At 42.5% G+C, this 144,179-nt stretch overlaps 1 protein-coding gene across 1 annotated transcript; it reads right to left on the bottom strand.

Annotated features, from left to right (window-relative positions):
- Positions 1-31,558: 31,558 nt before the first annotated feature.
- PRKX (protein kinase cAMP-dependent X-linked catalytic subunit) lies at positions 31,559-118,061 on the bottom strand. The gene is made up of 9 exons (XM_053311911.1): positions 117,377-118,061; positions 72,166-72,334; positions 68,698-68,961; positions 52,168-52,287; positions 45,303-45,398; positions 42,518-42,575; positions 34,792-34,869; positions 32,506-32,657; positions 31,559-31,993 (listed from the first exon to the last, which is right to left on the bottom strand). Exons 1-8 carry the CDS (start codon positions 117,561-117,563, stop codon positions 32,532-32,534), a joined length of 1,098 nt encoding a protein of 365 aa, XP_053167886.1. The 5' UTR covers positions 117,564-118,061; the 3' UTR covers positions 31,559-31,993; positions 32,506-32,531.
- Between the last annotated feature and the right edge of the window lie 26,118 nt (positions 118,062-144,179).

The following is a 144,179-nucleotide window of genomic DNA, read 5'->3' as shown; positions in this document are numbered from 1 at the left end:
GAAGGACAGTTATAAGAGATGTTGGTGAAGTTCTCCAGGGTCAGGCCTGAAAATGAGTTTTGAAATTGAAGATGTGCTTACCTTTCCCCCAATTCAGTTAGGCACCAATATTTCCTCATCCGCTGCTACCGTAGTGAGGGATGGCGATTTCAACCAAGGGACCAATTCACATATGGAGGGCTGAACAATTGTCAAAAAGAATTGGCATGTTGTGGTACTGCTGAAAATGTCCACAAGAAGTGTTTCTTTTCAGAATGTTAGTTCTAAAATGTTAGAATGTTAGAATGTTTTAGAATGTTAGTTCTAGTTCTTGTTGCCCTCCTGTCATATGAACATAGGAAGCTGTCTTATACCGAGTCAGACCATTGGTAAATCTAGCTCCGTATTGTCCACACAGACTGGCAGCAGCTTCTCCAAGGTTGCAGGCAGGAGTCTCTCTCAGCTGTACCTGGAGAGGCCAAGGAATGAACCTGGGACCTTTTACGTGCAAGCGTGCAAATCAGGGGTGGAGCCACCATTGCACAAATCGGTTCAAAGAAGAACCTGGGCTGACATGCTCAAAGGCTGTGCCTCAAAGCCCAGCCACACCCTTTGTGTCTGACATCAGACACGGGGTGGATGGCTTCACTGGCAAACAGGGCACGTGAAAATTCATATCCACTACCACAAGACCAGCTCTCCTCCCACTTTGCTGCCCACCCATGTGCTGTCCTCACTGCTCTGCTGCCTTCTCCTGCCTTTCCTGACGCTGCCAGCTGATTCTGGGCAGCCGGCCTGTCATGGCTCATTATAATGACATAACTGTGTGATGCAGCAATGTGATTCTGCTGCAGGCCAGCTGCTCAGAAGCAGCCAGCAGTGGGAGGAGCAGTGGGCAGAGGTAGTGAGGAGTGGGTGGCTGAGCGGGTAACAGCGATGGGGAGTGCCTGCTTGGTTGCCTGCCCACTCACTTGCCTGCCCACAGGGGTGAGGGGCTCCCATGTGGGCGAAGGGGCTGGGGTGCAACAGTGCAGTCCACAGGCTGCTGCCCTAGGTGGCCACTAGTGGGCAGGCGGGCCCTGCATTTTGCTCTGTGGGTGGCATGTGGCCCAGGCCATTGGTGCCTCTCCACTTGGTGCCCTAGGTGACCATCAAGTTTGCCTGGTGGATGGTCCAGCCTTGTAAGGTAAGCCAGTAATATTATCCCCATATATTATATACCCCTGCTATCTTGGTAAGTGGTGACTGTGAGCCCTTTGGGGAGAGGGAATCATCTTCTCATTATTCTTTTCCTATGTGAACCGCTTTGAATATATAAATTATAGTAGACTCAATATATAAATCAATAAGTGAGAGATGCAGGTAATTTCTAAAGGCACTCATCATCACAGCAAGATCAATGCAGTTCTGCAGCGATGTTGTCCTTTTAAGTAGCCTGGTTCCACCAAACATACTTGGAAAAGTAAGTGGAAGGAGAAGTGTCAAGAGTTGGATTAGGTTGTGTGCTGTCATCTGGCACAGAATTGTACCACTTCAGTTCCACTTGTGTTTATGCCTTAGCCAAAATGAAAACATTAAAAACTTGTCCAAGTGCAAGTTATTGCAGAACTACATACTATATTATTGCAGAACTACATGCAGTGAGAATAAGTGAGAGATACAAAAATGGCAATCTAAAATGTTATGTATTGGCCTCTAGTTCTGGAGTCCCTCTGACATACAATATGTGTTCTGATCAGCAAGCAGCCTTTCCTAATAAGTGCCACAAAGTTTTACTGGAAGCCACAAAATTCATTTAGAATTCAGCAATTTTGATTCATCCAAGACATGCTGGTGAAAAACATCTGAAATGAAAGACAATGTTTTGGAAACATTAAAATAAAAGCATACTTGAGGATGATACATTTTTTGTTTGCTAAATCCAAGTAATGCTTTCTTTAGTAACAGTATACAGAAGCTGGATATGAAAAAATACCCAGTGTATTAGGAAAGATTTTTGGTTTTATGAAGTCATGTTTTATGAGATCAGCAGCCATATTATGAATCATAACAGATCCTAAACTTCCTGATGCTCCCTTTGGAAAATACAGAAAGGGGGGCTAATGGAAATTGTTATTCATTGTCAGGATAACTGTTTAGAAATACTGTTTTTAAAATACATGTTCAACCCCCAACCCCATAATAATAAAACAGCAGAAAAGATAGTTCATGTGATTTTTAAAAAAAATCTAAGTAACATAGAACTAAATTAGTTCAAGTTTATGTGGATCTGGGCCAGAACCTTTGAAATCCCCAGGGCAAACAGCTAGTCTTTGTTGGAGCTAGGACCCAGGCAGCATCAGCTCTCAGCTGCAATGTCTCATAGTGACCACTGGGGGGTGGGGGCGGGTTAGGGTCATGGAGAAAAGTGCTGGACTCCTCCCCTCTTTGTTCTTCCAGTCTTAGTCTTCATTTTGTCTCTCCAGAGATGGTTGTTTGTTTTGGTCTCTCTCTTCAGACATGAGCTACAGCTGAAATTAAGTTGCAGGCTTTTTTACATGTGTTTGTAACCTTTTATTTAAATAAATTCTAAATCCTAGTATTCTTCAATACTAACGAACTGTCTCAAGACCTCTTGCTTTGCTGCTTTCTCACCAAATTGATTTTGCTTTGCTATTTGGTGATTGAACTGTTATTCTTCCCCTACAGTCTTAAACAAAAGTGAACATTTATCCAACAGAAGAGAACATAAAATCTGACATATTACAAAACACAAAGGAAACATTCAAGTTAGAGATGAGCTATAATGGGGGGGGGGGGCATTTTTTGAAAACATTTCACTTACTGCAGGAAAATTTCATTGATCTTTCAGAGACATACAGAACAGAGCTTAAAATGTTCATAATGTTCATAATGTTCTTCCATACCTTCCTATCTCTCTTCTGTGGCTTCTGGCTTGTCTCCACCCACACTTTTAAAATATCTCTTCTGCCAGTTAAGTCAAGACTGTGCCGTATTCTATTTTTAGACTCTGTTTTTCAGTTATTATGTTTGTTTACTGACTCTCATGTTTTTATTTCTCTTAATTTTTATGTTCTTATTAGTTTTCAGTTTTTTATTTCTTTTTTGCCTTTTAGGGCTCCCTGGCATGTGGCTATTTCTGGAGGTGGCTCTTCTGATGGTGGTTAGCCTATTCTCACAGTGATGGGCTTAGGGAGGTATGGCGGGAGGAGGGGGCATGTCATCAGAGGGACATGCTGTCTTAGGCAGGTCCTCTCTTCCATCACCCCTCCCTCTTTCCTGGGTCCAGGTGTTCAGATTGCTGGTGTTCATGGCCTTAGGATGCTGATATTTCATGCCAGGGCAGTCTGCAATAAGACCTCCTTCATCTTTGATCTTTTGTTGGAGGAACAGGCCGACGTGGCTTGTATTACTGAGACCTGGTTGAACCCAGGTGGGGAAGTTGCCCTATCTGAGATGTGCGCACCTGGTTTCTGTGTGCTTCATGAGCCCTGAGGCCAGAGCAGGAGCAGTGGAATTGCAATGATTTTCAAAGAAGATCTTGCATTGGTCAGGGGCCCTGCTGCGCAGATGACCGGTTGTGAATGCCTTCTCATGATGTTGGGTCTACATGACAAGATTTGGCTTCTGCCAATGTACCAGCCACCCCACTGCTCAGGTGCTGCCCTCTCTGTTCCTTGACCTCATGGTGAGGCTGGTGGTTGAGACCACTAGACTTATGGTCTTGGGGGACTTCAACCTCCTGGCCCTTGGCAGGGCCTCAGTATGTGCTCAGGAGTTCATGGCCTCCATGGCAACCATGGGCTTGTCGCAGGTAGTCACAGGCCCAGCTCATGTGAGCAGACACACTTTAGACCTGGTCTTTGTCTTGGAGCAGTGGCGACGTGATTCGAATATGATGGATATAGCCATCTCTCCCTTGCCATGGTTTGATCACCCCTGATCTGCATGCAGATTACTGCTGCTCAGGGGCAATGGACCTACTGTGATGGTCCACCCCTGGTGCCTTACGGATCCTGATGGTTTTCAGAGGGCTCTTGGGGATATTCTCAGCAATCTGGTGGGCACTTCTCCAGCGCAGCTCGTTGAGGCCTGGAACATCGAGACCATGAGGGTTCTGAATGAGATTGTCCCTAAATGACCTCTCAGGATTTTTTTATCCTGGCTTCCTTTGGTTTACTCAGGAGCTTAGGGAGATGAAGTGCCTTAAGAGACACCTGGAGCGCCGCTGGAGGAAAACTAATGCCAAAGCCGACCGAACACAGTTACTCTCTCTTCTTCAGGAGTATTCCATGGCGATAAGAGCGGCGAAGTCTGCTCACTTCTCCGCTCTTATTCCATCAGCTGACTCTTGTCGAGCGGCCTTTTTCCAGATCCCCATTCCTTGCTTGGGGATGTGGATCCAGTGGAGGTCCCATCTGGCTGCTGTAACATGATTCTTCGCTGATAAAGTCACTCGCCTTCAGCAGGAGTTGGACTGCAATTGCACAGGATCCAATGAGATGATGGAGACTTTGTCTTATGATATCATCTGGGATACTTTTGAGCCTGTGGAGGCCAAGGATGTGGACAGGATTCTCTCTGGTATGGGTGCTGCGACCTGTAGCCTGGACCCTTGCCTCTTCTGGCTTATTAGGGTAGCCAGCAGGAATGTAAGATTGGCTTTGGAAGTTAGTGAATTATTCTCTTCAAGAGGGGTCTGTACCCACAGCCTTAAAAGAGGCTGTGGTGTGCCCTCTTTTGAAGAAGACTTCTCTTGATCCTGAGGTCCTTGATAACTATAGACCAATCTCCAACCTTCCTTTTCTTGTGAAGGTTTTTAAGAAGGTTGTATGTGCTCTGCCTGAGAGTTCTGGATGAAGCTGATTTTCTAGATATTTGTCAGTCAGGTTTCAGGCTACAGCATAACATGGAAATGGTAATGGTTACTCTGGTTGGTGACTTGTATCATGACCTTGATGAGGGTGGTGCCTCTCTCTTAGTCCTTTTAGATCTCTCAGCGGCCTTCGATACCATCGACCATGGCATCCTGCTGGAGCACCTGCATGGGTTGGGTATTGGGGGCACTGTTTTGCAGTGGTTCCATTCCTTCCTTAGTGGACACTTTCAGTCGGTGTGTATTGGTGGCAAGTGCTCTGCCCTGTGGCTACTCCTTTTGAGGTGCTGTAGGGCTTGGTTCTCACACCCATTCTTTTTAAAATGAAACCTCTAGGGCAGGTCATCTGTCGATTTGGGGTGAGATTCTATTAATATGCCGATGATACTCCGCTGTATATTGCCACCCAGGCCATTCTGGAAATGTAATTTCTGTGCTTACTCAGTGTCTGGAAGTGGTCAGGATCCGGATGGGTCAAAATAAGCTCTGTCTTATCCCTCCAAGTCTGAGTCTCTCCCTGGATGGGATTGCACTGCTCCTGAAGAAGGTGGTCCACAACTTGGGGGTCCTCTTGGACTTGCAGCTCCTGCTCGAGCAGCAGATGAAACCATGGCCAGAGGTGCTTTTCCTCAGCTTTGGCTGGTCCGCCAGTTGTGGCCCTTTCTCAACCATCAGGCTCTGACAATGGTAACTCATGCCCTCATCATCTCTCATTCGGATTACTATAATGCGCTCTACCTGGGGTTGCCTTTGAAGATGACCCAGAAGCTTCAGTTGGTCCAGAATGCAGTGGCTCACCTGCTTATGGGTGCTAGAAGATATAATAGTGTGACACCTCTTCTGTGGTCGCTGCACTGGTTACCTATTTGCTTCCGGGTCCAATTCAAAGTGCTGGATCTTATCTTTAAAACCCTCCAGGGCTTAGTTTACCTTCAGGACCACCTCTCCCAGCCAGTCCTGTCCCATCTTGTAAGATTTTCTCACGTTGCCCTTCTTTCAGTCCCTGGTCTCAGAGAAGTCCATAGTGCTAGGACCTGTGGAAGGCCTTTCTCTGTTGCTGCCCCCTCACTTTGGAATTCTCCCACTCCAGATTTGGTCTGCCTCTTCCCTTTCAGACTTCAAAACCTTATTGAAGACATTTCTTTTCTGACAGGCATTTGCCCTTTCAAATCTTTTAAAAATAAATAAACCTCAGATGCTGTTCTTGCTTTGTTCATTGCCCTGAGTCTGTGGATTGGGCGGTATAGTAAATCTTGAAACAAACAAACAAACAAAGATAGACAAACAGACAAACAAACAAACTCTCCCCCCCGCTGCAGGGTTTCTCTTGGTTTTCCAAGAGAGGTGTAATGGAATTGTGTGGCACATTTTTCTGTGGATCTTCTCATGATTGCAAACTGCTGCTTTAAAGGAAGGAAGCCACAGGTGAACATCTGCAGTTATCCTTAGTCTGGGTCAGAGATCTTAGTCTAAGTAAATACTCCTCCTTATTCCAGAACAAGTTCTCCTGTTTGTTCTGAGGACAACAGAACACCCACAGTTTCTCCCTACAGTTTGTAAGCATTTTACCTGCATAGACAAACAATGTGCTCCGGATTAGTAAAATCATCAATGTGACCAGTGCAGGAAACATTGGGGCTATTCTCACGATCAGGCAAAATCGGGCTAGGGGAGCCTAGCCTGATTTTGCCCGATCGTGTAAACCACCGGGCTCGCAGGCAAGTCTGGTAGTTTACAAGTAGCTAGCCCGCTTTAGTAGCCCTCCTCTTAGCCTGGGTTTGCGGAGCGAGTGCTCCACAAACCCAGGCTGCCTGATCATGAGTAGCTGCGGCACGGCTCTGCACCACAGCAACTTGCGAGGAGACCTCCGGAGGGGAGGCGAAAAGCCGCCTCCCGACTTCGGGGGTCTCCCCAGTATGCCCTGCTCGCTTGCACAGGGCATACTGGAGCTTCCGGGGACCGCACAGCCCCCGAGCTCCCCAGCCCCCGCCGGCTCCGTCACAGAGCCAGCAATCGTGTGGGCGGCTGATCCAGCCACCCAGGGCTCCCACTGCGATCGTCTGCGGGAAGAGCAGGCTTAGCCCGCTCTCCCCGCAATAGCGGCAAATGCGGATCTCACTGATTGTGAGACCCGCCTCATTGTCCTTGCTTTTAAAAAATAATTATTTATATTTTAATTGTATTCCCCCCCCCCACCTTGTTGTGCTGGTCATAGACCGTAATAAACTTTGAATGAAAAGTGAAGTCCTTGCTTCAGCATTGCTATAGCAGCCCTTAGTGATGTCCTAACACATTACAGTCCTTGATTGACTGCAAACAACTACAAATAGTGCTAATAAGAGAGGAAAGACAAGGTGGTTTAATTTATTTTAAAGAAAAAAACCTCTTTCAGCCCTATGAAAAAATTAAAACATGTTTTATCTTAGGTATAAACGGATTTATCTTTGGAGATGTAAAAAAGAAAAGAAAGTAATAGCCTGCAGTTACAAGAACTTAGAAGAAAATTAACAATGCATGTTTGAATCATTCATTTTCTCCTAGGGGTTGGGTGAGGGTAGTATTTTCAAGGAACATAAAATCATGCCATATGTTCATAGCCAGTGTTTTAGGTACACAAAATTAAATACAAGAGATATGCAGAAATATACCCTTTCTACAGAATGCTCAGATTTATGATAGAATTATATCCAAACCATGGTTAAGTTAGACTCCTTAGTCTAAGCACATCCTGAAGGTTCAACTCTGTAGGAATCATTTTAACTACCATTTCAAACTGGGCAAAGGATAAGATGAGTCACACTTGTATAAGGAAGGAGGCTAATAAACTCTCTTTAGGGAGTACCTATAGGGAGCAATGACCCCATCAGCAGATCTGGAGAAATTGTCCACCTAGCAATAGTGTATGATTGGCATGAAATCTTTACAATGCAGAAGGAAAGGGTCTCACCTGATTAGAAAAGTATACACATTTGCAAAAATAAATAACATATTTCATCCAGTACATATCCTTCTTCTGTAGTTATTTTCTGCTACCTGTCTCTGTTAAAATCATTGTCCTTATTTTGTCCCTGTTGTTGCATAGCCTGACATTCCGCACACTGCAGACATTGCTTGTGAGGTGTGTATGTGTGTGTGTGTGTAAAGCTGCTTGGGCCTGACTCACTGACTGACATGAAACTCCCAGTTCAAACCACGAAAGACAGAAACATGCCATTTTCACAGACAGGTTCCAGGCCTCGCCCAGACTACCAGAAAAATAAAAAAAAAATCCCATAAAAATATATTAATTTGCCTGAAAATGCAGAACAACTCTTCCACTGAAAAAGCATGGGGGATTAAGCCTTACAACAAGCCTTGGCAGTTTTCTTGGGTACTTTGAAGACAGGCTTTCACTGAACTATGAAGCCATGAACAAGCTATATTTTTTTTCAGCTACAGCAATGAACAAGCTATATTTTCCACTTCTGTTGGATTTTCATGAAACTCTCTTAAAAATTGATAAACATTAAAAAGCTTAAGTACTGCAGATATAAATACATTTTTCTAAACATGAATTCCTCTGGACATTGAATAATACTAAGTTAAGGGTGAGTGCATGGTCTTTTGTGGTGTGTATATGTTTGTGTGTGGATGTACACATGCGTGTACACACACACACAATTAGTTGATCCCATATTGTAGAATAATTATGCTTTTTAATATATCTTTAGCTAAACAACTGTTTACTACTACTATGGATATTTATATACCGCTTTTCAACAAAAGTTTTCAAAGCAGTTTACATAGAAAAAACAATAAATAAGATGGCTCCCTATCCCAAAAGGGCCCATAGTTTTAAAACAAAAACAAAAACATCAGAGAATTCTCCACACAGCAGGCTTTACTGAAAGTTTTATGTGAGGCTTGACTGTGAACTCAAAGTTATCCCCAAAACCCAACACAAAAAGTGGATTTTTTTACCCTGGATATAAATCGGGCTACACGCTAATTGCACAGTGAAAAATCCGAATTGTGTGTGAAGTGTTCCCCAATAGCTCACAGGGACTTTTGGGTAAATCTGCTATATATGTGAACACACAACCTCCATTCTGGATGAGATGCGAGCTAAAGGACTTTAAAAGACACTTGCATTTTGGGCAGTATACAAATATGTTAAATAAAAATAATAATAAATTTTTAAAAGCCCTGTGTGAAAAACTTTCAGTGACCTTGACATACAGCAGGCTTTACTGCAATTTTAATGGGAGGCTTTATGGTGAACTCAAAGTTTTCTCAAAACTCCAACACTGAAAAACACCAGTTGTAAGTGACCTGCTTCCTGATAGCTTGCAGGGACTTCAGGGTAAATCTGGCTGCTATGTGAACGCATCCCTCTCCATTCTGGAGGAGATATGAGTTAAAGGGCTTTAAAATCCCAAAAACCTCCGGATGGGCACCAGCAACAGCCACTGGAGGGATGCTGTGCTGGGGTTGGATAGGGACAGTTGTTCTCCCGCTATGAAATAACTGATCTAAATCACCACTTCAAATGTGCCTCTTTGCTCTTGGCATTAAAATCAGCAAGGGCAGGCTGCTACAGAGCAAATTAATGCATCATACTATTGCTCTATGTAAACCACTTTAAAAGTGGTATATACATATTTGTCATATTTGTATTTGTAAGCGTAAGCAGTGAAGATTATCCTGACTAGTCATTCTGTGAATGGAAGGTGTTTTGTTCACAGAAGGGGTAAGTATCACTCCTGCCCCCTGCAGTCACCCTGTGGCCCCTGCAAAGATGCCCCTCGGGGTTGGGAAAACTTCAAGAGCAAATGGAGGTGCTTCATTGGGCAGCAAAGGGAAGGTGAGATTGGCAAGAATCATCGCTTATGTGGAAGATCTTTCACTCATAAAGTCAGTATGCTAGTCAGGATGCTGGCAAATGTGTGACCATGGAAGGAGTATAGTTCACAAAGTCATCCTTGGTATACTGATATAGAGATGTTACAACTTACAAGCATGTCCCTGTTTCCATCACTGAAATGAAGGGTATGCCACCACAGGGAAGAATAGATCCATACATTATAATCAAATGCAAAAGTAACAGGGCAACATATTCAAACTAGGAGACCCAATATATGCAATTAAGGAAGTATGCTTGAAATTCAAATTTCATATGCTTGGAATTCATGCAATTCATGAAGTAAAAGGTTTACTCAGTGGAAGTATGTGATAGTGGTGCTACCTTGAAGAAGTGGGTTAGCCATCGGTTTGCTTGGTGGAAACCCCAAACTGGGCCTTCTCTAGAGTTGCCCCAAGACTCTGGAACACACTCCCAAATGAAATCAGAACCTCCCCATCTCTGGTTGTTTTAAAACAACTTTTGAAAACACACCTGTTTCATCTGGCTTTTAGTTTACATGTTTTAAAATTTTATTCATTTTAATTTTAATTGACTTTATATTATTTTTAGGGTTTAGTTGCTGTTTGTTTAAATTATATACCACCCTGAGATTTTATATAGGACAGTATATACATGCATAAAATAAAATAAAATAAAATAAAATAATAAGACTACAGTGCCTTTTTGATCCCATTGTTCTGCAAGAAGAATGTGGAAAAGAAGCAACAGTGGCTTAACAGGACATTGGATCTCCACCCTTACCTTAGAGACCTTACAAGAACTTTTAAAGTACATGAACTCAAAAGGGAGTTAGGCCCTGGATTGCTCTGCACAACATTTAAATATGAATGCATGTTCCAACAGAGGCAAATGTGATGTTCTGCCAAGCCTACAACATATTTTCCACATAACAGTATTTTACATGGAAAGATAACATGGAAATAATATATTTTATATAGAAGTGTGCACTTAAAAGGAATCAACTTGTTAGAGCAGACTAGGATGAAAGGGAACGGCATAGAACCTTGGCCCTCCATTTCTTTCTCTAGAGCTAATTTAAGCTTTCTGATAGTATCTATTTTACATTTAACCCGAACTGTGCAGTGAGCAATTCATCTTGTAGGGCAACTGACTGTTAGTACAGAAAGAAAGTTCTTTGATCTTGGACAGTGGATCTTGCCAAGTGGATTCAAAGGTTGAAAAGAAGTTGGTTGCTAAAAGCCAATCTTCTGTACCAAAGAAGGGATCCATTTTGTCCCCAATAGGGTAAAGCCCAACCATTGAGTTTTAAAAGGCTTCATGGGCATTAGGCCATGTCTGCAGGTCAGTGCTGATTTGAGTCATATATGTCCTTGATTTATTTTGTTTTCTCACTTTTCTCCAAAGAGCCATGGGTGATGTACGTAGTAGAGTTGTACATGAAATGGATTGTGTGTTTCATTTTGAGCTCGAATCAAAATGCAAAATGTTCAAAACAATTTGTTGAAAAAGTGGCCAAGCCTGCTGTTTTGCCAAAACACTTGAAATGTTCTGAGTGTTTTGAGCACGAATTTTCCAGGGAGAGCTCATCTACCAATTAAGGTTGGTGGGTAAACCAGGCTTCTGCTCTGGACATAGCACACTGACCCACCTGGTCTACCTGCCAACCCCAGCTGGAAGACTAGCTCTTCCCCCGCAAAATGGTGCTGAAATGGAATGGTTCAAGATTCAAATGGAGCAATTTTGTTTCGAGTTCAAAACAGGCCCTTTATTTTAGGGACAATTTGTTTCAAGCATGACACACTAAAAATGGCTGCTTCAAGCTTGAATTAACTTGCATATCTCTAGTACATAGTCCCTTTCTTAATCTCATAACCAAAGATCAGTTAGGTTGAGAGAAATCCTAGAGAACCAGTGTGGTATAATGGCCAGAACACAGATGTACCAATTGTGGACAGTAGCACTTTATGGTATTCTTTGACAGGAACAAGAAGGCATTTGAGTCTTGCTATACAAGCCAGCTTCCCCTATCTAGCACTGTGGTCTAGAGACAAAGCTACTTCAAGACATAGGGAGCTACATACATATATTAAGTATGTTTTGATTAATAATTGGACATTTTGGTCACCTTTCCACAGGAGAAAAAAAGGCAAACTACATAAAACTAGATACAGAATGCTATAAACTCAACATAAGCAGAAAATTTAAAACACTGTACAGAGTAACTAGGAATAGAAATCAACCACATAGCAGGAAAGCATGGGGGAAATGCTTGGTTTGTACCTGTTAGCAGAGGAAAATAAGGAATTTCTTTGCCGATCTCTCTGGGCAGGGCAGGGCAAAGTATTTTGTAACATTTGTGCAACCATTAAAAAAAAAAAAAATCCCCACTCTGTGTCCCAATTATTTTCAGCCCAGAGAAGCAACTTTCATGGAATAAGGTCACATTTTCCAGATCACATATAATGGTGGTGGGGGGGAGGAGGAAGGCAGTGCTTCCTATGACAGGCAAGACCTGGTCACTGAAGGGTTTTAAAAGCAATATCAGCACCTTGAATTGGCCCAGAGATTGGACCCAGAAGAAGCAGAAGTAGTAATGGTAGTGGTGGTAGTAGTAGTAGTAGTAGTCGTAAGCAGAAGAAGAACTGGAAGCAATAAAGATGAGAAAGAGTTTGTGTAATATACTCTTTGCTGCCTGTTTTAGTTAAAAGCCATACTGCAGTGTTTGTTCTCTGTTAACTGTAGCTTAGGAGACATCTTTAACATATTGGGCATCTTTGGTACACTCCCCCACCACCACCATGAAAAAAGAATGGCCACCACTAGGCTAGAGAGATACACTTGGACTTCTCAGTCATAACTCACTGGATAGTCATGGCAAATCCTACTTCAAAGAAATGATAGATAAAATGCCAGAATCCATTTACTGCCCTTAGACCCTTGGAGGACACAGACATATGATAAATCTGCCCTGACACTAAATATCTTGACTATATTAGTAGAACCTGTGGTTACCGGAAAACTATTAGAACAACATTGCTGACATGACAGACCTCTCATCTTTGGTGTGCTACGTCTGTTTCCTGTTTGCAGCATTTTAATATGGCGCACAATATCAAAGCGTTACTTCATTCTAAATTTTGTTGCCACTAATTTGTCAGAACAGTCTTGAAAAAGAGAGGAACAGATCAAGGATTTCCTGATCAAATAAACAGAAGTGAATGTCACTGAATGTAGCCTGGAGGGCGACCATAAAAATGCAGCAAGAATTTTGAAAATGAATGAAGAATCATTAAGCATTATTTCTGAAAGATGAACAAAGAATCATGAAGTATTGATCTTCCTAAAGGAAACCACAAAAGAGGAAAGAGTAACTGGCCATTTTAGGTGCAACGGAGGGCAATTTGGCCATCAAGCAACACTGTTTGGTTTTTCAAGTGTATCACATATTATGACAAAGTAAAAACGTTAGCAAAAATGTGCAGAGAAAAACGTTTGGACAACACATGTTTTGAAAATCACTTATTGTTTCCATTGACTTCTTTAAGCTTTTGTCTTTTCAGTTGTTTGAAAGTGTGCCAAGAAGTTCTAAATATGTTATTAATGGACTGCATTTTCCTACAATTTTTAACAGAAACAAAACAACGCTCCATACTTTATGTTGAATAGGTAGCTCCTTTTCCCTGTTTATCTTTCAGTGAATACAATAACATGAATTGATAAGTTTAAATCAAAAGGAAATTTGCAAGTATCTGTGTATTAAGATAGACGTGAAGAGTGAATGGCAACATGCAGTAGCTAGGATATTTTACTACCTTTAAAAGGTTATCTGGGCTGCAATTAACATTTTTAAAGCCTCAAACAGCCTTTTAAACCAAGGTATACATCTGGAGTTCTGAAATTAGAAACTTATTCCAAAGCATGTTTGCCATCACTTTGCTCAAACTGCTATAAGTAAATTCCTTCATATCTTTTTTTTACACTGTATTTTATTATGCGAAAGAAACAGTATAACCAAAAACAGAGAGGAAGGTGCCCACCCCAATACACCAAAAGGAACAAAAAAATGCACCAGCTATAAGCCAGTATAAGCCAATCTAGCAAGGTTTATACTGGAGGTATATTTTCACATGCATATGAAAACAATGTCTTTATCCCATATTGAGGGCATGCAATTGAGGAGATACCATATTATGCCTGTTTTAAAACAGTTGCACCGACTGCTGATATGTTTCTGGGCAAAATACAAAGTGCTGGTTATTCCCTTTAAAGCCCTGAACAGCTTAGGTCTGAGTTACCTTAGGGAGTAACTACTTCTGTTTGATCCCCACTGCACATTAAGATCATCTGGAGAGCCTCATTTCTAGTTACCACTGCTACATCTGGTGGCAATTTGGAACAGGGCCTTTTCTGCAGCTGCTCCCAGGCTATAGAATGCACTCCCAACAGAAATTCATAGTTTGGCCTCATTGTTGGCCTTCCAAAGAGCCCTGAAAACATATTCATTTGGCCTGGCCTTGCAAGGTTTTTAAATGGTTCTTAAATGTTTTAAAACTGGTTTTCAACTGATTTTAAATTTGTTTTTCTTTTGTTTTAAGCTGATTGCTTTAAATGGTTGTTTGTTTGTAATTTTGGTTGTTGTACACTGCCCACAGCCTTTGGATGGATAGGGGGGTATAGAATTGTAATAAATAAAAAATAAAAATAAAAATATGCACATGAGTTGCCCTACTTGGGCTTTCACAGCCCTACCTGGGTAGGGCTGCTCGTTTGGAGTGCTGGGATCGGGCCTGATACCAGCACTGGCCTACTGGGTAGCTGGAGTTTTCTACCCAGGCTTATACTGAGGATGATGAGTCCCTGGTCATTTGAACACTCTGGCTGCCTGAAACCCAAGTATTCACAGAGCTGGGCGGCTAGAACACCCAGCAGCAAGGTAATATCCTAATGCACCACACTCCTTGTGCAGTGCATGGTGGAATTTCTGGAGGCCAGGCTTCATTTCCCTGGCCTCCAATTGGCCACGCTACTCCTGGCAGCAGGGCTCATGCGAGTGTACAGTGATGCGGCTGAAGAAAAGGCAAGGATTGTCTGTGGGGGGTGGTAGGTTCAATCCTGCCTTCCCTCCTTGCCCTCCCCACCATGGTATCAGGGTCATATGAACAAGTTTATTGTATTTATTCCTAGATGTTAAAATCTTACAGATTAATTTTTTAAAAATACTATTTTCAGTTGTTCGAATTAAACCATAACTGAGGGTAACCTACTCTAAAATAAATATTTCAAAAGTGTTGATGTTCCATTTTATAAAATATTTAAAGACAACGCCATTACTAGGGAGTTAGAAATCAATTTCACCATGATTGCATCATAGAACAGAGAAGCCTGAGAATCTATTTCCCCTCTTAAAAGCAAGTTTCTAGTTCTTTATAGTGATGGGGGTGGGGGGGAATCCTGAAAGCATGCAGAATTCTTCTGCTCAGTCAGAATTTCTTTTGCTCTTTTTGAAGGACTATTCACAACAATAACAGATTCAGACTTTATTCACTTCATATCCCAGCCCCTTTGCTATTTCCTTAGTATACCAGTTGTATCCCAATGTTCTATGAGCCCCCACTTTCACACTTTGGGGTAGAACAAAATAATAAAATGAACCAAAATGTGCCACTAAGCTAAAATAGGCATATTTGATAGGTATATTTGATACAATTTTGTTAATTCACACCCATAATAGAATTTGGTTCCATGGTTACTAAAGTCTTAGAATGAATATTTCAACATGGAAATGAAACTGCATGGTTGAGGCATGTACAGAGCATTCTCATACTTCAACCTTTTTCTTACTACATAAACTTTGCATGCATACAATTTCATTGATTCACACAATAGAATTTGGTCCTATGGCTACAAAGGTTCGGAATGAGTATTTCAGCATGGAAATGAAACGGCACAGTTGAGCCATTATAGAACATCCCCATACGGCAACCTTTCATTCATATATAAGCTTTGCATACATGCAAACCTTTTCTTGCACAAACTTTGCCTAATGCAATAGGGCCAATGCTTTTATTAAGCATCACACAAGTAAGAGATACTACCATTCCCGTGCTTAAATACAGTACCTAAAGGCAGTGTAGTTTTTGCCTCTCATCTACCTTAGGGGTTATTCTAGATTTATTTTCCGACTGCACAAGCAACTGCCAGGACACCACCAATCCCCTGGTCCTGCACTTTTTATAACAACAACAACAAAACCCGGAAAGAGGGAGGAGAAAAATAAGGGAGTATTCCTTTCTGTGTTTGTTTTCTGCTCAGGGCCAGCCTTTCAGGTGAGTGAACCAAGTGGTTACACAGGGCACCTACCTGAAGGGGTGCTAAGCCAAGCTTGGTGGCTCTTAGAGTGAACTATGGGTAGCTCTTTGTACTGAAGGCACTTCTTACTGAAAGCACTGTTTATCTTAGGGCTGGCCCTGTTTGTACTGTTGTGTAACAATTGTATACCTACACATAGTGTGCAAGTAGAGTTTAATACTAGTCAATAAATGCCTTTGGCTAGTCACGCAATTAGGAATATGAGTATGACAAATATTTATATGCTGCTTTTTCAACATAAGTTCCCAAAGTGGTTTACATATAAATAAATAAAATGGCTCCCTGCCTCCAAACAGCTCACAATCTAAAAAATAAACACAAGATAGACACCAGCAACTGTCGCTGGAGCGATGCTTTACTGGGGATGGATAGGGCCAGTTGCTTTCTCCCTGCTAAATAAAGAGAATCACCACTTTTAAAAGGTGCCTCTTTGCTCAGTTAGCAGGCTAATAGTAATTAGCCCTTATATTAATCAAGCAATTAATATAATAATAATTATATTAATAATTTTAATATTAATCAAGTAAGATTGAAAGGATGCAGAATCTATCGATTTTTTATCAATTTCCCTTTTCTCATATATTTCCTCCTAAGAAACAATCTAACCCCTATTACACCCCATATGGCCAACTGCACAAACATTTCACAGTGAACCTTTTTTTTTGGACACTGCACAAAATGTATCTAGCTGTATGTTTGAATAAACCATGATATACTGAGTCAAGGAGCAGGCATCAGCACTAGAGAAACAGGTAGCAGCACAGGCCTGAGCTCCATCGACCAGCCTGCTCATGTCAGGAGTGCCACAAAGTGGCACTTGCCACTTATGTCACAGGCAGGCGCGGATTACGGAAGAGTCATCTGCCTACGGTAGCAAAATTTGAAGAGTGGCAGTAGCTGTGGGGAGTGGGGGCAGAGAGGAGCTCCCCGCTTTTACCTGAAGGAGAAAAATAAAGAAAAAAGCCGTGGTGATGGAAGTAGCTGCGGGGAGGAGCAATTCCCCCCTTTTGCCCCCTAAAGTTTGGTGGTGGTGGCTGGCTGCAGGGAGGGTGGGGAGTGAGGAGGTGAGGGTGCCTGTTTGTAGTTGTGAAAAGCCAGCTGATGCTATGTGGGCAGCGGTGAGCTCCCCCCTCCTCCCCAGTGCCTGACTGTCCACAGGGGCTCTGCTATCAATAGCAGTCTGGGCTAGGATAAGGAGCCCCTGTGTGCAGTCAGGCACTGGGGAGGAGGGGGGAGCTCACCGCTGCCCACATAGCATCAGCTGGCTTTTCACAACTACAAACAGGCACCCTCGCCTCCTCACTCCCCACCCTCCCTGCAGCCAGCCGCCACTGCCAAACTTTAGGGGGCAAAAGGGAAAACTTTCCCCTCTCTCGGTCGCCCCTCCCCACAGCTACTGCCGCCACTGCGGCTTTTTTCTTTCTTCTTCTCCTTCAAGCAAGAGGGGGAAAGCTCCTCTTCTCCGCCCCCCAGCTACTCCCACTGTGCCTTTTTTTAAAAATGGGCAGCTAAAACCTTTTTGCCTATGGGGGGCAAAAAGTTTAATCTGCCCCTCGTCACAGGTTGGCCTCACTCTTGGTCTAGTGACTGATGACAGTAGTCAAGGACATATATCTAATTCCACTGGTTGAAGTGGACTGTTCCCTCCCAAAGATACTTGGGTCCCACAACATACAACCTGCTATTCTTGATGCTTCCTTGATGAATTGTATGGCCTTTGCTAAAAATAAAAATAAAAATAGCCATGCTACTGTAGCTTTGAGAAAACAAAAGGAAATGAGTATGCTGTCAGAGCTGTGGAATGACATGAAAAGGCTTTGCCATGGAAGAGTGGGGTCAGAAATGCCAGATAAGCATGTATGTCTTTGATGCAGAAGTTCTGGAAGTTATTTAAAACTTCACTTTGGATTTATTTTAATCTGTTGGCAAGTAGGTCCATTGCCAAGAATTAACCTGGCCCTGGGAACTCCCAGCCAAAATTTCTGTAGCATTGCAAATGATGATGTCACATAACAAGCAAACTTCACACAGGAAGAAAGCAGCCAAAAATCAGTTCTCCATTCTGTTCCGTACAATTTAAAAATAATGGATAAAAGGAGCTGCGTGGCAAGAGCCTACCATATCTTACCAATACTCAGTTTTTCTATCACTGCAGATTATGTTCAAGAGTACTTTGATGAATTATTCTTTGTGTTTAAAGCTGGGGTAAAAGAAGGAAGTGGTATTAATGTTTTATGTAGGACTGTCAACTTAGATCAGAAGGAACAGTTAATGTAGTAATCCATTTTCATTCTTCATACATTACTATTCCACTATAAGCTATTATTACTTTTGTACCCTCAATATAGAAGTTGAAGCGGCAAGGGAGAAGGCTAGAATGTAAATGCAGGAAGACTGGACTTGAATCTGATAAGACACCACACAAAGCCCATGTGAAGGCTTATCCTGTGGTGACTGATTGATTCATTGATTGATTGACTGCCATTAAGTTGGTGTCGACTCTTAACGACCACATAGAAAGATTATCTCTTCAACCGGGCCTTTAAGGTCAAGCAATAATAAATAATAAATTTATTCTGTGGCAATACATGCAGCTAAAAAGTTATTTTATTCTGCACATACTGCATCCACAAGTTAACGTCCAGTGGAGTTGTTTAGAGTTGTGAGGGGATTGACTCAGGTTCCCTCTTCTCTAAACATAGATCTGGATTTTTCATTATCCCGCTGTGATGCTTTTAACAACTTATTTGCAGATAAAATCTCTCACATTCAAGCTGACTTGGATTCCACAGTTATGGCAGGGTCAACTGCAGAGGTGTCCAGTATCTCCTCTGGTTCAATTAGAATGGATCAGTTTTAATTTGTGACTCCTGAGAATGCAGACAAACTCGTTGGAGGTGATTGGGGGAACAAACCTCCCTTCTAGATAGAACATAGGAACATAGGAAACTCCCATATACTGAGTCAGACCATTGGTCTATCTAGCTCAGTATTGTCTTCACAGACTGGCAGCAGCTTCTCCAAGGTTGCAGGCAGGAATCTCTCCCAGCCCTATCTTGGAGAAGCCAGGGAGGGAACTTGAAACCTTCTGCTCTTCCCAGAGCGGCTTCATCCCCTGAGGGGAATATCTTGCAGTGCTCACACATCAAGTCTCCCATTCAGATGCGAACCAGGGCAGACCCTGCTTAGCTATGGGGACAAGTCATGCTTGCTACCACAAGACCAGCTCTCCTCCTGCCAGACCGAACATTTAGCCTACCACTTGTCCTTTGGGTCCATGCCCAATGTGGCTTAAAACATCTACCAGGGAGGTTGTTAGAGATGGCCTAGATGACTTCATATATTCCTCACTGAGGGAGGGTAGGATGCCTCCATGTTTGAAGGAGGCAATTGTGAGACCTTTGCTTAAGACGCCTGCCCTTGAGCCCTCAGTGATGGATGATTATAGGCCAGTCTCCAACCTACCTTGGGCGGGCAAAGTAATTGAGAGAGTGGTTGCTGATCAACTCTAGGCACTTTTGGATGATAATAATTATCTAGATCCATTTCAAAGTGGCTTTAGAACAGGCTAAGGGGTAGACACAGCCTTCGTCAGCCTGATGGATGATCTCTACCAAGGAATGGAAAGAGGGAGGGTCTATTGGTTCTTTTGGACCTTTCTGCCTCTTTAAGAGGGGCTGCACCATCTCCTCTTTAAGAGCTGGTGGAACAGCACCCTCCCACAATGAGGCATTAACCACTCCCACGACCCACCCGGCTATAGCTGTTTGACTAGCTCTGATCAGCCATGATGGGCAAGGATCCAGGGAACATGTGGTTGGCCGGACCCCTACAAGCAGCCTGTCCAAATCCTCAGACCAGAACAATTGAAATTGATCCATAGTAATTGAACCATACGGTTCTCTGGACACCTCCAACAGACAATCCTGAGATGTGGCCTCGAATCCCATGCAAATAACCCAACAGGCTATTCACACACCATTTTACCCAGGAAGGATGATCAGAAACAATGCATTCTGAACCAGCCCATCCAGGCTCTCCTAGTCAGCAAAGTATGACACTAGGAATGTGTCCCCAAGGCACATTTTGGGATATATGTATCCCTAACTCCACGAGGCAGTGTGCTTTCTCAGACCTTCCTCTGGAGACTCCATTCTGTGTTCCCTTGTTCTTCCAGCTTGGGACTCCAACTGCAGACCATCGTTGTGCTTCGTGTGTTACACCTGGGACTCCACTGCAACAAGGACTTCAGCAAGACCATATTGGTGCTCTCTGGTAAGCTATAACTGGGACCCTATTGAGCATTCCCTATGCTCTCTTGCCACCTCAAAAGATCATGAAATGATTAACTGGATCGGGCCATGTGCCCTTTCAGCCAGGTTACCTAGCAGGTGTAGGTAGCTGGGTCTGCTGAGAAGCCATTCTCGTGGGCATCTCTCCTTATACTCTTACAACCCTTCCACCTCGCTGTCCCTGAGGGACGTGAGTCTCCCTCTGCTCGAAGCCCCGTTGCCTAGACAGGTACGGTATAGCAGATGTCCGGCTCTCAGGACCCCAATCTATCCTTGGAGGCCCAGGTGGTGGTAGGGATGGGCACGGAAACAGCTGGACCGGTTTGGTTTGAGTCCAAACCGGACCTGAACTGGAATGGGCCAGTTCGGTCCAGCGCCCCCTCCAGTTGGTTCAGGGGTGGTGGTGGTCAAGAAGTATTTTTAAAGATGTTTTACACTTAATTTCTTCGGCGGAATTGTCTGAGGTGGTGGGGTGTGTGTGTGTCCGTGGAGGTACCCCTACCCCTGCCACCTGCCTTCCTTATTTAAGAAATTGGCCATTCGGCTGCTCTTCAGCCTTTCCCCTTTGGCCATTTTGGAGGCCGCTGCGCCTGCGCAATGGGCCTCTGTGTGGCTTGGCATGACCCATGACTTGATTTCTTAAATAAGGGAGGCCAGCGGGGGGACAGGGAACCTCTGCAGATCCCCCCCCCCGCCTTAGACAATTCCTCTAAGATGTGTAAAAAACACACACCTACCCCCCTCAAAAAAACCTTGCATACCCCCAGGTGGGCGGTTGGTCAGGGGTCAGACTGAACAGGGGGTGGTTCAGTTTAACCCCGAATAGTTGAACCCAACCAGTTGCACATCCCTAGGTGGTGGTGGTGTGAAGTGCCCTTTACCAACTACGGCTGGTACGCCAGCTGCAACCCAACTTGGAGAATTCAGACCTGACCTCAGTCACTCAGATTAGACTACTGCAATGTGTTCTACGTGGGGCTGCCTTTGAAGACTGCTTGGAAGCTTCAGCTGGTTCAGAATGCTGCTGCAAGGCTATGCTTGTGGGTGCAAGTTGCTTCATGAGCAGCACTTACACCCATCCTGCGGAAGCTTCACTGGTTACCGGTCTCCTTCTGGGCTAGATTCAAGGTGCCGGTCTTGACCTTTAAAGCTCTACATGGCTTGGGGCTGGGGGACCTGTTGGATCACATTCACCCATATGAACCTGCTAGGGCCCTCTGCTCATTGTCTCAGGTCCTGCTCATGACCCCACTACTAACAGAGATCTGGTTGGCGGGGACTAGAGACAGGGCCTTTTCAGTTGTGACCCCTCGGTTTTGGAATGCCTTCCTTGAAGAGCTTCGCCATGCTCCCTCCCTCAATTTAAAAAACAACAACAAAAATATCTATTTTTAAAGGGGCTTTTAAAATGGTCCATCTTTGGTTATATCTGGTAGGTTCTTTTGTTATTATAACTCTCAATTTTTAGCTTTTAAAAGAACTTTTAATTGGAAACTTAATACTGATTGTGGTTTTTAGCCTGACTTTTAACTTTGTCTACTTAATTTGGTTAATTTGATTACCTTTATTTTACATTGTATCTATTTTATTGTTGTGAGCCGCCCTGAGCAGTAGTGTACTGGAGTGGTGGGGTATACATATTTTAAAACGAATAAATAAATAAATAAATAAATCACTTTGATTCAAACTTCCCCCTTCCCCCTCTCTTAGCATCTCTCTCTTGTTCGCCTGGGAATGTACACATACTCTGGAACTTTAAGCTAAATGTGCCTTACAATAGTCTATTTGTAAACATATTTATATTGCCTTTATATTAGGACCACCTAGTAACTTAGTCTTATTGCTTTTATTATTTTTCTTCCAATACACTTTTTGATTTAGGTAAGACCTCTAAAGCCAGTTTCTTGAGTTCAGATGCTTGCACAAATTAATACTGCTTGGAACTGTCTCCCCTTTTGAACTACATTCCCCCGAATTGGGGGTGCTGACCAATCACCCTTGAGGCCGTTCCATCAACATTTCATTAAAACATTAAATCAGGAGTTAAGATCTTTTTCCTCTTGGATAACAGCAAGTTTCAAAGCCATCCCAATATATATTTTTCTTTCATACAAAAGCTCTTTTTAAAGAAATAAAAACCCCAGTACACGACTGTTATATTTTTATGTCCTGATTTTTAAAACCAACACTTTCTCAGGTGTTCTCTCCCACCTTCAGGAAAGGGGGAGAAAAAAAGGCAACAGGGAGAAAAGAAAATCTGGTAGTTTTTCATAAATAATATAGCAGACCAAAATGTCTGATCTGATATCTTAAAATAGGTAAAACATATCTTGTAATACAGTAAACATATTGTGTTTCTGGCTTGAATTTGTAAGCTAGCCATCCTTCTCAGAGATTTTTAAAGTCAGTGCCGGACATGTGCAAAGCAATGCAGGCAGTTCCGAACTGCACATGAGCATTAAAAACAGTGCTCACAGCATTGCAGTTAAGTGCTCATCCTTGTTGGGGACCCCAACATTCAACCCAGAGCTACCAACCCAGAACTATATGGAATTTAGGCCTGTGTCTAGTTCCATTTTATTAAGAAATGAATTAATACCTGGACTCAGGGTGAATTGACACCCCAGATCTCAACTGGTCTGTGAGGGAAGAGGCGATCCAGAGCCCCTGGTGGCGCAGTGGTAAAACTGCCGCCCTGTAACCAGAAGGTTACAAGTTCGATCCTGACCAGGGGCTCAAGGTTGACTCAGCCTTCCATCCTTCCGAGGTCGGTAAAATGAGTACCCAGAATGTTGGGGGCAATATGCTACATCATTGTAAACCGCTTAGAGAGCTCCGGCTATAGAGCGGTATATAAATGTAAGTGCTATTGCTATTCTACTGTGCAGTGAGAAGTCAAGACTTCCCCAGCCATGGTGCTCTGACTCTCAGCCGTGCTCTGAGCAAACTGCATGCTTGATCCAAAAGCTCCTGTCTCAAGCCAGAAGCCTCGCTTCTTCAGCTGAAAGATCCACCGTTCTCAAGCCTCTGATCCTGGTAATATGCTGCCTCTACAAGCCTTGGATCCCTTCATCCTTTCCCCTTCTTCTCCCTTCCCCTTGTCCCTCTACTAATTCCTGATCTCCCCAAACCATGCCAAGCTCTCAGCCTCCCCCCCACTTTCCCATCTATATCTGAATTGTATTAGGCTCTAGGAAGATTTAATACACACACATATGTTAGTTAGGCACATTACACTACACCTTGAATCGGAAACATGTTTTTAATGTGGATTATTTTATCCTGATGAGCAGCTTTTTATAATAAGGCCCATTGAACTTTCTGAGTGTGTCTCTCTCTATCTCTGTTTGCGCGCCCAGATCCTACATGGTCACCATCTCCAAGAACCAATTCAATTTGTGTATGATGTGACTTTCCCTCTTTCCCTCTGAGCATATACAGAGTGCGAAACCAGGTATAGTTCACAACATCCTCTACTCCTTAAAATTGCACCACTGCACATTTGTGCAACTATGTACATTCAAAATAATGTATATATGCCACAAAAATGCAATTGCACAATTACACAAGTGGAGGAGCCCTGTTCTGCAATCATGAGTGGTGCTTTACCCGCCTGCAGCAAAATGGGTATTTCCGAACCTCCTGTGTTGCCTTGTGAAGTCAGCCAATAACTGTTGTAGACCAGGGGCAGATTGCTTACTTATGTGATCTACTTTTTAGCCTATTTTCTAAACGGAAAAAGTTTGAGATCACTAAAGTCTGACCTTGTATGTCCATGTGCAAATGACATGAACGAAATTCATTGCATCGAGAGAGAGAGAGAGAGTGTGTGTGTGTGTGTGTAGGGAATCCTAAAAGTCACCATGTTAAAGGAAAGCAGGCTCTACTTAGTTCTGCTTAGAACGACATTTTTCCCCACAACTGAGGTCCACTTGCTTGAAATTAAATTTATTTAAATACAGACACACTACTGAGACTTGTCAACTAGAGCAAGACTCAGAATGGTGGCAGAGGGGACATAACTAGATTCAAAATGGCAGAGACGAGAACCAGTTAGTTATAATACCCCATGAGTCTTACATAATCTATGTATACAAAAGATTAGATTCTTTCATTAAACTTTCCTTACCTGACCAGCAGAATAGAACAAAGACCTGATCAAAAGTAACTAATATTCACATTTTACCATTGCAGAATACTGGAGAAACCCAGGTTAGCCACAGAATTTGTAACAATTCTTGAGAAATAAAAACCAATTATTAAAAAGTTTACACAAAGTTGTGCTAGCATTCTTAACAATAGTCCCATTGCACGCACACACACAATTAGGAAATGGGATGTCTCTGAGCACATGTTCAGCCCAATATTTTGTTCTTGGTCTCAGATCAGAGTGCAGTTCTTTTGCCATACACACACATAAACACAACCACACACACATGCACACCCCTGGTTTTCTTCTCAGCACTTTTATCAAAGAGTTTGAATAAACACACAGTAGCCAATTGGTTGAGAGGTATTTGAGATATATATTTGCGGGGAGAAGTCAGGGGAGACAGCAAAAGTTTATCAGCTGCTGAATTCCAGGAGGATTTTTCTCAGAAAGGGGAGCCAGGGAGACCTGTGTGTGTGTGGGGGGGGGGGGTATTACTTTTTGTACACTATCAGGGGAGGGAGGGGAAAAAATACAATACTGAACACCTGAAGAGTGAGAGACTGAAAATGGCATTACCACACCTCCGATCAGCTATCCAACCAGGTATAGAACATTGGCTGAAAGGGAAACAAATGTTTGCTGATCCACTGCAAAATCAGCCCCAAAGCTAACAGCAAATCACCATTTATGTATATTTGGAATGTGAATTGCTAACCAGTATAGAAAGTGCATTATCCAACACATACAGTCCAGAACACCATAACTGAGACATGGAGCACATGCTTTCATGCAGAAAGTACCAGGTTCCATTTCTAGTATCTCCAGGTATGGCTGCAAAAGAACCCTCCTTGTTTGAAAGCCTGTAGCATTGCTTCCTGTCAATGGAGACAATGTCCACCAAGATGGACCAAAGGTCTGACTCAGTATTAGTGATGTGCATGGTCCGGAGCAGTCCGGACCAGCACCAAAGGGGAGCCTATCTTTTAGGGCGGGGAGGGCTTGTTTACCCCTCCCGCGCCTCTTTGCCCCCACCAGTGGCCGTAATTTACTGTAAAATTGGGGCGCTGGAAACCAGCCGCCCCAGCCGCCGCCACCCCCCCCGCGAGCAAATTAGAGGGGAAAAAGGCTACTGCCTACAAGGAAGGGCTACTGCCGCCCTGCCGCCGCCACCCGCCACCCCCCCACGAGTGCTCACCAAGTTAGAAGCCTTTAGAGAGGAGCTCGCGAACAGAGCTCCTCTCTTATCGAAGCCTCCGGCCCAACTGGGGCCTTGGGCGCGTGCGCACGCGCGCTAGAGCTCTTCTTCCACTAGAGCTTTTGCCGGAGGCCCGGTCTACCCGCCGGGAGGAAGCCGGGTAGACCGGGCCTCCGATCGCCGGAGGCCCGGTCTACCCGGCTTCCTCCCGGCGGGTAGACCGGGCCTCCGGCAAAAGCTCTAGTGGAAGAAGAGCTCTAGCGCGCGTGCGCACGCGCCCAAGGCCCCAGTTGGGCCGGAGGCTTCGATAAGAGAGGAGCTCTGTTCGCGAGCTCCTCTCTAAAGGCTTCTAACTTGGTGAGCACTCGTGGGGGGGTGGCGGGTGGCGGCGGCAGGGCGGCAGTAGCCCTTCCTTGTAGGCAGTAGCCTTTTTCCCCTCTAATTTGCTCGCGGGGGGGAGGGGCGGCGGAAGCGGCGGCGGCTGGGGCGGCTGGTTTCCAGCGCCCCAATTTTACAGTAAATTACGGCCACTGGCGGGGGCAAAGAGGCGCGGGAGGGGTAAACAAGCCCTCCCCGCCCTTAAAGCAATACCCCCCCACCCGGACCGGACCAGCCAGGGCAGAACCGGTCCGGCAGTTCGGCCATTCTATAGAATGGCCGCCGGACCGGTTCGGACACACGCCTACTCAGTATAAGTGGCTTTGTATGTTCACAAAACCATAGATCACCATTACTTTCCACTCTTGTATGTTGCTATGCTAGGTAAATTATGATGAAACTAAGTGGGAAGCTCAAACATAGAAATTCTGAAAGGGCCCAAAAGAAGATGTATACATTATGGCAGGGATTCCCAACATTTAGATAGATAGACAGATAGTTATATAGATATAGATATAGATAGGGGTGGAGTATGCTGAACTTCCATATATAGCCAGTTGGTCAGGAGCAGAGAAGGGGGTCTTCACCCTTTGCCCTCCCCTTCTGCAGTGGACACTCACTGAGAATCCGTCACCTTTAAGCCAATTCTCAGATGGGGAATAAATAGCTTGGATGCAGTGTGGGGAGGCAGGAGGGCTCTCAGTACCCCTGGGAGCCCTTCAAACAGCCTAGGGGTGCTAGTATGCCATTGGGAACTCCTGCCTTATGGCAACTGAGTTGCAGTTTTGAGTTTATCTCTGGGCTTTAGCAAAACTGGACTTCACTGATGTTGATTTTGAGTTTATTTATATTTTGTTAAGTCTGTCTGTAAACCACCACAAATGGTCAGAGAGCCAAGGGCAAAAAAATGTTGTAAATCAGTATTTGCACTAGTGGTAATACTGTGAGGATGCATGCAAAGAAATAGAACACCAACCTAATGAGGACTTGATATCACATACTTAAGACACTTCCTCCGCCCTCATGAGAAGCCAGTACAGAAATCAGTTATTCATGGAAGAAAATTATATGTAAACAGAAGTTATAAAACTTAAATTGTTTCAGAACTGATAGTTATTATATAAATTAAACAGCACAGATTTTTTGGACTAAGTTTTATTTACAGATCACAGTGATTTTGATTGTGCAATGAGAACTGAGTAATGTATTTGTACAGTACTTATACACAAGTTAGAGCTAGCAAGCAACATCTGACATTGTCAGCCTTGGAAGTCTGTTTGTTCAATTTGGTTTTGTACATGGATGCAACTATCTTTTACTGTACAAGAGAATATTTATAAAGCTGTCTTGTTTGCCATAGAAAAGTGCAAAATATAGGAAATCTGTACACAGTACAGTACAAAAGAATCATGCTACAGTTCTTGAAAGCTGAAAAATTCTGTAATATAGGAAGTACCGAGCCTCAACTCTCCTGTATGGCAAGAAGACTGGCTTACTGTATTTCATCTCTTATTTGCTTTCCAAGATTTGTTCATCCATTCAAACATAATGTAGTACCCACATTTTGATAGATTTAAAACTCACTCTTCTACAGCAGATCACCTTGATTAAAGCTCAACAGCACACGTTTTCATCGAATCAAGCAAATTCACAGGTCAATCTATGGTATGTACTCCATTTAAATCACAATATCATATTAGGTTACAGAGCAATTTGCCAATGATCCAAATTCTGGGCAGTTTTAAAAAGTTCCTATAGGCAATTTATTTTGGTTTTGCCCTCTGATCCATCACAGAAATTTGATATTAACATGAACACAAGAGTTCTCTTTGAAGTTCCTTTAAAAGCTTTTATAAAAATAGCCATAAAGAAGGATTCGTTCTTAATAAAAATAATCAATAGGAGTCTGAAAAATGTAGGTTGATTTAGAAGAGGCTAGGGTGTTCACTTTTGGTATTTGACTGTGTTTTCCTTAGTATGATATGCACTGACCTTTTGATGGGTTTACCGAGCGCATCATCTTATTGTAATCAAGTAGTCCAAGTACATGGCCTGCTGTGCTGATTGTATGATGCATGATAACAAGCAGCACAACTGACTTCATAGTGAAGAATGGGCATATCAAGGGCAAGCCTCCCTGAGTGCAGATATGCAGAAAGGCAGCGTATAAACAATAATATATATTTATATACATACAAAAATAAATATTTTAGTGACTGCAATTGTGAGGTTTTATGTACATTTGTGAATGGGCAATGTGTTTAGTAGCAACTGAATGGATGTCATGTCATGTCATGTCATGTCTCTCTCTCTCTCTGGGGGAAGAATCACACAAATAAGAGGTTTGTGTGCAGTGCACCACTCACAAATCACATCATTAGCATGGATGAGGGAAGGGGTGCCTGTACATAAAACCTCTTGCCAGCCCAGAAAGTGAACTAAAATGTCAAAGTTTCACTGTTAGTGGTGATAAAAGAATCTAAAGAATTTAGAAAAGAGGGGGTGGCGGGAAGACACAGGGCTGCAATAGTAAATGAAATGGGTGCAGTTACACTTCACATTCAAAAACGTTAAAGAGGCAATTTTAATATTCCCTATAATTTGGATCCCAACTGACCACTCCACTCGTGACAGCTGCTTCTGTGAATAGAAGAAGAGTCATATGAGCTGGACTCTCTTTACATAGGTCCAACCCTATGTTTTCAAAAGCTTAGCATTGAGAATTTCACACAGGGGATGCATATCCTTCTAGAAAATAATTAGTAAAGATGAATCACAGGAAAGATCAGTAGTTAAACTGCTACAGAATGACAACACTTTGTCAAATGTGAACATTTCTGCATAATCACTCTGAGTTGGTTTATTCCCCCCTCCCAGTTTCTGACATTAAAAATTGGGTGCAACTATTGCTCAAAAATAGGCTTTAGTAACTTCCATTTGGACAATAGTTCAAGGTGTATTATATAAAGCTGACATTTTCAAGCCACCCAGGGACAATGCTAATCCACATGCCAATTGTTGCTTATCTAAACAGCAAACAAAGTTACAGGAACAACCCAGTGAGTGCAACACTAGTTGGTAGGTCCTTTCCTTGAGGTACCTTTCCCCGCCACTCCCAGTTTAGTGGTAAATTAACTGAAAGCAAAGCTCCAGATTTCAGTGCACAATTCTCAGTGCCATGTGAATTGATGCAGAACCGTGCCTTTACATTGTTGCAAAATCTTGAGAGAAGTTGTATTTCTACATTGTACCTGTCAGTCATATACTGAAGGCTAACTTTGTTCTTGGGTAGAATTTAATTTATAGTACATAACTGATCTCCATGGATCATTAACTTGCCAAATGAAAGCCACAACTCTAGTCTAACCTTAGCTAGTTTTTTAAAAAAGCAATAGTCTTTTCAACAACTGGAAACTCCAGGTTAAAATGTAACTTAAATGAGAAGTAGTACAGTGTCAGTGGCTTGGCAGTCAAGTGAACATATGAATTTATTATACTATGGATGATCCATTAAACATGCAGGTTCCGTTTGAAACTTCTAGCAGCCTTTACAAAGCTATCAATGCAACCCAATAGAAATAAAATGAGTAAATTGATAGATGAAAGGGAGCAGGGATAGGCAACACATGAACTTGTTAGTAGATTGATCCTATCAGCAAGACTAAGATTCTAGTGACTCAACATGCCTTTAAAAATGGAATTATTTCTAGTCTAAGTATCCCATGCTTCAAAATATTATCTGCAACATTTTAATGTTATTAGAAACACTATCTCTGGTTGTTTTTTTTACAAGAGAGTCCAATAATGTAATTCAATTAAAGGAAGGAATGTATAAATTCACAAAGATTATAATCACATAGTAGATGGACTGGCTTAGTGCAGCCATTTTCTTCCTCGGGGTGCATTCAGTAGTTAAGTTGCTCAATTCAGGGAATGAACAGAAAGTATACTATTAGTAGGGGCCTTTGTTTACTGCACATCTAATGCAAAGTTTCTGGAATACAGAAAGTCACATTTGGCAAGTTTACTCTTGGAAGGATTATTCAAGTCACACCAAGGTTGCATTTTCAGAATTAGCAGAAGTAGTATCAGCATATCTGATAGGTTTTCCGTGCTGATTTCAAAAGGCATAAGAGTAAATGGAATGCTTGCGATATTTATCCACTAGCAATGGCAAGACCCACCTGGATGCTACTTTCACTTCTAAAAGACCATATCTATTAAAATGTGGTCTAGAAATATGCTTTTGTAATGTCTACAAAAGTGAAAGCCGTGATTCTTGGAAAGTTGCAGGTTCAAAAGATCACAGCCATGGATCAGAAGACAAGAAACCTGGACAAATATTTAAATGTATAGATCATGTATGGATGAGTCTCTTAAAGATAAGGATTTACCAGGACAGGGGAGAAGAATAAGCAATTGAAACACATCTAATAAAGAACACATTTCTAAAGACGTACATAGGCAGGCACCTACAGATGTTGCAGTTGTTTTCTAATTGAGTAACTGAGAGAATGGGAAATGTAACAGAAATGTTTTTGAGTTTAGAGTTGCTGAAATTTTATTTTTAAACACAAGTCAGTTCAAACTTGTCAGAAATAAGTAAGGTCAAACCCCAATATAGTAATAATAGGTTTAGGTGTCCCACATTAAAAAATGCCTAGTTCAGCACTAGCATATGGTAAATACCTACTTCTTCCTGTCACAATCTCTATTTTCTGGTTTATTCCAAAAGTACATATTGAATGAGGTGTGCTAATTTATGGGGTTGGAGGACTGATGTGGAAGATACTACTTTAGAACTGGTTTACACATGGATATTCATTACTTGATGATTTATCATTTGATTATTCTCAGTTGGATGTATGAATAATGTCATGTCTGAGACAATGCCAGGTTATAAGAAATTTGTTCTGTGATGACTGTTATACATATCAAGACATCTGATATTGTAGTTATCAAGTGACTGATGAATCAGCATTAGGGTGGAAGGGGTTGGGATAGATGACCATCAGGTGCCTGCAAGTGCAATGACTCAAAGTCTGAGAACAGACCTTCACTTGTTTTTAAAGCAACATGTGCTGCAGTATATATCCTACCATGATTTCCAGAAATAAAATAAAATAAAAAGCCAGATCACTTTACATAGTCTGTAGTCATCAAGATGCAAAACACATCAACTAGGTTTCACACAAAAAAGGTGATGCAGTCGAAAGGTATTGTGTGTTTTTTTTAAAGCAAGCCCCTTTATCTTTCAGCTTTCAAGTATTATGGCTGCAAGAGTGAAGCACTGGAAATTTCACAATTTTCTCAAAACATACTTGTATATTTCTTTTTACAAAGAATTATAAAATGTATAGAAGATGCTGAAAAACCTATTTATCCTTTTAAGATTTTTTTTCTTCTAGAGAGCATCTTGAAAACCATTTAAGAATAAAAACCATAGACTCTGTAAAGTACAAAAATTTACATTTCTGCACAGTTTCTGTGCTTTAGTTGTACTGATTTCATTATATACATATATACTAATTTGTGCTTTAAATGACAATCTTAGTATAAACTTATAAAGTTAGTCTATGAGATAACTATGCAAAAAAGATTTGGGCATAGCAAGAAGTAAAACTAAGCATTAAACTTTAAAAAACTATAACAATTTTCAGTGTCTACACCTCAAAGTAGGGGCTTCATCATTTTTGTTTACTTAAGCAATATGCCATATCTGTGCAACGAAAAATATGAGTATCATCTATCCCTCAATTTCAAAAATTATTTAAGAACTGTGCATAATGTAGTAACATTCTTTTGTTTCAAAGAAATTCTTCATTAATATTTTCTATTCTTCTTTGCAAGCTCCCAACTATGACATCCATCAATCTTCTTCCAGTTTCTAGCAAATAAATAATAAAAGAGTTCAGTTTCTTCATTACCAAATTTAAGTGTGGTAGATATTTGAATTGCTCATTATTTACATTTATAAAAATAGACTACAAAGACTTAATTGTAGATCACTCAAATAACATTCAGATTTCAAATAAAACCCTGGGTCTAATGCATTGTATTCACATCTAATAAAATGAACACAAGTAGTTCAGCCTTCCTTCCTTCCTTCCTTCCTGGTACAAAAAGTGTTTTAAATGTCCTTTCCTCCTTTAAGCCAAAAATCATCTAAAGGGCTTTATAAAAAACAGCAGCAATAACAATAACAATATTAATATTATTTAATATTTATAAACAGCAGCAATCTATAAAGTACCACAGTAAATATTTGAAAATGCTAGGTGCTATGTCACACTTGTACTTTAACACAAAAGCAGCGAAAAAACTGATGTCACAAAAGCATCTTGAATGCTTTTCAAAGAACAGAAAACTTAGTGGTGACAAAAGGTGCCTCAACAATACCTCAGCAAATGTGTTCTGTCCCACCGTTAGAAATTTTTGAAAATTTCTAAATCTTTAGGAGGTACTGAAGGTGTTTTGTTCCAGTCATCTTCAGGATAAGCTTCAAAATTAGATGTATCACCATCATTTGATACCTTCGGCACTATAGGAGGCTAAAAAGAAAAAGAAAACAGAAGTTGAATAAACGACGTTAATTCTGAGTCAAGGGTGATAAAGATTTTTACTCCCCCTGCCCCCAGTTTGAACTATCTAGCTTGGCTTTAGATATCAAGGACTGTAGGTCTGATCTATCCTTTCACTTACTGCTTGTCACACACTATAAACTAAACCAGTGTTTCCCATGAGCACATAGGGATAATTTTAAAGCTAAGGGGTAATCATAGCCCTCTGGTTTCCCTCACATACTGATTAGCAATTGGAAGACATTTATGTTGCCTCCTGATCAGAGGACTTGGCTATTACAATCAGTGGCTTACATCTAGAATGTCACTCATGAATAGTGCTATTGAAATTAGTGGGACAAGTTTACTTGTCCTATTTTAAATGGGAGCACTCATGAATAATTAGGATGTAAACCAGGGACTGCGCCTGTCTCATAACTGTAATGTTTAAAATTATATGTACAGGCACTAAGAATCTCTCCGAGCTGAAGGTTTCAGACAGAAAGAGTACACATTTTTAAAAGGTTGAAATCCCCTGATCTAAACAATATGGTTATAGTAACATTCAGTGTGAAAGCCCCTGGCTTAAAACCTATGGAACTGTACTGTGTTTGGGGGCTCCCCCAAGGAGCACCCCTCTATATGTGGAACTATGAGCATGTAGTTATCACTATTTGCACTCTGGATCTCACAGCAACATGTGATCTTCACTTTGTTTCACCTGTAGCTAACTAAAAGGGCATGCCATTTTGGCATGTAGTCTGGCAGAAGGAACTCTTAGGTCAAGTTACAGGACTACCTCCCCACCCTGTCAATCCCCTGACTACTCACAGGTGGGAAGCTGGAATAGACTGACAGAGCTATCCCCCCTCCCTTTCTGCTTTCTTTCTCCCTCTTTCTCTTTCCTTCTCTCCTTTCTTTTCTCTTCTCCTCCAACCAGTGCTGAGGGGGGAAGGGAGGTCTGGGCTTGGGAACGGGGTGGGGTTAAAGTTTTGTTTAAAGTTTGAACTTTAGAGAGCGGGCGGCGGGAGAACTCCCTGCCGTCCGCTTCCCCGGCTGGGCTGCAAATGGCTTCTAGGAAGCCTTTTGTGCAGGCGCGCAAAAGGCTTCCTAGAAGTCATTTGCAGCCCAGCCGGGGAAGGGGATGGGGTGGGCAGGGGAGTTCTCCTGCCGACCCCTTGAGTATGGGAAGGGAAGGGGCGGCAGGGGTCCTGGGGCTGAGGGGGGGGCGCCAGCCGAGCCGGGGGCATTGAAGAGCCGGGCGGCAGGGACTGGGAGATACCCTGCCGCCCGATTGAGTATTCATTCAAAAGGAGGAGGAATGGATTAGCAGCCGCGCCGAGAGGAGGGGGAATGAAGCGGGCGGCAGGGAGGTATGCCGCCCGCTTACTCAACGAAATACGGCGGCATTCTTGAGGGGGTAAGTAAAGCCCCCCCGTACTCTTTTGGAACCCCCCACCCGAACCAAAACCACCCCGTGTCCGGACCGGTCTGGAGGCCTTTAGAATGGCCTCCGAACCGGTCCGTGCACATGACTACTCAAGTAGGCTGAAAAACAGCTTCCCAGCTCGGGGGTCTCCCCAGTATGCCCTGCCGTGCAGGGCATACTGGTGCTTCCGGGGGTTGTGCAGCCTCCGAACTCCCCAGCCCCTGCCGGCTCCGTCACGGAGCTGGCAATCGTGTGGGCGACTGATCTGGCTGCCCAGGGCTCCCGCCCTGATCCTCTGAGCTTCCCAAACCAGGTCTCACTGATCCCTGAGACCCGTCTCACTATGTTTTGCTTCTTGTACCCCATAACCCTCAAATAAAACCTTACTTTATTTTTGAACGTTAACCTCTCCATTCAGTTTTTTTCCACCACCAAGGATTTGAACATTATGAAGGTGGACTGCTCCATTTAAGAGGTAATTCCCCCACACAAGCCTAAAATGTAGCTTGGGGTCCCCACCAAGTCCCCTGGAGAAGCTCCATTAACAATAATCTTAACTGTCTACTGAAATACTGAACAGAATTTTCAAAAGGGCCTATGGAATGAAGTGATTATGTCAAATCATAGTAAAGATTTAATGAAATAATATATTGCGTTGAATGCATTTCTCCCGGACATTGTTCTTCTGAAATTCACCTTTAGTTTTCTTTGTGGTACACCATCCCAGTCTATAGATCTGAACCATCGGTGCCTCTTCACATCATCTGCTCCATTCTTTTGAAAAAGAAAATGTTATGAGATCTACATGGCAGGAAATCCCAATATGTATTTTATCATTGCCAAAATACAAGCCACCTTATCAGTTGTGATGGTACAGTCAGATTTCTTCCATCAGGCAACTGCAGAGTATGCTGTTACATCTGAGACCCAGTCTACATTTATTTTATTTATTCTTAAATTTGTATACTGCCTTTTATTAAAACAATCACAATATACATATTACACAGGGGTGGGGGAAAGATGGTGAAGTGATAGAATTCTAGATGAAGGTGGAGATGAAGTTGAAGGTGGGAAGACTCATATCATTTAAAAAAGCATCCTCCCTGTATGCTGAAAACCAGCACAAAATGCTAAATCTGTCTCTCTGTTCAATGAGTTGACTGAATGTGGGGAGCAGCAATCAAAAACACAACCTTTCACTCCTAGTCTGAACTGCACCACTTCAGAATGCTTCTATCTCCATTTACCATTTTATTCTGTGTAATGTGTAGACTGGTCCAAGTTTACCAATTCTTCTGGTACTTCTCAAAACCAGATTTCAAAGTAGTACATTGTATCAAATTTGGATCCCATTGGTTACATATAATTCTTTTACACATTAGTCCCAATCTGATTTAAAAATAAATAAATAATCAAGCAACATTCCTAGATGAAGTCCAAGGTCTAGAAAACTAAATTTAAATATGGCTAAGGGGTGCACATGTGGAGTGGTTTAAAACAACAACAAAAACCCATCTCCCTTTAAATAGCAGGCCTTCCATGCTATATCACAAATTGCTTTTGAAGCTCCTCTCTGACTGCAGAGTGCTTCATGGTGTGGCTGGTCAGCTATGGGTGACTAGTGTGAGAACTCACATGGAAAATATACTCAAGCTGTATCTGTCTCCCAAGCTTGTGCATCTCCTCTGCATGAATTTACATCTGGATGTCACATGAGAAAAACAAACTTGCACATGGCCTTATCAGTTCTTAAAATAAAATCTGAGGGTACTTTGCATGCTTCATGGATGAGCAGGGATCAGAATTTCCACCACACTGGGTATGGATCAAAGTGTTTTAAACAAAAACGTGACTAAGCTAAACTGATAAAATGTTGTGCTGAAGTTTTTCTTGGTTTTGTTTTATTTCGACTCTCTAAGACAAGGAGATTTGAGTTTTAGTTGTTCACATCCATAACCTTTGTAAATAGCCTACAATTCTGTAAGTTAGTAACATAATTCAAGACATGGAAGGGGTTTCGGAGCTCTTCCAGTCCACACCATGGCTCAGTGCAGGAAAGTGCTATGGTATCCCTGACAGATGGCTTCCAAGTCTATGTCTGAAAGCCTCCAGAGAAAGCAAGTCTACCACTGCACAAGGCAGACAGTTCGACTACCAAACAGATCTTACAGTTAAGAATCCCTCCTAATTTTAATAAGCTTGGTTTCACAGCCACAATCCAGCCCTGCAGGGGTGGTGGGCCTATTAGAATGGTCCGCTTGAAAAGGCTGCTGGACCCAGTAGGATTCCAAAAAGCCTTGGAGGGTTTTGACACTGGTGTGGCCGGTGATTCTGTTGATGCCCTGGTGGGAACCTGGAACGGGGAACTCATCAGGGCAGCAGACAGGATTGCTCCTAGGCATCCCTTCCAAGCTACTTCAAAAATGGCTCCTTGGTATGCTGAGGAGTTTTGGGGGGTGGTACACTGAGGGGCTGAAGTGGCTGGGTACGTGACTAGAATGTAGGTGGAGGAGAACTCGGTTAGAATCTGAAAGGATGCAGCATGTGACCCATTTGAAGGCTTATGTGGTAGCAGTGCGTGCAGCGAAAAAAAGCTTTTGGTCTGCATCCATTGCGTCTGTAGGTCTGCATTCGGCAAAACTATCCTAGGTTGTGAGGAGTTTAATCTCTGCTCCTTCTGTTTTAAATCAGTTCCCGGGGTCATTCTGCTGTGATGCTTTTAATAGGTTATTTGTGGACAAAATATCTTGTATTCAGGCAGACATTCTGTCACCAATGCTTTTTAATATCTACATGAAACCACTGGGTGAGGTCATCAGGAGATTTGGTGCTGGGTGCTATCAGTATGCTGATGACACCCAAATCTACTTCTCCTTTTCATCTTCATCTTCAGGAAATGGCACTCATTCTCTAAATGCCTGCCTACAGGCAGTAATGGGCTGGATGTGGGATTACAGATTGAAGCTGAATCAAAGCAAGACGGAGGTGCTCATTGTGGGGGCTCAGAATATGAGGGGTGAGTTAGATCTTCCTGTGCTGGATGGGGTTACACTACCCCGGATGGAGTAGGTGCGCAGCTTGGGAGTACTCCTGGACCCAGGCCTCACCCTGGTATCTCAGGTGGAGGCCATAGCCAGGAGTACTTTCTATCAGCTCCGGTTGATTCGACAGTTGTGCCCATTCCTTGAAGAGAATAACCTCAAAACAGTGGTGCATGGTAACCTCCAGGCTTGACTACTGCAATGAACTCTACATGGGGCTGCCTTTGTATGTAGTTTGGAAACTTCAGTTAGTTCAGAATGTGGCAGCCAGATTGGGCTCTGGGGCAACCCAGAGACCATATAATGCCTGTTTTGAAAAGGCCGCCGATATGTTTCCGATATGATTGCAAAATACAAAGTGCTGGTTATTACCTTTAAAGCCCTAAACGGTTTAGGTCTAGGTTATCTTAGAGATGCCTTCTTCTACATGATCCCCTATTGCACGTTAAGTTCATTTGAGGAGATTTGTCTCCAGTTACCACTGGTTCGTCTGGTGGCGACTCAGAGGTGGGCCTTCTCTGTAGCTGCCCTGGGGCTGTGGAATGCACTCCCAACAGAAATCCATAATCTGAAATCACTGCTGGCCTTCAGGAGAACACTTAAAACTTATCTGTTTGTCCTGGTCTTCCAGGGTTTTTAAATTGTTGTAAATTGTTTTAAACTGCTGTAAGTGTTTGGCCTGGTTCTCCAGGGTTTGTTTTTTTTACTTTTTAAACGTTTTAACTGTTAATTTGTTTTATGCTGTTTTTATAGTTTTGATTTTAACTGTTAATTGATTTTAATTGTTTTTATTTTGATGTAAACTGCCCTGAGCCTTTTTTGGAAGGGCATTATATAAAATGAATGAATGAATAAATAAATAAATCTGCTTCCTTGTAATTTCAACTCATCAGTTCTAGTCCTGTGATCAGGAGCAACAGAGGACAAGTCTGTTCCTTCTTCTGTGTGAATATCTGAAATATATTCAAATATTTAAAGGCAGCTATTAGGCACCACCACCAGAAATACTGGACCAATGCTGCACCATTATGCAAATATCTATAGAGAGCCCCTGGTGGCGCAGTGGTAAAACTGCCGCCCTGTAACCAGAAGGTTACAAGTTCGATCCTGACCAGGGGCTCAAGGTTGACTCAGCCTTCCATCCTTCCGAGGTCGGTAAAATGAGTACCCAGAATGTTGGGGGCAATATGCTAAATCATTGTAAACCGCTTAGAGAGCTCCGGCTATAGAGCGGTATATAAATGTAAGTGATATATATATATATATAGATAGATAGCCAATATGGCTTCTCCAAAAGTATCACTATTGATTAATATTGGGTCACGATTGATCTGACATTTTACTGATAATCCTTATCAGAAGGTCACACTCTCGATTTGGTTTTTTGCTCTGATCAGGAAGGGTGGGGACTCCTGTGATATCTCCATTGTCATGGATGGATCATCATCTGGTTACGTTAGGACTCACAGCCTCAACCCTCTTCCACAGGGGTGAAGGACCTATTAGGATTGTCTGCCCAAAAAGGCTATTGCATCCCATAAAATTCCAAGAAGCCTTAGAAGGTTTTAAGACTGGTTCTGCCAGAGATTCTGTTGATGCCCTGGTTCAGACTTGTAATAATGAACTCACTAGGACATTAGACATGATTGTTCCTAAGCGCCATCTCTGAGCCGCTTCTAAATTAGCTCCCTGGTATAACGGAAGAGCTATGGGGACTGAAGCGGCAAGGTAGATGGCTCAAGTGCAAGTGGAGAAAGACTCCACTTGAATCCAACAGTTAACATAGAATGCATTTGAAGATCTAATGTCTGGCAATGTGTGCAGCAAAGAAACAGTTCTTTTCTGCCTGCATTGCTTCTCCAAGCTCACGTCCAGTGGAGTTGTCTAGGGTTGTGAGGGACCTAGTACATGCCCATTTCCCTGAATGAGTAATTGGATCCATCAGTTACCTGTTGTGACATTCTTAATGAGGTTTTTTTACAGATAAAATCTCTTGTATTTGAGCTGAACTAGACTCTACAGTCACTGCAGAGTCTATTGTGGAGGTGTCCAGCAGTTCTTCTGTGGCTAAATTGGATCATTTTCAATTTGTGATGCCCAAGGATGTGGACAAGATACTTGGGACACTGTGCCTCACCACCTGTTCTCTTGACCCTTGCCCAACATGGCTTATACAATCTAGTAGCAAGGTTATTGGAGAGAGCTTTGATAAGATCATTAATGCTTGTATGAGCGAGGGAAGGATACCTCCTTGTCTCAAGGAGGCAATTATTAGGCAACTCTTGAAGAGGCCTGCATTAGACCCCTCAGAATTGGGCAATTATAGGCCTGCTTCCAACCTCCCTTGGTTGGGCAAGGTGATTGAGAGGGTGGCGGCATCTCAGTACCAGGATGTCTTAGAGGAAGCAGATTATCTCAACCAATTTCAAACTGGCTTTTCGGGCAGGCTATGGGGTTTAAATGGCCTTGGTTGGCCTGTTGGATAATCTCCAATTAGGAATCGACAGGAGGAGTGTGAGTCTATTGATCCTTTTGGATCTCAGTGGCTTTCAATTCCATCAACCATGGTATCCTTCTGCGGCACTTAAAGGGGTTGGGAGTAGGAGTCACAGCTCTGCAGTGGTTCTGCTCCTACCTCTTGGGCAAGTTCCAGGTGGTGTTGCTTGGAGACTGTTTCTCTTCAGAACAAGAGCTCTGGTATAGAGTCTCGCAAGGCTCCATGCTGTCTCCAATGCTTTTTAACATCTACATGAAACTGCTGGGAGAGAGTGTCAAGGGATTTGGTGCAGGGTGTTATCATTGTGCTGATGACACCCAAATCTATTTCTCCATGTCAACTTCATCAGGAAACGTCCTCACTTTCCTAATGTCTGGCTGGAGGTGTTAAAGGGCTGGATGAGGGAGGACAAACTGAGGCTGAATCCAAGCAAGATGGAGGTACTCATTGTGGGAGGTCAAGACTTAGGAAATGGATTAGATTGTGGGTTCTGGATGAGGTTGCACTCCCCCAGAAAGAGCAGGTATGTAGTTTGGGAGTACTTCTGGACCCAAACTTCTCCCTGATTTCTCAGGCTGAGGCATTGGCCAGGAGTGCTTGTTATCAGTTCTGGCTGATTCGCCAGCTACGTCCATTTCTGGAAATCAACCAACTTATAACAGTGGTGCATATAATAATAATAATAATAATAAGGGGGATTAATAATAATAAGGGGGATAATAAGGGGGATTAATAATAATAAGGGGGGTTAATAATAATTAGGGGCATCAGGGGATTTGGAGCTGGGTGTTACCAGTATGCTGATGGCACCCAGATCTACTTATCCATGTCAACTTCTTCAGGAGTTGGCATATCCTCCCTAAATGCCTGCCTGGAAGTAGTAATGGGCTGGATGAGGGAGAATAAACTGAAGCTGAATCCAGATAAGACAGAGGTACTTATTGTGCGGGGTCGGAACTCTAGAGATGATTTTGATCTGCCTGTTCTAGATGGGGTCACACTTCCCCAAAAGGAACAGGTTCGCAGTCTGGGAGTATTTCTGGATCCACGTCTCTCCTTGGTTTTTCAGGTTGAGGTGGTGGCCAGGGGTGCCTTCTATCAGCTTTGGCTGATATGCCAGCTGCGCCCATTTCTCGAGATCAGTGACCTCAAAACAGTGGTACATTTGTTGGTAACCTCCAGACTGGACTTCTGTAATGCGCTCTATGTGGGGCTACCTTTGTACATAGTCCGGAAACTTCAGTTGGTCCACTTCAGTTGGTCCAGAATGCGGCAGCCAGGTTGGTCTCTGGGTCATCTCGGAGAGACCACATTACTCCTTTGTTGTTGGAGTTACACTGGCTGCCAGTAGGTTTCCGGGCAAAATACAAAGTGCTAGTTACTACTTATAAAGCCCTAAACGGCTTAGGCCCCGGGTATCTAAGAGAGCGTCTTCTTCGCTATGAGCCCCACCGGCCACTGAGGTCACTTGAGGAGGTCCGTCTCCAGTTGCCACCAACTCGTTTGGTGGCTACACAGAGACGGGCCTTCTCGGCTGCTGCCCCGAGATTGTGGAATGCGCTCCCTGCTGAGATACGATCCTCCCCATCTCTGGCAATTTTCAGAAAACACCTGAAAACACATCTCTTCAGCCAGGCTTTCTCAGCTTTTTAAAACTTGTTTTTAAATTGTTCTGATTGTTTAATTGTTGTTTTATGATGTTTTTAATTGTTAATCATTGTTTTATGTTTTACAATTTTTATTTTTAATTATTAATTGATTTTAATGGTGTTTTAATGTAAACTGCCCTGAGCCTTTTGGAAGGGCAGTATAAAAGTTTTAATAATAAATAAATAATAATAAATAAAATAATAATAATAATAATTCAATTTCTATACCGCCCTTCCAAAAATGGCTCAGGGCGGTTTACAAAGAGAAATAACAAATAAGATGGCTCCCTGTCCCCAAAGGGCTCACATTCTAAAAAGAAACATAAGACACACACCAGCAACAGTCACTGGAAGTACTGTGCTGGGGGTGGATAGGGCCAGTTACTCTCCCCCTGCTAAATAAAGAGAATCACCACGGTAAAAGGTGCCTCTTTGCCCAGTTAGTAGGTAACGTCCAGGCTTGACTACTGTAATGTGCTCTACGTTGGACTGCCTTTGTATGTAGTCCAGAAACTGCATTTAGTACAGAATGAGGCAGCCAGTTTGGTCTCCAGAGTTGCCCAAAGAGATCATATTAAACACATTTTAAAAGAATTACAATAAGTTCTTATTGTAATTACAATAAAGCTACCAATGAGTTTCTGGGTGAAATACAAAGTGCTGGGTATTACCTATAAAGCCTTAAAAGGCTTGGGTCTGAAGTATTTAAGAGAGCGCCTTCTTATTCATCAACCTGTTAAGATCATCTGGGGAGGTCTGTTTGTAGTTGATACCAGCTTGGTTGATGGCAACTCGAAACCAGACCTTTTCTACAATTGCCCCAGAACGTAATTTGGAATGTGCTTCCTAATGAAATTAGAGTTTCCCTTTCTCAGAATGTTTTTGAGAAGGACCTAAAAACATACCTGTTTAGTCAGGCTTTTAGTTTATAGTTTTAAAGCTTCAGTTTTAGAGTTTTTATTGTATTTTAAATTGTTTTAATTATGTTCGTGTTTTAACTGGCTTTATATTGTGAAGCACCCAGGGACTTTTTTGTATGGGGCAGTATATAAATGTACCAAATAAATAAATAAATTTTCAACCATCATTTTCAACCATCATAATACACTGCACTGGTGTTTTGTGTTCAGCCGAACAGCATCTCTTTGAACTGAAACCATGCCGTGCATTTCTGTAATGATCTGAATGCAAAGATGATACAAAAAGACAATGGTCTTTAATATCTAAAAGCTTACCTTCATGTTCCCTAGCCGTCTTGTTCTGTCTACCACAAGAAGCTTCTTAATAAGGTCCCTGGATAAGCATGGGAAAAAATTAGTTGTCTTTCAAAATTAACTTTCTTCATGTAGTCATCAACTTTTGACTGAAGATGAATTTTATCATTATAAGAACATACAGTACTTCCAATGCATAAAATGCAAATGAACTAAGGGCAACTGAGAGGGTAGAGGGAATGAAAAATTAATCCACCACTCAACACACTTTTGGCAGTTTTGCAGTAATCTGGTACATGGAAAACGAGTTATTAACCAAGCAAGTGTGGAGCCAAACATGATTCAGCACATACTGAATTCTTCATGAATCCACTCTAGCCATTTTGTTAACATTTCCACTTGGCTTTTGGTCCTTTGAAAAATACACTAAAATGCAACAATCACTAGCTTGATTAGTACACTTGTAGCATTTTTCAGCAATACAAAATACTACCCTCAACTTTTGTTATTTTGCTGATCAAAATGAAAGCTGCTCTGAGATAGTCTTTTTATTTCTGTTTCATTTTTTGTCAAATACTTATGTGCTTTCAATTGCACCTTTGAAATTTTATCTATATTTCCTCCAAGACTTAGACTCTCAAAGGGAATGTGCCCTTCCTGAGCCATTTTGGAAGGGCAGTATATAAATCAAATCAAATCAAAATCAATAAATAAAGAGTCCCCAAAAACTTGTTATGGTTACAACAAACTCTGTACTAGCTTATAAGACACAGTTCAGAGAAGCTTTGTAATCCTTTGAGCTTCTTGGATCCATCCCATCCACTGAGTTCCCCGATTCAAAATAACTGAAGTTTTAAGTAGAATTCCTTATATACTGTCTGTAAGCCATACTCATAAGCTACCTGATTGTTGGCTGGGCTAGGGCAGAGCTAGGGACAAGATTTACTGAAGATATATAACCAGGGACCGACCATGCTTAAGCTTTAGCTAAGCCAGGCAGCAAAACTTTACCCAAGATTGCTCAGAGAAACTCAGAGATGCACAGTGGTTTGTCTCCCACAGTTCAGAAGCTTCTCCAAGTTGTCTTTGTGAGCAAGCTTAAGGACCAGAAGGTTGGAGCCTTCACTAGCCTTTGGGAGTTTTTACTCAGCTCTTTCTGAGTTGTTACCATCTATGACTTAGATGAAAGGAAATGAACATTTTCCATTTTGTGCAATTCACTTAGCAGTTTGATGAAATGTTCCTCCTCCCTGAGCATACATATTTTAATATGTAAATTCAAAGCTTATTAAAGTTTGCCACAGTAATTAAAATTAAGTATTTAAAAAACTGTACTAGTATGCAGAAAACATCAGAGCCTTCACATGTTAAGTGAATGCAAATCAGATATTAGTCTTGAACTTGCCACTAAGACTCAGTTCACATTTACCTGCTAGGAGTTTGGGAGCTATATCCTCATGGCTTTCCCCCACATTGCTATGGAACTACTTGGATAAAGGAGCTTCCTGCCCAGGGTCAGTTGTGTGACTTTCCCATCCCAGATATCACGTTCCCCCAGGTGGAAAATGTTTAGGGAGGAAAAAGTTAAGCAACTCAATCCACCCATGAGGCTTCTAAATCCAAACACTCCCACAGTCATGTGGGAAAAACCCACAGGAGAGTGAATCCCTTATGACTGCACACTGAGTGTGAATTGGGCCTAGATATGCAGCTATGACCTACTCTGCACCATTTAAGCAAGCATCCATTATATTGTAAGACACTGATGTCACCAAGCTGCTTACACATAAAGGAAGCATTCTACATTTCCCCAATGTATTATTTGTTTTCTAGAATATTAAGAAGCAAATTCTGTAAAAATGTTTAAAGGAGAAGACAAAAGGGCATTTAAAAAAAATGAAATGGTCATGGATACATCTTGCACATCTGTAAGTCAATTCTACTTGGGGTGTCCAGAATCCACTTCCTAAAAAACAAACAGCTGCAATTCTGAAGCCTCTCTCTACTTTCAAAATCTGATGTTGTTTCAGAACTGTTACTTCAGGAAATCCTTCTGGCAAAATTTACAGCAGATTGAGAAAAGGTGTGCTTTTGGGACCAAACCCTGGAACAGATGTTCTATTTACCAGGCGATAGAGAATGCAACCTATGGCATGTGCATAGGAAGAAAGTTAACTAAGTAATCAGTTTAGCTATTTATTTTCAACACATGGAACATCTTTTTTCCTCCCTCATAGTTTACCCTAATATACATTTTTAAAGAACTACAAATACAGGCAGAATAAAAGTGTACATTAATGTCCAAGTTATTTCTTATTTATTTAGATCTTTATTCCATCTTATCCTTTACTACAACAGCATCCTATATTCAACATGTAAAGTCAAAGCTCATGAAAGTTTGCAACAGTAACTAAAATTAAGTATTTAAAAAACTGTCCTAATATGCAGAAAACATCAGACCCTTACCAGCATTCTAAGGGAACCACTCCCCACCCCGTTGAGCTGGTTCAAATGCTGGTGGCAGAGCCGGTTCAGGGCGTTCACAGAGCTGGCTCGTGCACATCCCTAATACAATGCTGACATGTAAGAAGCGGTTTATAGAAATAAGGGAGGCAGGTTAAGTAACCCCATTACTTATAACATATGGCATCACATATCTCTGCATCCCACTCCCCACCGGGAATCCACAGTCAGTGTATACTTTTGAGATCTGACTTCATATACTGCAATATGGTTTGATAGTTTAAAATAATGCTGAAACGGGACCTAGAAAAAATAAGACAGGGATTAAGGCTCATGTACTTACTTTACATATAAATCCAAATGTCTGGGGAAATCAATTTTGCCAGCAAGAATCTTCTGATATATCCCAAACGGATTGTCATCGAAAAATGGAGGAAATCTGTTTAGAGAACATTGAACATAGCATGTGTTTAGAAAGCAAGTCTGAAAAATGTTGATGAAGCACTTATAATCAACTTATATTCCCCCCAAATATTAGGCATACAATTATTATATGGAACCATACAACACCTACTGATGTCAAAGAAAGAGACAATTGAACACTGTGACAACTGGTTAATTCAGCACTGAGGTTTAGACTGAATATGGGCTGTATTCCTACCCCAAACAAGTAAGGAATAACCTCCTAAACAAATAAAGTGGATTAATGAAGGCCTTTATGATGGTAAAATAAAGGTAAAGTGTGCCGTTGAGTCAGTGTCGACTCCTGGCAACCACAGAGCCCTGTGGTTGTCTCTGGTAGAATGCAGGAGGGGTTTACCCTTGCCATCTCCCATGCAGTATGAGATGATGCTTTTCAGCATCTTCCTATATCGCTGCTGCCCGATATAGGTGTTTCCCATAGTCTGGGAAACATACCAGCATGGATTCAAACCGGCAACCTCTGGCTTGTTTATCAAGTCATTTCCCTGCTGCGCCATTAGGTGCAAGTATATTTCCTGGTCATCTCCATATACCTCAGAAGAAATGAAGTTTGAAGTCTAATGAATGTGGATGTAACACATTAAGCATTTTTGTATTTTCCCCTCAAGTTTATATATAATTTTTTAAAAAGAATGGAGGAGGGGATGGATAGAATGAATGAATGAGCAAATAAGACAAAACTAGCCTCACAAGAATGAAAGTAGCAAGCACTGTCTTTCAGCTTGTATCCAAAGACAATTGGCAATAATGTTTCCAAAGGAAAAACATCAGTTTAAGTTATTTTATTACATTTTAACTAGGAATAGATATAGCTGAAATTAAATTCTGTTGTACAAAATAAAAATGGCAAGAGACACAAGCAAAATTACTGAGTTAACTGTTTTATTTTTCTTATGTTAGCAGAAGCTATATTCAGTGATGTGGTCCATAAAACCATGATGTGGTCCATAAAAGGCACTTTTCAACAAACAGAAGTCCAAAGCCCTCTGCTTCAGTAAGGCTGCCTGGGTCGTGCTGCAGTCTCTGCAGCACTTCATGACTGGCATGGGACACAGCAGGAAGAATTAGCAGGTCAAGATATGCTTCCAGTTCTGTTAGGTTAAGGGGTTTCCACATACATGTTTTCTTGGGATGGATCACATTTAATTGCACGAATGCATGTTGGTGAGAGCTGGTCTTGTGGTAGCAAGCATGACTTGTCTCCTTAGCTAAGCAGGGTCTGCCCTGGTTGCATATGAAACGAAGACTAGAAGTGTGAGCACTGTAAGATATTCCCCCTTAAAGAGGATGTAGCTGGTCTAGGAAGAGTGTCTAGGTTCAAATTCCCTCCCTGGCATCTCCAAGACAGGGCTGAGAGAGATTCCTGTCTGCAACCTTGGAGAAGCCGCTGCCAGTCTGTGTAGACAATACTGAGCTAGATGGACCAATGGTCTAACTCAGTATATGGCAGCTTCCTATGTTCCTGTGCTCAGTCAGTTGATTGGTTTCCTTGAGCATGATGTGCAAAATATCATCTGTGACAAGGATGAATGTTTCTTCTATTATGTATTTGATTGTTTCACATATTGCCCCTGCATGTTCATGTATAATTTCAACACTGGACTGGTTATTGTACACGATCTTCTGCCATTCCTGCCTCTTATGTGACCTATGACCTCAGTATCTTCACTGGAAGGTAAATGAAATTCAGCAGACTGTTCAGTGCCTCACATCCCACCTCTACATGTTCGTGCTCTCACTGCCTGGATCCAAGCTCCACCTTTGTTTTCCATAGGAAAGTGGAAAAAAGCAGATATGTACTGTTTGGTTGATACACTGATGCCAAGCTTGATGAGGCTGAGATGTGGGTGCTGTCTGTTGTGATCCTTCTGCCTTTGTTCTGGTGGCTAAGATCCCTAGTATGCAAAGTTAAATACTTCTGAATGCATTTAAAGATATGACATTCTGGAAGGGGCTGGTTTCATGTGCCCAAACTAGGGAGCACAGAACTATGCAATGCTGACTGCTGGTCAGACACGATCACCTTTCAAGGTCAATTTGAGCTTGAAAGGAGAAACAAACTTAAATTTACAAAGAGAAACAGGGCTCTCTCTCTTTCCCCAAATGACTTAACATTGGACTTGGAGAGAAACTATCCCAATGGAGAATGTCCATGCAGCTTGGGGTGCTTTTCTGTCCCATGCCATGTGTTTATTAATAATGAAACTGGTGAAGGGACATCATTTTGGGCACGCGGTATACAAAGTAAAAGTGACATGTTGTGAAAGTGAATATTATTTATTTATTTATTTATTTGATTTATATACTGCCCTTCCGAAATGGATCAGGGTGGTTTACAATTAAAACAAACCACTAAAACAATAAATAGCTAAAACAAATTAAAAACAATATAACAACAATTAACAATTTAAAACATTTTAAAACAACTTAAACAATTACAGTGATCAAAATCCCCCAAATCAGGTTAGAATATTAAAACAGATTTAAAAACCCTGGAAAGCCAGACCAAACAAATATGTTTTAAGGGCTCTCCTGAAGGCTAACAGAGAATTCAAATTGAGGATTTCTGTAGCGAGCGCATTCCACAGCTCCAGAGCAGCTATAGAGAAGGCCCACCTCCGAGTCACCACCAGACAAGCTGGTGGTAACTGGAGACGAACCTCCTCAGATGACCTTAATGTGTGGTGGAGAATAGCTGGTGGTACAGCAGTTTGCAAGTTTATGCGACATTTCCACACCTGGAGTTGGAATTTACCTCATGATTCAGGATGATAGTTAAACATAAAGGATGGGGCAATCAACTGGTGAACTACAGGTACAGAATATTACTGTGTCCTCATAGTTTTGCTTCCATATAATGATCCCTAGCAATTGCTTACCATTTGCAAACATAGTTAGTGTTGGGAATTTCCATGTTTACTTCTGATGACAAAAGGAAAAGCATTTGCTGTCACATATTGAAACATTCTGTAGCAACCAAGAGGGCTAAATTAAGATGAAAATTTAAGTTATTCTGATTTTAAGACTGTCTGTTCTGTCCTTGTTTGGTATCAAGCTATCACATCTGGAGTTTAGGAAGGCCTAGGTTTTGTGAAGGCCTGTAGTCTGCTGGCTGCAGAAGTGAGATATGCGATACAAAGCAGAAGTGGAATTCCCTTTAATGGGAGCTTCCGTTAAACAAGCTTTTCCGATTCATTAGATATATTCATGGTAAGACATGGCTCAAACTGCCTTTTTAAAAGCCTATAGTACTAGATTGTTTTGATGCAATTTTATTTGGGCCACATTTTAAAAGAACAGAAAATCATTCCTGTCTTTAATGCATGTGTTTCTCCAGTTGAATTTTATAACCATTTCACAGGAATTTTTCTGCAAAAATGACTTTGATAATATCAGGCTGATATAAAAGTCAGTTTTGTTTTGCTTTTTTTAAAAAAGAGGATTCTACATGAGAGACAGAAGTCTCTCAAAAATATTAAAAATATTCTTACCATATGATGTTCTCAGGCATCCAATTTTAGATCATTTAACAAAGCACAGGATTTTCTTAGAAACAGAATGAATGCTATCAAAATTTGTGTCAATTTCTTAAAAAAATCATAGTTTATAATTGGTTGAGTGTAGCAGCATTTTTAGGTTAACTTCTTACTCAGTATTTTGTTTGGGAACACAATCTTTCCCTTTGACATTTAAGTTTTAGAAAGAAATCTGCTGTACACATTCAGAATGCAGTTCTAAATTTTAACAAACTATTAACGAGTTTGGATACCATTTCTGTATAGTTGAAGCCCTGTATTACACGCAAGATTCTTACTACAATTCCATTTTTTAAAACGTTAAAATGCAGTTATTGTCATGACAGCTTGTTAAACTATGATTTAATAGTGATCTATTTGTCTCAACACCAGTCAGCAACTTGTTTTGTTTTTAAACGAGCATTGGAAAATTAAGTTGACACATTTTTTTCTTCAGAGGAACGAAGGTGGCTGCTGCAACAACACTTCCTACTAACTAGGCAAAGATGATCCCTTTAAAGCTCACTTATATTTGTCAGGTGGAGATGAACTATTCCTATTAATCCCAGCAAAGAATCTCTCCAATGGCAGTTGCTCGTGTTTATATTGTTGTTTTTCTAGGCTGAGCCCTCTTATAACAGGGATCCATCTTTTCATACTTTTATGCTACTTAAACTGCTTTGAGAACTTTTGTTGAAAAATGATATATAAGTAAAATCATATGGGAGGGTAGGGAAAGGAACAGATAGCCACATACAAACATCATAAGAATTGGCCCTCAGTCTGAAGTAGCCTGTGAAGTGTGGAATGTCCTTGCCTACCAATATTTAAGTGAGATTTGATAGCTTTGCAAGCAATGTGTAAGTCAGCCTTCTGGGGTAGAAAATCCTTGAGATTGTTGGTGGAATACTGCACAACTCAATATTTTGTAAAGCTATAATAGTCTGATTCAGTGCTTGCTTGCTCTTTTGCAATGGCAGTTATTCAATCATGGAAGAATGAATATGTTCAATTTTATTGTGCACATGTGCAGAGTAAATTGGACACAAAATAAGATAAAGCATGTATACAGGTGAACCCAGTTAATGGGAGAACCATGGATAACTGGGCATTAAAGTCAATGGGATGGGGGGGTTAGGTTCCTGGAGGCTGGAGAAGGGGCAAAAAAGGGGGGATGCAAAAAAAACCAAACAACCCTCAAAGTGCCCTACCATGCTTTGCGTGTATCAAACTGTCCAAGAATACCCACCGAACCCCAAGTTCCTGATTTTTCCACCAAGAATGGTGAGGAAAATGCTTTTTAAAGAACAAATTTTATTAGACATTTATTTATTAGAAACATTTGATATACCGCCCACTCCGAAGACTCTGGGCGGTGTACAAAAACATGCAAAACAAGACAGCATTAAAAGTACATTCTAAATAAAACTAAAGTAACTAACAAAAAAGAAAATGGAAAAAAGTAAATAGGTAAACTACAGGGTAAAAGCCTGGCAAAAAAGAAAAGTCTTCAATAAAGATTTAAAAATCAACAAGGAAGGAGCTAAATGGATCTGTGGGGGAAGGGAATTCCAGAGAAGTGGGGCAGCAAATGAGCCACAAAATGGGTTCTCTTTACAAAATGGCATAAATGAATCATGAATTTTAACCCTTTTGTATCTGCGGATGATGATGTCAGGTGTCAATTAGGCACCTGCAGATATGTGGGACCACAAATAGCAGTACAGCATATAGCAAGATCCACTTGTATGTTAGCGTTTTGGAAGATAACAAGCATCCACTCATACTAATATGATAGTGATGTGCAGAAAGTTTAAAAGCTTGCAACGGCCTGCCTCAAAATGGGTTGTTCAGAGTGTTCCAAGCTGAAACAGAGCATCTTTCAAATGAAGGGCTCATTCTGTCGGACAACCCGCTTGACCAGTTGTTCCGACATAAGATTATGGGCACTTGCGTTCTGTGGAATGGAATGCAGATGCCTGGAACTAGGGGATGTGCGTTGACCATTTGCTGTGGTTCGGTCTGAATTCAAACCAAATTAGGACCACACTGTGGGTCCCCAAACCAGTTTGGTCGAACCCACTGGCTGGGCAGGTCAGCTTGACGAACCAGCTCGAAGAGGTTAATGATTAAATTGCTCGAAATAACCCGATTCACAGTGGACTGTTTGCAATTGAACTGGTTCTGCACATCCCTACCTGGAACATTCTGTTGGAAAAACAATTCAAGCCAGTTGTTCTGACAGAACAAGCCCTTCACTTGAAGGGCAGTCTGTTTGGCTTGGAGCACTCTGAATGGCCTGTTTCGAGGCAGGCCATTCCAAGCTTGAAACATTCTGCAAATCCTTAAAATGTGATTGTCAAAAAACCATAATACAGAAAACATTAAAAGCAGAAGATTGCAGTTTTGATTTTTACTGTACATTAACTTGTACAGTTTATTTAGAAGAAATACTTCTTGCAACAAAGAACATTAAATCTTCTTTATATTTTTCTGAAAATACCGCCATCTAGTGGATTCAAAATATTCTTGGGCATTTGGGACACTAAATTCCCTTTCTCATACACATGCACACACAAAACTAATTCAATAATTACATAACCAGTATATCAAAAAGCAGGGTTAGTGGGTTTAGTTTTTAACTAGTCTCATGGGCAACAATAAACTCCAACAAAACACACCATCCAGATTCTACTGTTTGATAAACATGAGCCCTAATGCAACACCAAATAAAGTATTAGATATACTGTAATTTAATGTTCCAATGTACTCTGAATGGGGAAAGTCTTCTCCCCTACATTCATGTCTTGAGGGCATGATCTACCACAAACTAGGTGAGATGAAGGTATGACATCAGGAACAGAAACATGATATACAAGTGTTATACAAATCTTAATGCAGCTCCCACAAAAACACTTATTGTGACCCCATCTATCTTTTCCTAGGGTAACATACTCGGCATGTGCACAAACCAAGTTTGTGCTCGGCATATGCAAAACCTATTTATGCTTCCTTCAACTTTATATTCATAATTTTACATTTCATAAACCTAGAACACCACAACAGAAAAATAAAAACGACAAGCCTCAGAGCTCAGAAATTTGAGGCACAATTACTACCAAAACTAAGGCACTACAGAGAACAGAACCTCATGCTGAAAAATGGAAAAGAACTAGAAGACACATAACCAACCATCTCCCCAGAACTTACCCAGACAACATTTCAAATATCAGAATGCCCAGTGCCCACCAATCCACTGCTCTTCCATGGCCTTTACTCTGTATGACTTCCGGAGCAAGATATTCTGGGGTCCCACAGAGTGTCCATGTCCTATGGAAAGAAGCAACAAAAATTAACCTGAAACAAGGATTAAACATCCATACAAACGAGACTGTCCAAGATAAAAAGGAAAATATGGTAACAGGGAACAGCTAAGGCTGTTTCACATCAAACTAATAACTGGTTCCAAGTAGATGCAAATCCTGATGTATCACTGGGGGTGGGACGTGGGGGAGGGAGCACCCTATAGTTACAGGGCACCACAATTTCTCCCTCAGTAATGCACCAGGAAAATGTAATGATGCTGCCTCCTGCCCTCATGAATTCTTGGGCAGTAAAGTCAAGGGAGAGGTGGTGATCAGAATAGCTGCCACTTTATTCACTGAATGCTGACTCTTCATACAAGATAAGCACCCTGTCATCCTAAGGCATTGAGTCAATAATGGTGGTTAGCTCAATGTGATACTGACCACCCTCTGGATTATTAGCATGATGTGAGTATAGCCAGGATAGGTAACAGGATCATGATCAGGCAGCAATTCTACCTGTTCAGAACCCTGGAAACAGCATGCAATATTTATAGATTTATGATCACAGACATATTGTAGCACTGCAATACACATACACATAAATGCTGTTTTGATCACTCATAAAGAGAGAGCCAGCGTGGTGTAGTGGTTAGAGTGCTGGACTAGGACCGGGGAGACCCGAGTTCAAATCCCCTTTCAGCCATGAAACTAGCTGGGTGACTCTGGGCCAGTCACTTCTCTCTCAGCCTAACCTACTTCACAGGGTTGTTGTGAAAGAGAAACTTAAGTATGAGGAAGATTCCTCTTAAGAGGAAGAGCGGGATATAAATGTAAAAATAACAATAACAATAAAAAATAACAATAAAGGAAGAGAAGAATCCTTTGTGTATGTAATTGGGATAGTTAGGAAGCTCATGAATGCACACAGATCTTGAATCATGCCACAAAATAAACAGTAGTTGTCACAGATTAAGACCAGAAGCAATTGCTTTATCATTTGAAGCAGAAAGCATCAGAAAGATTACTACCTAAGGCCACAAATGTGTAATAAGCTTAGGAATAACAACAATGTACCCTGATCCCAACTGTATTCAAGTATTTCTCCAATGCTTTGTTTCAACTTTTTGACATTAGATCATTTACTATTATCATCATACCTTTCCAACACTCATAGTATTTAATTGTTTAAGCTAGGTATTTTGCCCTTCCATGCAAAAATTGTACGCCTGATCAAAAAGACGAGTGTGTGACACATCTTGTGGACATGAGAATGAATGTGTTATGTGCATGCTTGCGTGCACACACAAAACTTTAAATAAATAGTGACATAGCCAAGTTCAAAAACTACAGGAGAACCTTTGTGGTTCCACGTATCCACGCGGTATCTAACAGACACCTGTTTCCAGTATCGGTGGATATGATAGAGTTAAAACCCACATATCCATCATTTCTAGAGGGATGGAAGTGACCGTGGAGGTCACTTCTGCCCTCCATTTTGTCTAAAGGAGCCTTTTTGTGTCTTGTTTCTTCACAAAAATCGGCTGTTCTCCATGATTTCATGAGGCATTTAATCCTTTAGTGGGCATATCTGGGCACATGGGGGACCCACAGAGCATGGCACAGTAAGTTCTGGGCAGTTTTGGGCAGTTTTTTGGATTTTTCCCTCCTCCCTGGAACCTAACCCACCTTTCCCCATAGCTGTAATGCCTGTGGTAGTGGTGAGGAACAGAACCTGTGTGAGTAATTAGGTTTTCCTGTACCTGGATTAGAATGTGAATCATAATGCTCAAAAATATCAGAAAGCATTACACACACACACACACACACACGTTTTTCTCTAATTCAAAATGTAAACCAAAATTCTGTGCATGCACTTACAAAGCAGCATTCAGGCTGCTTTATTTATTTATGCTTTAGATATTCACATTTATTTCCTGCTTTTAAATATATACATAATTTCCCAAACCACAACTAATGAATGAAAAATAGGAATACAGCCAATTGTTAAACAGCAACTTTTTTTAAAAATCACATAAATTAAACACATACCCACATAAAAATTTATTAAGAGAGCCAGCACAAGATAAGATAAATTTTAAAATGATTTATAACATTTTAATTGAAAATGTTTCAAGGCAGAAGGAGCTTGGCTGATTTCCCCAAGGAAAAAATTCCATTGGGAAAGCCATTTTGCTGGTACTTGATAATCTGAGTTAATGAGATCAGAACTTGTGATTAGGGCTCTGATGGATCGTTTTCCATGGTTTGGTCCAAATTCCAATTGAACTGCGGGTTTGCAAACCATTTAAGTCAAACCAACCACCTGAGCCGGTCGATTCGATGAACCAATTAAAACCAGTTCGAAGCGGTTCACCCATAGGGAATAATGGGGGACTCGAACTACTCCATTGTTCCCCATGGGTAGCTCCTAAGGACACCAAAGTGGGTTGGGTGGTAGGGCATGATGGATGCTACCTATCATCCAACCCGCAAAACAATAGGGAACTCAGGCAATTTTTAATGAATTTTTGAATTTTATCTGGGTCAGTAGGTCAATGACCAATGAATCTTAGTGGTCTTATTTGAACCAATGGCAGTTACCAAACTGTGTTTAAATATAGCTCCACAGAGAAAACACTGTAGTAGTCTAACCCAGATGTAACCAATGCATGGATGACAGAGACCAGAGCGACTTTATCCATCAAGGGCTGCAGTTGGAGTGTCTTTTACTATTAAAAGTTAGTAAAGGACACGCTGAGCAGGCTGAATAAAAATGTATGAATTTTTTTTAAAAATGGATTGTAAAAATTTAAATAGAATTTAAATCAGCTTGTTTTTAAAAGTGTAAATAACATACTAAATTTCCAATTCTTGTGTAATAGATAATATGGTTAAAATTAAATCTCATCACAAACATGCTACACCAACACACTTCCTAAAAATGAATTAATGACCTTTACACTGAGATACCTACTAAACATGGGCACTCATTTTGGATTCATCTCATGAAAATGGCTAAAGTCTGCCCAGCAACTAAATTAGTAAAAATCTTTCATTGTAAGGCCTGGGGACCAGTGGCATCCGCCTAAGTGTGGGTCCCTGAATAGTTGTTTATTGGACCCCAGTGAAGCTTTGGATAAAGGTGAATATTCTGCATGGCCCTCTTGGCACTGTGCAGAAGTGATCATTCCTATCATGCAGTGCTGCACTTAGCCTATTACAAGTGGCGTTCCTTTAAAGGAAGTGAAGCCTGTGAGTTGCTGCACCATCTTGGAAGGTGTGTATGGACTGCTGGAAAGTGTAGCCCTTCTCAGCACTTTAGCCAAAGAGCTCTTAGGGCCTTTTCTCTCTTTAAGGGCCCTCCAAGTCTGCACAGTGGGATATGGCTCTCACACTGAAGGGTGTTTTATTTTTTGTTTTGCCAAACTGATCCCTGCTTAAAAAATAGTGAAGATCACCGAGGTTGCACATGTTCGCCCAAATCAGCAAAACTCTCAGCCAACAGCACTTCTAGCTTATCTGGATTAGGTTTCAATTTGTTTGCCCTCATCCAAAGTATAAAAATATGTTCAAACAGCCACACAAATTACACAACATGGAAAGAATTTATCTGCTTTTAGTTTAAGTCTCTTTCTCCATCCATGTGATAAGACACTAAGCACAGTGTCCTCAAACATTTTTAATGCTGCACAGAACAGTAGGAACCTTCAAATAAGATCCAGCCTGTGTTAAACGAAAATTAGATACTTTTATTGTAAGAGTATATAGGAAAATAAATATTACCACTGTGGCAGGTCTCTAGCTACAGTCACAAGAATTAGCTATAGAGTTCAAATAGTAAAAAAGCAACATTTTTAAAAAACTCTTTCCAATGATAATCATAATTGCTGAACCAATTCTAATCTGAAGAGAGCTCACTCATCACTACATTAAAAAAAAGGAGGGAAATAAGAAATTGTGGCATATTTCCAAGCAAGTGAAGTTATATCTACCACTACTATAAACACATAATACAGCTCTATGTACCATGTAACACTCCCCCTGAAAAGTGCAATTTGTGGTCTGACCCACTCAGTTTACTTGATTAAACTTTGGTACAATAAAAGTGGGTTAATGTTAACCCTATTTTTGTAAAAGCAAGAAAATAAGTTCCCTATCTGAAATTATGCAGTTTAAGAAAAATATAGTATCTGCATCTCACAAACATTTAAAATACATATTTTAAAAACCCAGAAAATAAAAACCTCTTTCTTCAATTCATAATGATCTCTCACACTCTAGTTACAACTAAAATACTCAACAAGCAAGCAGATATTAATGCAGATTGCACTCTAAAAACGTGGTTAGACCATGTAACGTGGTTGTTTGGCAAGATGTTAACATGCATTCCGTGCAAATACATGAATGGAAAAGCTTAAGATACAGAATATGCATTTCTCTAAATGCTATCAGATTGCACTAACTAATGTGATACATTAATTCCCTACTGCGTTTAATAAAGATATAACTTTTTAAAATCCAAGCAGTCATCTTTACTGTGCAGGAGCTGAGAGGCCAGCATTACAGCTGCATATTAAGAGTCACAGCTTTAGAAACAGACAAAAACGTTGAGAAGAATTTTCTCAAAGAGAACTCAGCACATGTTCAAAAGATAAAAATGTAAAAGCTAGTTGTTATAAATTTTCAGCTCATGAAGCTTCAACTTTTGGAAAGATGTGAGCTTATTTTTTGTCTTTTTAACAAAAATATTGCACTCTAGTGCCATCTAGCAGTAGTTGTGGATGATTACTGCATATGTTTTTAAGGCATTTTAAGGCACTAAACATGTGAAACATGAAATCTTAGCAATGCTAATGTTTCTGTGTATCTAAAAGGATGCTTTAACATGAAAAAAAGATCTTATGTTCAAACGTTAAACCTAGACTGCAAGGGCTGGTCTACTGTGAGCTGCCAAATGGAAGCCAGTTTAAACCTTGGTCACACCAATGTTTTCACCATGTGGTTGGTAATTTAAACCATGGTCACACCAATGTTTTCACCATGTGGTTGGTAATTTAAACATAAGAAGTGAGCTGATTTTTTAAAACCGTTTTTAGACAATAAGGTCATATTCAGTGCACAAGCACATCCCATACAGTTGCAAAACTGATAAAAGAATAATAGCCAACTCATTTAGAAATACCTGTTTCAAGGAACAAACAACCAGGGATTTAAAAACCCATATACATACATGGACAAATGTGTTGGTACATTTTTGTCCATGCCGTTTTCATTTTTGTTATTATTTGAAATATTCTGTTGCATCAAAACTCTAAAGCAAAGTCTGATTTTTAGTAAATGTGGAATAAACAATGATGGGTGCCAATTATGTTTGTCAGGAGTTCAAGCTATTTCAGAGACAATTGTGGGTTCTTTTTTCGTGGAGAGGTACCAACACATTTTGTCCATGTGTGTATGCATTAGCCTGCAAGTAATTTTTATCGATTGAAAAGGAAGACAGAAAGAAAAAGCCATAAACCCAGAACAAAATGTACTCCATTGCTCCAAGCTTGCCTGCAAAGGTATATCAGAATAATACAGATCCTGTGTGTTTTAAGTTTTAAACACTGTTTGCAAGCAGGGGAGGTTCCTTGTTACACAAGAGCTGAAGCCAATTTCTTTACTCCACAGTATTAAGCAGGCACAGGTATATATGATCCCAAGAGGTGAGGACGGTAACGCAGTAGGAAAGGAGGCAGGTTCAGAGTCAGTAGGGCTTAGGAAATGAAGACAGCTATGTTGTAATTCTCATTCACTGTTTTGTTCTGTTTTTGCAGGAGTTCAATTGATGTGGCACCAGTTCAGTGTCTTGAGCTTGAAACTGTGCAGTTGCCAGTGGCCTGGGGACTCTGGTGAGCATCAGCAGTGAACCATTATCTGTGATTTAGGCCTCAAAAAAGTGTTATTGGGCCAGCGTTGCTTCACCAAAAGGTGGATCAGGAACAATTTCCCCAGTCGTACAAACCAGCTTTAAGAGAACCATATTGGCAGAATAGTTATGGCGTACATAATCTCTGTCAATTGTGTCTGCCTCTTTGTTTCCTTCCCCTTGCAACAAGAAGATACTCATAAATGGGACTGGGGAAGAACTGTTATCAGGCTTTGTCAATATACTTTTTGACATGAAGTAGGCCTCTGGGTCAACTCAGATTTCACTTCTAATCTGGCAGTAGTTAATATGGGAAAATAGCTGGATACAAACATAGCATTGACTAACCAAACGTGCATTACTTAACTCCATACCAAGGTGAAAAGCACACACTAAACAAGCCTTCATTCTGAAATCATTTTTGTAACCTGTAATATATTTATAATACACAACCCCAGCATGAGAAGGGATGCAATTCATGAAACGCCAATGAGAGCAATAATTAACTTTAGGAAGAAAGCTGGCAAGTATGATTTTTTCTATGTAGTAGGGATGTGCAATTTGATTTGTTAGCAAATTGATTTGGGATGAATCGCAGATTCATTTGTGAAACAAACCGCCCCTGAAATGAAGAGGCTGATTTGACTGTGAATCGAATCGCCCCAGATTAATCATGAATACATTCACACCATTTGCTTAGGAGATGCCATTTTGTCTCCATGTTTTTCAACTCCTGATTGATTTAGTGGCACTGGCTTCTGATTGGCTTGAGATCACCTCAGTTGGCTTTTATCTTTCAAATCAAGTGATGACATGGGAAACTCTGCCCCCATTGGCTTGGGGGAGGGAGCGACGGGGGAGGCCAAAGGAGGGAGTTTCAAGATGTATATAAGGGCTTGCTTGGAGGCAGAGAGAGCCATTAGATTTTGTGCCTCAGGGGAGAAGAGTACTTCAGAGACAGAGAGAGACTGCAGCAGCACTGAGAGCAGAGAGATTGTGAGCTAGGTCTGCCTGCCCTAGCAGCGAATGGAGACACAGAGTGGCTGCTGTCTTTCTTTAAAGGGGGCCTAGTCTGGGAAAGGGAGATTAGGTACTAGTAGGACTGTAGGGCAGGAGGAGTGGGTTTGGGTTAGAGAGGCCATGGTAATCTCCTGCCCTTCTTTGCCTTCCTTTCTCTTGGACTTGCCCTACTGTTGTTTGGCCCTCTCATAACAACACCATCACCCCGTACCCCAAATAGACCTTATTTATTTGGAAGGATTTAATTTTTCTAGCTTCTGTGGGTGTACCACAGTGCTATAGATAGTGCTGTGTGTGGCACACAAGCATAAATAGACCACCCCTGGGCCCAAACCCCCTTAGAGGCACTTATCCCCCATCAGTTAGGGCTTAATTTTTTAAAAAACCCAAGATATCCGGGAGGGTGCAAAGCAGAGCCTGTGCTAACTGAGCAAAGAGACACCTTTCAAAGTGGTAATTCTCTTATATTTAGTAGGGGGAGAGCAACTGGCCCTATCCAGCCCCAGCAGAGCATACCTCCAGTGGCTGTTACTGGTGACTGCCTTATGTTTCTTTTTAGATTGTGAGCCCTTTGGGGTCAGGGACCATGTTATTTATGTATTTTTCTTTAAAAACAGCTCTGTGAACTTGGGTTGAAGAGCGGTATATAAATATTCCTAGGAGTAGTAGGAGCAGAGTGGCAGACAGAGGGAGGGGTGATGCTCCTGGTTGTGGTGAGTGACAACAAGAAGTGCCTACTTACTGAATTGCCTTTGCCACTGATGTGGTTGCGCACAGGCTGTCCTATCCAGAGGAGTTTGGCCCTGCAGCGCAGCTGCATGTGGAGGCTGAGGTGGAAGTGTGGGGGAGCTCCTCCCCTGACAGGGAAGAAGCTCTCTTTCTTATGGTAACAGAGGAGAAGATGTTGATATTGGCTGCTAATCCAGCCAGATCACTCTGTCCATTTTCCCCTATCCCTGTTGGCAGTGCAACTCCCTCCACCCCATCTGTGACTGAGAAGGAGCAGAATGAAGTCATTCCAGTGTTCCTAGACCTTCTCAGCCACAGATGGAGGGTGGTGGTGGTGGTGGCGGTGGTGGCAGCCTCCATAATGAAACAGCAGCCCCAGTACCACCACCACCAAGACGGTCCCAGACCAAGAGCAGCATCGTGTGCAACTACCTTGAGCACTGCCCTTTTGACCCACACCATGCTGTCTGCCTCCACTGCAGGACACAAGGGGTAAGGAACCCAAGCGTCTTAGGACAGAGGGGATGCTGTTGCATATGCAACATCATCACCTGGGGGTTCCATGCAGCAATAGGCCTGGTGTATCCTCAACTAGCAGCAAGGAACCTCCTCCTGCTCCTAAGCATGGGAAATTGCCTGCACATTGGGTGGAATTGGTGGCAAAGCTATCTGGTCACCCAGAGCCTCATCTCATCACACGGGCCACTGAGGAGCTGAGCACAGCCATTCCAGGTGGTGAATGCCGGCTTGTGTCAGCTGTTCCGATTGTTTGCCCCCACAACATCCCCTTCATGCACCACATTCAGCAGGTGGGTGGTGCCCTTTCTGGGTGTGCAGGGAGGAAGTGTTGGGGCTGCTGCGTACAGCGGTGCCCAACTCCAACGTACAGTTCACTGTGGATCAGTCTCAATGGAAGGCATGCTGCTTTCATGTCTCACTGGTGGGGGCAGGATTGAGACAGGACATCTGCTACTGGTGGGGTGGCCATAACGTCCCAATCAGCAAAGCATCGGTGGGCTGTGCTGCATGTGGAGGTGCTTAGACACTGACCACACAGCAGTTAAGCTGTCAGCAACTATGGTTCACCTGGTGGGGGGATGGCTGTCCAGGCAGCCAAATCTTCACCAAGGGTTCATGGTCACAGATAATGCTGCCAACGTAACTAAGGCAGCCGTGCATGCTCAGTTTGTGTCCATTTGTTGTGTGACGCACACTCTGAACCTGGTCATGCAAGATGCACTTGGCCCTTCTGGGGTTGCAGCCAGGAGAGACATCCCTGCTGCAGGTGGTAGGCGTCATCCTGCTGCTGCCAAGACTGCTCTTGTGGAGAAGTGCCACAAGATAGCAGCTTTCCTCCACTGGAACGAAAAGGGTAGGCAGATGCTCAAGGAGAGGCAAACTGAGCTCCACTTACCCGAACATGTGATCCCTCAAGGTCCCAACCCGGTAGAACTCCACCTTTCTCTTGCTCCAGCACCTGAAGGAGCAAGAGGTGGCCATCCACACCCTGGCAAGGAGGCATGGCTTGGAAGTGTGCAACCTATCCAACCAGAACTGGGTACTGCTTTCTGAGGTTGTCTTGGCACTCAAGCTGTTCTTTGTTGCCACGAACAGCTTGTGTGCTGAGACAGCAAGGCTGAGCCACGCGTTGCTTGCTGCTCTTTTCCTCGAGAAGACTAAGGGTGAACTTCAGACCACACTGACCACTGGGGAAGCAATCATCTTGGCAGGTTGGCTGAGCACTGGAGTGGTGGATTGGCTCAGCACACCCTTGGGTGCATTGGAAGCACATGTTTTGTCCTGCTTATGTGACCCAAGGATGAAGGGCAAAGCAGTCACCCTGGCCAGCTGCTAAGTTGGAGGAAGCTCCTGGTTGCAGAAGTTAGGCAAGCAGAGGAGAGAAGGCTGAGGCACAACCAGGAGGAGGATGCTGGAGCACCTACTGCTAGTGCGCAGTCCACCCCTAGCCACAGCATCACCACATTCCAGGTCCAGCAGTGTGGTTTCCCTGGCAGGGTCCAGTGAGTTGGTGGTTTCACGGTGGTTCATGAAGGGGTACCTTGCCTAGGGTATGGGAGGAGTCCACTGAACCCTGCAGCAGTGCTGAGCAGTGTATGCTGCAGTACCTGTAGGAGGCAGTGGCAGGCTGGGAGATGGAGCTGATCCAGTTTGGGGCATTGCCAAGTATGTCCAGACTTGATGATGGTTGCTGGAAGGTTCCTCTTGTTCCTGTGAACCAGTGTCCAGAGCAAAAGGATGTTTTCCATGGCTGGTGGGCGTGGTAACACCCCATTGCACACACATGGATGCTGACATGGTGGAGTGGCTAGTCTTCCTGAAGGCCAGCTTCCCCTTGCTGTGCTATCCTGAGCTGGCCATAAAGTGTGAATGACTCATGGTCACCCCCACACAATGCAGCTTACCCTGTGGATGTCGTGATGTGTGCTTGCGCAGTGGCCACTTCCATCCTGAGACATAATGGGATGGCAAGGAGGTATGCTGCCACCTCAGCGGTACCAGTTTTTATAACAGCACTGGTGGGTGGGGAGGCAAGAGCACCTTCCCCAGTCCTTAAAGTTATACCCACCTACCCGACCTTTGAACCGGCAGTTGCTGGTTCCATGCACATCCCTAGCCACTGCCAAGACTGATGATGAGATGATGAACTGGTGCCACAACCCATGCTTCACACTGTCAATCAAGAGCCAGCACCAAACTGAGGCCATGGTGTTATCCAGTCACAGGCAGGCAGGGATATCATGGTAAGTGTGTAAGCTTTGTTTCTTGTCAAACCACAGATCTATCAGACCTTCATTGCTCTGTCTTCGTGTCTCTTTCTGGTAGGCAGGACAGAAGGAAGGAAGATTTTATTCTGTGGTTTTCTCAGTACTGAGTTAGTATGTTTGCTGTGTTAATACTTCCTGTTAACTACCTGGTTTTGCTGGATCTCAGATTGACCAAGGCAAAACTTGGGTGCCTGCCTTCCATCCTTGAATTGTAATTTGGCCTGTTTGTGAGATGGTGTTGTGGTGAGAAATGGATAGTGGCAGCTCTCTGTGTAATATTTCTTGGTGATAACTGTGATTACTGCTCTGGTCTGCACTGCATTCTGCATTGCAAGGTGTACTCAGTCAAAATGTGGCTGAAGATGTTGTTCTAGTTGAGCTTATGACTATGCTTGCTGGCTGCTAAAGGTGCTCCTAAGGCAGCTGTTGCAATGCTAGGAACGTAAGGAGTCATAATTGTATGTGAGAGAGCAACGTGTGCCAATGATGTTACTGCAGCGCAGGCACTGTGGCTGGCAGTGGATTCTAGGTCAGTGCTTTGGCCATTTTTTGACTGTATGTTTGGCAAAATGTGGTGTTGCGTGTTGGGAGCGACTGTATATTTCTGTTCTGCAGTGTTTTTCAAGGCAGAGTTGCAAAATTTGAGCATTCTGCTTGTTTCGGCCAAAGGGAACAATGGGGAAGCTGAAACACCCAATTGTTCCCTATGGGTAGGTCCTAGGGACACCAAAGAGGGTTTGGAGATATGGCATAATTGGGTCCTACCTACCAGGTAACCCACCAAAGAAATGTGCAAGCGGGTGATTTTCAGAAAATGTTTAAACTTACCCTAAACCTCCATTGGATCCTATGGGGATCTTGGGGAAAGGTGAATAAGAATGTCTTTAAAAACACCTGCTTGCCCATTCCTTTTGTGGGTTGGGTAATAGGTAGCACCTATCATGCCCTACCACCCAACCCATTTTGATTTGATTCATCGAAACAGTTGGCAACAACCATTGTTTTGATGAATCAATTCAGTTATTTTGTGATTTGATTTGAGCTTGAATCAAATCACAAAATATGATTAGTGAGCATCACTAATGTGGATGCATCCAAGGCAAGTTGTAAGTGAGCAAGATTTGCAACACTGCACAACATCATTACTGATCATGTGGCACATCTTTTAAGGAATCAGCTTTCAGTTCCAATTTTCTGACATTGTGGAGCTTGAGCAAAAATGAGATAGCCTGGATTCTGGTCTGAATTCAGTAGGATTTTTTAAACTATCTAATTTCCATGGTTTGATTGAAAAGGAAATCAATCATTACAGTATTGGCAATTCAATTGCCAATGTCATATTTAGTGTTGATTCTAATAATCACTGTATAAGATAATACAGTGAACTGAATTATATTCTATATATTTTTAAAACATTTGTAGGTTATTCTAGATTATACTGGATTCTTACAATGGTGTAATAGAACCAGAGCTGTAGTGGCTGGATTAGGACTGGGAAGACCTAAATTTAAATCCCCATTCAGCCATGAAGCTCACAAGGTGACCAGGGTTCCCTCTAAGAGTGATTCCCAGATGTTGTTGACTGAAGCTCCCAGAATCGCCAAGCAAAAGCCACTGCAGTTAGGGATTCTGGGAGTTATAGTCAACATCTGGGAATCCCTCTTAGAGGGAACACTGTAGGTGATTCTGGGTCAATCACTTCTCTCTCGGCCGAACTTACCTTACAGGCTGTTGAAAGGATAAAGATAACCATGCACACTGCCCCTGGTCTCCATGAAGAAAGAATGGGATATAGTTGTACAACTAAAAATAAAACACACTACAATACGTACAACAATATCTTGGAAGAAGCACATAAATTGTTAGAAAGTGACATCTTTCCTAGCACTTTGGCTGTAGAACCCTTTGGAGAAGGTGCCGGGAAGGACTGCACTTCCCAGCACTCTGTGTCCACCTTCCAACATGCTGGGGCTTGACAGGGCTCTCTGATACAAATGCCCTCCCTCTGTGCTGGGAAAAGCACAGCACTGCATGGAAGAAGGAAATGGTCCTCACATTGGAGATATTTCCCCAAAGTGGCCCCCACTTGAAAAATAGTGAGGATCACTGACTGGAAAACAATGGTAAAACTAACCACTCCTCTCCCCCACCCGCCAAGGTCTAGGAGATAGGAAAGATAAATCAGTGAGCCAGAAATTGTGATATAAGAAGAGCTTTGTGAATAGGCAGTAAATAGGCTACATTTCACTGAGATCAATCACCTCAATGGTGTTTTAATATATAAAATAGGTGTAATTAAAGTAGCCTACGCCATTGAAGTCAAGTGCATTTTTCTTGTCGGCATTCTGACAGTGGGGGATAGGCAGTATGGACAGTGGCAACTGAGGTAATTCTGAACAAGTGTGAGGAAGCTGTTCGGCCTGACCAATAAGAGATGATGGGGGAGGTGGAAGAAAAGGAAGCTGTAATCCCAGTCAGGCTTATTAAAAAATAAGGCCCACACTGCTCCAACTACCCACTTGGATTTCCCAAAGGGTCCATTCCATGTCTCTGCTCCCCATCATCCCCCAGAGTTCACATTCCATAAGAACATAAGAACAGCCCTGCTGGATCAGGCCCAAGACCCATCTAGTCCAGCACCCTGTTCCACACAGTGGCCCACCAGATGCCACTGGAAGCCAAATAGAACAGGCATAACTAATAGAACAGGCATTACACTTGCAAGAGAATTCACTAGCTGTCTTCCCTTCCAATCTCTTACTAGCAAACTCTAGCTTCATTGTCAAACCAGCCATACCCTGTATAATTTGCCAGGACTTGCTAGCCATAGGTTTTAAGGGCGGTGAAAACCTTAACTTTTGAGCCGCTGATCCAAATCTCATCAAACCAACATCAGTCATTTTTATTAAAATTTGAAAGCAAACTCTAGCTTCATTGTCAAACCAGCCATACCCTGTATAACTTTGCCAGGACAAATGATATGCCTTAGCAATGATATGCCTAGATAGAATCTGGGCAAGAAAAGGTTGAAGTGTCAATTTTTCAGCAGTTTTAAACTTGTCATAACAGTGGTAATTATCAGCATTCCTTGAAATTAGACACATTTCTAGATCCCATCAAGCAGACCATGCACACCAAGTTTCAAGTTATTCGCTCAACAGTTGCCATAAGTATAAGCAATAGAGTTTTGAAGCTTATAAAAGAAGACCTGCAAGCTCACTGATAGTACTTAGATGAGTAAGCTCTGCGGAAGACCCACTACAGTATGTGGAAATGGGATAGAACAATGGACTGTTTAGATTTTGATCATGGGTAATGCTGAGAAATCTAGATGAATTGTCCCCATGATTTCCCACACAGGCCATGACACAACCAAAGTTAAGTCCCATTAATTTAAGCTTGTGCTCAACTGTCACTGAGTGGACTTTAAATACTATCATATTAACTCTGGCTAAATCATGGTCATAGGTTTCATATCCTAACGTAACAATGGTTACCCTCCAGGCATGTCCGGATGTAGATGGACAGCTGCAGAATACTTTACTGGAAAAAATTATACTGAATAATTTAAAAACTAGTCGACCCCAACACAGAGCATTTGTGCACTCTTTGGGGCTGGCTAACGCCCCCCCCCACCTGCCCCAGTCTCCGGCCGGGCCCAGGCTACTGGGCCACGTGCCGCCACCGCGGCCAGTCCCGCCGCTGCCTTGCCTCCGTGTCCGGGCCCGCCATTGCCGCCTCGCATCTGCTACCAGGCCCGACACACCTCTGTGGCCGGACCTGCCACAACCGCCGCCGTGGCTGGGCCGCTGCTGCGCCTCGCCTCCGCGACCGCCCAGTGGGCCAATTCACCTGGGTGCGCCTCAGCCAATCAGCTGGGTGCCAGGATGCACATTCCAAGGCACACCCAGGAGAATTAATATAATAGATACTTATTGCACATAATGAACAGTCACTGCTGTCTTCTTGCAGCATATAGGGGATCATCATCAACTCTGGATGTACAAGTTATCAAAGAAATCAACTACTTAAACAACAAACATTTTACAGGGCTGGCACTATGCTCCCAGAAAGTGATAGCAAAAGCAACATTATAATGAAGATGTAATATTATCATTACTATAAAAACTAATTTAACAATAAATAAATAAACCTAGTAATCAGAAGCAATGCAGTTTACTATGGAAGGAAGTAGTATTATTTTCTTCCTAATAAAAAATTAAAAGCCCAAATACAGACATCCAGGTAAGACTATGCTAAGACATTAACTGTTGTACAGAAGTCACAAATAAGGCTTTAAAAAAAACCCCACAACTTTAAAATTCTCTGCAGTAGCACAGTCAACTTCAGAGAGACAAACAGCAACAGAGAAGGCCACTCCACTACAAAATACCCTCAACAGAAAAGAATACTTTGACAAAAACCTACGTATTTATTTTTCTTTCTCAATCCAGTTTAATCCCAGGAATACAACTAGTTCTTTCTGCAAAAATATTGGCTTGCTAAAAATTTAGAGTAAGTGAAATGCCACTTTCGCTCAACAAGGCAAACTGAACATCTGGGTTTTGCACTTGGCATTCTTAGGGCACCATGACGCCTGGAAATTTAACCATGGTGCCTTGACAAAACCAGCTCCATGATTGCTTGACAGCAATTCCACCCCCACCCCCCAAGGGCCAGAGCCCTCTGTTGCCATCCCTCCTCTTTGCAACTACACTGCTCTTCCTATCTCCTCTTTAAACAGAATGCCATTTCCTTCAAACATTAGTCTCCTCCTTTGAATGTAAAACAAGATTGGGCATGCAAAGTCAGCAGACCAGATACCTAAAGCCAGGTGCTTTGCAGCTGTACATTACCCCCTTCAGCAAATCTTGCTGAGTACCTATTATCAGACCAAATGACCTGTGAATGAGTTTCCAAGAGGCTATGAATGAATTTCCAAGACGACCATGCCTGGTGCTTACAATTCCCAGAGAGAACTGGACATGTGTCCAATCAAGTACATCTGCAACACCATTTGCATGCACACACCAGTATTAAACATGGCGGGGGAGGGGAATTCACCCCCAAAGGCTTACTAAAAAAAGCTTGTAAATTACTAACCTGATTCCAAATAGAGTCAAACCAAGTTCAGCCATCAAAGTGACATACAAGTCAGTTTGTGTTCCTATCTCTGTTTGGTAAGAAAAGGCCGTACAACTTCCAGCCTCCAACTTTAGTCCTTATTGGACTAAAACTCCCATCATCTCCAGCCACAGTAGCCAACAGTCAGGGATAATAGGAATTTTAGTCCAACAACTGTTGGAGGGCTGAAGTTGTGCAGTCCTGGGTTAGGACAACTGGCCCAAGAGAGTGTGCTAGGACTGTGCTGGGAGATGCCAACAGAAACATCCAAAAACATATGACTTTTTAAAGATTATAATTACAGTGCATTAGGAAATGTATTAGTATATACTGTACAGTATCTGCCATTGAACACCTGCATACTTGATGTGTGAACATGAGCAGGGAAGACAGGGCAAGCTGTGGCTGCCCAACACATCCATGGCCTGTGTTTTTACTAACACACCTCTTCCTTTCAAAATGTTATGGCATTTATCAGAATATATGTAGTGAACAAGCTGTATACTACTTTCCCCACAGAAAACATGAAATCAGTCCTAGAGATGAACCCAATGACGACAGCATCAACTGATGTCTTGCAAATGTCAATCTTTTACCACAGATCATACATCACAACGCATTTACTGCATATCCCCTTATTCTGCCAGGAACTGAGTACTTTTAAATGAACCACAATTCATTGTGTGATGGGACAAAGCAGCAGAGGTGCATGTGTGAAATTCAGCCCTAAATTTAGCTGAAAATAAATGGTTTTCCATGTACAACTTAAATTTCTTAATCAGGTGTGTCGCCTTCGAAGTCCTCAAAATCCATCTTCTGCCCTCTCACCACCCACCAAATAGTAGTCAGTAGGAAAAAAGCTTACCTATCAACCAGCTTTTTAGCAAATCCAAAGTCTGTGAGTTTGATATGTCCCTCTCTGTCCAATAAAATATTTTCTGGCTTTAAGTCTCTGTAAACAATTTCTTTTGAATGGAGATATTCTATTGCACAAATAATCTCTGCAGAGTAAAACAGTCCAGTGCTGTTATTGAAGCGTCCCATGTTGCGTAAATAGCTAAAAAGTTCTCCCCCAGGTACATATTCCATCAACATATATAGAAAGCGCTCATCATGATAAGTCCAAAATCTGTAATAAAAGATATACATAAGTTAAATAAGAGAATAAATTATTAATAAAATTAATGCAATTTGTTAGTTTCCTTAAGGGCTTTCAATCAGGGTGGATTTGATTTAAATCAAACTGATTTAAATCATGATTTAAATCATGATTTAAATCACGATTTAAATCATGATTTAAATCACTAGCAGGGTGGATAATAATCAATGATTTTTTTAAAAAAAATAAAAAAAATCCGATTTAAATCAAAAAAATCCGATTTAAATAAAAAAATCTGATTTTTTTGATTTTTTTAAAAAATCATTGATTTTTATCCACCCTGCTAGTGATTTAAATAGTGATTTAAATTATGATTTAAATCAGTTTGATTTAAATCAAATCCACCCTGCTTTCAATACAAGCATCCAACTAAACTTCTAGTATCCAAACCAATTGTATAGTGTAGCATACTTCAGCAGCTTTTCTATTGAATTAACATATTAATGGCTAATTTATGCATTGGCAACTGTTCCAATAACTACGGTTTTAAGAGACCCTAGAAATACAAAACTATTTGTGACAGCACCAACACCAAAGCTGGGGTTTACTCCTGGAGGTGACAATGGTGAGCAGAAACATCACTGCTCCACACAGTTACAAAAGGCACAAATCAGTTGGAGCAAACAGGCATGAATGGCAGCTCTGGATACCTTTCAGGCTGGTCTGGGCCAGGCCAGATGCCAGCAATGGGGCACAAAAGTTTTGTTCTCTGGGCTTGTGCAACTGGAAGGTAACTGATGCTGCTAAGCCAGGAAGACTGTCTGGTAGGAGAAGTGGTACAAGTCCCTAAGAATTCAGAAGTACTCTTAAACAGTCAGCTACACACACCCATCTCAAATGCAGTCAAACTACACAAACCCATCTCATAGCACACCATTTTAAACATTAGGTTTTCCCAGTATATGGGTTTCCCAAATATTCCTTTGAAGCATCAAGTAAGTGTTCTTCAAAAACAGGATATTAGACTGATTATACAATTTCTGTTTCATGGAACATCATGGGACATAAGGACTATCCAGACCAAACTCTTGAACTCATGCAAGATACATCAGACCTTCACATACAGATTATTTTATACAGAATACATCATGTCAAACACTGAGTTGGAGCCTTCGTCTCTGGTGGAAGGGCTGGTTCCTCCAGAGCCAGCCTATTTACTTATAGGTGAAAAACTGCTTCCCCCACTATTAAAGGGTAACAAGTTTTTCAAGCAAGAAAAATGCTCCACCACATCCTGGGACCATGCTCTGTTACCACTATCAAGATAATTTGTTATCTTCCCACATTATATCTGATATTATACAGAGGATGTAGGAATAGTTACTTCTTTCAGAGAGCTTTCTGCCCGTAACTGGGTGTTTTTCATACAACTGTATTTCAGAAAAAACTATGACACTAATGGGAAATTGAAAAATTGCACCATCAGCTATCATCATAAAATGATGCAGAGTGACAAACACAGAACAGAGACTTTGCTGATTTTCTTAAATGGACAGAGCTTTCTTTAAACACCAACCCAGAACACAAAAATGCAAGCGGCTGGACTTCAAGTAATACATTATTATTCCAGTAAATAACTTTTCACTCACTCATCGCTACTTTCTTTCTTGCCACTATACTTATACATATATATTTACTCTTCCAGTTTTTGTCCTGATATGAACTAACTGGAGACTTGACTATACTATCATACAGGAAGAGCTATTTTTAGCATCTGTGTTCCTTCCCTTCCCTTCATCTTATCAAGGTGTAATCTTGTTATGTTGCAATTGCTTGTGCAATGTATACCCACACCCCATCTGCTTTAACTTGTGAAATGCTAACATTTCCGGTGGCGTGCCTTACTCCACCCATTACCACAAGTATTTAAAACAAGCAATGAAGCATATATAAGGAACAGATTTCATGCAGTTTCAATCACAGGGAATTGGAATAGGCAGGCTTTCAAAGCATTGTGTCCACCAGTAAGAACAACAATCACTATTGAAGCCCTTTGAGAACAGATACATTTTTTCCTGTAAAACAAAACCCTAAAACATTTTTTGCCAATACAAAACACAGCCAACTCTTACACAGGATTACTTGCTTAACATATGCAAGAACACAGGCATGCTTTTTTTAAAAGTTATCAAAAAATTCAGTTTCATGCTTGTGCCCTGTTCATCCCCCCAAAATGAACACAACAGTACTGACAATACAAGGCTGCCAAGAGAGTAATAAAGAGTACAACTTAACAAGGGAGATACTTACATAAGTTACAGTCAATAAGGAAAGGGAAATTCCAGATACACCTTTATTATGTTCCGTAAGCACACTGGATTACACATCCTGCAGCAAAACACAGGGGTTGCAGGGCCACCCATGGCACTGCGGGCTCTAACACATGCAACGACAGTGCTGCACAAAAGGTCAGTAGTTCTAGTACTGCTCTCTTACACTGCACTGTTGCCACTTGTGTTACAACCTGAGGTGGCGCAAGTGGTTCAGCCATGCCTGCGTTATGCTGTAGGACATACAAAAAGTGTTCCCTGTAACAAGAATTTCTAGATGTTGTTGACTACAGCTCCCAGAATCCCCACCTGCAATGGCCTTTGGCCGAAGATTCTGGGAATTGTAGTCAACAACATCTGGGATTCCTTGTTACATGGAACACTACATTACAAGCCACTGTCACCAGACATCTCCAAGGTAGAGTGAGTGCGTGCGCGTGTGTGTGTATGTATGTATGTATATATATATTTCCAAGCAGGAGTCCCACATTAATCATTAATTACAGCAATTATTCCACTTCAAAGGTGGAAGTTTCACCAATATGACACTAGCAATGGCATAAAGGTCATGTTTCCCTACTATTACTCCTTGAAAACCTTGTCAGCTGTGGTGCACTATGTGAACACCTGTGCCTTAAGAAACAGACAATGAATTACTCTGAGGTGGTGGGGGTGGGGGGAGCACAAAAATCAAGGACAGATGCAACTTCCACATCATGTTAGGTGTACTTCATCAATATGTTTTCAGTATTCTTACAATAGTTCTTTTTTCTTTTTAATATGAACAGTGTTGTTACACTGGCCACACAAAATACTTTGAATTACTCGAAACAGACACAAGACTTAAAACTAGAATTAAACATTATTTAAAAAAAAAAAACCTGAAAGGGGAAAAAAAACTTACAATCTGATCAGAAATGGATGATTAACTTCTTTCAAAACTGATTTTTCATTGTGCACATGCTGTTCTTGCTTTAGTCGAATGACATCTGGGATGCTCATTACTTTCAACGCGTAGTAGCATTTGGCCGATTTCTCTTTCACCAGATGAACCCGCCCAAAAGTACCTGTTCCTGAAAATTAAAGAACAAAATATGTCAAACGAGAACACTTTGTAGTCAAGATGTAAAAAATAAGCAGCAAGTTAACATGACAAACTAACCAGTAGGTATTCAACTGCACATGTTCCTTTAGAAGTTTGAATCCTGCACACTTCAGTGCTTAGGATGAAACCCTAAACACAGTAAGCGGTAAGTAAGCCCCATTCAACACAATAGGACTTGTTTACCAGTAAACATGTATAAGATTGTGCTGTTAGATACCTTTGTCAGCAACAAATGTTTATAAAGAACCATTTTTTTCCAATCTGGCAAAGGTGAAAGGGCCAGCAACACTGCTCTACCCACTGTTTCATTCCCAGGAAAATGGCTTTTTTATCCCTTTTCCCCCAGTGTGAAGAGCAACAGAGGTTAGAGCCAATATTTTTGGCACTTCAGTTTTTCACTATAAAGTCTATAAAGCAGGTGAGATGCGTAACAAATGCGGGACTCTGCCAGAGTCTCTCCTCTTCATAGTGCTAGAAAGGCAGTTAAAACAAGGCTTGACAAATCCCAGGCACCAGGAGTCATGGTGTCTAGAAATTTAACTGTGGTGCCTAGACTAGGATATTCAGAGATAAAAATTTCATTTAATAACTATTTAAAGAAGGCTGCCCTGTATCTGTTCCAAGCATGTTACTGCAAAGGGGATAGAGAGAAACTGCCCCCCTAGCCCACTCACTTTCACACACACACTTTGTCAATAAGTCTCGTAATTTTGTCAAGTGTTCACTGTCTGGCTCCTAAATTGTAACACTTTTAATTTTGGACAGAATTACCAGACTTGTTGACAAATCAAAGATAAAGAGCTCTCTGGTTATATCCCTGCTTGGGAGAAGAGGTTAAGGTACATTGTGAGCCCTTTGAGGAAACGGATCCATTTTTTAAATTTATTATTTCCCTGTATAAACCACTTTGGAAAGTTTTGTTGAGAAGTGGGATATAAATATTTGTTGTTCATAATATTGCGGAGGTGTAGCCTCCAGGATCAATACCTATATTGGGGAGCTGAACTAGCCCTCTTGGGCCTTCAGTTACCTACCAGTGAGGCTATTCACACGAGTGTGCAAAACCAGGCTAAGGGAGCCCAGCCTGGTTCTGCATGCTTGTGTGAACCACTGGGATCGCACCCAATCCTGGTGGCTACACGACGGCCAACCCACCAAAGTAGCCTCCTTCTAAAATGAGGTTAAGGGAGTGAGTGCTCCCTTAACTTCATGTTTTTGATTGTGTGTCCAGTGGGCACACTCAGTCAGAAGGGAGGAGCCGGGAGATGGGGCAACACACAGCGGTGTGTTCTGGCATCTTGATCCTGGGAGCTGCAGTGGAAACCGCTGCTTGTTTGGGCAGGTGATATGTCCGCCCAGGAACTGACAACCAATCATATGTGGGGAAGTTAAGTTCAACCCTCCGTCCCCGCAGACAGCCCACAAGCTCTTCTCACTGATCATGAGAAGAGCTCTTATGTCTTAACATCTGGCCTTCTTACTATAGCAAATCATGGCCAAGTGAGGAAGATTATATCTTCTAGAGTATGTGTGTGTTGTGATTTTTACTTTGGGGCAGATCCCTCATACAGAGTGGCTTTATCTTCATGTGTGCACATACACAAACACACAAGCTTATTTTCAGTGCTGCTGACAAACTGAATATTTTACCAGATTGGTTAGCTTTATGTGTTTATTGTAATTTTAAATTTTAAACTTCCCAGATTTATTAATAATCTTTCCACGATTATGTAAAACATTCAAATTCTACAGCAATTCTGGTGGTGTTCAATCATAAATCTGATAGTTGATGGCTAAAGCAATCATACCAAACCAAACACATGGATTGTAATTTGAAAGGTATCATTGATGTGCCAATAAAACCGGAAGCATGCAGAAAGGCAGTGGATACTCAAAGGTTACTGCATCTTTTTTATACTGATGTTCCTGAGAGTCAGAGCATCTTATGGAGGCAGTGCCCAAATTATGTTACAAAAAACAATCCATAAGAGGGAATGTGCAAAAAAAAAGATAAATGTTGAGCTGTTCTTTGCCTGGGCTAGTCTGAGTCTCAGAGTCTCTCTCTCTCTGTGAGGAGATTCACACAAACAGCAGAAACTGGGCTAAGGGAGCCCAGCCCAGTTTCTGCTTCCTGTGTACAGCAACGGGAGCTGCACAGCTCCCAGCGGCAAGCCCGCCTAAATGCCTCCCCTTAAACGAGGTTAGCGGAGCAAGCGCTCCACTAACCCAAATTTTTTTGGTCGTGTGACTGCTGTGGCTGCTTGCAGCCACAGCGGACACACTCAGGGAAAGAGGGGAGGGGAGATCCCAGGACTGCACTGCACACTCACGTGGTAAGTTACTGGGGCTTGGTGGGGGGGGGGGCACCATGCAGCGGTGCCTCCCTGCACCTAGCCCCTGGAGCTGTCGGACGAGCCGCAGCCAGGCGCAAGAGCACCCGAGTGAAGCCACCGCTCGTCTGGGTGGGTGATCCACCCAATCAGCAATGGGCTGGTGATCATCTGCGGAGAGAGCGGGTTGAACCTACTCTCCCCACAACCACGCTTACGGCTCTTCACACTAATCATGTGAAGAGCCTCTCTCTCTGGCAATTACTATCTAGAGCAGGCCTGCTCAACTTAGGCCCCCCCAGCTGTTTTTGAACTTCAGCTCCCATAATCCCCAGCCACAGTGGCCAATAGCCTGGGATTATGGGAACTGTAGGCCAACATCTGCAGGAGGGCCAAAGTTGAGCAGCCCTGATCTAGAGACAAATAGCAATTTATATAGTCTATTTTGGCAAGCATTTTATGGTAGCTTGACTTTTACTATGTTGCAATAATTCCTCAATAAAAGCGGGGTTGAGAGTGAGCAGAGCAAATGCATCTCAAGATATGACTAAGTGACTAGAGTGCCTAACCACAAAGGGGTTTATCATCACTTGGGGAAGTACACATATAAATTGGGAACTGGTCTTGTGGTAGCAAGTATGAACTGTCTCCTTTGCTAAGCAAGGTCCACCCTGGTTGCATTTGAATGGGAGACTAAATGTGAGCACTGTAAGATATTCCCCTTAGGGGACAGGGCAGCTCTGGGAAGAGCATCGAGGTTCCTAGTTGCAGGATAGGGCTGAGAGAGAGACTCCTGCCTGCAGCCTTGAAAAGCTGCTGCCAGTCTCTGTAGATAATACTGAGCTAGATGGACCAATGGTCTGACTCATTATATGGCAGCTTCCTATGTTCTGAAGCAGTCAAGATAACACATTGTGATATGAGCTCCCAAGTTATCTCTTCACACAATGCTCTATTTTCTAGTCCTGAAAAGAGTCAGACCCAGTTCATACAAACAGTAACATAATCATCACTTATCATGAAGCTTTGGGGAAACTGCTCCATGCAGCTAGTCATATGCTCTGCATACAGTTCAGGTGAATCACTGCTGTGTCTCCACAACTGCATGCAGAGCTGCTTCACGAAAAGCTTACTTTAGAGTGGCCTCCACACCACTACAGTATAAGCAACATACATGCTGTATGTGTGTGTGTATGTGTAAAACTGTGCTTTGTTGGAAGGGAGGAAGGGGAAAGAGAACCATTCTTCAGTATAATTAAAGATGTAGCAAATGATGGATGCTCTCTCTACATGCAGCACTCTACCTAGTGTGTGTGTGGGGGGGGGGGCAGCTCTCATACTTTACCACTTATATGACAGAGACCCATTTGTATTACTCCCTAGGAACTCACAAAATACTTGATAACTGCTTACATTACTCACACCTTTAATGGGTTGGCTATAAGTGTCAGAGCATCTTTTCATTTTACAAATATTATGTTAACAAGGATAGTATAGGTACATAAGTATAGGACTGCATGAGAGGATTTTAGTTAGGTATACATGATTTTCAGTTGTTCAAAGAGCTCACTTTTCTTCATTATACCTTCAGCTTTGATCAGTCCAACTTATTCCTCAGCTTCACACATTTCTGAAGTTACTTAAAAACAAAAACTAATGAAGAACTTGTCATACTCTAAAAACCAACTGCAAGATAGTTTAAAAAGAAAAGAAAAAAGGCATATAATATACCGCAGTGCCCTGCCAATCCTGTAATCTCCAATTTGATAGTTTAAGCACAGCAACAAACTACAATATAATTATATGAATCATCAGGAAGTTTCCTACTTCTATATTATTATAGTAGCTTGAGGTGGGAGAAAGTGCACTTTGTGATAAAAGCACCAAGTTTGCTCTATACCAAGGGTTTCCTATGTTGCTGAAAATAATAAAGCATTGCTGTTGTCATCCGAAATAAGTGAAAGAAACTGACTCATGGGGTTGTATTCTATGGAAGTTAGGATATCCTTTCCCATTGAAATTCATAGTATCTAAGTTAGTCACTTTGAGAAGGGCTCTAGCTTAGTGGTACAGCAACTTTTACATGCAAAAGGTACCTGATTCAAATCTGGCATCTCCTCATAGGGGAAAAAGCCTCCTATCAATCCCTGGAGAGCTGCTGTCAGCAGCATAGACAATAGGGATGTATAAAATTTGGTAGTTTATGTTCAGAGACAACCTCAGTGCTTTCAGGCCCACCTGATACTAATGTAAGATGCCTTTCTCTGCAAGATCTCCACCATCAATTAAGTTCATCAGGAGAGGTCAGTCTTTGGGTACCACCACTTCATCTGGTGGCAACTTGGGATCAGGCCTTCTCAGATGTTGCCCCTAGGCTATGGAATGTGCTTCCCATGGGCATAAGAGGTTTATCATCTTTGGAGGCCTTCAATAAAGTCATAAAGACTCATCTTTTCAGCCAGGGTTTTAATAATATTTAAGTGGTTTTAATTGTTTTTAAACAAGTTTTATGATAATATTTTAACTGCTTTTATTTTATGTTTTATATTAATAAAACATAATACTTATCTTTTATTTATAATATAATATTTTAAATCGCTTTATTTTTCATTGTGAACCTCCTCGAGCCATTTTAGGATGGGTGGCATACAAATGAAAATAAATACAAATGAACAAATAAATGAGTTATTTGGTGGTAGTGGGGGAGCAAGCCAACTTGACTTGGCCTGATTTGAAACAATCATTCACTGGGAATTGTTGTCTTTTGTGGGGGTTTTCAGAAGTTCCCAAAGACATAGAAAGACAGAAAGAAATACAATGGCTCCCTGACCCAAATGGGAAAAACCTGGGAAAAGCTGCAGTTACTAAGAACCCTGGACCTTTTCCATGGCTGCATGCTTTAAAATCAAACACACATCCACTTCAGGCTCCATTTGAAAGAGTACTCATGCAACACAGCTGCCTGCTCACTTGCTCTCTCCTGCAGCCCAATAAGGTATAGGGAGGAGATGGGAAAGCAGGCAAACTGAGGGAAGTTGAAGTGGTTCCAAATCAGTTTGGCCTAATCCTATCTCAATTCCATCTAGGCGGAATCAGATCCACTAGGCTGATTCAGTTTGCAATCTCTGAAGTCTCACAAACCACTGGTAGACAATACTGACCCAAATGAAGCAATTATCTAACAAGGCAAATTATCCTGTTCATGTTGAATTTGTTTCACTGATTTCAATTCTGCTTACTCATTACGAATACAACACATGGTAAGTATTTTTAGCTGCAGTAAATTGCTGTGAGACTTGCTTCTGAAAAATATTAGGAAGGCTTATTTCTGAGAACATTAGGAATGCCACCCTATCTTAATTCCCAAGGAGGCTGTCCACGTGCATAGAGAAGACCGGGCTTGGCTGCCTGAGCCAGATCTTTGATGCTTGTGTAAACCGCCGAGAGCCATGTGGCTCCTGGCGGCAGCGAACCTGCTTAGGGAGCCCACCACTTAGTCAGGGTTAAGGGTGCAAGGTCTTGATAAACTGCCCAGCAATGGCAGGGAGTAGTCTGTGGGGGAGGTAAGCATTTTGAGGTTTCGTCCCCTCCCCTCTTTTGAGCCCTTTCTCCCAATCATGAGAAAGGACTCAGGGTATCTTTGCAACATACCGAGTTTTGTAATTTTATCACAAATGCTCTTACAATAGCTTGGCTGGTGCATGAAATGTATAGCAGGGCATTATGTTGTTTTTAAGAACTACCATCCCAAATGAAGGATTTAATTCAGCAATTATAATTTATTTTATTTAACACATTTTATTTTATTTGTTTAACATATTTGCATACTGCCCAAAATGCAAGTCTCTTCATAATAAAATGAAGCATATCAAAATTCTGATTTCTAAAATAAGGTAATTTAAATTAACATAGGCAGAATTTTCCCTGAGGCAAACTTATGACAAGGTTTAAAAAGGCACACTCTTCTTACATTCCACCCACACATTAATTCCTAAAAATGTAGAGTCATTTATTTAACCACAGCTATACTGAGAGTCCAAAAGAGGACATGAATGTGAAACAGACAGCACTGATAAGAACTGAATTCTTATCCCCTGCTAACTGAGCAAAGAAGCATATTTTTAAAGTGGTGGTCCTCTTTATTTAGCACGGGGAGAGCAATTGGCCCTATCCATCCCTTGGCACAGCACCCTCCAGTGGTTGTTGCTGGTGTCTATCTTAGGTTTCTTTTTTATATTGTGAGCCTTCTGGGGACAGGGAGCCATTGTATATCTTTGGGAACTTTTGTTGAAAAGTGGTTTATAAATATTTGTCGTATTCATATTCATTTTCCCATGCCATTTCCCACCCAGAGTAGAAAGCAATACATCCAAGTCAAAAATTTCCTTCAGTCTCAACAACTTATAGATAAAAACAAAAGCGTAACAGAAGAATATTAGCTAAAGACTTGTTCATAACACAACTACCTTTCTTGGACAGTATTTAGTGCACAAAATCTTTGGCTAACTTTACAGCTATTCTTTTAAAAATACAATGCATCCACAACATAGTACTAACTTACAGGTTAAAACAGGAATAGGCAACCTTGGCTCTCCCGCTGCTGGTGAACTACAACTCTCATCATCCCCAGCCAGAATTGTGGCTGCGATGATGATAGCTGTACTTTAACAACAGCTAGAGAGTCAAGATTGCCTACACCTGTGTTAAAGCAAGCTACTAAGAAAAGAAAAAAGGTTTGTTTTCACTATGACCATTCAAGTGCACCTTCTATTCCTCTATGCAGGAATGCTTGAGAGGTTTTAACTCACATCACAAAGTAAACAGGAATAAGCTGCAATGCTTATAAAATGCTCAAAAGCCTTCTAATGCAAACTGATTTGACAGCAGTTGCTTTTCATACTCTGCATGAGCTACAGTGCCTTGATTTAAACATAAAAACTGTAAACAGTGTTCAGAAAAGGCTTATTAACATATTTAACTATGGCATCTAACCATCCTGGGAAATCTAACATGTGATTAAATCCCTTAACATGGTTGTCATGTTGCATGAACATACCAGTAAACAACTTTATTTTCATGGTGGGCGCAACTTAAGAACATTTAGTCAACACAGTACCTGTGCAACATACCTTGAACAGTCATCTGTGTGATTCATCTATAATTTTAGCACTGGAAGAGCTCAGCTTTTAAATAATCAGCATTACTGTTAAACGGACACAAATAAAAAATCACAAACCTTCAAAGTTGTACAACCTGCTTAGTGGGTAAGCGGGGTAAACACATAAGACTGAAAGATGAAACATCAGAGGTGTTTCAAAAATTAAGATGCATCAGTGTAAGTCACTAATATTTACCCCTTCTCTAAAATGCACAACTCACTGCTGGCTTCAGAAACTGAGGGGTTCCCAGACAAGGCATCCTCAGGGAGACCCCTTAACTTCCAAAAGATGGGTGCAGAAGCTAATAATTATCTCATGTTGCTCCAACTTTTTCTGACATCCCATACATTTAAGAACAGCAGTTCTGTAGGTCACTATTTCTAGCAGGTGATTTCTTGGGACTCTGGTAAATGATGCCAGGCGTTGCCACCCTCTGGACCTGGGCATAGTGAGACTACATTTGCAACAAGCTACATAGGACATTGCCCCCACATCCAAGGCATGACATAATGAACACACCACACAAAGGAATTTGGGGAAAGGGCCACAACTTTAGTAAAGCAAATAATGAAATGGATTTTGAATAACTCCATCATAATGCAATGCGGGTCAAAGCTAGGCTAGAGGTCAGAGGAAGTGTCCTTCCCCAAGCCTTTGGGTGACACACCCTGGCTCAGAGCTTGTAATCAGCACACTGCTGATTCCTACTCCTGCTTGCTAACCCATCACTCACTCTCCCCCGCCTCCCACACACACTGTACAACCTTTGAGGGGTGTGAAGTTCTGATGCAGGTTAGAGTACAACCATATTCCCTCATCTGAGAAGACTCTAAGGAGTGATTATTTATTTATTCATCAAATTTGTACCCTGCCCCAAACTTTCATCTCTGGGCGGTTAACAATAGCATAAAACAAGTTAAAAACATATACAAAAACTTAAAACAATTTAACAATTTAAAAATAAATCAGAGACTAAAACCTAAAAAATTTAAAAAGCTGAGAAAGCTTGGGTGAAGAGGTGGGTTTTCAAGTGCTTTTTTAAAATTGTCAGAGATTAGGAGGATCATATCTCAGTAGGAAGCGCATTCCACAGTCTCGGGGCAGCAACCAAGAAGGCACGTCCCTGTGTGGCCACCAGCCAAGCTGGTGGCAACTGGAGACGGACCTCTCCAGATGACCTCAATGGGCGGTGGGGCTCATAACGAAGAAAACGTTCTCTTAAATACCCAGGGCCTAAGCCGTTTAGGGCTTTATAAGTTATAAGTAGCACTTTGTGTTTTGCCCAGAAACCTATTGGCAGCCAGTGTAACTATCAGCAAAGGAGTGATGTGGTCTCTCCGAGATGACCCAGTGACCAACCTGGCTGCCGCATTCTGTTCCAACTCAAGTTTCCAGACTACGTACAAAGGCAGCCCAACATAGAGTGCATTACAGAAGTCAAGTCTGGAGATTACCAATAGATGTAAAACTGTTTTGAGGTCATTCATCTAGAGAAATGGACGCAGCTGGCATATCAGCCGAAGCTGATAGAAAGCCCCTCAGGCCACCACCTCAACCTGAGATACCAGGGAGACATGTGGATCCAGACTGTGAATCTGTTCCTTTTGAAGAAGTGTGACCCCCTCTAGAACAGGAAGATCAAAATGGTCTCTGGAGTTCTGACCCAGTGCAATAAGTACCTCCATCTTATCTGGATTCAGTCTCAGTTTACCATTACTGCTTCAAGGAAGGCATTTAGAAAGGTTATGCCATCTCCTGAAGAAGTTGACATGGAGAAGTAGATCTGGGTGTCATCAGCATACTGATAAGATCCCGCTCCAAATCCCCTGATGATCTCTCCCAGCGTTTTCATGTAGATGTTAAAGAGCATTGGAGAGAGTATAAAACCCTGAGTGACACCATACTTCAGCTCAGATTTAGAAGAGCAACAATCTCCAATCGACACCATCTGGAATCTGTCTGAGAGGTAGAAGAAGAAGCACTGTAGAACAGTGCCTCCCACACCCCAACACTCTCAGACATTCCAGAGGGATACTATGGTTGATAGTATCGAAAGCCGCTGAGAGGTCCAAAAGGACCAACAGAGTCACACTTCCTCTGTCAATTCCCAGTTGGAGATCTAGATAATCAGTTTCCTCCAAGACTGCCTGGAGGAAGGCAGCCACCTGTATCACTCACCTGTATCTATTAGCACAAGAGTGTTCACCAATGGCAAAAACCCAGTATTTCTGGACCCACCCTGCACTACACCTGCTAGCTGTGATCTAACTAGGCTAACTATAATGGGAAAACAGAGCAGAATAGGCAAATACACCCCACAAAGGCCAATCAAGTGAGGAGCAAAAATTTCTACTTGGCCCCCAAAAGGATGACCAGCAAAGCCCCCAGAGTAGAAGGGGGGAGAGTCCACCCAAAAGTGAATGAACCCAATGGGAGTGCGCCAGCCCAACAGCCAGCTAAGTCACGCCACCTCCCCATGCTTCCACACTACAAAATATTTGTATATCATGAACAACTTCTAGCCATGTCAGCTGATAATTATAATTATCTTCACAATTCAGAATTCAGCTTTGTAAAAGAAACCCTTATAATAAACTGAACGATCTTTATAGCAGGATCTTCCAAAGTGAGGTGTATGCTTCTCTGAACAGAGATACTGAGGCTAGACAACAGGTGGGCAGGTCCAGGAGATTGAGCTCTAACCTTCTGAAGAGCAACAAACATGCTTAGAGCCTGATTGAGTAAGCACAGTATCATAGGCACTAGTGTGATGTCACAGGGACTATAAATTTTGAGTGTCAGGGAACAGCAGAGCAGAAAGGACTAGGTGTAGTATGGTTTGAGTACCCGTGCCTTATGTAAATGCTTATTTCATTGACTTCTGTATGCTCTGGTGAGTACCAGCAGCCTCCACTAATAGTGCAATATGTTTAATATGTGTGGCACACAACACTGGATTAATGCTTGAGGCATTCAGAATTGCACATAACTAAAATTGCAAGTTCTGACCACTGTTGCCTGCCTTTTTGCTATTATAGTAGCAGATTTTCCATAGGCATCAGAGTTTCTAGCTTCTTTGATATATTTTCCTCAGAGACAAATAGACTTGAGTGTAATTTGGGCAAATTCTTATGAAGAGTACTGAATTCTGTCCAAAAGGGCTCGCTTGTTAGAAACATTTTGTGTTACTATTGCCTCAAATGCAGACATTTTTCAGTAGTCAGTACTGTATTGCAGTAGTAGGTTTGTTTTCAAGGCCATGACCTTGTTTGGTTTCCTTGCTAGGCAGAAAGCTGCTTGGGAAGGTTGCACATTCTTGCATGGGTAGAAGCTTCTGTGTTTGCTTTTTCCCCGCTGGACCACGGAGTGCAAGATGTTTGTCTCATGTCTGGAATAAACTGTCAGATTATTTCTGGAGCTTTACAAACAGCAAAGCCATTTTGTATTTAATAGAGGGGTACTAGGACTTCCCAGCCACCTTAAGTGGCACAGTGGGGAAATGCTTGACTAACAAGCAGAAGTTTGCTGGTTTGAATCCCCGCTGGTACTATATCAGGCAGCAGCAATATAGGAAGATGCTGAAAGGCATCATCTCACACTTGGCAATGGTAAACCCCTAATGTATTCTACCAAAGAAAACCACAGGGCTCTGTGGGCGCTAGGAGTCAAAATCAACTCGATGGCACACAAGTGTGCAAGAGTGGAAACATGTCACTGACCCTAATTTCTGCTCTTGCACAGCCCTTCTGGAGTGCAGGGGAGCATTCTGGGGTCTAAAGGCTCTTGCATAATGCTGTTCGCAAAGGAGAACAAGAGGAGTTGAAAGAGGGCTCCAATCACACCTTGCAGACTCTAAAAGTGTGAGCATTTAGTTTAGATGTCAGCCACCGTGTTGTACCTATGTGTACGAATTCTAGAAAAAATGTTTTTAAAAAAAGGATTCTCTCTTTAAAATCTGAGCATTAATCACTTTTCTCTCTCAAAAGTAAATGAAGATCAAGATATTATACAAAATGTTGATCACAGAGTTGACATGATAAAGAGAACCATCTATCTATTTTCTAATGCGATCTTTCAGCAGGCTCAAAACCATGTTTATGGCTGATGGCAGGACAACACTGACTGGCCCATTTAAACATGCGAGGGAAGAGCACTGGTGTGTACATCTGCACTACCATCACCATGCAGGACAGTGGTTCAGCCCTGTGAACACACAGCTATCATGCTACCTTACAGAAGTTTTAAAATCACATGTTCTGAGGAATTATTCAGACTGACTGTTGCCACACATGATTAAGCAACAGTGTGCACAGGTGTTTTATAGCAGCTTCCTTCATACGCACAAGGAAATATGTAAAGTTAACTAAAGATTTATTCAGCAAAAACTCCATTTTTCTGCTCCTCCGTTCCCTTTCTGACTCCTCCCACACATTCTCTCTACAGCATCCTCCCTGGAACAAATGTGCAAACAAACAAACTGCAAAAGATTACTAGATAGAATAGAGTATTGGATAGATTACAAATCCTTCCCCTTTATAACAAGCAAAACCAGAATTTATTTAAAATCTAGTGACAAAGTCTTGAAGTTTTTTAGGTGGTCTCCTGTCACACACACTTCTCCTAAGTCTTGGGTTCTCTGGCACAGGAGTGGTTTGTTCTTTTGATACCAAGGATAGTCCATCACTTTCATCAGCCTCATCTGCAAGGCAAGAACTGAAGGCAAGATCAAATTCCTCTTCCATTCATCGCTTGAGATCAGACTCCCTTCCCTCGTCTCATAGTATGCATGCTGGAAAGTCTTGAACTGTTCCACTTCTTTCCATCATCCAAGAAGACAGAATCTGCTCAGATTCAGATTATTTCTTTTGGTCCAAAATATCGAGATCATCATCCCTTTTTCACTTTATAAGGGAGCCGTACTTAACAAAGCCCCCCACCTGAAACGTTCACTGTTTCCCACCCTGTTTCTGATGTACATACAATTTATATTTTCATTGCTTCTCTGTTACCTGATCACAATCATGACCCAGGCCACACAGAGGTCCATTGGGCATGTGTGGCAGCCTCCAGAATGGCCACCACCACCGGTAGGTACATGGGCCAAAAATGGCCCAGAATGGGCCAAAAATGACTGGGGAAAGCTGGCAGTGAGACATGAGGAAACCCCCTCTATGGTCGCAACAGCGCCCCCTCAAGCCTGGTAATGGTGGTAAGTCTGACTTATTTTTTTATTTTTTAATCCTCCTCTGAGCCAGGCCCGAACTGGTTCAGACTAGAGCCAGACTGAGCCTGGCTCTAGTGTGCATAGAAACGGATCAGACCTTGTTCAAGTATGGTTCTACTCGAACTGAATGGGGTTTTCCAATTTTGTGCACACACCTAGCAACTGTCACACCCCTACAGCCCCTAAGAGTGTGAAGGTTTTGTTAATTAGGATCAAAAGGCCCCATTATATCCAGAGCAAGTTCTTCCTAGGGACCATTGGGATACTCTACTGCAATCAAGGAGGTGGCAAAAGTCTTCTATGACTTATCAGATACAGCATAAGCCATACAGTGCTGGGTTACATTTTCAATGTGTTTATCCTTCCTGGCCACCAAGAACTCTTTCTGATTTGCCTTTTAGTCAAGCTCATGCCCAGGTGACCTTTGTGGGCAATTTTGATTACTTTTGCTTTTAAAGAGGGTGGCACCACCAAATGAGCAGTCCTCGGGCACCAGCTCATTGAGAAGAGACAGCTCACTTGCAATATGCATTTATAGTTGAAGATGTTCATGTACCTTGTTTTTGCATGGCCATCCATTAGTTATGTAAGGTTTAAGTTCAGTAAGCACTTGATCAGCAATTTCCATTAAGAAGATGTGATTACTCCATGATTGGATGAAGCTTTTTGCACAATTACTACTACTCATATTCTGGGATTGTCTCTTGGCCTGGAAGTGAAAGTCGAGATAAACAATCTGCAGTTGTATTCCCAAGATAGGGGAAGTTATTTTCACCTGAAAATCAAAAACCATAAGTCTGGTGATCCATTTGGCTATTCTTGGGATTGCTTGACTTACCCATATGGTAAAATAAAGCAGATGGGGTTTATGATCTGACCATAAAGTGAATTTTATGCCCCACAAGCAAGTCCTGAAGTACCTCACCACCCAGAAACATGCTAGAGCTTCTTTTTCAATGACAGAATACATCTTCTCTGAAACAGTAGGCACTCTAGAAGCAAAGGCAACTGTAACTTTCCCATCACCTTTTGGCTGGGTCAAGACAGCACCTAAACTATAGTCAGAAGCATCAGTGGTTACAACAGTGTGCCCACTGATGTTAAAAGAAGTGAAAGCAGGGCTTTCAGCAATGGCTGATTTGTTAGTCTGAAAACTAGCCTTGCAGGATGCATCCCAGTTAAATGCTACATTCTTTCTAAAAAGACACAATGGAGCAACTTCGGAGGAAAATTGTCTAACAAATTCAGTAATACAGAGTCCTAAAAATGATCCAAGTGCATCCTTGTTGTATGGCTCTGGTGTTACCAAAATATGGCTCTGGTGTTACCAATATATGGCTCTGGTGTTACCAAAATTTTGCCAAGTCTATTTTGGAATGTACACCATGCTGAGCTATTGTGTGTCCCAAGTACGTCACTGAGTGTGTGCAAAACTGACATTTATCTGCAGAGATAGTAAGTCCATGTTGTTGAAGTTTTCTTAAGACTTCTGTCAGTTTAGCATCATGCTTCTCAATGGTTTTGCCATAGACTAAAACATCATCCTGAAAGTAAGTGATGCCATCCATAGTCCCAGAAATATATGTCTGTATATGTTTTAAACTGGTTTTATGTTATTGTTAACCGCCCAGAGACAAAAGTTTGGGGCGGTGTACAAATTAGATAGATAGATAGATAGATAGATAGATAGATAGATAGATAGATGGCATGCATAATCATTTGAAGTATGGAAGCTGCAGAGGCTAATCCAAAGGGCAGTCTTTTGTGTTGAAAAAGACCCTCTGGAGTAATGATGGCTATCTATTTGCGAGAACTCTTAAGAGGAATTTGATGATAGGCCGAACACAATACCAAAGCTGTGAGCACTGAGGCCTTTTGCAGAATAAGCAGCATTTCTTTGATACTGGGTAATGGATGACAATCCACTACCATGTTGGACTTCACATCGCTCAAATCTACACACATTCAAAGTGTACCATTTTATTCCCACACAGGAACAATGAGAGACACCCATTCTGATGAATCAACAAGTTCTATGATGTTAGCATACTGTAGTTTTAAGAGCTCCTCACTAAGTGGAGTGAACTAACTCTTCACTTAGCTCCTCACTAAGTGGTTGGCACAATGCTATGGATACGTTCCTCACTTTGTGTTGTACAGGTATTGCATTTGCCTTCATCTGAATTTTATGTTTGAAATGTATGGCAGTGTCAGGAGCATCAGCAAAAATGGCTGGGAAATCAGCAATGATATCAGCATATGGATGCTCCATCATCTGTAATATGGGTCCCATGATATTTGGGTTTAATACTATCCATAGATCTTTCTGTTGTTTCCAGCCCAATATTGAGACTCCTTTTTGTGAGGGTGTGTACAAACCCGGCATGCGTGGCAGCCTCCAGAATGGCTGCCGTGATGGGGGCAAGGCCCGGAAAAGGCCAAAGATCACCTAAACCGGGTGCTTTTATAGATCAAGACAAGGTGGGCAGGGGGAGGCACACATCCACGGAAACCCCACACAGCCACGGCGAAGCCCCCCAGAGGGAGTATATACAAAAAATAAAAATTTAAAAATAAAATTTTATTTTAAAATATATATATTCGTGAACCCTCCAAACAGCCGGGGGGGGGTCCGGTCTGATGTCGAAATAAACCAGTTTGACTTTGAACAGGTTCGGAATTGAACCTCTTTGCATATCCCTAATGTAAACTTTCCCTTCTCCAGTACATTCTTTGTATTCCAGGACAGCAGTGAAATATTTATGGAAATAGGGAAACCTCCATATCCCCATGGGTGGATGAGTGAAGGCTGCAAAAGTGCAGATCTGATGTAGTGAGGCATTTCTTGAAAAACAGTTGGGAAATGTTAGTATACCAAGAACCAGAATCAGCCAGCATCCGCACTTCATGGCCATTAAGTTTAACCTGACAATGTGGAGAAGCAGGCTCTCACTCCATCACACTTAAAATTTGGTCATGAAGCAGTTCAGCTGCCTCATCCTTATCATCTGGTGAATCAGTAATGGAGTGGACAGCAGACTTGCAAACCTAAGCAAAGTGTCCCCTTTCCCCTGCACCTGTTGCAAGTGAATTGCCATGCAGGACAGTGAGTAAAACTGCCATTGTGAGCAGTCTCCACATCAGTTGCCTTAGTAGCTCCTCCTTTCCTGTACTGCCACTTTCTGGGCAGTGCCATATAAGAAGATTTGGATTGGAAGGATTTAGACTGAGCAGCGTGGATTTCAGGAGGTGGGTTCTGGGGTACCAAAGAGTGCAATCTGGCACAATGAAGAGCAGTTTCCACCCTCTTAACCATCTCTATAACTTTATCCAAGGTACGTTTCCACTACAATAGCAGTTTTTCACTTAGTTTAAAGCAGTTTGTTTTATAACAATCAGATCTCTGATAATTTCATCAGTAAAGTCGGCAAACTCATAGGTTATACTTAAGGCACACAAGGCTGTGATATACTGATTGACAGATTCATCAGGCAGTTGACATCCAGAATACAACTTGTAATGTTCAGCAATCACATTCAAAGTAGAGTTGAAATGCTCATCTCAGGCTTGAAGAACAGCTTCATAAGAATAGGCATCTCCTTCCAAGTTGGCAGGAAAGGGCAAATGATTATATATTATCTGGCCGTCAGGGCCCAGGCATTGAAGCAATATAGCCTTCTGCTTTGCCGGAGTAAAAGCAGGGCTTTGTATGGTGAGGAGGTAATTGTAGAAATTGTTTCCAGGGAAGAGCAGGTTCTCCTGGGGTGGAGAAGAAAAAAGGTGGTGGCGGGATCTGAGCCATGCTGCTGTACACATCCAGTGAACACTAGGATGTCCAGGATGGAAAAATAAAAAGTGCCTTCAGGGATTGTGCAGGTCAGGAAGATGGTGAAACAACCAGCAGCAGTGAGAGAAGAAAGCACTGCAGGAGTGTAGGCCCAGCGATGCAATGAAATGAGGTTGCAGAGGGACATGCACAAGCTTTGTAGGCTCACACCCTTAGCTGGTTCAAAATCCTATTGCCAAATGTTTTATAGCTGCTTCCTTCATACACACAAGGAAACCTTATGCAGATGTAACTAAAGGTTTATTCAGCAACAACTCCATCCCCCCTTTCCCTCTCTGACTCCTCCCACATACTCTCTACAGGATCCCCCCTGGTACAAACATACAAACAAACTGCAAAAGATTACTGGATAGAATGCAACGGGGTGTGGGGAGAGAGGTGCATACACATGTGTTTAGGAGGAGCCAATTGCAGAACTCTCTGAATTGGCCTTCCATCAATAGCTTTTAAAGTATGACTCAAACCTTCCAAAGAAAGCCTGGACTGCTGCTTGGATGAAAACATCTTTCAGAAATAACACAGTTAATCCATGTGTTGATCTTCAGAACTAGAGCATCATTTAACCCCATAGGAAATATAGGAAGCTGCTTATACCGCATCAGACCATTGGTCTATCTAGCTCAATATTCTCTACATCGACTGGTAGAAGCTTCTCCAAGGGTGCAGGCAGGAGTCACTTTCAGCCCTATCTTGAAGATGTCAGGGAGGGAACCTGGAACATCCTACACGCAGATGCATTTCCCAGAGTAGCCCCACCCCCTGAGAGGAATATCTTACAATACTCACATGTGCCCCATTCAAATATGAACCAGCACAGACTGTGCTTAGCAAAGGGGACATGTCTTGCTTAATATCACAAAACCAGCTCTCCTATCATCATAAAATAAAACCACTTTTCTTTTGCTCTTCTTGTTCTGAAAGACAAGATTACTGCATCCTAAAATATGTCCCATTTTTTCTGAGAAATCTTGAACTCCTTCTCAACATGAGAAAAACTAACATGAGAAAGTTTTCAAAACCCTGTTATAAGTAGCCACACAAGCAAGACCTTGTGGGTTATCTAAGCTCACAAATTATGAATAGGAAGTATACTATCTACATGTCCATTACTCTTCTGACAATACATGTATAAATGCAGTGGTTGTATAGATGTGGCCACCCCACTGGCCAAGAAATCTTGGCTTTTGGAACCAGTTCAGGCATCAGCCTGCCTACAATGTGAAGATATACAGTTTGTACCACAAGAGTAAAAATTCAACAGCCCTTAGATCATTGATTGATTGATTGATTAAGTGCTGTCAAGTCTGTGTTGACTCATAGCGACCACATGGATAGATAGATTCTTTCCAGGATGATCTGACTTCAACTTGGCCTTTAAGGTTTATCAGTGGTGCATTCATTGCTGTCGTAATTGAGTCTATCCACCTTGCTGCTAGTTGTCCTCTTTTCTTTCCTTCAGTTTTTCCCTGCATTATGGACTTCTCAAGGGACCTGGATCTTTGCATAATGTGTCCAAACTATGATAGTTTGAGCCTGGTTATTTGTGCCTTGAGTGAAGATTCTGGATTGATTTGTTCTATGATCCATTTGTTTGTTTTCCTGGCTGTCCATGGTATCCCAAAAGTCTTCTCCAGCACCAAATACAGAATTAAAAAATGGCAAGGAATATAACTTTAGCTTATAAGGACAGAAAAAGCTGTCTTAACCAAGAAACACTGCCCAACCCAACACTCAATTGGAGCACCTCCTTCAGGGCCTCTTTCAGATATGCTGCACACTCTTAAGTGTCAACAGAACCCAAGATTCAGAGCCCTCATTAACTTTATTTTTCTTCTTTAAGTAGCTTTGGATTTCTTCACCACCCTATAGCTGGGGTGGATTGGGAAAAAGGCTTCTTCAATTTTAACCACTAAATAAACCTTGTGAGCAGGGCTCAGGAAATGCACTTGTCTGCTTGTCCATGACAAGTGCAAAATGAGGTCAGATGAGTCAAAATGCAGAGCCTTCACTTGTCTCACAGCCCCTATCCTTGCTCCCCATGAAACCCATCACTCAAACTGTGTCAACTTAAAGACCCCTATTTTTAGTGTGGCTTTTAATGATATCCAATTTTATTTTGGTTTAAATATGTTTTTATTTTAATCGTTTTATTCTGTGTGTTTTATTTTAATGTAAACTTCTTTGAGCCACTTTAAGAAGGGTGGTATATCAATTGAACAAACAAACAAGGTATCCTAGGATTTTTCTAACACACTTCCACTAAGTATCAATGGGTAAGACGGAGAAACAAGTTATTGCTGCTAGAGTCAGAGGAAACCTCTAGAAGAACTAAGCTGGGATGGTAAACATTAAATCAATGTTTTTCAAAACAACTAGTATGGGTTACTAGGATCTTTGAGAAAAATGTACACTCAGCTGGTTAATTGGGTAAAATTTCCCACTCCTGATATGTAAATTGCTTGTAAATTTGCTCAACTAAAATGAATTCATGTGAATCAGAACGTGAACCCTTACATAAATAATATCTCAATACCTACACAGGAGTATCTGACCTAATAATCTTAACTGGGCCTTTTAAAAATGCAAACAGAAGTCTTGAGAGGTACAAAGGTTTTTCATTGCTGCTGGAGTGCAATAAAAGTCCACGTTGTATTTCCTGCTTTGCCAGTGTTATAGAGAAGCTTGGTTGTACAAAAGCTTAATATTATGAAGATATCATTTTAATCAAGTACAAACATGGAAACTGTCACAAACAAACCTTTAATTCAGTGCATAATGAGGGAACTACCAGAATTTCAAGCTGGATTACAAACCACTGAATTTTGACAACCCTCACACGATGATATTTGATAATATCTAACAATATCATTTAATTACATACTTGAAACATACAGTACTCCCTTACTGCTCAGACACGTCAGGTACATAAATAGCAAGCATAGTTTACACTACAATAATCAGAATTAACTCTTTACAATGTGTTCCATCTTTATATACAGGACCTGCAAATTAGTCATGTAAGCAAAAAACGCACATGTTGTTAAATTGGCTGAAAGGTAACTACAGCTTAATTTATCAAGGCAGAGATAAAATGTGAAGTCTCTATACCATGTAGCCACTCTAAAAGCAACAGAAAGCAAAGACCCACAAAGATTCTAAACTGCTACTCAGTGTAAGTCAGATGCTTTCAAATTCCAAAATGCTTAAAAAAAATAATTCAAATTCAGATGCTTTCAAATTCCAAAACACTTTTCAAAAAAATAAAATAAAAAATAAAGGAAAAATTTGTACTGATTTCAAACAACCATGACACACATTTAATTTTGCTTACATTTTGTTTCTAGTTTTAATTGATGCATTGTTTATATTGTTTTGTGTGTTTTAAATGGAAAATAATTGAAAATCAATAGTTTTAAAAAACATCATCCAAATCCAGTGGTGCTATATCTTTGTAAACATTCCCAATAAATAAGTTCCATTTAGTCTAAATAAAAAAGAAAATATACCTTAAGATGAACAAGTGTAGTGGACAGTGGCTAACATCCAGACTCATGTTGCACTAGTACAAGGATGTTGTGCTAGCTAACAAGTTCCACTAAGCTGGGAGAATAATGTTGCACTTGTACAATCTATGGTGTACCTGCTGCTGTGAAACCACTGGTCTGGATTTCTGCCAATATTTTGGCTCAAAAACACTGTCACTCATACCAATTTACATTGTTCATTCATTACATTTCTATTCTGCCCTAGGTTGTTTACAATACATTAAAACTACTATTAAATAAAATTAAAACTAAAAATCACAAAAAATTAAATGTAGCCAGCAAACACCTGAATTTTTTTAATTTTTTTAAAAAAATCTGTTGTTAAGGTCACCAACTAGGGATGTGCATGGAACCAGGCAGGGTGGTTTGATGGCAGCATGGGGTTGCACTTTAAAGGTAGGGGAGAGTGCACTTACCCCTCCGGCCACTTTCCCCCCGCCAGCACTCGGTATTTGCAAAGTCCTACAGAGCACTTTGTATTTTGCCCAGATACATATTGGCAGTCAGCAGTGTTCCCTCAAAATTTTATTATCGGTGAGCGAGAAGAATTTTGTTCTGGTTGGCAATATCAAGTCAGTGTGCGCACATAACTCTCTCACAGACACACGGAAATAATTAAATTTCCTTTGGCACTTTGGTTGTAGCAATGCCGAAAACCCCACCTCCTCTCATGCCCTGCCCTGCTCGCATTCTTCCTTTCCAAGCTCATGGAGGAATTGGACTAAGGAACCCCACTTGTTGTTATCTCCCACCTTGAGATTCTGCCCGTCACCTGCCTCTCTCTGCTCACTGCTTGGACTCTTGTGAAGGAGGAAACGATCTCACTCCAAGTCAGGTTCGCTGCTGCCAATCCCACGTGGCGGCAGCCGTGAATGGGACTCGGAGGGAGACTATTCCCTCCTTCACAAGAGCCGAGTGGCACGCAGAGAGAGGTGGAGGTGTGGGCTCTGGTAAAGATCCCTTGCCCCCGCCTCCCCTGTCCACTGCTCGGGCTCCTGTGAAGGAGGGAATAGTCTCCCTCCAAGTCCAGTTCACTGCCGCCATGTGGGATTGAGCGACAGGCGGGGAGAGGCGGAGTGAATGGGTGGGTGGGAAGAAGAGGTGATGGGGGAAAGGCGGTGGAGGGAGCAGAAACAGAATGATGCTGGGGGCGGGAGGAGAGAAAGAGAGTGAGAAACTCTGGAGAGCACACAACTTCACCCCTTTCCCCAGGAGGTTTCACAGGGTGCTCCCATCCTGAAGAACGCCTCCTTTCCCACCCAACCCTCTGGCTTTCCCTGCCCATCACTCAATCCCTCATGGCAGCAGCAGTAAGCAGGACTCAGAGAGAGATGATTCCCTCCTTCGTAAGAGCCCAGCTGGTGGGGGAGGTGGTGGCGAGGGTCAACAGGGAAAGGCAGCGGCGGGGCGGGGGGGGAGCAGCAGCTGCAGAGGAAGTGAGTGGCAGTTAGGGCTCGCTGTGCAAGAGGCTTGGGGCATGTGTGCAATGTGCATGCACATGCAGCCATGCAACTTAGAGGGAATGGTGGCAGTCAGTGTAATGTTTTTAAACTGGAGTTATATGGTCTCTCCATAACTGTGGATAATGAGGGTCTCCTATACTACTGGTCATCAGCTCAGTCTGAGAAACCAGAGAAGGGACCCAGGAGTACTCCCAAACTGAATACCTGGTGATTCTGGGGCACTGTAACCCCATCCAGAACAGGCAGATCCAACATTTCCTGAGTTACGGCCTTTATCACATCTGATTTACAATAAGTGCCTCCATCTTATTTGGATTCAGTTTCAGTTTATGATCCCTCAACTTATCTTAATGAAATGGTAAAATAGCTTAGTATTCTGTTTTCTACCTGAAGTTCAAATGTATTTAATGGACAAAAATGTCTGAGGAACATACTATGTCAATTAAAGGAATTCTTTAAAAACCTGACTGCTGTCTGGCATATTAGTTTTCGGGGTCTACATGAAGGATGGAAAGAGGCAAGTTCTTCCATTGTATAAATATACAAGTGTAATAAAGACTATGAGATGCACACTATCAAAAACTGTCCTACCTGGGTTTGGGAGCTGTGTGTGCTTCCACTCTTTGGTAGTGTGGAAGCAAGGCAAGAGGAAAACCTGGGTAGAAGTGATTGTGTGGAAGCAAGAGGAAGGTAAGATCAAGGTAAGAGGAAAACCTTTCCTTCTAACTTGCTTCCACACAATCACTTCTGTACAGGTTATCCTCTTACCTTGCTTCCCAAACCTGGATAGAACACAGTTTTAGATTATGAGAATGACCTCAAAAAGGCACTCACGGACAGCCTGATATTATCCCTCCCACCCACCCCCCTACACACAACCAGCCTCCCTCCCTCTAAAGAGTTAACAGGAAGTGAACCCTTGTCTTGACTGACAGGCTGGTGAACTCCAGGGGACAACCAATCAGTACACCAGGTGGGTGGGACCTAGAGAGATGTTGCTGGGAATTCTGGGTAGAACAAAGGAAGTTCTGAGCTGGAGGAGCGCAGCAATGCAGTTTTGCAACAGCAGGAATACTGTATATCCTGGAGAGACAGGATTGCAGAAGGCTTGATTCTCATTGGGAACTTGTTGAATTCAAGGAAAAAGGAAGCCAAGGCTAGTGGGTTCAGAAGTTGAGGGCAGGAGAAAGTGTTTTAGTAAGAATTTGCATTAGAATTTCTGTTTCTTTGGTGTGTGCTTTGCATTTCTTAAATATTTGTAATTTGCAACTAAGTAACTAAGATTTTATTGTATGCCACCCCAGTATCATTTGGGGTGCTGTTGAAGTATTCTTGTAACCAACTATTTTTAAGTTTCCTAACCAACCAAAAGCCTCGAATGGAACCAGTCTGTAGTAAGTGAAAAGGACTCTGTAACCATTTAAGCTTAAATGTAACCTAAAACTGAAGTTTAAGACAACCTATTTTTGTAGGCTTTTGCATATGATTTTCCCCCTTTGTTCTTTACCTTTTTTCAAGCTTCCAGGAGTGGTTATTGACCAAGCAGGAGGAAAGGTGGGGGGGATTTTCTCTGGTGCAAAATGTATCGCAATGAGAGCTTGGCCAAATTAACAATTTAACTCCATGTGCAGGCAGCAGGCCTGGGAGCAAAATTGGATTTATTATTATTATTATTTTTATTATTTTTACATTTATATCCCGCTCTTCCTCCAAGGAGCCCAGAGTGGTGCACTACATACTTGAGTTTCTCCTCACAACAACCCTGTGAAGTAGGTTAGGCTGAGAGAGAAGTGACTGGCCCAGAGTCACCCAGCTAGTATCATGGCTGAATGGGGATTCGAACTCGGGTCTCCCCGGTCCTAGTCCAGCCCTCTAACCACTACACCACGCTGGCTCCTCTATATGGCTCCTCTTAAACACTTGCTTGTTAGCAAGGAGGAAAAGGCAAACGGGAATCTTTGATCATTCCAATTCCCGTTCAGAGTAACCTGTAGGAGAGATCTGGTGGCAGCATTTTAAATCTACCAGAAATACGTAATAGTTTTATGAGAAGCCCACCCAGACAGCTCGCCAGGGATGATTCAGCATTTTCCCACTCACATAAGATGCTCTGAGACAAGAGCTTTAAATCCACACACACACACACACACACACACACACACTTTGCTTTGTCCCCATCAGGAACCATAGACCTGCCACAGGAGTAGAGCTAGTAGAAGAATTTTTTATTTGGTGCCTGAAATAGCCTCAGATAGCCATATTTGGGCAGCAGGAGCTTGACCAAGTGGCAAAGTCCACCTGAGAATGGAAGGCTGCCCCACTGAATAGTCAGTCACGTTCTAGTGGAATCCAGGGTTCTGATGGACAAAAGAAATGGAAATACTCAACCATGTTCAAGACCACCAGAGGCTCCCACCTATTCAGAGAAGCTTCAAAACATAACCTAAGGAACTCTCTTTAAATATGTCAATTGGAAGCAATAGTGCTCTGTTTCTCTGGTCATCAACTGAATGGGCACTAGGGTCCCCACCTCTTCCAGCCCTTGTCATCTGAGCAGGGAATAAAGCTTCAAGCTTTCCCCACTATTAAGTTTATCCAAGACCAATGCCCTATAAGAGATCCAGCCCCCACTTTAGTCAGTGCTCAGAGTTCTGATCAGGACACAGTTCCTGTCATGCTGCTTTTGGTACATGATCTCTAAGCTGGCTGACTCACAAGAGTTCTGGGGCACATGCTGCTAACTACTGCTCATAAGCTTCACCCTGCCAAGAGCCAGTTTTAGTCTTAACCTTTCCCCCCTTGAGCTGAAATCATTAGGCAGCTGAACACTTGTTGGAACCCTGGAATGAGGGATTCACAATCTCAAGAACTGCTAGCTTTCAACAGGCCCTGCATTGCCTTGGCCAGTTCCCAGCACCCAAGCTAGTCTCTTGGGAACTGGCCAGTCTCTGGGAACTCCCACTACCAGGTTTCCACAAGACTTACCTTGCATTTTGACTGGCTGAGGAGTCCAGGTCTTCCTGAGTGGAAAACCCAGAGAAAACCCTTCGGAGGCTGAGTCCTCCCCAAAGTGGGCCTGCCACAGCCTAAACACCCATGTCTAGGCATCTCCACACTCCCCCCAATTGTGGTGAACTTACACAGAGCTACTGCCTTGGCTGCTGCACTTGCAACCCACACTGCCTATCCTTGCCCTCTCCCAGGAAGACCTAAAGAAGGAAGCTTGCTCCTGTCCCCATGGTTGGGAAGCACCCCTTGGCATCAAACACCAGATCGGCAGATTTAGGAAATGTATACAGAACTGTCACTGTTCTCCAAAACTTCGTCCCTTGTCCCTTCTTTCTCTCCCTCCCTCGCCCACATAACTGCTCCCCTCCCCTTTTTGTTTGTTCACAAAGCTGTTTTGGTTGTATTTTAGTTCATTATCCCTTTGCCTGCATAACTGGTTAGTATGCTTGGCACTGGTTGCCAAATACTCCCATTTTGCATTGTGCTTCTGTTAGTAAAAGTCATTTCTCTTTTCACAAGCGTAGTCTCTGAGTCTGTTGCTCCTCAGGGGTACTCCAATGTTGATACTGGCCTCTGTCTGGACTATGATTTCTTTGTTATTGCACACTTGCATATCGGTTTCAGAGCTAAGTCCTCCCCTCACTTAGAGCAAAAGCAGAGTTGCAGACCACAATAGCTGGCATGTGTCTGATCAAGCTTGGTAACAAAGGTGCTGCTGTCTCTTTGAACTTCTATATTGTTTTGTAGTCCAACACAATACAGGTTTTGAAGCCAGTTCTCAAAGGCTGTATTTTGTTCACCCTTTGATTTACCTTTAGCTTTATATTGATTAAGTATATTTGAATCAACTGTCAGGTGCTGCAATCCAGGATCCATTTATTACTCCACACACAAGCAGGACACTTTGCTAGCGGACAGCATCTGCGAGCCAGCGTGGTGTAGTGGTTAGAGTGCTGGACTAGGACCAGGGAGACGCAGGTGGAAATCCCCATTCAGCCATGAGACTTGCTGGGTGACTCTGGGCCAGTCACTTCTCTCCCAGCCTAACCTACTTCACAAGGTTGTTGTGAGGAGAAACCTAAGTATGTAGTACACCTCTCTGGGCTCCTTGGAGGAAGAGCAGGATATAAAATGTAAATAATAATTAATCAATCATCATCATCATCATCATGGATACTTCAAGCAAACGAAAAGCTGTCTCTAGAGAACCAAGCTTTCTATTCAGCTAGGCAGGTGGCCCATAGGTTACAACACGACGCCTCTCTCCCTTATAGAAATATGTCAGGATTTCATCAATCTCATCAGCTTGAAGTATTCATTGGGGAGTTCACTAGAACTCCTGACTTCAGAGCCCATGTACCTGGTTTTGATCTGTTTACCTTACATCTCATAACATGTATATGAGCTGTATATATCAGTACAATAAATAAATAAATAAAATCGCCCATTCCTCCCAAATGAAATTAAAATCTCCCCATCTCTGGTTTTTAAAACAACTTTTAAAAAACACACCTGTCTTTTTCATGTGCTTAGTTTCTGCTGTTTTAAAGTTTTATTTATGGTGATTTTAATCTGTTTATATGCTTCTTTAAGATTTTGGTTGTTTGTCTGGATTGTAAACTGCCCTGAGATTTCATACAGAGCACTATATAAATGCAAATAAATAAAATAAGTAAATTCCTCATTTCTGTGATCAGATCATTTGCCATCACTTGTCTTTCTGTTACAACCTTCAGCCAAAACTAATTTTTGTTTCTGTTCTTTTCTTCTTTTTTGCCACCTGCTTTGAGGACTTGATCTTGGACTTGTAGACATTTATATCTAGAAGATACTAGTTTCTATGACACAGACCAATTTACTGCCATCTGACTTTGGCTTAGTGTCTCATTTCACAACCACTGAGATATGGTAAATGACTCAGGACAAATATTCTAATTCTCCCTTGAAGAAAGAAGAGGATTTGACAACAGGATAGCAAACAAGCAAAATGTGACAGGCAATATGACTGTCACACATGATGCTTGAGTATGTGTTTCTAATTATAATTGCTGGAAGATGAATGTCAGCACAAAGCATGCTTAGAGGCCAAGACATCAGTCCACAAACAATTCTTTCATCCCAGAAATTCATTTACCATGTCACACTCCCATTCATACAAAACAAGTCTTTCCTCTCTTTGAAATATATTGCTATACAAACACAACAAAGTGCCTAGATTAGCATAAATCATTTGTTTTAACCTTGGGTCACAGCAAAAGAAGTAGAAAATTGGTCATTAGAACAACTTGCATTATGTGCACATTCATAACATAGTATGTTCAGTCTTAAACCTTAGGTTGATCATTTGCATAGTTAGAATGTTGGTCTAGGACTGGAGAGACTTGTGTTCAAATTCCCACTCACCCATGAAACACTCTGGGTGACTCTGAGTCAATCATCTATCTCTCAACCTAACCTACCTCACAGGGTTGTTGTGGGATAAACATAACCATATACACTGCTCTGGATTCTTTGGAGGAATAGCAGGATATAAATGTGTAAATAAATATAGTGGCAACACTTTAATTAGAGAATGACCACATCCCTGATCAGCATTTCCTTTTACACAGTGTTCTCTAGGGTTCACAAACACAGTTGCCAGCTCACCAGGGGCATCTATAAATGTGTTTCTGGTAACAAGCAGGGAAAGCCTCTAGCATATCCCAACACAGGAATAACAACTTTTGACTGGTGTTTTTTGTTTGTTTTGTTAAATAAAGCTGCAGGGAGGCAACATGTGCCTCTTTCAAAATAGCACCAGGCTGTATCTTCTGCGAGAATGAAGCAAAAGAGTGATGAGTTGGAGATGACAGGAGGATTACTACAGAATTTTTATTTTTATTTATTTTTACATTTATATCCCGCTCTTCCTCCAAGGAGCCCAGAGCGGTGTACTACTTACTTGAGTTTCTCCTCACAACAACCCTGTGAAGTAGGTTAGGCTGAGAGAGAAATGACTGGCCCAGAGTCACCCAGCTAGTATCATGGCTGCATGGGGATTTGAACTCGGGTCTCCCCGGTCCTAGTCCAGCACTCTAACCACTACACCATGCTGGCTCTCAGAATGCTATCTACCACTCCCCCTCTACCTCTTCACTGGGTGGTGGGTTCAAAAGAAATGTAATGACTTTGCCTCTGTGGAGCAGGAAGTGAGAAAGCGATGTCTCATTGGCTATTAGATACAATGGCTGACTAAAATGCCAAAGTGTGTGGACTCCTAGTTCTCTCATTTTCCTCACTGCCACTTCATACCACATGACTCTGTATGTATTTATCCAAAGTATGATGTAGCAGCAGCAGCAGCAGCAGCAGCAACACCACAATTTTTCTGGTTGCTCAAGTCACAAAATGTCTAAAAATGTATTCGTTAGGAAAGAGAACAGTCAAGTTGTTAGTCACTGAGCAAGAACCTTATATCTTCTGTACAGCGATCTTGCAGTTAAGTGCACCTCTTTGCACAGTTTTGCTGGGCTTTCTGAGCTGCAGATCAGCCAGAGTATTCGCCTTGGAAGGAACTGTTTCTCTTTTGAGGGCAGTGCATAATTACAAGACTATTACAATCCAACTTGCTCTTCACCTTCTAAGGTTTTGGAGAGAGAAAACAACTGTATAGGAGGCCTACTTTTTTCATGGGGCTTCAGTTCTCGTGGACCACAAATAAAGAAACCTTACCCCTAGGGGAGTTTAGGGGTTAGGTTCCTTACTCTGAAAAAAATGCCCCCCACCAAAATGAGAGGGGGCAGAAATAAGAGCAGTAAAGCACAGTACCTTATTCTACATGAATGCCTCCACAAATCCTCCAATTTTTTTTAAAAAATTGTGTTTTTAAAAAGAGCCACAAAATGGCTCTGTGTTTCAGAATGGTGGGTGGAAATGACATCAGATGTCATTTCTTGGCATTCAAGGACCGCATATAGGTGCGATTCACCCATATTTCATGCCACGGTTAAAGAAACTGGGGCTCCAAGATCCATGCACGAACACAGGAAACCACAATCCGCAAAAACGTGGATAATGAGAGTCTTCTGTAATTGATATCAATTGATATCAATTTTACAGGCTCTCCTGCAAAAAGTTATCAGAATACAAACTTTGGCCAACATTGCACAAAGCAACACCTGTGTTTTGTACTGGAAGTATTGTTTCCAATGGAAACAGCACTGCACAAGTGCCCACACACTGTTTTAGGTAGACACACAATTACACTCTTGTGCAACACCACGGGGCTTTCATGCACACAGCAGCCACGGTGGGTCGGAAACACCAACACTGCCTTGTGCTACATGTCATCCAATGTCCTGACTGAAAAGTCCCATAATATGTAGAATGACCACCAGGATCCTAGCCACTGGAAGTCCTCCTAGCCCAGGCACCAGTGTCAGTGCAACTAAACTATTTTCTTTTGGCTTGAGAACATGCTTCTGCTCAAAATGCACACACAGCTACGATACTATCATATGATTTCTAAACACAGCCCCAGTGAGCACACAATCCAGTAGTCCAGGTTAAGGGAGCACTCACTCCCTTAACCCCAGCTAACAACGGGGTTTGAAAGCAGGGCTAGGAGGCACTGCCCTGCTGGGATCCAGCCCGATCCAGGCAGTTCTCACACACAGCCTAATACAGGCTGGGCTTCCATAAGCCTGGATTAGGCTGCACGTGAGAACAGCCTCATGGTGAAGTAGAAAGGCTGCTTTTCCTTTTACTTCAATCTGAAATAATTTGTGAACAAGGAGGAAACATGATCTTAAACAAGGGCACAAAAGAGAGGCAGACAATGCCACCTCTCTGGCCTGCCTTATTAGCAAACTTCCATTTCACTTGCAAGTGTTCAGGCAACCCTCAGGTGAGTGAGTCAAAGGCTACCTCCGATACTTGGAGCTGGAATGGGGGGAGGATTCCCAACCCCTCTTAAGCCTCAATATTTGGAGAGTGCCTGAGATTTGTTTTGGTATTGCAATTCCAAGGTGCTCCAAGCACCCCAGAAATGCAGTGCCAAAACAAGCTTCAGCCTTCCCTCCCTAAACTTTAGGAGGAGCACAAGACTTATTGGCTTGGTTCTGGGGATAATTCCTGTTCAGCTTCAACACTAAAATAGGACCTGTGGGAGGAAAGAACAAAATCCTAGGCATATCTTATGCGCTTTACAACAGAATAAAAACAAAGTTAAACATTCGTTAAAGCAAAAAGGGGGGGGCGCGACACACACATTACAACAATTTAAAAATTTATAATAGTATTTTAAAACAGCATTAAAACCATTAAAACCATTAAAACAACATTAATTAAAAGCCTGGGTGAAGAAATGTGTTTTTAAAGACGTTTTTAAAGCTGTCAGAGATGGGGAGGCTCTTATTTCACTAGGGAGAGCATTCCAAAGCCTCGGGGCAGCAGCGGAGAAGGCCCATCCCTGAGTGGCCACCAGACGAGCCAGTGGCAGCTGCAGACGGACCTCTCCAGCAGATCTCAGTGGGTGGTGGGGTAAATACCCAGGTGATACTTGATACCCATACTTGAAAGGAAGTCTCACTGCATTCAGTACGACCTATTCCCAGATGAGTATCTAGTGTATCTAGCAATCCTATGCAAACTTATTCAGGAGTAAGTCTCACTGAACGCAGTGGAACTTGCTTACTAGGAAGCATGTATACTTTTTCACTGTCAGGCTGCAGGGCCATGTTTCCTCTAAGGTGTGCGCGTGTGCTCACACATTTTTTTATATCCGCTCAGTTGATTTTAGATCCTGCTCATGTTTAATCAGGAAGGCCCCACTCTGAAAATACATGCACAAACACTGCCTTGATAGTGCCACCCAGAAGAAAAATCATTCCGCACACAGTTGGAAAAAATTAGAGAGAATACTGCTGCAGACCTGTCTACTTACCTGGGATTGATCTATGAACACAGCAAGACTTACTACCAAGTAGACATGTGTCAGATTACGTGGAAGGGAGCATGGTCTTGGCTACTTCAAATTCTAACTTGGCTAGTAAGGAACCCTGCATATAAGACGACTGTCATCATGATAGAGTGTGATCTATATGCCTGAACAAAATGTCACTGACCCTTATCACACAGTGGCATCACTAGAGATGAACCACCACCCTACTCTCTAACCTTCACACCAGAGTTTTGTTATCTGAAGGTTCTGTGTTCACTCTGTGTAGAGTTACAGCATAGGAGCACACATCTCAGCTTACTTATAAAACAAAATCTACAGCAAAAGAAAATAGCAGCAAATACCAAGGGTACTGCTCTAGCTTGCCAACCAGTCACAGCAGATATTTCATTTCATATTATCTTGGACATATTGGTTACTTTGAAGAGTGTGCACTCCTCAGACTGCTGACAGAGCTTTTCAGATTTCACTTCACATTGTGGAGGAACCTGTTAGTCTCACTTCCCAGTTCTGATAGCAGAAGCGAAATTGACAGACCTTATTAACATTGCTATTTAGGACAGAAATCAAAAGAGGAAAAAATTCTCCTCTCCTCTTACAGCACCTCCCCCCCCCCGAAATCTGTCTGTTCTAAAACATAACACATCCTCCATTTACATACAACAGAAAATGTGATGATATAGTCATTAAAGCACAAAGCAAAAAGAAAGAGTGGCTTGGTCACACTTTGTAGGATCAAACGGACAAGTCTCTCCAAGTTAAGAGGACATTTACTCTCCACCCTTCCTCTCTAATTCACACCTGGCAAAACAAGTTTTACCAACTCCAAAACAAGTGCCCCATCAACTTTAAAGAGTGTCCTAAATTACAGGACATACTTAGTAAACCAAAACTCACAACACTACACAACAAGAACGGGTTAGGCATTCAGGTAGGAAAAACACTACCCTGTCCCCTTTGGAGAAATTAAAAGCTTTAGTATAATATCCCCTGCAGCATCACTGCAGACATAAGTCTTTGTTAAAAACATTCTTTTCATGTTTCCTGTTATCTGGGTCTCACATTTTTAGCATAAGGGTACACTAAGATACAGAAATAGGTACAATCTCTTCCCCACCGTCAATATAAGGAGATACATTAATTTCTTTCTGAGTCATATTTACAGGTGTGCAATACAGAGATCAGCAAGATATCATTAGTGAAGTTATCCTATGGGACTACGAAGTAGCCATTCAGTAAACAATGGAAAAGCATGATAACAGGTGTCAAATTACTCACTGCTACCCCCTTAAATTCACTTTCCACAAGCCATGCTCATATTTAAAATATATGGAACAAAACTATGGTCTTCCAAGATATAAGGCACCTTTGCAACTGCAAACAAGTCAACCTTTGCTGAATTTGGTAAAGCACAGCAAAAATTGCAAGATTACATAGACATACAATTTTCTTCACAGGTTCTTATCATCATCAACAACAACAACATTTTATATCCCTTTCTTCCTCCAAGGAGCCCAGAGCGGTGTGCTACATACGTAAGTTTCTCCTTACAACAACCCTGTGAAGTAGGTTAGGCTGAGAGAGAAGCCAACATGCTGTAGTGGTTAGAGTGCTGGACTAGGACCGGGGAGACCCGAATTCAAATCCCCATTCAGCCATGAAACTAGCTGGTTGACTGTGGGCCAGTCACTTCTCTCTCAGCCTAACCTACTTCACAGGGTTGTTGTGAAAGAGAAACTCAAGTATGTAGTACACCGCTCTGGGCTTCTTGGAGGAAGAGCGGGATAGAAATGTAATAATAATAATAATAAGTGTCTGGCCCAGCAAGTATCATGGCTGAATGTGGATTTGAACTCAGGTCTCCCCAGTCCTAGTCCAGCACTCTAACCACTCCACCACTTTCATATATTAGGGTTAAGATGTGAAAGGTATTCCAGACAGACACTCTCTATCCTACAAGTATATTTAATACCATGTCTTTAAAATTGCTGGCTGACATCCAGACTAAGTTACTCAGGAGTAATCCTACTGAAATAGGACAAGTTAGTCATTTATTTCAATGGGACCACTCATGGTGCCTCTGAGTACCAGTTGCTGGGGAGTAATAGCAGAAGAGAGGGCATGCCCTCAACTCCTACCTGTAGGCTTCCAGTGGCATCTGGTGGGCCACTGTGTGAAACAGGTTGCTGGACTAGATGGGCCTTGGGTCTGATCCAGCAGGGCTATTCTTATGTGTAATTTAGTCTGGATGTCAGCCACTGCATTTTTTTAAACTAGATACAGACAATTAACTTGCAAACTTGAATTGTAAAGTGCCTCAAAATATTTGGGGATGCGGAAAGGTAAGTGGAAACTAAGAATTATTCACTGTTCTCTCACTTCTCCCTAAAGCCAAAAAGGATGACATCAGTGCTCATGAGGAGAAATCAAGAACTTCATTATATTACAATTTAAAAACACCACTCTAAAACATAGTGGGCTTTGTGTTGATTAGCAAGCATGGAAATAAATAAGAACCACAGTACAATTTATTGCACTTTCCCCCTATCTGAAAATAGGTGACACAAAGTACTTCAAAAGCAAATAGGAACAACTTCTACAATCAGCATCTCATAAAGAGTAACTGTGTAGAACAGATGTCAGTAAATTTCTCCAGCCTTGGACTCAAAAAAGAACTTTGGAGGATCAAAAAAAAAACCCCACTCCACAAAAGAAGTCAACCCATAAAGCACTTGAGCCTGAGCTCAGAGCATTCACCAGGATCTCCCCACTACCCTTTCTTAGCAGTCCAGTAGTGGCAGCAGAATCAGCAGTGAACAGCGAGCAAGGAGAGTTTGGGCTTTGTTTGTTTGTTTGTTTGTTTGTTTGTTTTGCTTTCCCTCCTCCCCCCCATCACCCAGGCATGCTTCTCTGGCATGCATCAGGAGAAAAAGCACAGTTGCCCCTGGCCTAATATCATATCAAGTCTTCCCAGGGGCTAACATACCTTTCCTTCTGAAGTATGGCAGAGCAGTGTGTCAGAGTGATGGGGCAGAGAAAAAGAACCCACTCCCTACTTAGTCCTATCCCACTGCTCCACAGTACATCTGGGTAGTGGTGAGAAAGCTTCCTTTATCCAGAAGAACCACCACTGCTGCTGCTCTGCCACTGCTAGGGCAGTATGTAAAGGGCGAGAGAAGTATTGCAGTTCTAGTCACACACTTACATTTGAAGATGCCCGGCAGATCACCTACCTATATTTTCAAAGACCCTATAGGGACTCTGCAGAGAGTTTAGCAGCAAAACACTGAATGAACTTTGTAGTGGTGACATTGAAATCGCCACCATGCAACACTCGCCACACTTTGTTCCTTGCAGAACATGACCTCAGATAAAATGCTGCTGAGCTGGTTTGGTAGTGTTCAGTAACTCTGAAATGCAGACAGTAAATTGCCAAGCTACTTACCTTTGCTTTTAAGTTGAAGTTTATAGACAAACATCCTAACAAGAGATCCACTCTTGTACTCAAGCAACAAGAAAACATAGTGCAAAGCTAAATTCACATGCAAGTGAAAGTCCCACTGATCCTAATAGGACTTATGCTTGCAGCTAAATAAATTTGGACTACACTACAATTTAATTCACAGTGACATTTAACTTAACGTCATACAGAAGATTTTATCTGTGGAGAGTTTAAATGAAGAACCCATCAATCTGAACTCTTATTTTAAACATGTTTCAAGTGAGAACAAGGGAAAGGAATGGAAATCTGAGCAGTAAACAACAGATCATGAAACTTCAACAGAATTCATCATGTAAGTTGAAAATCCACTCCAGATAGATAAATACTGAACATAAAATGTGGTTAGGCAGATCTTTTACAGTTCAGTACTCTGGTGTTACCACCACCACACATCACAACCTAAAACAGTTAAAACAAGTCTCATTCAAAAGGGACACACTGAAAAGAGGCTGGGAATCAAGATTATGCCACAGAAGATGCCAAGATTCCTAGGTGACCACTCTCTCACAGATTCCTAGAATAATGATTTAGGTCTTCCCAATGCTCAGGAACAGCCAACAGGGAAGCTGGAGGCTCTATGATTCCTTCCAACACTATGTGGGGAAAATCAGAAGCTGTACTTCTTTTCCATGCCCCACACAGTACAAGCAATTTTACATTACAATCTAATCTACTTTTCAGTGTGAGCTTTCCAGTAAAGTAAAGATCAAGTTGTGCCATTGAGTCAGTGTTGACTCCTGGTGCCCACAGAGCCATGTGGTTTTCTTGGCAGAATACAGGAGGGGTTTATCATTGCCATCTCCCATGCAGTATGAGATGATGCCTTTCAGCATCTTCCCACATCAATGCTGCCCAATATAGATGTTTCCCACAGTCTGGGAAACTATCAGTGGGGATTCGAACCAGCAACCTCTTGCTCCCTAGGCAAGTTGCTTCCCTGCTGCGCCACTAGGTAACACCTCTTTAAATGCTGCTAAAATCAGAAATTATTAAGAATATTTCTATGTTCTTAATAATAGCTCTCAAAGCAGATTACACAGAATGAAAGAATGGTTCACTGTCCTAAAGTGGCTCATATACAAGGTTGATACCAGTAATTCCAGCAGTGGCCCATACAGGCAGTGCGGAGGCGGAGAGTATGAGAGCCACAGGTGTGGCTCATTCCCACTCCCCTCTCCCCACACTAGCTGCCTCATTCTGCCTCGCCTCTCCTGCCATTATGTTTGCCCTGGGTTGGAGAACTGGGTTAATGAGCAGCCCATGCGCCTGTGGTTAACACGGCAGTGGGGGAGGTAAGGCAGAATGGGAAAGGGAGAGAAGAACAGGAATGAGCTGCCCCCACCACCCCGCACTCTGAGCATATGGGCTGCCACTGCAGCAACTGCCACTGAAGGGATGCTGTGCTGGGGAGGAAGAGGAACTGCTCTTCCCGATATAAAAGAGCCACCACTTTAAAAGATGTCTCTTTGTCCAGTTAGCAGGGGAAGTCATTTGAAAATAAAATGGAGCCACTCACTGTTGGTAAAGGCTGGAAAATGTAGATAATGAAAGGTGACAAATATACATGCTTTATTTATTGGTCCATTGACAACACACATATGCAGATATTTTCCTCCCTCATCTTTCTAATACCTTAATTAATGTACAAACTGTGGTTTTATGTGAACTTGGAATGAAAGAAGGGATGAGGAAAGAAGCAAATTAGACAAAAGAAGAAAACGTAGAAGTCACTACAAAGTCAGTACTGATAACATTGTTAACGAGCAGAGATACAATTGCATTAACTCTATAAAGAAGTAACATCCTATTCTGAATGCTATGTCTATCCTAAGGTGGAATCTTAAAATATTTATCTACATAATAAATTGTGAACACACACACAAATAGAATTTGCCTGCAATGATCTATAGCCACTGAAAACTGGAGAGGAAGAGTTCTCCTCTCCCAGCTCTTATGCTGCTTTCAGGAAAATGTCCAAACTACCATTCCGCTGAGCCATCCTAGAAGCAGATGTCCCTCAGCAGCTACTAAAAATGATGCCCTCACAGTTATTTGATATAGGCGGGCACTTTCAAGACTGAAGATGGGACAGTAGACACTAAGCCATATTGGAAGATAACTGTAACTACTTTAAAGGGAGGGGAGTAACTTAGTGGGAGAGCATCTGCTTTGCACACAAAAGATCCCAGGTTCAATCCCTGGCATCTCCAGGTAGGACTGGGGAAGACTTCTGCTTGGAACCTTGGAGAGTTGGCAGCCAGTCAGTGTAGACAATACTGAGCTAGATGGACCAATGGTTTGTCAAGACAGCTTCCTATGTTACTGAAAACAGTTTGCTAGGATCCAAATGTATAGCAAGTTAACTTCAATATAATGTCAAAGTAAATTTGTTCTGCAGTCCTAAATACACTTACTGAGAAACAAGTCGGAATGAAACAAATTGAACTTACAGCCCAAATTGACTCAGCAAATGAAATTCAATGTTGCAAATTCACCTGTTCTAACTGCGATCAATGCAGCAGAATCTGTTTCAAGTGGGATTTTCACATGTTAAAGTGATTGCTCCAAATCAAAGTAGAAATACTTTATAATAAAAGTTAGGAAACATTCTCTTCCACTATTCAACATATTACACAGAGAATACTTAAAGGGATAGTGTGACCATTTAATAGTCATACTTTCACTTCTTTAAAATCCCAGATTTAATCTTCCTGTGCTGAAAAATAATGGCTGAAGTATCACTCATAAATAATTCATTTATTTCACCATTTATTACTTAGGCATACTTCAAGAAAAAAAGTATGTTATACAATCAATAAGTTTTTAAATATTGACTCCTAGCACTCAATGATATAAGCAACAAAGAACTAGCCTCAGATAAGTATCTTTAAAAGAATGGTGGTGGTGGTTCAGTAGTCAGCCATCAAAATTCAAGCACTCATCTTAAAATCAACTCTCTCTAACTTATTAAACCATGAACACCAATTGCTAGGGGTGGAAATGTAAAGGAATGCACCTGGTAACCTCTGAATTAGTTTTCTCATGGATAACTACAAGATTTGTTAAAACAGATGCTGAAACAAATAACTAGTTTTTACAACATTAAGAATAAAGTGTGTATTTCAACATGTACCAGCAGTGAGAATTCCTAGAATTTGTTAAGTGTCAAGTCCATCTGATTTTTTCCCTAGTTTGGGCACGCACTTCTCAATTAAGCATTAGAAGAGAAAACAAGAGTTCATAGCAGTAAAGCTGTGCCGTGTCAATACTGATAGCAGAACTCTTAATATCTCTCAAAAAGATTGAATGCTGTATCTCAACTCATCAAAAACACAAGATGAAGCTATAAATAAGCTAGCTTCCCGTAGAAGACCATGTACATCTCCACAGTATTTGAGCATCTTGACTGCCCTACCCTACACAAACTATGCAATCTAGATTTCCCAAGTAACAAGGCTGCCTAGGTTTTTTTTCTTCATTGAACTTCTTTCCTGCTAGTTTTTCTTCCTTACAAATACTTGCCCTGCAAATACATACACTTTCAATGATATAACCACCAGGCCTTGACAAATTTTCTTTGGATCAGAAAATGGACACTTGACAAGATCACCAGATTTAGTGATGTGTGTGGATGCTTGTATACCCACATTGTATAGTGATGTGTGTGGGTACTTGTATACCCACACACCTACATTGTGTGTGGTTATGGGTACTTGTATGTTTACAAGTAACATACTTATATCAGAAACAGAGCTGCCCGAGGTCAAATAAAGATTTTATTAAATAACTCTGCCTCTGAATATTTTAGTCTAGACACCAATGTTAAATTTCAAGGTGCCATGGCTCCCTGGCACCTGTATTTGTCAAGCCTTGACTTAAGATGTGGCAGCTGATAATTTAGAACTAGTAGAAAAACCCTTGGGAACACTCTGAGACTAGGGATGTGCATGAACCTGTTCGGAGGCTCGCTTATGGGCCTCCGAACAAGTTTGAATACTGGCTGGTTCGAACATTCAGGGGAGGGGGGTGGTGTAGGATTTTAAAAGAGGAGGAGGGTGCACTTATCCCTCCCCCTGCTGGCGCTGGAATTTAGTAAAATGCCTTGGGACAGCAGCGTACCTCCCTGTTGCCCCTTTTCCTTCTTTGGCCAGAAGTGGCCCAAAGTACCAGGCATGTGTGAGCATGCTGCATGCACACTCGTGCATGTCAGATGTGTGCGTGTGCAACTGCGGCATGCGCACATGCACCCGGTACTTCTGGCCGAAGGAGAAGGGGCGGCAGGGAGGTACACTGCCGCCCCAAGACATTTTATTAAACTCCAGTGCTGGTGGGGGGGGAGAGGTGGGAGGGGTGAGGTGGGAGGGGTAAGTGTACCCTCCCCCACCCTTAAAGTCCTACCCCCTCACCCCTTTGAGCCACCCCCACCATATCTGAAATCCTTATCTGAGACCACTGCACCCATAAAGGGTCATTCAGAAGTCCATGCTGTAAATTGTGTCTAAAGCAGTTTCACTACAACAAATCTTAGAACTGAGATAAGTTTGGCCAGTGCCCCTAAGCAGTCAGCCCCCTGACCAAATGTGACGAGATGGGACAATTCTTGCTTTTGTCATTGCAGGGACAGGGCCATTAAGCTACAGGTCTCAACCCTTTTTCACAACAGGTAATCAGCTCAAACCAGACCTAACTTTGGACATGTACAGTGGTCCCTCTACTTACGAAATTAATCCGTTCCGAATGCACATTTGTAAGTCGAAAAATTCATAAGTCGAAAAGCGGTTTCCCATAGGAATGCATTGGGAACGGATTAATGCGTTCCGGAGCCTAGAAAAAAGACCCAGACCCCCAGTAAGGCTTGCAAACTGCACAGGAACATTTCTTTTCAAGAATAAACAGGCAGTAAACAGGCAGGCAAGTCAAGGAAACTGCATGTAAAATTTGTAAGTCGTGGAAACCCCATCTAAAAATTTGTAAGTCGAGGAAACCCCATCTAAAAATTTGTAAGTCGAAAAAACCGCATCTAAAACCGGATCTAAAACTGCCGTTTGTAACTCGAAAAATACTTATGTCGAGTAGTTTGTAAGTCGAGGGACCACTGTACATTCAGACCCATTAAAGAGGAGGCACTTTCAGTTTGGAGGGAAAACCTCAGCCCTGGATTGGAGTAAGACCAGCCAGAGATGTACTGATTCTTTTATCTGAAAGAGTGGGAAAGCCTTCCACCTCTTTAAACACTATAAAATAGGGGCCATGAACCCTACCATTTTGTCACCAGTACAGTCATGGGTTGCCAGCAACAAGGCACCATATCACCAGCTACTACTATTGCCCAGAAAGTGAAAAGCTGTAGAGATTAATGATCTCTCAGCCAAGGATCTGCCTACTGCTAGACTAAGGTAAAACTCAGTGCTAATTAGTTAGTTAATGTTTTTGTATTTTCTTTTGAATTCCTGTGTGCCAATTACTTCCTGTTTCCCCAATTCCTTATTCTGTGTGCAATCTGTCTCATCACACCAAATATGACATCAAAACAAGCCAATGCTAGAAAGAGGAATTATGACAACTTTGAATTACACTATGCACTGATATCATGAAAGGCCTTGCAAACCACTTGCTTGCAAGAGTAACATAGGTACACTATAAAATTATGGCCAATTAGCCAATGGCATCAAGAAAGAAGAAAGGTTAGAGGAGAAAGATGAAAAGGGCATCAAACACCGCAGGATCACTGTGGGAAGGGCAAATTTAACAACACCCATTGAATAGATAGTTACCTAGCTAGTAGGAGTAAACATTAGCTAATTAAACTGTATTACTGCTATATACTGTACATTCTTAGAGAGTAATTTTATAATAGTGATCCACAAACCCAGTCACCAAGAATGGTTTCATATTCTTGGACCTTACCAGCACAGACATCCAGCTCAAATATCCCCTCCCTCAGGTTCTCCAGCTGTTGCAGTAAACTTGCAGAAGAGTGAAGAGCTGGTCTTGTGGTAGCAAGCATGACTTGTCCCCATAGCTAAGCAGGGTCTGCCCTGGTTGCATCTGAATGGGAGACTTGATGTGTGAGCACTGCAAGATATTCCCCTCAGGGGATGAAGCCGCTCTGGGAAGAGCAGAAGGTTTCAAGTTCCCTCCCTGGTTTCTCCAGGATAGGGCTGAGAAAGATTCCAGTCTGCAACCTTGGAGAAGCCACTGCCAATCTGTGAAGACAATACTGAGCTAGATAGACCAATGGTCTGACTCAATATATGGCAGTTTCCTATGTTTTCCTATGAAGTCTCACTTTGGTTGTGTGCTTCAAGAGAATGATGGTGTCTCTGCCTTCTCCAAAGCTTAGTGCAAAGTGGCACAAAACCTGAGAGAGGACTCAACATTATCAGAAAAGGAGCAGAATCCTTTCCCCCACTTCACATCAGGCTTCAGGGAAAGTAGGAAGCAGGGACTTTTTACTGCTTCCCACCACCACCCCCATGGCTGATGTAAAGTGAGACATGATATAGCCAGTTCCTTCCAAGTCTCTGTAGGTACCAGAGACTTGAAGGAGGAAAGTGCTTAGGAAAATACCAATTAAAAATGATGGCTACTAGGCCTAGCCAAAGTTTGAAGATCCTTGCTTGATACTCAGATTTGTACATTCCTGGTGTTTTTGAGATTTGAATGTACTCTTTCGAATCTAACACAAGCAATGTAGGCAGTAGGTTCTTTCCAAAGCAAGTTAGATATAAATCACCATTGAAGTTACTCATAACTAACTTAAATCCCATTCATTTCAAATGAATTTAGGATTCCTCACTTCTTTTAGATACAATACACTCAATCCACTGTCTCAAATTGGTTATTCCTATTAGGTGAAAACTAACTACATTAAAAATAGATGGGCAAATGAAAAGCTGAAGGATTCATTTTCAACAGCTCTATCCCTTTACTCTCTCCTTCTACCTTCCACTGTACCGTTTAGTAAAAATTCCTAGTAAGAGATCTAAAAAGGTTTCCTTGCATCTCTACAACAATCTGTTTTTATTCTGAAGCTGGAACAATTATCCAGTTCAAGACTTTTAAAAGAGTCTTTGATTTGATTGAGGATTGTATCAGACAATTTTTATTTCATTGTTATTCACAAGAATGTTTGTATAACAAATCAATCGTTATTTATTAATACTAAGGCTGCAGTCCTGCACACATGGTTAGCTTGCTTCAATCCTTTCAAGTCAATAGAATTTTAAAAGACTAGTATCCAAGACTGCAGCTGTAGTGTTTTCTATTGGTTGCAACTTGGGATGTGCAAGGTCCAGTGGGAGGATGGTTCGGCCAGGTGTGTGTGTTACCTTTAAGGAACAAGGAGGGTGCTCTCCCCCACCCACCCCACCCCCGCCCAAATTACTGTGCCCTTATGTAACTTTTAGCTCATGTAATGAGGAAGGGACGATATCTGCCCCATTTCCTCTGCTTTCCTATGTCCCCCCAAAATATGTCCTTGCTAACTGAGGGAGCCTCAAAGACATATTTTCAGGGGGCATTGCAGGCAGCCCAAGGGGATGATCAGTGAAAATCATCCTTCATCCATGGTGTGAGCTAAACATTATTATGCAAGAGTAACATTAGCCTGGATGCTGTCCACAATGTTTAAAATATCAATTCATTTTATTACCATGGATATAATATTGGTTCGAAACCTGACTTGCTCACAAACTCTAGTTAGAACAAATCAGGATTTGCCAGCTTTGGATGCAATGACAAGTCCCACCAGCTGACATAATGAGAAAAATTACTCAAAGTAGTCCCAATGAAATTAAACAGACAGATTAGACATTGCCATTTCAATGGGACTATTTTGAGTAATTTTTCTCAGTATATCTGTTCCTGTTTTAACCCAGGAACAGAACAGCAGATTTTCCTCTAATGCACGAGGGGAGCACAAAGGTTCATGTTAACAACACTAAATCATAGTTAAAATATGGTTTAACATTATATCTGATCCAGCCAAAGTCTAATGAGCATATATATGAATGATGGTGAGCATCGGAATCAAGAGCACTAAAATTTATGCAGATATGTACCTTTGAATAAGATGTATTGTATACATCATATTTTGATGTATATCTGATGAAGTAGTCAAGAGTGACATGATCTCTGCTGTGCATATAATTCAAAGCTTGGCAAATACCAGGCCCCAGAGAGCCAAGGCACTTGGAAATTTAACTATTGAATCTATACTAGGATATTCAGGGGTGGAGTTATTTAATTAAATCTTTATTTGTCTCCGAGGCACTGCTTCTGTTCTTGATAAAAAGAAACCCATTTACTCTCCCCATCCAGTGTCCATCACTAAATCCAGTTATTTTGTTAAGTGTCCATTGTCTGACTTCTACATTTTGGGCTGGTTTCTAGATCCAATGAAAATTCATCAGGGTCTGATAACTATAAAGTACCTTTGCTATCAATGGATGAGCATCAAGTGTTTAAAGAAAACAAGGCCAAAGATACAGTTTGGGTTGATGGCCCTGTTGAAATGCAGAGCTAAGTGGACATTAACCCACTTAATGGGTTAAGTGTTTACTCAACATATCTGATCCATTCATTCATGTCCAGGTTGCAAAAGAACTTGACTGATGTGGAAAGTTTTGTTATAATGAGTAAAATTTGAACCTAAGTCACAAATGTGTGCATGACTATCTTTAAATCCATACAGAATCCAATATAATTAATTCATCTATTTTCCAGGAAGAAGATGTATTCAGCAAAATTCTAAAAGTCAATTTGGAAAATCCACATCCCATCCCCACCAAAATATATATGCACACTCACACTATTCTCCTTTTATCATGTTTGCATTCATTCTTAGACCTGAGATAAAGACCTATGTTTTAAATGTCAGTAGTGGCTATCACTCTCCTGAAAAATAAGATTAAATAATTTGGGAACAAGATTAAACTAAAATTTTAAAGAGACTACAAACTGCTGAGCTATTATCTTGTTTAAGAATAACATTTTGCAGTGTTAAACATTATTGCACCAACTGAAATGTCAACCTAACTCTTATATAGAGAGAATCCTAAAATTGTGTCTTATTTAGCATTCTGAAGTCTTGTAAGGATGGAAGGATGAGGAATCCAAACTTCTTCAAGATTAACAGGAAACCCATAAGGATGGACACTTCTGCTAATACTGCTCAATCTTGCCTTTTCTAGTAACAGTCAGGGGGGAAAGAGTGATGAAGAAGAAGATTGGCTCATTTACCACATGCTTGCTGCTTGTATGGCACACATCATTCCATCGCTGTTGCTAGCACAAGCAGGGGAGGCTCTGTACAAATGACACAGTACTGGGAATGCTGGGAGTCAGGCACAGCTGCTCTGATGCACTGCATCGTTCAAATGGAGCCTCCCATGCCTGCACTAGGAACAGTGACTGAACTGGCAGGCCCATGTTACACTTCTAAAAACCATGAGCATAGGCAAACCAGATGATCCTGGAAGTTATTTTTTCATAAGGAGGTTTAACCGTCAGCAACACTAAGAACTGCTCAGGATATGGTCCAAAGTGAAGCAGCTTCTCAAAAGCAATAGCTGGAAGACTAACTTCCAAGGGAAAGGTTCTAACATTCAAGGGAAAGGGGAAGAGTTGGTTTTCATCATGCACTCTTGTCTTAAGGTTTTCAGGTTTTCTCACGTCATGTGGCACTTCTCTTCTACTGCAAGCAAGGCCGGCTAACACAATCTGCAGAGATCAAATGCAAAATATCCTTCAAGAGGGGAAATCTGGGAAATAATGCAATGTCAAAGTGGATGACTTTCCTGTCACAGGTCCTTCTATTAAAGATTTCACAGCTTAACTTATATTCAGTTTTTGAAGGAATGCAAACACACATCACAGGTTCATCTCAAGTGCTTACAATACAATGATACCCAAACAGAAGAACAAACCCACAGTTGCAAACCATGTTTAATATTAACAGGCACTTAGATAGAATTTGTAAGTGAACTGTAGGAAGAGGACACACATTTAGCAAACACTTTTTACAAACATAAAGAGGCACAGGCATAAACTAACTTAATACAATTACTTGACAGAGAGCATGCAAAAACAAGTATCAAAATGCTCTGCCACAGAAGAAGGCAATTCATGTACTGCTTAGGCAGCATATTATTCAGTGAAACAGGCTGAACATCCACTGAAGTCACCAGGACTCAAAACAATTTACATGCAAATGTTTCTGTTCAAAAGGTCTGTGGGTTGCAAACTCAGAGTAGTTTAGTCCTCGTGCAGGATAAACAGGACCACACACTGTTTACAAAACTAGTTTAGCTTTGTGCCAACATAGAGGAGAGAGCAAAATCCAGATCAGTGTGTGTACACACAGAGACACTTATCAGACTTTTTCATATTGGATTTAGCAGTTCCCAAGCCATGGCACCTGCCAGCCTCTCAACTGACATTTCTAAACGCTTGTTTTGCTCTCTCCGATAAGTACTATATTGTAGGAGCTTGCCAGATCAGAGAACAGGAAGGAAAATACCAAGCCTAAGAACAGGGGGGGAGTCTAGAAGCTAGCAGACAATTGTGTCTGGGCATAAGGTGTACAATTGCACACTTAAGTGAGGCGAGAAAAGGCCAGGTCTAAGTAGCGACATTCCACTTCCACCGGGGTGGGAACGGTGTTAGCAGCTGGCAGCATCCCCTGGGGCCGTGTGCCCAGGGGAAGAAAAGCGCTAGCAACAGCTCTTCTGTTGCCTTGGCTCTCAGATAATGATTTCCAAAAGAGGAGCACTGCAGGAAGACATCTCACTACCTGGTCTACGAACTAAGGCGTTGCTGTGTGAACTGTGAATCACTGGGTATTGCGGGGAGGGGGCGCTAAAATGAAGGGTGTCCCTTTCACATAGCGACGTCTCAGAAGCCTACTGGGTGGTCAGGGGGCGGCGAGGGCAGAATACGTCCCGCTCCTGCTTCCTTTGTTTTTCATTGGCTGCAGCCCAGCCGCACTCACCCACAGTGGCTAAGGTCTCCAGATCCTCGAGTCTATAAGCTGGGGACTCCGACGCCGGCGGTGCAGGGGAGCCTCGGCTAGCCGGACTGGGAGAGGGGGCGGGCTGGGGCTCGCCAGTTCCCGCCGCCTCGTAGCCGCCGGGGCTTCTGGTCCCGACTTTAGCCCTTACGGCGCTCAGCGTCTCCATGTGAAGAAGAGAGAAAAGGCGCGTCCCTCCTGTCAGGCGAAAGGGCAAAGTTTGGATCGCCAGAGCCGGCCCGGCCTCTCTTGATCTCTTCAGCAGCCGCAGTTGCCCCGAACCTGGGCCAGTTCCAGGCTCAACCTCTCAGCAGCTACAAAGTGGCCGCTGGCGCCCTGCATCGCGCCTGGGCGCAGCTCCTTTGGCCCCGTCTGCGTGCGTGTGCGCGCTTCTCGAGATGGGTCGTGTGTCGCCGCCGCCGCTCCTCGTACTCTTCCCGCCGGCGCCTCAGTGCAGACAATGGGCTTGCCCGGAGAATGCCGACTCTCTCACTCACACACACACTCACTCACTCACCAGCCAGCCAGCCGGTCGCACGCGGGGATAAGAGGCGGGGTTTGGCGTCCTGCAGCTGCGGCAGAGCCCTTGAGAGGGCGGGGCGGGCGGGCACCGAGAGAAAGAGGGAAGCAAAGAGCAGTAGCAACAACAACATCATAGGAAGGAAGCAGCAATGGCAAACCGACTGGGGGAACCTACTACCGGTTCCTTGTTTTTAATTTATTTATTTTTTAAGCGCACTGCTGCCCACAAAATGCAAATAGCAGTTGAAGCGATTGCTGCAGCTGCCAAGACTGACTGTCACCTTTTCTTTCCCCAATCAGATCCGTCTAGGAAGCTGAGGGGCTTGCTTGCTATTGAGATTCCGCTCCCGTCCTACAGTCCACCTCCCCGGCGTTTCGTAGCTTCGGGGCAACCACACGCCAACGCCATAGAGCTTGCCTTTTCTCAGATTGCGCAGGAAATAGCCAGCTACTGACGCCCTGGGGTCAGTTCAGGGTCTCTGCAGAGGTTTTGTAGAGTTACCTGTTTCTGGGTGTGTTTCCCCCGCATCGATTCAGCGCTCACCAGCCTGGATTTCCACTCAACCCCCCCCCCCCGCCCCCATTTTCATCATAGGTGAACGTCGACCAAGTGGAAGGGTCACAGACGTACACGGAGGGGCAGGAAATCCCTGAGTGGCTTGCAAGGGAAGGAGCTCAGTCAGAAGACTAATGTTTAAAAAACAGCAACCCTGAGGATCTGGAGTTGGCATATAGAACTGTGAGGAGCCTGGGTTGGGTTATAGCAGAAATCCTAGGGAGATGGCAGTGGGCACTGTCAGCAGGTATATATCAAAGAGCTATAGAAAACTTACTGGAAACTGTCTGGGATGGGCCAAAGAATTGTGGAGTCACAAAGGCTTACTGACTCCTATACTGGGACAGAATAACAGTCTTTGCTTTTGTGCACCCTCCTTGTCATTGCCATCAGCTATCACTTAGTGTCACCATATCACTTATGTAAGAAATCCTGTGATGGTGAAGCTACAGGTCGATGTTATGATTGCAATCTCTACAGCTTGTTTGCACACAGTGATATACATTCATGATGATCACATGTAACGATCTATACAGGGGTGTAACTATAATAGGGCAAGGGGAGACAGTTGTCTGGGCCCCCTCCCAGAGGCAAGTCACATGACTGACTCCCCCAGCCGCGCACCTGCCTGGGCTTCCTTCAGTTGTAGTCATCCTCTAAAATTGATGCGAGTGTTAAAGACTTGGAGCTACCAGAACAGCACGTCTTTCTCTAGCACCATTAAATGACTTGCATTTGTCCACAATTTACAAAACTTAAAAAATAATAATTTAGGATGATGTTCTATTGTGGCGCATATCTATATAATGCTTTTCGTTACCACTATTCAGCCTCATTTAAGATTTTGAACTACTATTCATCTGAATATAGTTTTAGAAGTATGTATTTCTACACAGCAGTGCCTCTGTATGCATGAACCACACATATAGATCCAGGGGCATAGCAAGGTTGGAGTGGGCATTTTAAAATCTTGTCTCTGGGCCCACTCCAACCTTGCTATGCCCCTGGATCTATATGTGTGGTTCATGCATACAGAGGCACTGCTGTGTAGAAATACATACTTCTAAAACTATATTCAGATGAATAGTAAGACTGAAGTAGCTAGCCAGTGGGAACCCTGCAGTACTGATGAATTTTTCTCTTGGGAGAATGTGCCCAGAGAAAAAGGAAGATGGAAAATGTAGATGTAGAGAACCCCCAAAGAAAATGTAGAGAACCCCCAAAGTTCTTATATCAGCAGACAGCAGTGGCAAAACAGAGGAACATTTTGTTCAAAATGTCCTCCAACTCTTCTCCTTCAAATTAGACACCAGAAAGGTACTTCAAAGGAGAAGGAAATGTTCCTTATTATCTCAAGTAAGTTGAAACCAGAAATAAGTGGCTGATATCCAGAGCAACAAACCACTTGCAGAAGGATGTTGCGCTAGTGCAAGATTGATATGGTAACTAGTTGTGCTAAGTCTGTGCAACTATGGCCTGTTTTGTTTGATTAATGCAAAAATTTGTGCAAGACAACTATAGCACAGTTATGCAAATCTCCAGTTTTTTGGTGCAGCTGAGCTAGTTTCTTGTGGTACTGCAAATTTGTTCATTCCACTGCTCTGGATATTAGAGGTGTGCACAAATCAATTTTTTTCAGTTTGCTTTGTGCCCAAATTGAATCACTCCTGATTTGTTTTGTGTCCAAATCTCTGCTTCTGAATCATCTGGTTCGATTTGGATTTGATTTGATTGGGATCCAGATCGATTTGGACCACTTATAAAGGTCCTAGGGCACCAAATTAGGGTAGTGGGTAGGTTCCCATGGGTGCCACCTACCACCCTTATTTCAAGGCAGTAGGGCACTTGGTTGATTTTTAATGTTGGGTTTTTTTTTAGTTTTTAATGATTTTGTATATTCCCACCATAGGAAATAATGGGGATTCGAAGTCTCCCTATCCTAACCCCAACATGAATCCACAGCTTTCTTGCTTTCTTTTTTTTTAAAGCTAAGCTCTAGCCCTTGTAGAAATGGAGTTATGGAGCAAAATGTGCAATCATTTTTCAGGAGTTTGGATTCTTTGGTCTATAATAACTTTTCCTCATAATGAATCCCTATGAGAATTCATTGCACACCTTCATTTCTTCTGTTCATTTTGACTGTCATTGGACAGTGCCAACTGTCAAGTGCCATGTGCCAACTACACAGGCTCCCCCACACACACACTCACACTGAGGTCATTCACACAATCAAAAACTGTGTTCTACCTGGGTTTGGGAACTGTGTGTACTCCCAATTTTTGATTGTGTGGAAGCAAGGTTAGAGGAAAACCTGGGTAGCTTTTTCTCCTACCTTGCTTCCACACAATCACTTCTACCCAGGTTTTCCTCTAACCTTGCTTCCACACAATCAAAAATTGGGAGTACACACAGTTCCCAAACCCAGGTAGAACACAGTTTTCAGTTGTGTGAATGACCTCACTATTTTTTTAGGAATGTTTGAAGTGCTTAGATTCTTTAGTGTCTTCATTACACACCTTCATTTCTTCTGTTCATTTTGACCCCACTGCGTGGAGGGGAATTAGTTACATCCCATGTGCCAATTACCCCGCAAGCCACTAGGTACTCAGTTTATCTTTTAGGAATTGTTGAGGTGTTTCGACTCCTTGGTGTGTAATGAATTCTCATAGGATTCATTACAAGGAAAGGTTATTAGACACCAAAGTGTGTAAACACTTGAAAAAATTCCTAGAATATAAACTGAGTAGTACCCCCACTGCCTTGAGGGTGCAAGTGGGATGTAGTTGGCACTTGACAGTTGGGACTGTCCAAAGACAGTCAAAATGAATAGAGGAAATGAAGGTGTGTAATGAATTCTCATAGGGATTCATTGAGGAAAGTTATTATACACCAAAGAATCCAAACACTTGAAAAATAGTAAACACACATTTTGCTCCATAACTTCACTTCTACAAGGGCTAGAGCTTAGCTTTTTAAAAAAAAAAAAAAAAGGAAAGCTGGGACTCTGGGGAAATTAAAAGGAGGAATCTGAATCTCAAATAAATTCAAATAGAATCTGGCACAATTCAGTTTGGATCTGAATCTTGCCAATGGATCTTCTGTCTCCAAATCACTTGAATCAGCTAGATTTTGCACATCCCTACTGGATATCAGCCAGTATCTTTAACTCTGCATGTTGGCCCTGGATTCTATCTCTTATGGTCAGCTCAGCTTCAGTGATGTTAAGAACAGACACCATAGAAGCCTGACACATGAACAGGTTTCATATGGTTGGTGACTGCCTTATAGAGACAATTTCACTCTGCATTTTTCTTACCTTTTACAGAAAGAAAATGATGATAAGAATTAGGCCTTAACTACAGCAGTCATTCAATAAACTGTTGTGATGGGAGCTACTAGCAGGAAAGGTTTTGAACCAAGGCCACCGATTGATAAGAAGACTGTCAAAGGGAGTGATGGCACTGAGCCCCATTTTTCCTCAATAGCTATGAAATATGTAATATGCATCATTTCCCCACATTTGGGGAATGATAGTTATTGGCATGTATTGAAAGGAAGAATAGAGGTGAGGGCAAAGGAATTGTTGCAAACAAAATTTTTAAAAAGAAATATAATGCTTTCCAAAGGTTGTAGTGTATTCCTGCAACACCCTCAGTAAAAACAAGCTTTCTTAGTACTTTATTAGAACAATAGCAAAGAATGGGGACTGAAACCTGCACCCAGGCTTTGTCAGTCCTATTGCTCAATCTCAATTTCAATATATTGCTCAATTTAAGCAAACCTAATTCAATGCAAACTTGCATCCTAGAAGAATTAGAAGCTCTTAGTGGAGGATATTTATATGTGATTGGTTGGTTGCTGTAGTTTGCTTCTCTCTCCCCACTTTTAAAAAAATCAACTTTATCTTTTGTTTTGTGGTAATACAATTTTCATGAGGAACAGTAATCTTGAAAATGCAAATGTCCATTAATATTTTAAGATGCCTCTCACCCTAGTAATTAACTGCAGCACCTAATAAAGGTCATTCTACATAAAGTGCAAATAATAGCATAGAACCTGAAATTATCAAGGAAGTTGTTGGGAATTGGTGCCTGAATTACAGGACATGTGTTAAATAGGTGACTAATAGTCTTGTTTTAAACCCAAACATAAATCAAAATAACAAGAGGTACTACATTTCATTGCTCAGTGTGGTTTTAGTCAAGCAACAGGACATTTGTCTATTTTTCTTAAATAGCAATTGGTTTCCACATGTTAGTTAAATTGCACTCTGTGATTTCACTCTGAATAGTCCAGAACAAGAATAAGATCAAATAGTGTGTAAAATATGCTTCTTGGTTCCTGATGTGTTGGACTGAAAATGACACCTTGCATTGGCAAAATGGCACATATTTGATAGTGTGTATGGCAGTTTTGCAAACCATCTCAGATGGAGCAGAGAAGTTGCAATGACATCAGCGGGACATATAAGGAACCCGATTTCCTGCACTGTGCAGGGGCTTAGACTAGAAGACATCAAAGGTCCCTTCCACGAGCAGGGAGGCAGCCCTGGACGGCCAGATCAGCTGCCCAGACGATTGTTGGCTCTGTGACGGAGCCAGCGGGAGCTGGGGAGCTTGGGGGCCGCGCAGCCCCCGGAAGCTCCAGTATGCCCTGTGCGAGTGCGCAGGGCATACCGGGGAGACCCCCAGAGCCAGGAAGCAGCTTTTTGCCTCCCCTCTGGGGATCTACTTATGAGTAACTGTGGCGCGGAGCCGCACCGTAGCTACTCACGATCTTTAAAACCAGGTTTGCGGAATGCTCGCTCCTCAAACCTGGTTTTAGGGGAGGGGTACTTTGGCAGGTTACCCGCCTAGGAACCACCGGGTTCGCAGCCGAGCCTTGTGGTTCACATAATGGGGTGAAACTGGGCTAGCCTCCGCTCGCCCGATTTCGCCCCATCGTGTGGATAGCGCCTCTGTGTTTCCTCTGACTTGCTTGACCCCATGCCAATTAAGCATAAAGATGGTACTTAAGAAGCTCTGGAGCTCATTTGATAGTTCAGGTAGAGCCAGGCCAGCTCGACGTAGTGTACACTAGGGCAGCACAACTTCAGCCTTCCTGCAGATGCTGGACTACAACTCGCATCACCCCTGATTATTATTAGACACTGGTTGGGAGTTATTGTCCAAGAACAGCTTGTGGGCCAAAGTAGTGCAGTCCTGGTGTATACTGACTCTTCCTAGACTCTGTACTATGACCATGTTCCAAAGGCCCCTATGATGGTGCAGGAGGCTCTGTAGCATGTTTCCAGTTATTTGTTTACTGTCTCTGATTTATCTGGGTCTCCCCGCATCATGCCTCTGAATAGCCTTATCTCAGTTTACATGTCCTATTCCCTCCATCATATCACCTTGACGACAACGAGTTGCAGTGACTGCCAGTTCCCTTCCAGGTCCAATTTAAGATACCAGTTATTACCTTTAAAGCCCTAATGACCTGGACCCCATCCATCTAAAAGACTGTTTGCTCTCTGCTGAACCTACCCAACCTACAAGGTGTTCTGCCTGTACACAATGAGGTCGTGTACATGACCAAAATAGTTGCAAGGAGGGCAGGCAGGGACAGATCTACCTTCCCTCCAGACAAGCATTGACATTCTTTTCAGCACACTGGTGTGCACCCACATGAACTGCACTGCTCCAAGTCTTGTCCCAGCCTCCAGGAGTCCCACAATGCACTGCGTGACAAGCACGGTGCGTTGGAGGATTCCCCAGAATGTGTGCGCTCTAGGCACCCAACTCTGTGTATGCTCTGGCAGTATGTGTGAGCATCCTGAGCATACACACAACCCTGGTGAGCATCCTGAGCATACACACAACCCCAGTGCTGGGGTTAAGGGTGCACTTCAAAGTTGGGTCAGGCTGGGTGGGCACTCCACACAAACAACCTAACACAGGCTGGGCTTCTCTAGCTTGAGTGAGGCTGCTTGTGAGAACAGCCTTCCTGAGTTCATTCACACAACTGAAGATGGAAAACACTGGTCCTACACAGATTTGGATGCTGTGTGTGCTCCCAGTTTTCTGTTGCATGAGAGCAAACAACCAGGTAGGAGGAGGGAGAAGTGATTGTATGGAATCAAAGAAGAAGGAAAAGCTGGATAGGACAGTGCTGTCCTACACAGCTTTCATACCCAGCATTAAACTAAGGTAGGATTAAAAGCGGTCCTACCCAGCCTTTCCTCCTACCTTGATTCCACACAATCACTTCACAGTCACGACTCAGGGCTTGGCTCAGCTGCATGCAGTGGCAGCTCCAGCTGGCTGCTCTCCTCTTTGGTTTCCCCAGAGAGGAGACCCGCACAGCCAGAGCTGCTACTGCACGTAGCCAAGCAGAGTGTGCTGTAGCAGCTCGGCTGGGTTGGGGTGCAGGTGCTGCAGTCATGGCTGTGCTCTGGGGCTGGCACCAATGCGAGCAGGGAGATTCTATACAGGAGTGGGGTTTGAGATGGTGGGGTTTGAAATGGCTGAAATCCCCCTGCATGGGGTTTGTAATGGCTTGGGGTGATTGCCCTATTTGTCCCTTGGCAGCTCCACATCTGAACAAGCCAAAGTTAAAGACTCATGAACAAGCCAAAGTTAAAGACTCCTAGCTCCTGTTTATTTCAATGCGATGGGAATATTAAATATGCTTAAATCTCTCCCACTGAAATCAGTGCAATTAAGTTTTTTAAGTGTCCTGACATTCCCCTTGAACTGGCTGTTTCTTTAATATTTTTCATATTTAATGGTTTTCCAGTATTCATGTTTTAACAAATCTCTCTCTCTGACAGACATTGTCATTCTTGTGAACTGAAGACAGACACCTAAGTAGTTGTTAATTGTGATGAATCAGTAGAAGAGACTTCAGTCTCCATGTGGTGCCTTAATAGCATCCTGTCATATTATCTTTTTAATCAAACACTTTACCCATTCCCAGACACCTAATCACGTGTGCTTACATTATGTGTCATAACCTATGGAAGCTTGTACCACAGGTATGGCAAGCTAGTTGCCCAGAAGGAATTGTTAGTTGTTCCAGGAGAATAATTAAGTCTGAATCCTAAATACAATTACTAGAGAGTACATCCTATTGAACTTAGAGACTTATTTCTGAGTAAACATGCTTTTGATAGTGTGCATGGCATACTTATGAATACTTATTGGAGGAGTAAGTGCCACTGAACAAAGTGGGGCTTACTTTTGAGTAAACATACATAGGGTTTCTTTGGCAGGTTCCCCATACTATATGGAAATGCACCCAAGACTGTACTCACAAGGTTATGGGACATTTTACAGTTCATGCTGGCAAGAATGGGCCTCAAAAATAGGCTTGAAAATACATCGTTGGCACCAGCTTGCTTGTCAACCCCATGATTTCTTGCTCCTTCACTTCCTCAGCTAGATTAGAAAAGAGCCAGAATATTATGAAGAAATATAGTGTGCCTCAATTGCCCTTGATTTCTGACTTTGATTTTCATGGCTATTACAATAATTGTCAATATTGTTTGGTAATGTTTGATGTTGACATTTAGATCTGACTTACACATAATTCAAACATCTCAAGGTGAAAGAATAAAGTAATCAAAAAATGTATTATTTTGCTTGGCCAGTCCCTGTATCACTGATCAGAGTTCATGAATATTACATTTGATTTCTCGTTGAAAGAAAGAAAGAGACTTTGTTGCGGTTTCTGTGGAATTTTAAATTCCACAGAATTTTGCTCTTCAGACCATGTGTCTGGTTGAGCAGCTAAACACCAAGACTAACACACCTGTACCTAAGATTTGAGATGTTTGACACTGGTGGTTCTATGTTTCTATGTTCCTATGTTGTGGTTATTTGTTTGGTAATCAATGATGTTCACATGGTTATAAAATAAGAGTCCCATAGTGGTGTTCCTTTTCAGATACAAAGAAGAGGATGGGAAGTAGGGATGTGCAGGACGTTCTGCACTTGGAATGCTCCAACTGGAAACAGGCTGTTTGGAGTGTTCCAAGCTCAGAACAGAACAAATGAAGGCCCTGTTCCGAGCTTGGAACAGAACAACCCCATTCTGAGTCAGAATGTTCCAAGTGTTCTGAGCACCTTTTTGGAGTCCAAAATGGCACTCTTCTGGTCTCTGCACACACATGGCAGCCTGTGTGGTCAGCACCACCACACAAATGGCTGCCATGTGTTCTTGCCGTGAGTGCAAGAACACCATTTTGGAGTCGAAAATGTCGCTTGGAATGTTCCGAGCTCATTCTGTTGGAACAACCAGCTCAACTGGTTGTTCCAACGAATCATTCTGGGCATTTGTGTTCTGAGCTCGGAACGGAATCCAAATGCTTCTGTGCACATCCCTAGTGGGAAGTGGAGTGTGCTGTTTCTGTTTGTGACTATGCAGTGTTTGACTTCTGTGATTCATGAGGTATGTCAAGTTGCTATCCAATTTATCATGTAAACATAGCCACCAAACTCTGGACCTTGTTCAAACATAAGCATTATATTAATGAGTCAGAGATCCTTCTACAAATGGTAATTGTGCTAGTTCAAAATCTACATGTGACTTCAATTAGTCATGTTTCATTTTCTAATTTAATGTTCATTTTGCTGAAAACTGACATTTCTGACAAAAAATAAAGACAAATTGTGTAACATTTCTTGTTAATGTTACCTCATTTCTAACTGTTTCTAAAATGTAAACTCAATGTCCGAATTAGGAAAATATACACATATCTGGAAAAGTATAATTCTAGCAATATATCTGAGTAAAGATCAAGTTTCCTTTGAACTCAACTCTGGTTTGAAGGATTATAAAACTCTGGGAGGCAACAGGTGAATATGATGGAAGAGCAGATGACAAAATGGCAGAGAAACCAGGAGGTAGATGGCAAAGGCTGGCTGAGGTATAGAGAAAGAAGACAACCTAACAAAGGAGGTATACAGAGGCCCAGGAGTCAAGGTGGAATGGGAACACCTGGGGGCCCATTTAAGGAGGAGAAAAAAGGAAGTGGGAGAAAAGGTGAGGTCTGGAGAAATAAGGCTAGAAAGAGAAGCAAGGGGCAAAGGGAAAGAAGAGATGGGGGGCGGGAAGGCTGGTTTGAAAGGCAGACTGGAGAGTGCAAGAGTCAAGGGAAAGGAAGATGCCACAAACCCATGTAGCAAGGATGTTTGGTACTGGAACTATAACCTATCTGTGGTATGGCCGTGTATGTCTTCCATTTGGTGGACTCAACATTAGTTGTTGAAGTGGACCCTGGGACGAAAATGAAGATGGGACCATCCCCTACCTCCTTGTTGTCGTCTTTGGAGAGGTAGGGGGAGAGTGAAGAGCAAGCTGGCATTCAGCTGGTGGATGGGCCCCCTTTCCCTCATTTGCCCCCAGCTTCAATTATAGCTATACCCCTGCCTCCATGTCCTCTGCAAGTTGAGTTGTATGCTAATATCTATGGATTCATTTTCACTTTCAACATAAGTCATCCTTTGCTCTTGATAACAATTAGTCATATGTTAAGTGTTTACAAAACAAGTTCCTTTTAGGATCCAGGTTTCACTATGCTGTAGCTTGCAATCAAGTTTTGTACACATCACAATCAAGACAGAAACATCCTACCCCAGCAAAAGGAATTAATTCATTCTGAGTCAATCAGTTAATATGTAGAATCATACCTGAATATCAAAAGAAGAAATTCCTGCTCTTTTAAAAATCTTTTGCTAAGCACTTAAATATCTGTGTGCTTTAAAGTCCAGCCCATCAAATTTTATTGTACTTGCAAGTGTAAATAGTTCCAATAATTGTACAATCAACAAGGCATTAGTACAAAAGCTTACAAGGCATTCAGTAAATCAGGCTATTAATGTAGACAGCTTCAGCAACATGTAAACAGACCAAAAGTTAATTGCCCTTGCAGATCTAGTAATGTACTTCGCTCTTAACAGTTATGCACTCATTCTTGAATTCTCCATTAAATATTTACTTTTATTTTGTATCAATGTCATTTCTTTAGACAACTGAAATTAATTACCTTCCCAGTTCTGACAAAGCACGACTTTGTTTTGAAGTGCTTCCTTGCAATTACATCACTGTATCTTTAACTCTGCTTAGAAGACAGTGAGGCTCTTCACACGATCAGTGCAAAGAGCATGAACGGGGTTAGCAGGGAGAGCAGGCTTAGCAGAGCGGTTGCCCACATGGTTTCCAGCTTGGTCAAGGAGCTGGTGGGGGCTGTGGGGATTGGGGGCCGCGTGGCCCCTGGAAGTTCCAGGATGCCCCATGCAAGTGCGCAGGGCATGCTGGAGAGACCCCCAACACTGGGAGGATGCTTGCAGCCTCCCAGCAGGGGTCTCCTCGTGTGTTGCCATCGCAGCAATACACACTCAAGTAAACGTGGTTAATGGAGTGCTTGCTCCATTAACCTCATTTTAGGTGAGAGCTACTTAAGCGGGTTAGGTTCTCACACTCACCCAAAAGCTGGCTAGCCTCCCTTGGTCTGCTTTTGGCCGATCGTGAGAATAGCCTCACTGTGTTTTCAATGAAACGATGAAGGGTGTGCAGAATTGGTTTGAATAGAACCGGGTTGGATTTTGGCCAGTCCAATTCGAAACTAACTGGTCTAAAAAAAAGGCAGCTGGTCTGAGTTCAAACTGAACCGTTATGGACCAGTTTGACGGTTCAAGGGACTATGCTTGTAAAAGGGAATCATCACTGGAGGGAGACTCTGTGTGTGTGTAGGTATCTCCGCAGTCTCCCTCCCCCCCCCACTGGCCTCCCCCTGGTCTTTCCCTGGTGGCGGTGGCACAGATGGCCAGAGTGCATGTGTGGCAGCCTCCAAAATGGCCACCACCACCGGAGAAAGATCTGGAATGGCCTGAAAATGGATCAAAATGGCCCTTAGATAACCAGGGGGCAGCCAGAAGGGGAAAGGGGGACTGCAGAGACACCCCCCCCCCCGTGGCCACGCCGCCACCCCCTGAGGTTGCCAGACGCACCGGTGAGTTCTAAAAAATAATACATTTTTTAACGATAGAACCCCCAGGCTGGCCCCAAACTGGCCAGGGGGGTTCGGCTCAAGGTTGCGCCAGACCAGTTCGATGGTAGAAGGTCTCTGCTTTATCAGTGAGATAAGATATCCTAGCTTAACCTCCTCCTCTAGGATTTTTTCTGCTAGAACTCTACTGTGCTGCTGGGCAAAAATAAGTTGTGATGAAAAAATTACTAATAGTCAGCCTCATTCCATCAAACGTTGTCCAAGAAACACAACCCAGAATAGTGCAAAGCAGATGACGAAGCGCTTTACACGATTGCTGTGAAGCACCTCAGTGTGGTCTGCGGGGAGAGCGGGCTTATCCCGCTCTCCCTACAGATGAGCAGCCGCTTATAGCTAGGTGGCTGGATCGGCCGCCCACATGGCTGCTGGCTCTGTCATGGATCTGGCGGGGGCTGCAGTGATCGTGGGCTGCACGGCCCTTGGAAGTTCTAGGATGCCTAGACAAGTTCCAGGACAAGTGCACGGGACATCCTGGAGAGACCCCTGAGCCTGGGAAGCTGCAAGCAGCCTCTCGGTCAGGGGTCTACTCGTGTGTCGTCCCACACTGCGGCAACACATGAGAAACCAAATGAGGTTAACAGAGCACTAGGGGGACTTCATGTTGGTTCAAATGGAGGCTGCTTCCCTCCTGGCACCAAATGTTTGTCCATGCAGTTGTTTTGCTCTGTCTTTCTCAGGGTCAAAGCCGAATTTCCAAAACTGACGGGAAGTCTATGAAGTTTTTCATTTTTCATACATATAAGAGATGGGGAAACTTGAGGACACAGTTTTGACTCCCAGGACTGTGGCTAATGGACCCATTTAGTTCACAGTTGAAAACATTTTATTCTAATTCAGATGAATGAAAACAGCACCGTCAGATCTAGTCTCTGGTTTGTTTTATGATGGAATATGGGATATCAATGCTATAAATAAAGCCTCACTGAAAGTATGTGTAGTGGATTAAAGCCTTTGTCTCAGAGCAAGCTCACATGAAGGAAAGAAATGCTGTATCATCCCTGCTGAGCTTTCTGACTAGGCTTCTCCTAAAACTCTTCTGTATTATTGGTAGGTTCAAAGGCTGCCACCCCCACCCCTTTGAGCCTATTCCCATGATCACTAGAAAGCAGTCTAAGGGGGCCTAGCCAGCTTTCTAGTGATCGTCTGGGCCGCCAGGCTCAGGGCTTAGGGTAGGATAACCCAGAAAGGGGGGTGGGAAACTCGCTTAATTGAACTCTCAGACAAGTACAAAAATCTTCCATGTGCAAGCCTACACATGGTGAGAAAACTGATAGCTGCTGAGCTCCTGAGTTCACCAGTGTGTCCATCAAAACAAGGGTTCATTCCCTGTTAACTCTTTATGGGGAGGGGTGGCTGATCACTACAGTATGTAATAGTAGCTTAGATACTGTGCAGCGCCCTGTTTTTCCATCAGAAGGGTGCATACGCTGGCTCCATGAGTGTAGGGAGCCCATCAACACTCCTTCATCAACAGCACTTCCATGGCTCTTAAGAATCATGTCTGTGCTATAGGATGCTTCTGTTGATTTATAAGGAATTGAACAAGAGGCTTAGTTTTAGTTACAAAAACATCTCTATTATTTATTATTTCTTAACACTAGTTAACAAGGTAACAATCACGTCTGTAAGAGGGGGAGAGCAAAACCAACTGAACTGATAAAACAACCAATCATCAGAAATGAAGACTGACTCCACCCCAAGGACTTAACATAGATACATACCTGTAGAGGTAACTATGTCTTGGACAAAAACAGAGACAATGCTTAGTTACACAGTAAATTCCAACATTCTCCCTTCTCGTTGAGCTGGGTCTCACGATCAGTGAGACCCAGTTTCTAAGGGTGAGCGGGGAGAACAGGCTTAGCCCGCTCTTCTCGCACACGAGCAGACAGTCTGCTCTGGGAGGCCGAACTGGCCACCCACATGACTGCCAGCTCTGTAATGGAGCCGGCGGGTGCTGGGGGGAGCAGGGGCCGATTGGCCCCCCAAAGCTCCAGCATGCCCTGCGCGAGCGCACAGGACATGCTGGAGAGACCCCCGGAGCCAGGAGGCGGCTTTTCGCCTCCCCTCTGGGGGTCTACTTGTGAGTAGCTGCAGCAAGGAGCCACACCATGGCTACTCATGATTTTAAAAAACCGGGTTTGCAGAGCGCTCGCTCTGTAAACCCAGTTTAAGGGGAGGGGTACTTAGGCGGGTTAACCGCCGGGAGGCAACCGGGCTCACCTGCAAGCCTGGTCGCTCCCACGATCAGCCAAAATCGGGCTAGGCTCCCCTAGCCTGATTTCGGCTGATGGTGGGAATAGCCTCATTGTCTTGTTCTTTAGTTCACAAGTCCCATTGCTTCTTGCAATAAACGTTTTGGGAGTATGTCTGCTACCATCTCCTCTGATGCTCAGTATTTTAAATGGATCATTTTACTCACTCTTACAAAGTGGTACTTGGTGCTGATATATTTGGTTCTTTGTGTACTCTTGTCACTTTGTGAGAGAAGGATGCAGCTCTGGTTATCCTCATACATCGTAATTGGTCTTGGTTCATCTATTTCAAAGACCGTGACTATACAAACCCTTGTAGGATCTCAGAGAAAGTATACTGATAAGCAAGAAGAGCCCTTCCCAACACAGATATACAGGTGAAACTCGGAAAATTAGAATATCGTGCAAAAGTCCATTAATTTCAGTAATGCAAATTAAAAGGTGAAACTGATATATGAGACAGACGCATTACATGCAAAGCGAGATAAGTCAAGCCTTAATTTGTTATAATTGTGATGATCATGGTGTACAGCTCATGAAAACCCCAAATCCACAATCTCAGAAAATTAGAATATTACATGGAACCAAGAAGACAAGGATTGAAGAATAGAACAATATCGGACCTCTGCAAAGTATAAGCATGCATATGTATTCAGTACTTGGTTTGGGCCCCTTTTGCAGCAATTACTGCCTCAATGCGGCGTGGCATGGATGCTATCAGCCTGTGGCACTGATGAGGTATTATGGAAGACCAGGATGCTTCATTAGCGGCCTTCAGCAATTCTGCATTGTTTGGTCTCATGTCCCTCATCCTTCTCTTGGTAATGCCCCATAGATTCTCTATGGGGTCAGGTCAGGCGAGTTTGCTGGCCAATCAAGCACAGTACACTGTATACTTTTCAGAGGTCCGATATTGTTCTATTCTTCAATCCTTGTCTTCTTGGTTCCATGTAATATTCTAATTTTCTGAGATTGTGGATTTGGGGTTTTCATGAGCTGTACCCCATGATCATCACAATTATAACAAATTAAGGCTTGACTTATCTCGTTTTGCATGTAATGCGTCTGTCTCATATATCAGTTTCACCTTTTAATTTGCATTACTGAAATTAATGGACTTTTGCACAATATTCTAATTTTCCAAGTTTCACCTGTATATTCTATACCTTTATCTATATTACTTTCAATCCAAAATATAAATGTACTAACAATCTTGAACCACAAATCTGTATTCTCACTTCATGAAAGATATGTAACATATGGTCCTAAAAGTGATCTGAATCAAACCTGTACAAAACTCAACAAAATATATAAAAAGACAACTAACAAAATATATTCTTTAGGGTAAAGTTAAAAACCATCACAAATATATATAGTGATGATCTATAAACGTATGAAGATCTATAAGCATATGAAGTATTTATACAAAAGTACAAAAGGGATGTTCCAATGGGAGTCCTAATCTTCAAGGGAGTTAACAAGCTTCTGTATCCAGTGTGTCGAATTAACTGTTCCACGTGTAGCTTGTTCTCCCATTGTATAGCCACAAGGAGGTACTTAAACAATTTGCTGTCCTGAGCCAAACATGTTTCGATCATTGCACAGTCTTCATTAGTGGCATTAACAGGTATGAATCATGATCTTTGTATTCCCAGGTGGCTGTTTACAAATTCAGCATCTGGGTCTACTTCAAAACAGATCTGTAACTGTTAATCCATATTTTGTTCTTTACATTGATGCCCATTACATATCAGAACCTACGAATTGGCATAAAATTGAAGGAATGCCTGATTCAGAAACGTATTTATGACTGCAAACAGCAAAGGAGAAGATTGGATCACTCCATAAAAACAAAACATGGACATGAATAAGGGCGTTTGCACCCTTTACCCTGACTAAAGGTCGGTGTCAAAAGTAGGGTTAGGCATCATGACAGGGCCAGGATTGGCCCCAATCCTGGCGCTACACATGATCAGCCTAACCTAGGCTGCTCAGAAGAGTAGCTTTAATGATTAGTTACACAGTGAGGTCATTCACACAAGTGAAAACTGTGTTCTACCCAGGTTTGGGAGCTGCATGTGCTCCCAATTTTCAGTTGTGTGGGTGCAAACAACTAGGTAGGAGGAGGGAGAATGATTGTATGGAAGGTAGGTGGGACAAAAAGCTACACAGGTTTTCCTCCTACCTTGCTTCCACACAATCACTTCTCCCTCCTCCTACCTAGCTGTTTGTACACACACAACCAAAAATTGGAGCACACACAACTCCCAAACCTGGATAGAACATAGCTTTGGCTTGTGTGAATTACCTCAGTAAATTCTAATAGCTTCTCGCATTATTTCCAATGAGTGAAATGTTCTACAGTGATGACACATCACTCAGAGCCACAGAGGCTCTGAGCCTTTGCAGAAAGCACTAACTTCACATTCACTCCCCACTCAACTCCACACTCATGGAGCCATTACATACACCCTGCTGATAGAAGAGCAAGGTGTTCTGCAGTATTTAAGCCTGTGTGTTGGAGTTCAGCTATTTGGCCCAAGCAAGAAATTTGAGAGGTATGCACAGTGGCTTATCTGCACAGGAAGTTCTCCCCCACCGTGGAAAAGCCACCCATTTTTCTCACTGCAGAAATAGTGCTTACAAAATCACACGTGTGGTTTAAATCTGGATCCTTTCTGAAATGACAACACTGTCCAAAGTAAATGACAATGAAAAACTGGTCTTTATTGCAGACATGTCCCCTCAGCCGAAAATGGCAGCCAATACGCATGAGCAACTTCACATATAGGGGCGATTCTCACGACCAACAAAAATCGGGCTAGGAGAGCCTAGCCCGATTTTTGTTGGTCGTAAGAACCACCGGACTCGCAGCCGAGCCTGGTGGTTCTTGAGCGGGTAACCCGCTCGAGAACCCCTGCTAAAAAGCAGGTTTGCGGAGCAAGTGCTCCAGCAAACCTGCTTTTTAGGCTCGTGAGTAGCCACAGCGCGGCTTCGCGCTGTGCCTACTCATGAGTAGACCCCCAGCCAGGAGGCAAAAAGCCGCCTCCCGGCTCGGGGGTCTCCCCAGTATAACCTGCACACTAGCACTCGCGCAGGGCATACTGGGGCTTGCGGGGGCCGCGTGCCCCCTGCTCCCCCCACCCCCCACTGGCTCCGTCATGGAGCTGGCCATCGTGTGGGCAGATGATCCGGCCACCCAGGGCTCCCTGCCCGCTCGTCTGTAGGGAGAGCGGGCTTAGCTCGTCCTCCCCGCAGTTTTAACAAAAACGGGTCTCATGGATCGTGAGACCCGCCTCATAATGTTCAAGACAATGCCAGGTTCAGAGAAGCAAATGCTGCTTGTTTATCAGAGAATAAGTGCTATCAAATCACATTCGTTGGACCAAATAAACATTTTTATTGTTGTCCTTCACTTTGGCCAATTTTATCTGAAAGGACCCCAATTTAAACCAGATATGTGTCTTTATAGGCACTGTTTCTGTCTTGAGAAGAATTTGCCAAGCTCCTTGATATAACTGTTCCTTGCCACTACAGAGTACAGCCTGAGTATAAGGAAAAGAAGGTTAGGTAACAATAGTTTTCCAGTGTGACAGTGAAAAATCTTGGCTGACAAAATGAAATCCTCTCTGCTTTAGTTTGTTATGAGAGGAATGCAAATTGAGATTTAACATTCAGAATAATTATTTCCAGTTGAAAGGTTTTCTGCTTGTATCAAGTTACAGAACTTCAGTTTAAAAGATCTTATCATGAAGGAAAAGCAAATATTCTTGCAAAGAACACTTGCTCAAAACAGATGTTTTGTGTAAAGTAATATGGGAAAGAAAACATGGATGGATGTTTTGGGAACTGAATATAAAGATTCTAAATAAATGAAACAAAAGAAAATATGATAATGAAGTGTTGTTTTAAAAGGGTTGTGTCAACAGAACATATTCAAATAGTATATGGATACCCGAATAGAGAAAATGACCAGTTTCAGTATGGCACCTAAAGTTGTCAGCTTTTTCTGACCCCGCTTGGCACCCCTTTTCACCCTGCTGTGTGTGTGCGGTGATGACAGCAGCCTCCCTGAGGGAGCAGCCCATTGCTCAGCCTTCCCTGCTGCCAACACCACACGCAGTGAGAAGAGAAGGGGTGCCCCCTGCATGTGGTGGAAAGAGAAGGGTTGCTGTGGGGATGCCACAGGTGGCTTCTGCCACCGCCTGGGTTGGGGGATCAGCCATTCAAATACAGGCCGCCTATGTCCTCCCTACACTACTGCTTATGGCCACTGCATGGTAAGCAGTATTCAACATCTGACACCTTTGCTATCATTGCATCTCTCCATGATGGGAAAAGCTGCACCTGCTGAATGTCTGTCTACACTGACGCTGTTAAAAGCAAAAGAGCCCTATCAGAAAGAAAGGTAGCATCCCTATTTGGGCCTAGGCTTCTCCCCAAACTGTTCTGTATTATAGGTAGGTTCAAAGGCTGCCGCCATCACCCCTTTGAGCCTATTCCCACAATCACTAGAAAGCAGGCTAAGGGGGCCTAGCCCACTTTCTAGTGATCGTCGGAACCAACAGGCTCACGGGTGACCCCGGTGGTTCCACAGCAGCTAGCTCACCTAATTCCCCCTCCCCTTAAACAAAGTTAATGGAGTGAACACTCCATTAACCTTGGTCTTTGATCGTGTGCCACCACAGTGTGTGGTAACACACAAGAAGACCCCCAACCGGGAGGCAACAACAAGCCTCCTGGCCTCAGAGGTACTCCCAGAATGCCCCACGCACTCGTGTGGGGCAGTCTAGGACTTCTGGGGGGAGAGCAGCCCCCGATACCCGCAGCACCCACCGGCTCCGTGATGGAGTCAGTCAAAAATTAACCTCAGGTTTGTCTACCCATGAACTCTATATAAGGTTTTGCAGTCACAGTAAACAGGATTAGACTCAAGAGATCTATGGTCTCACTTGGTACAAGGCATTTTCTTATATACTCAAAACCAAATTCAGTTTTAAGTTACAAGGTCATAGCTCTGTGGTGGAGCACAGCTCAGTAGGGCATGGATGCATGGGCTCCTGGCTCTTGCCTGAGCAGCCTTGGACTAGCATGTAAAAAAAAGAGAGAGCTTTGTGGCCTTTTACCTTCATGGAGTAGACCACCTGTAAAATGGGCATAAATGGTGATTAAAATTGGATAAAAGCCAGGGCAGTGGATAAACAGCAGGGGAAGGGCACATTAGCTGAACCTGTTTGACCAAATGGTGATATGTACATCTGAAGCTGCCTTAGAAGGAGTCTGGCCCTTAGTCCATCCAGCTCAGGACTATCAACTCTGACTGGTTGCAGTTCTTTGAGACCTCAGGCCCAAAGAGGCCTTTTCCAGAGAACCCTTTAATTGTATTAAAAACCTTCAGGCTCACACACGTGAAATGTCCAGTGGACCAAAAAATCTGTTTGATGTAGCAATGGGACAACCAATGCAGCTTAAGCTTAAAGGCACATGGATCTCTATAATATTAAAGGGACAGACCCTATAAGAGAAAGGAATCCCTTAAAAGGGGAAGAGGATAGGGGAACCAGAGCAACTGATAATTTCCTAAACTCAGATGTAAGTAGACAAGAAAAATGAGGAAAGGAGCCCCTTGGGGTGTGTGTGTGTGTGTGTGTGTGGTGGGGGGTTAGATTCTGGAAAGGGGAAGAGCACAGCAGAGTAAACTTCACACTGCTTGGCTGCTCATTTCTCTGACTCAGACTGTTAAGGCTACCCACATGGGCATGTGTGAATAGTGTTGCAGGGGAGGCACAATCCAGTTTATCTTCCTCCCAGAAAATCCTCTGTGATGTCTTCAGTGCACCCCTGTTGATTGATTGATTGATTGATTGATTGATTGATTAAGTGCCGTCAAGTCGGTGTCGACTCTTAGCAACCACATAGATATATTATCTCCAGGATGATCTGTCTTCAACTTGGTCTTTAAGGTCTCTCAGTGGTGCATTCATTGCTGTCGTAATCAAGTCCACCACCTTGCTACTGGTCATCCTCTTCAATTTCCTTCAACTTTCCCCATCATTATAGACTTCTCAAGGGAGCTGGGTCTTCGCATAATGTGTCCAAAGTATGATAGTTTAAGTCTGGTCATTGGTGCCTCGAGTGAAAATTCTGGATTGATTTGTTCTATGACCCATTTGTTTGTTTTCCTGGCTATCCATGGTATCCTCAAAAGTCTTCTCCACAATTAAAGTTCAAAAGCATCAATGCTTTTTTTATCTTGCTCCTTCAAAGTCCAGCTCTCACATCCATAGAGTGTCACAGGGAAAACCATTGTTCAAACGATTCTAATCTTTGTAGGTGTAGACATGTCACTGCATCTAAATATCCTTTCCAAGGCCTTGATTGCAATTCTTCCAAGTGCTAGTCTGCGGCGTATTTCATGACTGCTGGATCCTTTACTGTTGACAGTCGATCCTAAAAGGCAGAAGCTATCCACCACTTCAATGTCTTCATTGTCAATTCTGAGACTGTTTGCTGTACCCATTGTCATTAGTTTAGTCTTCTTTACATTTAATTGTAGTCCCATTTTTTCACTGCTGTACACCCATACAATTGACACTGTACAGAGTAGTGTGGATCAACAGAGGCCAGGGCTCATTTTTCTGGCCTCCAGATATCCCATAAGGCACCGAGCGATGAGTGCGGTGCCTTGGGGGATTCTCCCGTCAGATGGGCACCCTAGGCATCTGTCTCTGCAGCCCAAGCATACACATGATCCCAGTCATTGGGTTAAGGGCACACTCATGCTCTTAACTTTGGCTAAAGGTCAGGGTTGAAAGTGAGGTTTGGTGTGCAGGAAGTGCCGGGATCCATGTGGAACCTGGCACTGCACACGAGCAGCCTAATGCAGGCTGGGCTGCCCTAATGCAGGGGTGGGCTGCTCACGAGAACAACCTTATTGTCACAGTCTCCCAAGGGGCAGGCAGGAGCTGTTTTCCCCTCCCTTATCACGTCCAGTCCCTTCTGTTCTCTTGGCTGCCTCGTGGCTCCTCTCTCAATATCGGAAGAGGACCAGCCTCTCTGAAATCCCGTCTTGTGAGAGTACGGCTTCTAAGACACACAGTCTCTCCCTGCTTCTCCCTGTTCTTCTGCACAAACTCTGCGTCAGTGTGAGGGCCCCCAAATGCCGTGGCCCCCGGCAGTTGCTGTAGGAGCAGTAGGCTTAAGCTGGCACTGCTGCACACACCGCTGATATGGTCGAGATTCTAATGAGCATAGCTTTTAATAATCTATTAATCAACAACTTTTTAAACAGGCTAACACAGTTTAGAACTGGCTAACAATATATTGCTAGGTGTCACAGCTATGTTTAGCTTGTGAAACACATGGGTTGAATGGAACAAGGTATTTTCCCAGGGTCCTGGGCTGGTGGTGATGGTGGAGGGGATTAGGAACACTTGCAGCTACCACCAGCAGCAGTCACCACTGCATTGTTCAGTAAAAATGGCATACTTTTAATGGTAGATGAAAAGAAGGCAGAACTGGCTATTTTGCCACCATCTTCTCCCAAACAGAGGAAAGCAGGCTGTATGGTGAGGAGTCAGGACTGCAGATCAAGAATGGCAAGAAGTTGGTCAGAAAACATCTATTTACCTTAAATGAGTTCAAGTCTTCTATGCTGAATATATTGTATCCTAGCATAATAAAATAACTTGTGGATGTACTCTTAGTTGTTCTGTCTATCATCCCTGAGGAATTCTGAGGAACAGGTGAGGTGCCACAAAACTGGGGATGGGCTAACGTCCCGGGAGGAGGATTTGAGACAATCTGATTTCAATACCATACTGGAACAGACTATAGAGCAGTAAATCAGTAAATATTTTGATAACAATGCAGTGATTTGTAGAAGCCAGTGTGGATTTGTCAAGAATAAATCCTGCCAGACTAATCTTACTTTTTCTTATCAGATTACTTAGTGGATTGTGAGAATAATACTGTGGAGTAATTTGCTTGCTTTCAACAAAGCATTTGATCAAATTCCCCATTATTTTTTTAGTAGGCAAATTGATTGAAAGTAGGCTAGCTGAGAATATCATCAAGTGGATTCACAATTAGTTGGAAAACCAGAAGAGTGCTCATTAATAGTTCCACATCAAGCTAGAAAGAAGTTTTGAGTGGGATGCCAGAGGGCTCTGTCTTCGGCCCAATATTCTTCAACATTTTATCCAGTTACTTAAATGAAGGAGTGGAGGGACTCCTCATCATATTTGAAGATGACACAAAACTGGGAAGGATATCTAATATTTCAGAAGGCAGGCATAAAATTTAAAATGGCCTTAAATAGAATAGAAAACTGAATTAAAATTAACAACATGAAATTAATCAGAGACAGATGCAAAGTTCTGCACATAACCAAAATGAAATAGCATAAAACCCAATGCATAGAGGATGGGAAGACCTGGCTTGACAGTGAAAATGTGAAAAAGATCTTGAGATTGCAGTTGATCACAAGGTGAAATGAGTGTGATAGTTTTGCAAAAAAGGCAAGTACGGCTTTGGGGTGCATGAATAGAATCATATTTTCCAAGTCATGAGATATAATAGTTCCACTTTATTCCAAACTACTCAGACTTCATCAGGAGTATCCAGTTGTGGGCAATACACAACTTTATTGCACAACTGTGGTGTATTGCATTGCATTGTACAACTATATTGTATGGTATTGCACAACTGTACTGAACAACTTTATCCGGTTATGAGCATTGCACTTTGCCAAGAATGTAGACAAACTGGAATGGATTCAAAGGAGGACAATGAAGATGGTGGGGAACCTCATGAGGAAACTGGAGGAAGTGGGTTTGTTGTCCTTGAGAAGACTGAGGAAGGACAGAAGAACAGAACTCTTCTAGTACCTGAAGGGTTGTCATATAGAATAAGGAAAAGACTTGTTATCTGTTGTGCCAGAGGCCACAACTAGATCTAATGGGCTTAAGTTACAGGCAAGTAGGGCTTTAAAAAAAGATTAGGAGAAATTTCTTAATGGCAGGAGCAGTTTGACAATGGAACTAATTGACAGAGGATAGCGTCTTTCACTGGAGGACTTCAAGCAAAGGTTGGACAGCCATTTATTTTATTTTAATTTAATGATTTATTTTACATTTACATCCTGCTCTTCCTCCAAGGAGTCACTTACATGGTTCCTCGGAGTACATGGTTATATTTACCCTCACAACAACCCTGTGAAGTAGGTTAGGTTGAGAGATAAGTGACTGGCCCAGAGTCACCCAGTGAGTTTCATGGCTGAATGGGAATTTGAACTCAGGTCTCCCCTGTCCTAGTCCAACACTCTAACCACTACACCACACTGACTCTCTGTGGGAAAAGATCTGTTGGGGATCTTCTACCTCTGGATTTCCTGCACTGAGCAAGGGATTGGATTTGATGGCCTACAAAGCCTCTTCTAGCTCTATTATTCTATTGCCATTAGTGTGCCATGACATGCTCTTGAAAAATGCAGCTGGCACAACTGCAGCAGTATTGTCATGTGCATGTTGGATCCAAGAGCCTTCAAAACCCAAACAATTATGTAAGGCTCAGTGAATCTGTAAGATTCTTTCAACATAATTAAACTATACCTGCATCCAAAGAAGAACACAAAGTGAGTTCTTCACCCAGAAAGAACAGGTTCGTAGCTTGGGAGTGCTCTTGGACCTGGTTCCTCAGGCTGAGGTGGTGGCCAGGAGCACTTTTTACCAGCTGTAATTGATTTGACAACTCTTCTCATTCCTTGAGGAGAATGACCTGAAAGCAGTGGTACACCAGCTGATAACCTCCAAGCTGGACTACTGCAATGTGCTCTATGTAGGGCTGCCTTTGTACATAGTTTGGAAACTTCAGTTAGTCCAAAATGCTGCTGCTAGATTGGTCCCTGGGGTATCCCCAAAATACCACATTATCCCTGTTCCTAAACAGTTTCACTGGCTGCTGCTGTGTTTCTGGACAAAGTACAAATGGCTGGTTATGACCTTTAAAGCCCTGAATGGCTTAGGTCTGGGTTACCTGAGAGAGTACCTTTCTCCACAAGATCCCCACTGCACAGTAAAATAATCTGGAGGGGTTCCATCTTTGGGTGCCACTAGTTCATCTGGCAGTGACCTGGGATCGGGCCTTATCAGTTGTCTAGGGATGTGCACACAGAACCGTTTCTGTGCACTCCCGGGAGGAGGGGTTCCTTTAAGGGGCAGGGGAGGTGCTACCTACCTGCCAGCCCCCACCCCACAGATTTCCCCCATCCAGTGCACTTGTAAAAAGAGTGCATGCAGAACTGGAGCGTCCCTCCCTGTTCCCTGGTCAGAGTCATAATGGAAGTGGCAGATGTGCACGTGCATGGCACGCAGTGCATCGGCCACTTCCATTGCAACACTAAGCAGTGTGCAGGGAGGGACACTGCAATCCCACGTGCCCGCTTTTTATGAGTGTGCTGGCGGCGAGGAAGTGGCGAGGCAGGGGATGCTAGGTAGGCTCCCCCTCCCTTGTCCTTAAAGGAAACTCTCCCACCCTCTGAACCAGCTCGAATGCCAGTCCACAGAACTAGTTCAGAGCTCCTAGAATGTTCCATTCACATCCCTACAGTTGTCACCCCTGGGTTGTGGAAAACACTCCCCATGGATTATCTTCCTTGGAGGCCTTCTGGAGAGCCTTAAAGACCTAGCCATTTAGCCTGGCTTCTAGTGATATATAGTTTTAGTTTTAATTTTAATCTGGTTTAAATGGGTTTTTTGTTTTTTTTAATTGATTTATTTTTTAAAAATTTTAATTTTAATGTAAACCACCCTGAGCCACTTTAGGAAGGATGGTATTTAAATTGAATGAATGAATGAATGATGAATGAATGAATGAATGAATGAATGGTTCTATAGCCATAAGCTGGCTGCCAGGAAGAACCCACGGCACATGCCAGACATACTTAGCCTGGCATAGTTAGCCCAATGGTTAGAAGCCTTGCATGTGGATCTGGAATCATGGGCTTCTTAGGATAAGTGTTTAAGTCCTGTTGTGGTCATTCCATGGGCAATCTGCACATAATGAGGCTGTTCACTCAACCGAAAACTGGGTAGGACAAGCGTCCTACCCAGGTTCGAGAGCTGTGCATGCTCCCAATTTTCAGTTGTGTGGGAACTAACAACTAAGTAGGATGAGAGAGAAGTGGCTGTGTGGGAGACAAGAGCAGGGTAGGACAGTATCATCCTACCCAACTTTCATACCCAGCATTTGACCAAGGAAGGAGAAAGATCTCCTGTCTCCCACATAATCACTTTTCCTTCTCCTACCGAATTGTTTCCTCTCTCACAACTGAAAATGGAGAGTGCACACAGCTCCAAAACCTGGGTTGGATACATGTTCTGCCTAGTTTTTCAGTTGTGTGAACAGGCTCTACATGTTGTTAATGGTGGCTGTGTGATGAGAAGCATTTAGAAAGGGAGAGCCCTCAAGCATTTTGAAGGAAGATGCCTGGGATCAAACAGACAAGAAACAAAAGGCATTACCATAACAAGGTCACATGAGGCAACACTGTTGTGACCTGGCTGATAGCCCATTGACCAAATGGGCTGCAGTAAATGGCAATGAAACTGCCACAAGGCAAAGCCACCTTCTGGGTGCCTTGACAACTACAATGATGGATGGGAAAGGCAGAGGCAGAAGGATTAGAACCAAGGCTCCTAAGTCAGAGAGAAACTTGTGAACAGCAAGCCACAGGGACAGCCAGAAGGGTAGCTCCTGGTGGGATTGTTGTGGTCTCTCAGGGCCATAGCCATGAAACATACCTTTCCTTCACTCCAGTCGTATGCATGGTACCCAGGGCTCATGGTTATATAGCCAAGTGCTAAAGTGGCGCTGTGCAGAGATGAGTCTGGCAGTCTGTGGCAAGCAGGGAATCCCTTTATGCAACCTGTGTACTTACCCTGCCCTGCTGTCTACTGCTTCTCACTGTTAAACTAGAGAAGCTTCTTTAGCTAGTACAGTCAAACCTGTCCGCTACTATGGTGGGGTGAAGCATTCTACCCCTTTCCTAACATTTTAATACACATACAATAAATGCACATGTGTGTGGTGACCATGGATGCAGCAGGTTCTGCCCTTGACTTGCTAACAGATTCGTTGTACTGCCTGTACAGTTGCTCTTCCAGGGTTCCTCAATGCTCAGAGAAGAGCCCTTTGCATGTACAACTGCACATGCAGGGAAAGTTTTAGGCAGTGCATTGAATTCATGTGTGTTGGATGGTGGAGCCTGCTGTCCCCACATGTATATCCGTTCTATGTACATCTAGAAATCTGAAAAGGGCTCCTGTGGTAGATCACATTGTATACCTTGGGGTGCTTTGGCGAGCGAGGTAGAGGAAATTAATTAGTACGACAGAATGTAGC

The sequence above is a fragment of the Hemicordylus capensis genome, chromosome 3 (assembly GCF_027244095.1).
Source record: "Hemicordylus capensis ecotype Gifberg chromosome 3, rHemCap1.1.pri, whole genome shotgun sequence".
NCBI lineage: Eukaryota > Metazoa > Chordata > Lepidosauria > Squamata > Cordylidae > Hemicordylus > Hemicordylus capensis.
The sequence above is the reverse complement of the archived record's forward strand: the minus strand, read 5'-3'. Positions and strand labels throughout refer to the sequence as shown.

Coding starts and splice junctions, on each gene's coding strand:
- PRKX (XM_053311911.1), bottom strand. CDS start 117,563: ATGGAGACGCTGAGCGCCGTAAGGGCTAAAGTCGGGACCAGAAGCCCC. Junction 68,962..72,165: donor CATCCATTTCTGATCAGATT/GTAAGTTTTTTT, acceptor CTTTTATTACAG/ATTTTGGACTTATCATGATG. Junction 32,658..34,791: donor TACCACAAAGAAAACTAAAG/GTGAATTTCAGA, acceptor TTTTCTTTTTAG/CCTCCTATAGTGCCGAAGGT.